The 144,179-nt window shown below is 44.1% G+C and overlaps 1 protein-coding gene and 1 long non-coding RNA gene across 6 annotated transcripts; one reads left to right on the top strand and one right to left on the bottom strand.

Annotated features, from left to right (window-relative positions):
* Positions 1–81,457: 81,457 nt before the first annotated feature.
* Positions 81,458–102,552, bottom strand: LOC138924103 (uncharacterized). 3 transcript variants are annotated; one of them, XR_011438736.1, is made up of 3 exons: positions 102,183–102,552; positions 86,970–87,110; positions 81,458–83,792 (listed from the first exon to the last, which is right to left on the bottom strand). It is a non-coding gene; the product is annotated as an uncharacterized lncRNA (long non-coding RNA). The 3 variants fall into 3 exon arrangements; XR_011438734.1 differs by lacking the exon at positions 102,183–102,552 and adding an exon at positions 90,298–90,920; XR_011438735.1 differs by lacking the exon at positions 102,183–102,552 and adding an exon at positions 87,563–90,270.
* An 11,061-nt stretch (positions 102,553–113,613) lies between these two features.
* ATP1A1 (ATPase Na+/K+ transporting subunit alpha 1) lies at positions 113,614–143,824 on the top strand. Of its 3 annotated transcripts, none has more exons than XM_023640223.2 (23): positions 113,614–114,135; positions 124,565–124,669; positions 125,348–125,407; positions 127,505–127,708; positions 127,999–128,112; positions 128,514–128,648; positions 128,763–128,880; positions 129,278–129,546; positions 130,023–130,221; positions 130,459–130,568; positions 132,690–132,824; positions 133,375–133,567; positions 134,928–135,103; positions 136,099–136,235; positions 137,072–137,222; positions 137,826–137,994; positions 138,139–138,293; positions 138,671–138,794; positions 140,101–140,246; positions 140,362–140,492; positions 140,756–140,857; positions 142,835–142,926; positions 143,470–143,824. In XM_023640223.2, exons 1-23 carry the CDS (start codon positions 114,124–114,126, stop codon positions 143,496–143,498), a joined length of 3,066 nt encoding a protein of 1,021 aa, XP_023495991.1. In that variant the 5' UTR covers positions 113,614–114,123; the 3' UTR covers positions 143,499–143,824. The 3 variants fall into 3 exon arrangements, with proteins under 3 accessions (XP_023495991.1, XP_023495992.1, NP_001108004.2); XM_023640224.2 differs by lacking the exon at positions 113,614–114,135 and adding an exon at positions 114,476–114,874; NM_001114532.2 differs by lacking the exon at positions 113,614–114,135 and adding an exon at positions 121,506–121,517 and having other exon boundaries at positions 143,470–143,664.
* Positions 143,825–144,179: the final 355 nt, after the last annotated feature.

Below are 144,179 nucleotides of genomic sequence, written 5' to 3'. Positions count from 1 at the left end.
AGGCGGCAGGAAGTGGGGGTTGAAGAGGCTGGAAGAGGCTTGGCTTTGCAGCAGGAAGGACCCTGCAGTCTTGGAGGCTGGAGGAAATGGGATGCAGGTGTGGATAAACATGCGGGTGGGATGGGAAGTTGGTGGCCTCCAGTGTCTTAGAGAAGGGGACGTGACGAGGATGGGGATTTGGGGGGCCTTAGGGGCAGTGGAAGACTTGGCCCTGGTATTGAAAGAGAGCAGATCCAGGACAGCAATTCACATGTGGAAATTTCCTCAGCATCCCCCTAACCCATCGCCTCATCCCCTCACTGCTTCCTCCCTGCCAGAACCTGCCATCAACAACAGCTTAACCAGGAGGTTAAACCAGAGACAAAGGCAATGGCTGTGAGAGCCACTGTGGAGACAAAAGGTCAAACCCCCTCTCCAGGGACCAGCCCACTCTTCCCTTTGCCCTGGCTCATTGTAAACCCTCATCCCATTCCGTATCCCTGGGCCTCCTCCTGAGTTCCTCTCACCAGATGTGTGCTTGTACATCATCTCCATGCCTTTCCCTCAACTCGGATTAATTCTGTTGTAGGCTGAGTGCAGTTTTCAAACACAAATTTCATGGAGTTCTGTCTGCTCAGAGCTATTGAGCTGGGACACACACACACACATACTGGGTATCTTTGGGCATGGTTCCAAACAGCTCTCCACATGCTCAAAAATTTTTTGAAGTTTCAGGGCTGCCCCCGTGGCCGAGTGGTTGAGTTCGTGCATTCTGTTGCGGCAGCCCAGGGTTTCGCAGGTTCCGATCCTGGGCGCAGACATGGCACGGCTCGTCGGGCCATGTTGGGGTGGCATTCCGCATGCCACAACTGGAAGGACCTGCAACTAAGATATACAACTATGTACCAGGGGGATTTGGGGAGATAAAGCAGAAAAGAGAAGAAAAAAAAAAAGATTGGCAACAGTTGTTAGCTCAGGTGCCAATCTTTAAAACAAAATTATTTTTGAAATTTCATATTATGTTTTTAAAATATTGCAATATAATATTCTTCTTCATAATATATTTATTTTTGCTATCACATAAATTTATTTTAAACCACTTACTAGCAAATATAATTGACATTCCAAGAAGACATTCCGTGTTTGTCCTGTGGCTCCTTCTATGCCTCAGGGCACTGCTGAGCTCTCCCAGGGGTACCTGTACCTTGTTTGACAAACATAGATCTATTCTTACTGCTTTCTTCTTTCTTCTTTGCAAGCCGACCAATTCACTCTCAACAATACAGGTGATGTGTTTGCATTTGATTTAGGTATTATTTAATTGCACTAGATGGATATAATGTTGGTTGTAAAGAAGAGCTGGTCCCTCTGAGCCCAGAGAGGGTAAGTGACTAGTCTAAAGTTCCAGAACAAGTTAATGGTAGAGTTGGGACTTGTCCCCAGGAGTTCTGTCAGTCAGGACTCTTCCATTCTTCCACATCTTCATCCTTTGATGTTTTTGCATATCACGTCTAGTTCTAAAATTATGTAATTCTAATAAGGGTACAGAAGTTAACCCCTGCACATCTTCAAGCTACCTTCTCTTCTTGAATCCATTACCCTTTATCATTAACCTTTGTCTATAAACTCTAAGCAACTTTATATACTCTCTTCAAGACTGCATTTAGGTCTTAGACAAATTGAATTAATTAATAACCCAAATAAGTCTAATTACTTTTTATAAATGATTCTTTGTTGGTGGTGGGATTTACACTATTAGCTCAAATGCCATTTTCAGTAAGATCACTCTTCCTCGAAAACCTACAGTGGCTCCCCATTGTCTATGGCATCAAAGCCTTCCCCACCTCTTTCACTTGCTGCCCTGGGATTCAGAGGTCCAGGCTCAGAATGTTGTGTGTTACTGCAGAGGATAGGTCAGGCCCTATTTGGCCCTTGTCACATGATTTGAAGACTAGACAAATAGGGTGTTGCCAACAAGTGAAGAAGAGCTTGCTAGGAAAGCAGAAAAGGGAACAGCAAAGGGGTGTAGCCTGGGGGTGGCCCCGGGAGACCGTTCTTAACAATCCTGTTCAGTTTCCCCATAACTGAAGTCCACTCCCATCCACTTTCCTTTCATTGTTGGCTCCTTTTCTGCTCACACTATGCACAGACAGCCACCCAAACTCTTCCTGTATATTCCCAAACTCCTCGTATCCGTACTGTCACAACCTCCTCCTGAGAGGGCCTCCTACTCCTGGACTCTTCTCCAGTCTACTCACTACACAATTGCCAGAAGCAACTTCTTGAAACTGCTTTTGCGTGTGTGTGTGAGGAAGACTGGCACGAGCTGACATCCGTTGCCAATCTTCCTCTTTTTGCTTGAGGAAGATTGTTGCTGAGTTAACTTCTGTGCCGATCTTCCTCTGTTTTTTGTAGGTGGGACACTGCCTCAGCATGGCTTGATGAGTGGTGTGTAGGTCCACACCCAGGATCCAAACCCACGAACTCTGGGAGTAGAGCGGAGTGGAGCGCGTGAACTTAACCACTGGGCCACGAGGTTGGCCCCGACACTGCATTTTTACATTCTCCATCCCCTGTGTATCCTCTTCCTCCTGCTTAATCCATCAAGTCCAAATGCCTCAGTTGGACCTCAAAATCTTCCAGTAACCATCCTCAGCTCTAACAACTTCATTTCTTGCTGCTCCTGTACATGAAATTCTCCATGAATAAAATAAATGCCTCTCACCTCAGGCCAGTGGGCCTAACACCCACGGTGGGTGTGGAAAATTAGAAGAGGTGATCCATTGGAGCCAATGAGGGCTCATGGAGCATAAATTATCCCACTCCCTAGACTCATTTTTTCTTTGATGGGGTTATCTGACTGTTAGATCAGGAGATGGTATAAACATACAATATCTGGATTTCAGCCAAGCTGATTTTTTTAACAACCTTCTGTACGAGGTTGAGGAAGTCATGTGAACTGGCTGTAATGTACTCCCACTTGTCTGATGTGTGACTGTATTAGCTAGGATGTATGCCGAGCTGTGGTAACAGAGACCTCAAAACTACAATGGGATAAGTAAGAAACACAGAGCAGTCTGGGTGGCTCTGGCTGTCAGGACGGCTCTGTCCCATGACGTCTCCCAAGGACCCAGGTGTCCTCCATTCTCTACAGCCTCCATCTGCAAGTCCAAGTCGAGTTGCTGCCAGATCCACATGCCGGCCAGCAGGAAATGGAAAAGAAGATATGAAGACTTAGCAAATTCAGTTTTTAGGAAGTGAATTGGAGTTTGCACATATGGCTCCCGCTCATATCCCACTGGTCAGAGTCCTGTCACATGGCCCTCCTAGATGCAAGGGAAGCTGGGAAATGTAGTTGCTCGATGGGCACCATGTACTCAAGAGGGAGCAGGGACTCCACTGAAAGGAAGGGGAGAGCGTATGTACTGGGGACAATAGGAGCCTCTGCCACAGTAACATTTGGTCAGTCATTTCTCCTCTTTAGCCCTCATATCCCTACCGATTATAGGAGGGTAGTAATATTTGCCCTTCCTATTTCACAGAGCTATTTGGAGGATAAGATAAAATCGGACACACGAGGACTTTGAAATATTTTTTAAAGAATTTTTTTAAAGTGCTGTGCTAGAATGCAAAAATGGTACAGCCACTTTAAAAACCAGTCTGTCCGTTTCTTATAAAGTTAGACAAACACCTACCATGTGATCCAGCAACCCCACTCCTAGGTATTTGCCCAAGAGAAACAAAAACTTATGTTCACACAAAAACCTGTAAACAGATGTTAATAGTGATTTAGTCATGGAAACAATGTCAATGGATAAAGAAACTGGTACATTCATAGAATGAAGTACTACTTACTCAGCAATGAAAAGGAATGAATTATTGAATATATGAGATAAGTTGGAATGAATCTCAGTGCATTATGCTAAGTGGAAGAAGCCAGACTCAAAAGGCTTCATGCTGTATGATTCAATCTATATGACATTCTGGAAAAAGTGAAACTGTAGGTATAGAAAACAAATCAGCGATTGCGGGGGGCGCAGGGTGGGACGAGCAGCTGACCACAAAGGAGCGTGAGGGAGTGAGGGGTGTGGAACTGTCTCGTACCTTCACTGTGCTGCTGCTGACATATCTATGTGTGTTTGTCAACACTCAGAACTCTACTAAAAAAGGCACATTTTATGCACTAATTTGTACCTTAATAAACTTGAGCAAAAAAAAGAAAAAGTGCTATGCTAATACAAGCTATTATTAATAATCATCTACCTAACAGCTCAATCAATGAATTACCTTTACATTTGAATGAAACGCTATGGTTTATAACTTCGTTTCCCATACATTTCCTCAAACGAATCCCCCAGCAGCCCCGGGAGGCAGCAGCCAAGCCTCCTTCTCCTCTTTACCAGACGAAGCTCAGAGTAGTTCAATTATTTGATAATATTACGCAACTAGTAAGCGACACAGATGCCATTTTAAGTTAGCTTTCTGATTTCTGCTCTTTTCTCTTCCAATGCCACTATGCTGTTTAGGAGTTTTGGATAATGTCAGATAAACCTCCTTCCCCCCACCAAAGAAAATCTGCTGGTTTGGAGCAGGAACAACATCAGACCAGTGGTTTTTTGAAACTGCAGAACTGCCTTGCCCTGGCGCCCCGGGCGGGATCCTCTGAAGACTGTCTGTCTCAGGCAAGGCTGCGCTCTCCTCCCCGGGGATTGCAGTGTGACTCAGGCAGCAGGATGGGGCCTCCCTGGCTGTGGGAAAACAATGCAAACAGACTCGATGACTTCCAGAAATCAGCCCCCTTGCAATTTACCAATAGCACCCTTCCCCCGGGCCATCGCAGTGGTAGATCCAACGGCTAGAGTCCCAGGGACAGAATAAATAGCAGAAAAAGCAGGATGATGAGACCCACCTAAACAAAGAGGACTGTGATGGGAAATGGGTGCGGGTGCTGAGTATTTAAATATTTCATCTTAATCTGTGCATTAGAAAGATTGCCCACACCTGGCCGATTCACATTTGTCTCTTTCCATAGCATACCAGTCATTAATATTTGTTTCACATATTAGAATGAATGGTTTTCACATGTGCTAGGTAGTTTGATTCTCCCGACAGAGAAAATAATATTCCTCTCATGCTTGTCTGCAGGTGAGAAAATAGGACCCAGAGAGCCAAGTTAAATCTAGCTCTTTAAATTGAGCTAAGCTAAGATCAAGCAAGACTTGAACCCATCTTCTCCATATAAAGTCCACATTCTTTTTTATAACCCGCATTCTTTTCCTTACATCACTCTATCTCTGATTCTTACAGCCAGCAGGTGCAGGACCTGCCCTCACTGACCGCACAGGCTGGGGGAGCATCGTGAACATGTTGCCCACCTTGGTGAATCGAATGGCTCAGGATGGGCTATCCGACAGCTCCTCACTGGCAGTTGTTGTTGTCGTTTGAGGAAGATTAGCCCTGAGCTAACGTCTGCCACCAATCCTCCTCTTTTTGCTGAGGAAGACTGGCCCTGAGCTAACATTCGTGTCCATCTTCCTCTATTTTATATCTGGGACGCCTGCCACAGCCTGGCTTAATAAGCGGTGCACAGGTCCCCACCCCGGGATCCGAACCAGCGAACCCTGGGCTGTCAAGGAGGGGCACGCGAACTCAAATGCTACGCCAATGGCCAGCCCCAGTTGTTTTTAATAATATACCTGTCATTAGTGAATCTTTTAAATCAATTTCTATTTATTTATTTAAACCCATTAAACCTTTTGGAGGAAGCAAGCTCTTCAAGTATTATCCCGCCCTCTGCAAAATATTACTTTTTTCATTTCTCTTGAACTGACCTCTTCCAAATTGCAATGATCGTTCCCTATTCCTCCTCTTTCAGGTTAGGTGAATGGATCTTTCCAGGCGGGCCTTTCACTGTTTTATTCACGTGCTCTGCTCTGTTTCAGTGTTCGGTTCTCTGTGGGTCCACCTTGTCTTTGTCCAAAGACGGTAATTGCCAGGAAGACCTCATTTCAAGATGGTCCCCAAGGCCCGGACTCCAACGAGGCTTTGAGAACTAGGCGCTTGTGCTTAGGGAAGACTTTCAGAGAAACGGTTTGCAGAGCAGAATAAAATGATGTTTTCATTTCATTAAGGATTTACTTTCTCAAAAGAGAAGTGGTATATACTGCGACAACTCTTTCATTCTTCAAACCCTGCCGCCCTCTCACATCGTATTTTTTCTGTATTCACTATTTTCCAACTCACCTCACCCCAAATAACCCTGTTCCGTTTACCCTCCTGCAGGCTGAGTTGGGCCCCCTCTGAGCGCCCATGAGCACTGCAGCTTCTGTGCTGCCTAATTACCTGCGCTATGAAGCCAGGAGGAGCCCAGCCCCAGCTGGAGCCCAGCTGTAGAGAGATGGAATATTAAGACATTTTCCTTTCTTCCGAGTCCTTGTTAATTCTTCCTGGTGGTGATTAGCCAGTTATTTTTAGCTCTGTCTCAGCTCCCTGGTTAGTATTCAGGGCTGGTTTAGACAGCACTGAGGCGCACTCAACATGTTAATGCTCTCATTCCCTTTGCTCCCATTGGAGTGAATCAAATGAACTCGCAGGGTGGGCCCAGCCCCCAGCCCCCAGCCCCCAGCCTCCCCAGGTGCACCCTTTCCAGTTGCTCCCTGACGTGTTGGCTTCTGTCCAAAGGGCCTGCAGCTCTGGGGCCAGGGACAAAGTCTTACGGGAGGGATCTGGAAAATGAGCAATTTGGAAGCCATATGAGGATGTAAAAATAACATTGCACCAGGAATGAGGGAACCAAGGTTTTAGTCTGGACTTTGTCACCAGCTCCCTGTGTAACATCGGGCGTGTTACCTGCGTTTTCTGAGCCATCAGTAAAACAGTGCTGCTGGACCACTCGGCCCCTAAGTCCTTTCCAGGACTAAGATACTACTGAGTCACTAAGTCCACAACAGGAGCTGAATATGAAGACACCCAAGACTGTGTGAGGACATCTTAAAAGGGAGATGCTGGTGCCATTTTCTCTCTTCCTTTGGTCCATCTGGCTTGCCTTTTCCAAAGCTGATCCTTACATGAAGTCATTGTTCTCGCTGCACATCCCTGCCTCAGCCTCCTTCCTCTCCACATTAATCCCTGGTGTAAGTAATCTCCCATGGAACTCCTAGGGGGCTGGACATGCTCGGGAGCCTCCGTAGGTGCAGCAAAAAAGCGTGTCTGGGGAGAGCTGGACACTGGTACAGTTCTGTTAACAAGATGGAGGAAGCCACTAGGCATAAGAAAACCATCCAACTCCGTTCCATTTATCCAGCCTGGGAATGATGAATTCTCAATTATGGATCTTGCTATACTTCCTCAAGTGGGGATAGAGCCCAAGCCAGTTCAAAGGGATGTGCGCATGGCCATTTTTCCTGCAGTTCACCTTGCTTTGTGCCGTGGCAGGGCCAGCCCTCCGCCTGGGATGCTGTTTCCTCCCTTCCTCCTTTGCAGCATGGGGCTGATAGCTGCCTGGCTAATAGTCATAAGTAAGGATTAAATGTTATGAATTCACCTATATAATTTGGCCCAGTGCCCAGCATGCAGTAGGCGCCACTTTGCTTTTTTGTTAGCCCTGGCTTGAAATTCATTACTAATTGCCAGCTTTTACTGAGTGTCACTCTGGGCCAAGTGGTGTGCAGTGTACAGGTGTGCCCAGTGCTTTACAGTGAGGACCACTGTACCCTGTTACAGAGTGAAAATTGAGAACTACAGGAAGTAAGCCACTTGCACACGCTCACACTGTTGGTATAAAGCTGGACTTGAACCCAAGCTCTCCGAGGCCAGAGTCTGAGCTTTCAACCGTATATGTATATATACATATACAGCCTCTGAATATGAAGATATGATTTTTTAAATGCATCTTTGAGGGTTGCACTCACTTTTAAAATTCCCACAAGCCCTGCACAAAGTAGATTTTAATAGATATTTTATAATAAATCAAAAGTACGAGCAGTCCCTTCCTCATACCTTTCATACTTTCATAGCCAACCACACGTTCTGCCCTGTCATTTCTCTCCTACGGAAGCTCACAACAAACTCCTCTGCATCCGCACCATGGTTCCGCATTCCCCTCATCTCATTTTCAAGGTCACGGTTTGTAATATCTGCACAATTTTTGAGCCAAGCCATATCAGCAGTGGACCCTACCAGTTTCCTTTGGCACCAAGATGTCTCCTGGGCTTCCTCCAGTCAAAGCCCCAGGCCTTTCCTTCACCGTCACCTGCTCCTGGTTGCTATTGAGAGCTGGGCTTGCAAGTACCCCTTGGCCCCTCTCCCAATCTTCTTTGAGGGCACAGCTCTTACTGGGCTGACCTCTGCCCCTCCCACCCCTGTGACCAGGTTACAGTTTGATGGTCACTTCTGGAATAAGTCGAGAGTATAACAGGTGTGGGGACAGTCAAGCATCGCTAACCTGTGGCTGTGAGGCAAGCCCTGGAATACATGTGTGGTCCCCTTTAAAAGGTTCCCACTGCTTCTACCAGGGCTGTGCCTTGATTGACCAGTAATCCCTCAGGGTGCAGTTCAGATAACCATGTCTAGGAAAAAGACTTTTAAGTGGAACAGACTGGCTGACTCTGCAAGCCTGGGTCAGGCGGGACCAGTCCTCTCCTGCTGGACTCGGACAGCCTCACTCCGTCTTCCCTCCCACTTCGTCCTTCTGAGCGACCCCGCCTGTCCAGCCACTGAGGGAGAGAGCTCTTGAACTTGCTGCTGTTTGCGCAAAGGTCAGGCAAAGCCCAGCCCAATGCATCAGTTTTTAAAAGCCCCTTCTGCCACAGGTCCTACTCGAAGGGATGCCAGCTGGCTGACACTTGTCCCTCCATCACGCTGAGTTTTGGAATTGAAGGAAACTCTTGTAAACCCTCTAATGTTGGGACTACGTTTTATTGCAATCATAAACGGCACCCAATGGCACAACAGGTGCACTGGGCACTTGGTTAAACAATAAATGCAGTCTGCTTTTCTTCCTATTCATCCAGCCCAGCAGGCCCTGAACAGCTGGGGAGGGGCAGCTGAGCAGAAACCCAGGCGTGTATTGCTGTGAGAGAATCAGAGACAGAGTGTTCTCATCTTGGACTCAGGGAGTACATCGTGGATGTTGACACACAGGGCGATTCTTACACACCTACATGGTGTGGGGCCCAGGTCAAATACCAGTTTTCCAGCTGTGTGCCCTTGGGCAGGCTGCTTAACTGTTTTCAATCTGTTTTCTCACCTGTGAAATGAAAGTACTAATATTAAGGATAATTCTGAGGAGCAAATGAATTAAGGGCCTGAGTGTGGGGCCTGTGCTCCTTGTCAAGACAGCCTATCCCCTGGGGCAGTGTTTGAAAACCTGCCTCTGAAGCTTGTCCTCAGCCAGAAAATCCCTAAGGCCAGAGTTAAAAGAGAGTTATGGGGGCCAGTCTGGTGGCATGGTGGTTAAGTTTGCATGCTCCACTTTGGTGGCCCAGGGTTCACGGGTTTGGATCCCAGGCATGGACCAAGCATGGCTCATCAAGCCATGCTGTGGTGGTATCCCACATAAAATAGAGAAAGATTGCCATAGATGTTAGCTCAGCAACAATCTGTCTCAAGCAAAAAGAGGAAGATTAGCAACAGATCTTAGCTCAGGACCAATCTTCCTCACAAATAAATAAATAAATAGAATTATGGATCTCCTCACAACCATTAGGAGGGATACTATCAAAAAACAGAGAATAGCAAGTATTGACAAGAATGTGGGGAAATTGGAACACTTACACCTTGTTGGAAAAATGTAAAATGGTGCAGCTGCCATGGGAAACAGTATGGCGCTTCCTCAAAAACTTTCAAATAGTATTACTGTATGATCCAGCAGTTCCACTTTTGGGTATATATCCAAAAAAATGGAATCAGGGTCTCAAAGAGATATTCGTACACCTGTATTCATAGCAGCAATAGTCACAACGGTCAAAAAGCAGCAGCAACCCAAGTGTGTTCATTGACAGATGAATGGATAAACAAAATGTGGTATGTACATTCAATGGAATATCATTCAACCTTAAGAAGGAAGGAAATTCTGACACATGCTACAACATGGATGAAAGTCAAGGCCATTATGCTAAGTGGATAAGCTAGACACAAAAAGACAAATATTGTGTGATTCCCTTTGTATGAGGTACCTGGAGTAGTCAAATTCATAGAGACAAAGTACAATGGTGTTGACCAGGGGCTGGGAGAGGGGAGAATGGAGAGCTGTTGTTTAATTGGTACAAAGTTTTAGTTTTGTAAAATAAAAACAGTTCTGGAGATTGGTTGCACAACAATGTGAATGTAATTAACGCAATTGAATATACACTTAAAAATGGTTGAGATGGTAATTTTTTTTTTAAAGATTGGCACCTGAGCTAACAACTGTTGCCAATATTTTTTTTTTTTTTTCTGCTTTTCCTCTCCAAATCCCCCCAGTACATAGTGTATGTCTTAGTTGTGGGCCCTTCTAGTTGTGGTGTGTGGGACACCACCTCAACGTGGCCTGACGAGCGGTGCCATCTCTGCGCTCAGGATCAGAACCAGCGAAACCCCGGGGCTGCTGAAGCAGAGCGTGCGAACTTAACCCTTGGGCCACGGGGCCGGCCCCTAAGATGGTAATTTTAATGTGTATTTTACCAGAGAGAGAGAGTGAGTTAAACTTATGGAGCAAATGGTAGTGATGATAGTGACTGGTAAGAGGGTTCTTCCAACCAGGGCAGGCACTAGAGTGAGGCCCTCGTCATGCCAAACCGGGGCTGGTGGTCAGGGGTCAGCTTCCTTGGCCAAGTTTTGGCCTCATCTTCCAGAGTCTGCAAATGAAGCAGAGTGCATTTGTCTGTGTGAAAATGTAGACTTTTCATTTGCTTTATTTTCTCTGCAGTTGCAGATAATAACAATAACGCCAGTAGTAAATGTTATCAAGCATTCACCTGGGCTTTGCAGACATCGTCACCTTCAATTTTTACAGCAATCCAATTAAGTTGGTGTTATTATCCTCAGTTTACAAGTGAGGGAACCAAAGTTCAAGGGATTGAGTAAGAATAAATGAGTTCCGTAATTAGGCTAGCCAGTCCTTGGCACATAGCTTCAGGGGTCATGATGGTGTGTGCTGGGCACAGGAGCGTGCATGTAGCTGGAGCTTCTCTGCGGCCTCCGGGTAGTCCCAGGACCATTGAGGAGACATACAGAGTGAAGGAGGCTCAAAGTGGAACCTTGAGGTTATGGGAAAGGGCAGCACAGAGACTCAGAAGTTCAGGAAAAGGAGGAGGCACTGCATTGGCCGGAAAGGGGGAAGTTAAGGGGGCCTAAATTCTAGGGGACAGGAGGTAAATAGTAGATTTAGATGGAAAAGCAGTATTAATTAGCAGAGGAAAGAGAAGTACAGTTACGAACAGATTTCCCAATATGGGTAAAAAGTCATTAGGTTGGGGAAATCCTACATAGGGCTTGCTATTGTAAGCATATTTAAATGCATGTAATAGCTAATATTTATTGAGCCCTGGCTGCGTGCCAGGAATTGTTCCAAGCTCTTCACATACAATAGTGCGTTTAATCCTCACAGCAACCCTCTGAAGGTCTTATCCGTTATACTAACTTTATAGATGAAGAAACTAAGGCTCAGAGAAGTAAAGTGACTTAGTCTACCATCACAGAGCCAGCAGAAGGGACTACAGAGCCAGGATTCAAATCCAGATAGTCTGACTCCAGAACCCGAACACCCAACCCCCACTCTATGTGGTTTGCTGATATGGAGTAATCATCCAACCAAAATTATTTGCATTTAGTTATAAGCATGAGTGAAAGTCTTGTTTGGCCAGAGATTACTATTTTGAGATTGATTGCTGATGTTCATGCTTTGCGCATCGCACATATCACAGATGCTCACAAAAGCCTGCAGATGAATGTGGGGAGCTGCAGAGAGGGGAGGCTCAGAATGGGTGATGAGGCTGGATGTTGTTTCCGACAATAAATCCTGAGTTCACCCCTGCGGATCCTGTATTCACTACGCAGCCGGCTGAGATCACGAGAGGAGCTTGCAGGGATCAGAAGGGACCTAAATTAGTCAGGAGTTGGTGTTTTTAAGTGACAGAAGCCCAACTCAAGCTAGCTTAAGCCAAGAGGAAAATCTCCCCAAACAAGCTGCAGGAACAGCCTGGGGTGGAATCTGCTTAGAAACACACACACTGTCATCAGAGACCTCATTAAGCATCAGTCTGCAATGAAGGATCCTCACTAACCTTAGGTCACTCTTTCTGAAAATTTGGCCACAGGCCATTTGCATGAGAATCACGTAGAGGAGTGAGGTGGAGGAGAATGTTAAAAACGTAAATTTCTGGAAGGGATTCTAGACCTACTAAAGCAGACTCTCTAGGGATGTGGTCCAGCAATCTGCATGCTACACCAGCTTCCCAGGTGACTCTTGCAATTCAAAATTTGAGACCCACTACCTAGTCATGTGATTGTTCCTCTGCCACACTGTCTCAGGGAACAATGTTCCTTTCCCAACATCTCAGTGAGTAGTTATCCAACAGTGTAATTACCTGATTCAAGCCGTTTTCCCCACTGGACTGGAGGCTTCATGAGAGCAGGGACTCAATTTTCTAGTGCAATGCCCTCCTTTGTATCTCCATTGACTAAAGTCAGTGTCTGGTGCATCGTGAGTACTCAATACATATTTACTGAACGAATGAATATACAGTCGGCCCTCGGTATCCACAGGGGATGGGTTCCAGGACCCCTGTGGATACCAAAATCCACGGATGTTCCAGTCCCTTAGTCGCCCCCCTTATCTGAGGGTTCCACATTGGCAGCTAGGGAAGGCTGACTGTAATGACAACAGAATGTCAACAGAATACTCTCACTTACTTTTCTCATTTAATCCACACAACAACCCCGCATGAGTTAGGTAGGCGAGACATTATTATTTCACTTTTTCAGGTCAGAAAACTGAAACCTAGAGAGAGATTGGTTTGTTCAAGTCAAGTAACTAGTAAGTGGTCTCTCAGCTCTCATTCTGTGGTCTTCCAATATGCTCATTCAAACAGGGTGGTGCAAGGGTTCAGCGGAGTTTCCAGGTCGCCATACAGGTGTTCCTAGAAAGGCAGAGGTGGCACATACAATCGCATTCCCACCCAATCCGCAGCCGCTGTCCTGGGCACTCCTTCCTATTTTATTACTCTCTCTCTTGTTCAGCTCAACCTCTTTAAGTGTTTCATATTGAACTGACTCCTCTCCTCTCTCCAGGGGTCAGGAGAGGAAACCAAAGGAAGAGTGGGAAAAACGAGAGTCCAGTTCCTCAGAGACCCACAAATCAAGTCTGATCTGCAGACAAGGGGACAAAGATCTTCACGTCACACTCCAGTACGTCCAGACCCAGTCTGCTGTCTGTGCACCCCGAGATCAGAACCACACACATCGAGCAGTGGAGGGACAACCACTGTCACCATCATGACGACGGCAAATAGCAGCAATCCCCTGCAAAGATGAGATGGAACATCTAGGGGTTTTGTCATCGAGGTATCAATAAGTCTTTACTGAGCACCTCTCATGTCCCTAACAGTCTGCTAGGTACAAGGGAGGGAAGACAAAACGAAGGTGATGCAGACCCTTGCCTGGAGGAGCACACAGCATCCTTCACGCTGGAAAGAATGCCGTGTTAGGACACAAATTAGAGAGAAATCAAAGAATGTGTTACATGCCAATTTTAATGCTGTGGGAGGTCAGGAGTGAACTGTTTGGGCCAGAGGGCAGAGAAAGTGTCAGGGCAAATGTGACTGGGTCTGGAGAGGCAGTTCCAATTTTAAAAGGCTGTGGAGAGGGGGAACATTCCTGAGAAGGGAAGAATGCCCCTGGCAGGAGCACGGATGAGGGAAGGGGTTCCGGCCAGCAGGAGGAGAACAGCCCGGTGGTTGTCTGTTTTGCTCATCCCGCTCTGGGCTCTGCCCCTCGCTAGCTTGTGCTTTCATTTCCTCTCCCATAAAACCGGATGGTGATGACGATTATAATAATAAATACCTTACAAATAATAAACATCACAATAGTCTACTCCATTGGGTTGTTGTTGGAAGGATTAAATGAGTTTATACATGTAAAGAGCTTTGTGAAAGTGCTTGGTTTGAGTAAATAGTAGCTGTTTTCATTCAGCAACATTTCTCGAGCTTCTGCTCTGTGGCGGGTGGGCAGCATGGTAGGGGTGAAAGACAAGATCCTTCCTCTCAAAGATCTCCCAGGAAGCTGAGGGAGAAAGCCAGGTAACCCAAACAGAGCATAACTGCATGTGCTAAGTGCACCACAGAGGAAAGCACAGGGCACTATGAGACTCCAGGATGGGTCACCTCTAAGCCTGCCTAGAGGCATCCCGGGAAGACTTCTCAGAGGAGGTGATGACTGTGGCATCCAAAGTGAGAAGTTTCTCAAATGAAGAGGAGAAGGAGAGAAAGGGGTCTGGAGGTGGAGGAACCACCAAGTACTGGAAGTACCCAATGTGGTGGACAGGAGTAGAAGGCGTGCAGCATGGGGAGAATTGAGATTGGAGAGTTAGGTGAGAGAGGGTCTGGAGGGCCTTGGGTGCCATGGGGAGTAATTAAAGGGGCTGAAGAAGAGGAGCGGGTAGGCATGTGGAGGCTAGATCTAAGCGTGAAGACCCTCACTTCCCTGGGCCTCATTTCCTCGTCCATAAGGAAGGAAGGCTGGGAGAGCCAACCCCTATGCTCACTCTGAGAACTGAGGGGCATCAAACCTGTCTGGGGAGTCCCTCCCCACACTGCCCCCTCATCCTCCACCTTGCCTGCTAGGTTTATACAATCGCCAGAGCAGCTACAGGGCTGCAGAGAGGCACAGGTTAATAGACATACCTGAAATGTTGTTAAATCATTTATTCCGCAACTATTTATTGAGCACCTGCTATGTGCAGGCACTGGTGAACAAGGGGAGATGAGGTCCCAAGTGCAGAGCCCAGACTCCTGAAAATGGGACAAGAAAAGGCCCTGCAGAATCCAGTCTGGTGGCCCCTCTCTTGCGGCTCATGCAAAGACAGCACCTTTCTCTTCTTGGCAGAAGGAAGCTGCTCGTGTGCAAGGCCGTACGCGTTAGGATGGGTGGGATAAGGCACGGTCTTTGGCCCTTCCTCCCTCCCGTGGAAATCTGTCTTGCCTTCCCATTAAGACTTGAAATGGACATTTCATGACTTGAAATGGGAGCAGGCACAGTCTGCAAGCAGAGACCTGGCAGGAGGGTCTGGGAACCCTAGAGCAGCCCCAGTCTCTGCAAAGACAGGCAGACTAGCAGCTTGAGCAGCTTGTAGCAGTTTAGGTAAATATAAACTCTCTTGTTCCCAGGCTATCCAAATCCCACCCCACAAATGCTTCCACGCCAGCCTCTGGGCATTGTCCCACGTAAAGGAATGCTTTCTTTGTTAAATCTTTTAATCCTGCTGTCTCTTATCTTGCCCACTCCCCCACATTCCCACAGATTCCTAGGGAGTCCTCTCTGTTCTGTTGCAGATTTATCCAACTGGAACCAGCTCAAGTCCAGGAACAACTGGAAAGTAATGGGTTGGAGTGATTGCCGTCCTTTGCCCAAAGACAAAGGTTTAAGATGGGTGGAGCCTAGTGTCAGAACTAGGTCCAAGGTTGGGGACAGAAACTGCCCACAGGCTATTCCTGGGGACTGCTGACGGAGACACCCAGTCCTAACTCTCAGTTATTCTAGGAACTGGCCTGTCTTGTTCCAAAACCTTTTTGTCCACCACGTGACTGCCTCTGGGATGTCCCCAAGAGCAATCCTTGATTGTCCCAGGCCAACGCCGTCAGGTGCCCGTGGTCTCCTCACCCCACTGCCAGGGCTCTGCGTATGAACCCTAGTTTCACCATTCACCTGCTGTAGATTTGGGACCTTATGAAAAGTAGGAACGAGATTTACTTCACATAATTATCGTGAACTGTAAATTAGATAATATGCATAAACCACATAGTAGATGCTCAGTAACTGTTGGACTCATTCTTTCTTTCTTCTAGGTAGTCTGACACTCAGTCAACAAAAATTTCATTGAGCATCTACTATATGCCTAGTTCTGTGTTAAGCACCATGAGAGATAGAGTAGAGGTATCTTCCACATGGTTCTACCCCCAAATCAGTCAACTAACTAACCAGGAAATAGACATTATGGGCTTGCTCTGCACCCAGGATCATGCTAGGAACATTAATGAATTATACTATCCATGAAGCATGACACCCCCCCTTCCCATGAGACTCTTACTATATGGAGATAACATATCCACAGAAAGAGTTAAATAACAACTTAAGACCTAGTAATACTGAAAGAACAAATACAAGAACCGCGTGATGTGCACAATTCACTGCTGAAGGGGCCGGAGAGTCTAGCAGAGCAGAGGAGTCCTCAGTCTAGACATTTGGGGATCAGGAGGCCATGTGAAGAGGACGGGAAGGAATCTGGGCATCCCCAGTTACATTACTGGGGTTTTGGTGGTTGTGGTTGTCATAGTTTTGGTCAAGAGAAGGGGTTAAAACACGTAGCATGGGCCACACTGTAGACCAGGTGGACCAGCCGGGTGATCAAGAGCTGTGGGGTCTGTTCACTGGGTGAGTCCACCTACTCTGTCCCTTCCTTCCTGAGCAGCCTGGAGCAAGCGACAACTTCTCTAAGTCTCGTTCTCTGCAGACAGGAATAATAGTAGTTTCTACCTCATGGAGTTAGAAAGATTATATAAGATATTTTCATATATATCAATTAACATAGCAGCAGGCACTTATGTATCAATGTGCCAGCATTTATTATTATTAATAACATAAGGAGAAGTTACAGTATTGTTTGTTGGGAATGGAAGCCATCCTACGCCTTGAAAGTCTTCTGGTTTGCTAGGAAAAAGGTGACAACCACTACAGTATGTGAATTGGATTTTTTAAAATTAGTTTTCATGTTTTATTTGCTAATTTACTTGATTTAGAAATATAAACTCCAACTACTCAACAAAGGAAAACTCTTAGAGTTTCATTTATCTCAAAATCCATTTTCTCCCATCCAATACAGGAGACAGTCCTTGGAAGATTCTGGGTAAATACACACATGCACTCTAGGCCTGCAAGAGAGGGCAGCGTGGGGCACACCTGCCTTCTCAACCCAGCTGGTCTCAGCCTGGGACCTGGCTCTGGGTGTGTGGATTTCAGTCCTATTTCTTCTCCTGGCAAGCCTTAGTAGAGGGGCTCAAAGAACTCAAGGCAGTTGTCTATTGTCCACAATAAGTGGGAATGAGATTAGCAAGAATACTGGAAATCCACATTCCGCCCAAACTGCTTCTTAAACAAATCCTTTACTGCGATCGCTAACAGGCCCTAACATCGACTGATCTTAAGTCCTCTGCCTGTTCCTGCTCTGGGGGTTGTGTTAATGAGGAGAGCCAAAAGGCACTGGCAAAGAGCAGAGAGAGAGGGAGGGGGAAGGAGATATACAGATTGACCATTAGTCTTGAATAATTGAGAGTTGACGCTATTTGAAAGTTGACTTTGATACTGGTTTGGCCAGAGCTGGGGCCCAGGAGTCTTCATTCTAGCTTTGTCCTAGTAACCAGGGAACCAAAAGCCAGGCCTGTGTGGTGCTTTTCTAAATGGCAACAGCTGCTGCTATCATTACCCAAAGGAAGGTGTTTCAGGGGGACGATGGCCCCTGTGCAGTCCTTCAGCTGTATTATTATGAGTAGGGAAAGGCTCTAGGACCAGGCTTTGGGACCACATAGCCCCAAAGACAGTGGTCTTCCACCAGTCAGGTCTGCCAACACAGGTAGGGACAAGTGAACTGGGCCTTTGTCTTAAAGTTCCTGAATTTTGGAGCCTCAGGAAGGGGCTTTGCAGCTTCAGTTTTCCTTTCAATCCTATTTGCTAGTCTTCCATGGGAATTAAGATCAGGGCAGGGATGGTATTTGCCGCAGGTAGAGACTTGCCATCTCTTTGCTGTCTTGGCAGAGAGCCCCCATTGTGAGTGAACCAGAGACTGGGTCACACTCCTTCTGCGTCTGCGGGGGTGGCAAGCTGGGTCTATCTGAACATTCAATCTGTGAATTCAATACCTGAGGAGTTTACTTCTGTGTTCTGTCGGGTTGCCTCATCCACCCAGAAAGAGGCACTCGGGGGTTTGCAGGGCACAGACTGGGGCTCTATTTGAGCTATGGGACCCTAGCAAAGCACCCAATGCCCCTGAGCTTCAGTTGCCTCTTCTATGAAAAAAGGGGCAAAATGGGGGGCTGGCCCTGTGGCCGAGTGGTTAAGTTCGCCCGCTCTGCTGCGGGCGGCCCAGTGTTTCATTGGTTCAAATCCTGGGCGCGGACATGGTATTGCTCATCAAACCATGCTGAGGCGGCGTCCCCCATGCCACAACTAGAAGGACCCACAACAAATAATATACAACTATGTACTGGGGGGCTTTGGGGAGAAAAAGGAAAAAAAATAAAATCTTTAAAAACAAAAAAAGGGGACAAAAATGTTTCCACTCAGAATTGCTGGGAGGAAGATATAAGATCAAAATTCTCAGTGTCTAGCAGAGTGCCTGACAGACATCAGCCAACAAAATTGCCTTCCCCCTCACGTATCCGACGGTCCCAGCATTTGAGGTCTCTTGACAGGGGCCACTCATCCCTTCTGAAGCGGGGATCCCCAGGCAGGAGCTGCTGTTGGCAAAAACCATCTGTTGAATTAACACTGCTCTTTATTGTTCTTCACACCGAGGGACTCCAGATACTCGAAATCTTCGAGGCTTCCACCTTGAAGGACGATAAGACACTTCTCTGCCTCTGAAAAACTGCAGCTCAAATTCAAGGCAAGTGAAACCAAGGAAATAACAAAATGTCATGGGAACCCTCTGGCTACTCTGAGAGGAATCCATGGAAATTGGGATAAAACAGCATTTTCCTCAATCAGCAGGACCACCAAGCCAAACAGAGCTTATGGGACACCCAGGATAAAGTGTGCATTCCAGTCGGTTCTTCGGTTGATTCATGAAGAGCATGGAACACAGAGTCAATTTGTTAGAAGAGGTGATAGGGGAGTGACTAGGTGTGCAAGGTTTGAGAGGTGAGGTCCTCCAGCCTGACTGACCATTTGGAAAAGATGCTGGAAAGAGACAGTGATTCAGAGCTGGCAGAGACGAAGGCTCTCACTTCCCTGATTTACCTGAATTTATTGTTTAATTCTTCCAATCATTTAGCTTTTGAGAGTTGTGGACCCTAGCCAAGAAGAGCCACAGAGAATGGAACAGAGGGTGTTGCTGAGAAATATGCAGGAAGAAGGCCTTGTCCACCAGGTTGCAGAAGGGCTGTATCAGGGGCTGCCCTCGTCTGGAAGATGGTGTCAGATGGGATGGTGGCGGCTCCTCAGACTTTACCCAGTGCCCGCCAGCTCCCCAAGTGCTGGTGAAGAGGCGGCCCCTCCTCCAGGCTAGTTCCCCTTGGTCTGGCGTCTGTCTCCCCAGGGCAGCCAAAGGAGATGAGCTCATTTCCGGAACCTGAGAGGTGGCTCTGACCCCCTCTTGCCAGTTACTGCTGGAGTTGGGCAGTTGAAGCTAGGCAGGGCATCATGCTGGCGCCAGACCAGCCTCTCATCAGGCAAATCTGCTGACTCACCTCCCTCTTCTTCTAAACAAACCCTGGGAGCTGGCATGCAGAAAGCAGCACTGAGGAGTCTGATGGCTGATGGCACGGGCCACCTGGCAGAGACTCACCAAGGAGGGAGGACGTGGGGAGCAGCGGCTCTCTGCAGGAGCTATCATCCACCTGCCACCTGAGTCCCGCATTCCACTAACTGCACAGGGGACAAAAATAGGTGCTTACCCAAGGATTTCAGGGCTTCTTTCACAGGTAGAAACACGCATATCACAGAGGGAATGTTGCAACTCGAGAAATGTATGCTTTGTATGTGAAAAATGAATAGCTTGATTTGAATAATCTTCAAAAATTATGCTTGGTGTATGGTAAAGTTTAGCTGCTTCTTCTTCAAAAGCTGCACATTAGGGTTTGAAAAATAAGCACAGAGCAGTATAAAGAATAAAACAATAATCTCTCTACCCCCATGCCCAGGTAATACCTGTAGACAGTTAACAAATAAAAGTACTTGGTTAGATAATATGTATGTATGAAAAAGAACAAAATGAAAAGTGGAAGTTCCTACCCCCTTGCTTATCCCTCTCCCGAAGACACCACTTTAAAAGTTTCCTTTGCGTCTTTCCCAGGGGAAAAAAAGTTTATGTAATACCTACATATCCGTCCATGCTTAAATATTTTTAACACACCAAAATAGCCTCAGGATTGCACAACTCTGAGACCAACCCCACTGCCCTTTATGGCGCCCCAAGCTGAGGCAGCATTCCTGCAGCACACGATGTAAACCGTGCCCAGGGTTTTGCAATGTGGTGGGAGCGTTGTTTCCACTTTGTAATACATCCTGAGCTCTTTCCACATCAGCACGTAGATCTATCACATTTTTAAAAATCTGATTCCATAGATGTTTGGATGTACCATAATTTCCTCAACCAGTCCCTATGGATGGACAATTTGTTTCCTTTTTTCCCCCAATGACAAAAATGTTCCAATTAATATCCTCGTGCAGATATCTCAGCAAACTTTGTGAGTGTCCACAGAGTAAATGCTTATCAGTGGGATTCCTAAATCCTTGGGTGCATACATTGCCATTTTATAGATACTGTCTAATCAGTAACTTCATTATAAAGAGCAGCTTCTCCAAGGAACAAAAGAGTCTCTCTGGTTTAACTCCTCCCTGAAGAAGGTGAAAAGGATTGACCTGACATTGGAACAGGATCCCCTTATAATGACAAGCAGAACTGAATGTGTGTGCATACAGATTGGGTGAAGAGGCGGGAGGTGAACTGGATGAGGGAGAAGAAGAAAGGAAATTCTTTGGAATTTAAGAAGGGCTGTCATCCTAACCACTAATGGACAAAGGTGGACAAAGGGATGTAAAGCCTGCATCTACAGAGGCACGGTACCTCAGCTAGGGCCTCTGAGGACCTCAGAAACGAAGTGGGAGTTCACCCTGGGTTGGAGGGTTTTACGGTATTTGCTAGGATCTTCTCAGAGGCTCCATCGTTGGATGCGTGTTTCAGTTACTGACCGCAGCGGTCTGTAACAACTTCTTGCTGTCTCTCATGGTGCCATGGGTCAACTGGGCTCAGCTGGGTGGTTGTTGCTGCTTGGGGTCTCCCGTGTCGATACAGTCATATGTGGGCTATTGTTTTGACTGGAATTGCCCAAAGGAATTCATAATTTTTTCCAGCTTCCTGTAGATTACTATTCTCCTAAAGAAAGGAGGATGGAGGCTTGGCCATTAGTCTTTGGGTCACAAGACAGATCCCCAACTCGAACGGATTTGGAGGGAATGAGGAAATTATTGATTCAGGTAACTTAAATGTCCATGGGTATTGCAAGAATAGCTAGGTCTAGTTGTTAAAAGAATGTTATAAGGACTTTGTTTCTCTCCATCGCTCAAATTCGCTTTTCTCTCTCTCGACTTCTTTCTCAAATAATGCCACCAAGAGCTCTAGGTTAAGATTAGCAACCTCAAGGGAAGGCAACCATCTCTCTCACAGTAGCTTCAGCATTATCTTGAAGCTGTTTTTGGACTGATTTGGGTCACATCCATGTTCCTGAACAAATCACCATGACCAGGGAGGCGAACACACTGGCCAACCCTGGGCCTTGTGCCAGCCTCTAGGTCTTGGATCAGACCCACTCAAACCATATGAACTGAGATGGAGCATAAGGTGAGGTGGTTCCTTAAAATGAAAGTGGAAGAAGGGAGACTGCAGGCAAAGACAAAAAGTGTCTACCTACAAATCTCTTAAATTGAATTGGTGTGACAGTACTCCAGGAGAAGTCACACTTTGAATGAGACTGTGGTCCCACTGGCTTTTGAATCCCTGAATTAGAGAACACCGAGACTTTTCACTGTTGACAACGGTAAGTGGATATGTAGAATGACGGAATCATTCGATGGTGGAGACCTTGGAGACCATCAGCTCCGATCCCCAACCCAGCGATGGAATCCCTTCCACACCACCTCTGTAGACACTTAGAAATTACCTATAGGAGGAAGCACGCTGTCTCCCTTGGAAAGCAATCTATTTCACTCTTAGGCAGCCCAAGCGTAAGCCATTATAAAGTAAAAGAAATATACTAACACTTTAAGTGGTTTCCATGTGTCAGGCACAGGGCTATGCACTTTGCATGCATATTTCAACTTTTCATGATATTCCTGTGAAAGAGTTACTATCATTAGTCTCACTTTTCAGAGGAGGAAATCAGGACTAAAAGACATTAAGTAACTCAGATATTTCAAGGATCAAATCTTCACGATAAACCTCTAGACTACGAAGGCTTGTTACCCTACGATTTTTACCTGTTGATCTTACTTTGGCCTTTTGGAGTTATTTGAATAAGTTCTTCAAGTAACCGTAGACGGCTATTCCATATCTCCTATGGCTTCAGTCGTCTCGGGTGAGCGCCCCAGCACCTTGTTACATTCTCTAATGGAAGATGTGGAATGGTTGGAGAGATTTCACTAAACGCTCTTCTCTGGGCATGCTCAGTGTCCCTCTTAAAAATGTGTTTAAACCCCAACCTGCTCCAAATGGGTCTAAGCAGTGTGAGATGCGGCAGGAGCTCCGTGCTCTGGCTACTGTACATCTGTCAGCACAGCCTCAGACTGTTGCAGGTCTTGAGGAGCCACATTCCGCTGACAACGCGGATTGAGCTTGGGGTCCGCTTCCACCCTAAGTCTTCTTCATCTGAGCTTCTACCGAGTCCACCCCCACTTACAACAGGGCGGCTAACTTTCCAGCTTCAGGGGCGGGGCTTTGCTTTTATCCTTGTTAAATTTCACCTTGTTCGTTTAGTTTATTGTCCCAGCCCTTACTGGAATTCTCACTCTGTCATTCTACACCTCACTTATCTCTCCCAGCTTGGGTCACCTTCAAAGTCCACAAGCATACATCTGTCCAAGTCAGAAATAAAAGAAACATTTGACAGAATAGAGGCAAGAACAGAAATTGCCCCGGGAGGCCTTCTTACCGACTTAGGATCTGTTAACAAACCCCATCAACAATGCCATCGCTCTGCCCTCAGAGCTCCACCTCTGCTACAAGGGTTTACCAGAGACTTTGTCAAATTCTGTGAGGACTACTGATAAACTGTGTCCAAGGATAGAGCACTCTATTAAAATATTTTAAGAGGGAAAGAGTTTAGTTTCTTATTCATCTATCCAAGAGGGAAAGAGTTTAGTTTCTTATTCATCTATCCATTCAGTCACCTAATATTCACTGAGCACTAACTAGCTCACTATTTATTAGCCACGAGGCCCTGGGCAAGTTGCTTAACTCACCTGTGCCTTGACTGTCTAATCTGTAAGATGGGGAGAATAACCGCACAGAGCTGATGTAGAAATTAAATGCGGTAACAAACAATTTACCTAGAATGGTTGCTGGCACATGACACATGCTTGATAAATGTAAAATACGGAGGAAGTCGTCCGCACTGGCTTCCTTCCCTCTGGGTTCCTGGCTCAAACCCCCTTCCACGGCTGCAGCTCATCCTGCCTTGGCTGCTCTTGCCTACGGCCTACTTGCAAGTACCCTCACCTCCAGCTCTTCGTGGCTCCCTTGGGATCCTCGCCAGTTCAGATGAGGATCTGGTGCCTTTTCTTTTTCTCCCTTGCTGTGGTCATTTGTGGTTTTATCATTTTGGTGGCATTCTTTTTTTCTTTTTCTTTTTTTTGAGGAAGACTGGCCCTGAGCTAACATCTGTGCCCATCTTCCCCTACTTTATATGTGGGACTCCTGCCACAGCATGGCTCGATAAGCAGTGCGTAGGGCCATGCCTGGAATCTAAAATGGTGAACCCCAGGACACCAAAGTGGAGCATGCGAACTAAACTGCTACGCCACAGGGCCAACACCTTGGTAGCATTCTCTAGACCTTCCTATCATCCCACGTGCCAGAAGCTTGCAGTGGCCCCCTCTGAAGGCTTTGTGACAGCTGCCTGCAGCCAGGGAGCGTTTGCAATCATCTTTTATTCACCTACCTGTTGTCAGCAGCACCCCGAGGCGAGTGCCTCATGTGGAGACTCCTTGAGTGGGAAACCGTGTCTCCTCCTCTCTCTCCTTTTCTGTAAGCCTTGATAGTAGGACTGAGTAGGTTCTTTCCCACCTCTTCTCCTGCAAAGTTTTTTCTTATAGATGCATTTAAGGTTTGAACATTCCCCCATCCCAAACTCCCTACTTCCCAATACACACACACAGACACACACACACATCTTTTTCTAGCCATAAAAATTTGGATAATTATATTATTAAAAGAAGAAGTTTCCTCCTCTCCTCTATCTTCTCACTCCTCCACATTTTCAAGGCCACCCCAGGGCCACCAAGATACCCAATTCCAGGGGAAACCATTTATATAGAATGTGTTATAAATGGTAGCCCCCTTGTATTGTGCAACACAGCAGCATGGCCCAACTCTCCATGTAGCTGGGTCCTCCTGTCCTCCATCCCACCTCCTCTTGTGGGCTCTTAATTCTTACTAGCTGGATATGTTGCTAGCTTAGAACAGCGCATGAAGGTACTGATATGGGATGGGGAGGGGGAAGAAAGCCATCTTGCTGACCCAGAGGACAGTACCTGAAGAAGATAGCACTTGGAGAATCTGGGCTCAGTGTGATGATCCACCAGCTAGGGGAGGGACTATGGAACAAGCCCAAAGAGTTCGTGCCCCTTCCCAGCCCAGGAGCCATTCTCTCTTCACCTGCCAAGCAGCAGAGAGTGAGCAGAAGCCCCTAGCTGCATAGGGGGAGGCCAAGTAGACCACTCCACTCACCGCAAAGAAGAGTCTACAAGGGGAAGGCATTCTGGACATACGTCTGTGCTGTGGCTGTGGTCTGAATCTGAATTAACAGGGCCACCCAAGGCTCTTTCAGAAGGAGGAGCCCCGGCTCCCTGACAGATTGGGTGGGAGGAGAGCTGGCAGTCATGCAGCCTTCCTATAACTCCCAAGGGGTTTGATGGGACAGAGGACTGGCCCCCAGCCTTAACTTTCTCTCCACAGAGCACTCAGTTCCTTTCTCAGCCCAGGAATTACCTCTCCAGTCATCCACTTTTATTTTTCTCCAGGTACTTCCACCTTCTGACATTACATGATTTGCTTATCGTCTATCTCTCTAGAATGTAAGCTTCTAGAAGACAGAGCCTTGGCCCCAGAGCCTAGAATAGTGCCTACTCGACCCGAAGTAGCACCTAGGAAACAGTCATTGAATGAATCAGTGCATGACTGGGAGGGAAATAACCCAGTCCCGTTGGATGAGCTGGAAGGGACTTCAGAGATGGCCCAATCTTTTCCTCTAACTTTTCATGCAAGGAAATTGGGAGCAGTCCAGAGATTCTAAGTGACTTCTTAGACTTGACACTAGAACTGGACCTTGCATTTTTCAAGGAGCTTTCAAGGCACACTATCCCCATTTGACTTTCCACACACTCTCTGAGGAACGTTATGATGGTGAAAATGGAGGCTTAGAGAGGCTGAGTAAATGGCTCAGGATCACACAGCCAGAATTTAAACTCAGGTTTGTGTGATTCCAGAACTGCTGCTTTAAACCATTAGGTTGAGGATGACAAACACGTTTCATTTCAAGAGCTAAGTGCAGTTAACTGGGAATGCTACCTGGGGCTACCATTTTGAGAAGGAATCTGAAGCTACATCTAGGTTCAGTAGGCAAGAGTACGTGATTCATTAGTAATGTCTGCCATAGACACAGCAGCAGGGAGTGGTATGGTTCTGCCATCCCTGGGACCAGATGATATTGCAATATTAGGCTCCTTATCCAGGCCTTGTTCTCCCTCAAAATACTGCATCTGAAGCCAGAATTCCTACAGTTCCTGTCCCAACAATGAGAACCCTTATGGGAAGGTTACCAAGTGCTGCCAAGTTGGAGGTGAACAGAGTGCTATTAGAAAGGAATTAAATTCTGGTTATTGTAGAATCTTTCGTCCACCACACAGGGCTTAGTATCACCTCCACCTAGGAAGAGCACAAATATGTTAATGACAGGAGGACAGATAATCCAAAAGTCATTTATATCTATTTTTAGAAGGATTACATGACCTTTTGGCACAGACTTACTTGGGGTTCTGTTATCCTCCAAGGCCATCGAGAGCAGAAAAACATTCCTGAAGTGTGCTACGTACGGGCTATGGGGCTGGAGAAGCATCTGCTGCCACTGACCACAAAGTGGAGAGCCCATCCTCACAAAACAGAGCATGAACCGTGTAGAGAGGGCCCGGTCACCACGGCTGGGACTCCCAGGAGTTAAATCGGTGAACCGCAAAGGCTTACTGAGTCATGAGCTAAGGCCTGTAAAATGCCTTGCAACATGCAGGACTTGCATGAGCACAATGATAGGTTATTTCCATTTCTGCCATCTGCCTGGACATGTTCTGCATAGGGCTAAATAACAGGCGGTCTAGAGAGGGACCCTGAGTTCGAGGGAAGTACACCCCAGTTAGAGAGATAAGACTAACACACCCTTTAGCAAGGCGTGCACAGTCTGCCCCCATGCCCCTCCAGCTTCATGTCCCTTCTCTCGCTCAGAAGCAGCCTAGCTTTACGGCAAACGTGTCTTATTGGAATTCCCCTGATATTTTGTGTTGTTTCACCCCTCCGTGCCTTTGCTAACTCTCCTAGGCTACCTGGCAAACAGCTCTTCATGGTTTTGAATCCTGTTGGTGACCCTCAGCAGCCATGAGGCAGTGGACACGTTATTTAACTACTCTCTGCCTCAGTTGCCTCATCTTAAAGGGGGGATAATAACAGCATTACCTCCTAGGATTGTCATAAAAATGAAACGAGTTAATATACATTAAGCACGCTGAAGCGATTTCAGCACTTAAGAGGCACTAGACGGGAGTTAATGATTACTATTACTCACCCTTCAAGACTCAACTTGAACACTATCTCCACCAGTAAGCACTGCAAAAGTACCAGAAAAACAAAAGACAAAAGATTGCCGGGAAAAGATATTTGCAACACACACAACAAGAGGCTAATTTCCTTGATTTACAAGGAACAAGTACAAATCTGTAGGGGGACAACAGTTCAGTAGAAAAACGCCCAACGGACAAAAACATGCATCTCACAGAAGAAGAAATACAAGTGGTCAATAAGCAAGAAAAGAGGCTCAATTTCACTCCTAATTATGCAAGTCAAAGCAGCAATGAGGGGAATTTTTTGCCTATCAGATTGGGAAAAGTTTTTAAGTTTGATAATATTCACTCTTGGCAAGGATGGGGAAACTAATCATTTGCATATCCTCTTGGAGCGAGTAGAGATTTCTGCAGCCATTTCAGCAGGCATTCTGGGAATATTTCTCAAAACTAAAAATGCACATTTCCTTTAGTGTGGCAGTTCTCCTGTTTACTCTCGATATCCTCACAAAGAGACAATACATGTCACAACTATATTCTAGGTTTCTAGAACCAAGCCCGGCATACAGACATGTTCAATAAATATTTGATGAATGAACACATAAACCAAAATATTCATTATAGCAGTGTTTGTAATAGACAAAAACTGAAAACAACCTAAGTGTCCAGCAACAGGGGAGAATTTAAATAAATGATTAGAGAATTTTGTGGTTGTTAAAACCAATGTCTTACATCTGCGTATTCTGTTTCAAGAAGATTTCTAATATGTAAGGTGAAAGAAAAACACCTATGGGGCCAGGCCCGTGGCCAAGTGGTTAAAGTTGTGCACACTCCACTTGGGTGGCCTGGGTTTTCAGGTTTGATCCTGGGCACAGACCTACTCCACTCATCACCCATGCTGTGGAGGCATCCCACATACAAAATGGAGGAATATGCATATATAAATATTCAAATATTTTAGTATATGTATTTTTTTTTGTCTTGGAAAGATGCATTGGAAGTCGTTTATAATTCCTTTATGGAGAAGGATGAGGGACAGGTAGGTAGGCAAGGAGAGAGAATTCTAGGATCATTTTATGTTTGAAATTTTGAAATATTTTTCTCTCTTTTGCTATATGCATATATTGATTTTATTTTAAAATAAAATTTAAAAATAAGTATTTTAAATTGTTCAAATAAATATTTTTAAATATAAGTATTTTAAATGATAATATTTTAGAATATGAATAAACAAGTGTGCACTTCGTCTTGAGGTAGCTGCCCAGGCTCTCCAGGATTTGCCCTGTCTGCCTCTCAGCCTCCTCCCCAGCCGCCTCCTGCTCTTGCTTTCTGCTCCGCCAATGCCCCCGGCAGGCAGTTCCCTACATACCTGCCACGGACTCTCTGCAGGCCTTTGCTCCTGCTGTCTGGCCCCTATGCTTCCCATGTTCTCCTCCCTCCACTCTCCCTGTTCTTTAAGGCCTTACACCATACCTCACCCCCAGACTTGGTTGGTGCCCACTGTAGGGTCCCCATGGTACCTGTACATGCTTCGGTCCCTGTGCTGCTCCACTGCCTGGGATTACTGTACTTGTCTGGGAGGGGGCAGTTGTAAGAGATCCCTAGGGCAGGACTGCATTTCACTCATCTCTGTGGCCTCAGCTCTCAGCACAGTGCTTCTTCCATGAAGGGCTCTCAATAAATGTTGCATAGCTGGATATTGGGGGAAAAAATGTCTTGTCTGGAAAATTATGAAGACACTCTTAAACCCTTTGACAAGTGACACTAGAATTCTTACATAAAAAGAAATAGTACTACTTGCAAAGCTGGATACTTGACTAAAGAGAGCCGCTTCTCCACTAGCGACTTGTCAGTAATAATTGATTCCAGCACGAAACAACTCAGCCCCACATGAGCAGCCTCTTCCTGAGTCTCCCTTGCTCCTCTCAGGCTGTGCTGGGTCAGTCCACAGCCCCATCCAGGGCAGCCTAGCGAGGCGGCGAAGCCTTAGGAGAGAGAGAGTTCATCCTTTACTCACTGAGGTACTGCCCCTGCTGTGTGCCAGGCACTGAGCCAACAGGGGTCCCAAAAGGGACCAAGGCTATGTCCTTGCCCTTAAGGACCTAGTCTCATTTGGAAAGAGGGAGTTGAGGAAAGAAACTAAATTGAGGTGGAAATAGAGAGAAAAAAATTACTGCCCATTATAGAGCCAAAAGCTTCCAGGTCTCCAAGTCAAGACCTTGCTCAACCTGGTGATAAAACCCCACCCAGTGGGAATGCCCGGGGGTAGCTGGTGCCAAGTTAGAGGGTTAGAAGGTGCCAGGAGAACTAAATGCTGCTGCAGAGAATCCGTAGGTACAAATGAATTTCCAGGGAAGATGGCCACCTGAAAGGATAGAGTGAAATGTTTTAAGGCCAAAGGTGCAAAAATAATAGTCAATGGAAGTTGCATGGCTGCCCTGAAGGTGATTTCGTGCCATCTCAGGGTCTTCATTCTCCCATGAAGGGAAAGGCAATGGCACGTGGATTAGACAAGTCAGGATTCTGAGGTCCTCAGCCATCTGTGCTTAGAAGCAGCACTGTAGGAGAGAGTGGGGGGAGGGGATGGGGAGTGTGAGTTGGCAAAGGCCTGCAGACTTGCCTCTCCCCTTTCTTGAGTGGCTTTCCATCCTACCCCAGCTCCCTGCTATCTGTTTCAGGTCCTGACCTCTAAAGTACCAAGGTTACTGTGGCTTTGGCACCGACAGCCTGAGTGGTTTCGATAGTGTGGCCCGGGAACTCAAGTGAGGTGAGGTGTAAACCAACAGTGAAAACATGTGCGTGAGAGGGATTCAAGTAGGATGGGACCTGATGCCTGCTCCACTGCCAGCCCCCTGCGGGACCATGAGCCGCAGCTGCTCTCTCCGCAGGCTAAGTACGTACACTGGATCTGAGATTCCTTCTGTGTGAACATCCTCCATGCATTTCCAAACTTCACGGGTTTTCTCAGACTCTGAACTTCTAGAAGCACTAGAGGTTATCCAGAGAGAATAAAGACTTGCTGAGTGGAGGAAATTCAGCAAATATTTCTTTCATGTCTCACCAAAGATTTTGTAAGCAATAACTGGAACATCTCACCTATCCTAGTTTCTAACTCAATCACATGACATTTATTGAAGATTTATTATATGTTAAGCAATTGGGTTAATATTTTGGAACAATCACTGCAAATAATATTAATAGCAATATGTTGAATGCTGTTATGTATGTTACATCGCTTAACCCTCAGTTCTGGGGAGATAGGTGTTCTCATCCCCATTCATATAGAAGAAAACAGAGGCTCTGAGAGATTAAGGGAAGTGGCCCAGGGCACACAGCAAATAAACAGCAGGATCAAGATAAAAACCCACGGTGGTCTGACTCCAGAACCCGAATACTTTACTAAGATTTACTGACTCATCTGGAAATAATTATAGGTGGCTTAGAAGGAATGAATAATTATTATACAAACTGACATAACAAATCTACTGGTGGTCTCAGCAGTGCTTTCTCTTCCTTCACCAGGTTTATTTTCCATCCAGACTGGAACTTGGCACCAGCAGCCCCTAACTCAGCTGCTCACCTGATTCTTGCTACATGACCTCCTGGCGATGGATGGGTGGCTGACTCACCCAGCCGGCCTGTTTACCCAAACTCCTTACCCAGATCCATTCTCCTCATGGAAATTGTCGTGAGCAGCTTTTCACAGGAAGGGAAATGGACCCACTTTATAATATTGCCCAAACTTTGGATACTGCATCCTACTGAACAAAAGAAACCTTGCAAAGAGCCCTTGGTGATGTTTGTTTTGTGGTTGGAATTTAAACTTAAGAGTGGCTGAGCTGCGTCACAGACAAAGGGATAGATGGCAATTTAACTTTCCAGAGGTCCAAAGGCCGGGAACCAGGGAGCTCCTGCTCTGTGGCCGAGGCCTGGACCCCAGGGTGGAAGGAGAGTCTTAAGCCACCTTGGGTGGCCCTGGGGCCTCACTGATCCCTGCAGAAGTCCTAGAAGCCAATAGAGCTACCTTCCAGGGCCAAGTGGCAGGAACAGAGGGAACCAGGTTTGGCTTAGCATTGAGGGTTTACAAACTGCTGATCTGAGGCCCCGAAACAACATTCTGCTCACAGATGTGGAGCAGAGGAAAGGAGCTTAACTGGTGTAAGCCAGTGGCAGTCACAGATAACACATCAGATTTTAACACAAACTCAGTGAACGCAAAGCAACTCTTGAGAGAAAATGATAGAATTGAATGTAGAGCAGACATAAGGGGCAGGTCTTGCAGACTGCTGGAAGAGAAGAGCAATCTGGGTAAGTGGCCCCTAGGATACCCCCAGGAGTGAGGTGGTGGGGATGTCTATTGAGATTTCCCCACGTGTTAAAGAATTCTAGAATTGCCACTGCTCCGAGGACCGCAGCCAGCTTCCACATTGCAGATGAGAAAGCTGAGACCCAGAGAGTGGAAATACCTTGCCCCAGGCCACACAGCAGAAGAGGGGCTAGAATCCAGCCTTCCTGACTGCCGTCCCAGTGCTGTTGTCCTCCGCCTCCCACAGTCTCAGCGTTAGACTGGTTCTCTCTCTTTGACCTTGAGAAACGGTTTCACTCTCTCTCATTGTTTGTGTATAACTGCAGTAACTCTCTTGGTGGCTACCAGCACTGTATCCTAGTGATTCAGCCTGAGTGGTGGTGACAGAGCTGGTCATCTGTAAGTGATTTCTCATATGTGGAGCAGTTAAAGCGCCTAGGACAGTTTTCCTTGAAGAAGATTTCAGGGTGGCTTGATACTGATGATCAGATACCTCAAAAGTTGTAGAAGAGGAGTTGTTAGTCTCCCTCGTTACTTTCAGAGAACATTGGTTCTCAAAGTGTGGTCCAGGGACCAGCAGCATCAGCATCACCTGGGAATTTGTTAGAAATGGAAAACCTTGGGCCTCACCCCAGACCTACTGAGTCAGGATCTGTGGAGAGGGACCCAGCAAACTGTTTCATCAAGCCCCACAAGGGATCCGCTCCTCTAAAGTCTGAGGCTCTCCGGCCTAGAGGGCAGCGTTAGGATGAATGGGTCTCACTGTCAGGAGGTAGATAAGGAGGGCCTCTGTAACAAGGATGGGACTCTGGGGGACGCGGGTTGGGGGTGAGTTCCCCTGACACTGGATGCTCTCACACAGAATGAAGGTTCACCAGCCAGGAGAGGTGTAAGGGGGGCTCCCAGGGAGAAGAGTACTAAACTACATCACCCCTGAGGTCTCAGTTACTCCAAGATTCTATGACAGTTTTTACATGATAAACAGGCCAGGAAACACAATTATTTCCCCTTTCTATAATGGAAGCTCCACAAAGGCAGGCATTTTTGTGCAGTTTTTTTCACTACTGTAGCCCCAGTGCCTAGAGAATGGGCACAGCTCATGGGCCATATCTGGCCCACAGGCTGCTTTTGTGAATGAAGTTTTATTGGAACACAGCCATGCTTGTTCATTTACGTGGTTCTGCACTACAACGGCAGAGTTGGATCATTACGACTGACCATATAGCCCAGGAAGCCTAAACTATTTACTCTCTGGACTTTTGTAGAGAAAGTTGACAACCCCTCGTCTAGAATATTGCCTATATTACAGCAGATGCTCAGCAAACTTTTGATGAATGAAGGAACCATTTTCTCTGTTAGTTTTGCAGAGGTGCCATAACCTTACTTTAAAATATAGAGGCATGGACTTCAGAGCCAGACAGATCTGGTCTTGAATCCTGGTCCCACCGTCTACAAGTAGTGCGACCTTAGACAAATTATTTAGCTTCCCTGCATTTCATATGCCTCATTTGTAAAACAGCAATAATACTAACCATTTTTGATGAAAGACCAAATCCCATACTGCACAGAAAGCAGAGAGTCTGGCTCACGTAACTACTGAACACACATTACCTAGTTGTTAATAACTTTGAGGGGTCTCTGGTGAGAGAGCTCAGAGGTGACCAGCGTGGACATCACAAAGCAGAGCGTCAGCGTCAGCAGGCCTGAGCTCCGGTTCCTCCACCACAATTAGTTCTCCACAGGAAGAGGAGAAAGGGCAAGTTCAGAGATGATTGTTAGACAGCTCAACGTCTAAACTAGTAGAAAGCTACTAGTCGGTCAACTTTCACATGATGATATTTAAGATAGCGAATGACTAGGCAAGATTTAATTGACTATAGACTGGTCAGGTGTTTTTCCAATAGTGAAAAATAATGATCCATTCATATTCTCTCACTCATTCCCCTGATGAACAACTGCATACAACTGGTTTGAGTCTGGGGTGACCAGCTTGAGGTCATGGCAGCCCATGGGAGCTATGTGGTCATAAAAGGACTGAGATTGGCCCTGTTTACAAGCTGGCAGTCGAGTTCTCAAAGAGGGAGGTGTTTTCTCATGTAGTACAAGTGTGGCCCCTTTGTGTCGTGGGTGGTGTCATTTCACATACATTATTTTTTCCTGACAGAAACTCTTAAAGCATCCTAGGTGTTTTGGCAGAAGTCTCCAAGCCTCCAATTCCCCAGGTTAAGGAAGAAACAAAATAATCACAGATATGTGCAAATCCACACCAGCAGGAGGCTGAGTCAGAAATGTTGTAACTCAGGACTGAAAATGCCCATGTCGATAGCTTCCCTGATTCTGAGATTTTGCAAATTACCCCTCATGCCTGTTTCCAATATATCGGTACATCAGTTTTCTTCACTTATGTAGGGAGAAACATGGCAATTTCCAGAACTTTCTGGGACTATGCTGGCAAGCGCATTTTCCTATGTGAGAATGGCAACTGGAGACTCACCCCTCTCCCACATCCACACGCATTGTGCCCCAACACCTGGCCCTCAAATCATAGCTCGCACTGAGAACCACTCTCTCCCTATGTAGAATTCAATTATCGGTATCTCTAGGGTCTGGGAATCTGCTGTGTTTGTTCTGAGGAATAAAGATTTAATAAGAAGGAAACTGAAGAGAGACAATGCAGATTTTCATTTTTTCATGTTTTTGTCTTATATATCAGGTTCCAGGACATTATAATCCATTCTCCTGGGAATCAATTACCATCTCTCCGCAGAGAGAAACACTGAAAGTTTTCTATCTCTAAAGTTCTCTCCTGGGTCACTTCCTTCTGACCTTCAACCATAAATATCAACCACTAGCTAGTAAGTAGACTGCCACATGCCCCCAAGCACATTCCAAAATAGCCACAAATTTTGTGTGTCCCACTGGTAACTTGAACATCTTTCTATATCCTTCCAGAAAGCACAACACATGCCCCTAAATGATCCCATAAACATCCATAGACTGATTCCAAATCCTATGAGGAAGAGTTATTAAAGAGCAGGAGAGCTTGGCAGATGATGGGAGAGTGGGAGGAGCTTTGAATAAGAAAATCTGGAGTAGATCCAGGTTCCAGGCTCATGCAGGAACTCATAATCCACTTCATCTTCCTTCTGTGATTCTCTCCATCCTCACAAGGGCCACACCCCCTTCTCTCAGGCAATCAAACTTTGAGGTATCTTACACTCAATATTACAGTGACCTAGCCCAAAACATAGGTGATCCCCTATCCAGAAGTTCTGTTACTTGAAAAATAAATCCTCCATTTCCCTGCTATAGGTGATATTTGTCCAAGTGAAGGGAGACAAGAAAGAAGGCTGACAAGGACTCGCTCCTTCCCTCTGGCTTGACTCGCTCTTAGTCACCCATTGAGCTATCTCAATGTAGATAAGAACCAAAGGCATCAGAAACCCTCAACAAGAAGGTGGCTTTTTTTCAGGAAGTGGGAGGCCCCTAGATAAGCATAGGGGCCTTAGTTACTAGTAGTGTATGGAATTGCAACGTTTTACAAAGGCCTCCTACAATATTTTATACAAAAGCCTTGAGAAATTAGCAGAGCCTTCTGGATGTAACACTATGCCTGGGCCTTCAGGGTTGGCCTCTTCAGCTTCCAGGGCGCAGAGTCTTTCCAGCTTGCTGAGGAATGTTCATGCGCACGAATCTGAGGGCTTGCTCTGCTTGGCTTGACACAAACCTGACCGACCTCACCCTGTCATTGCCTCAGTCCGGGTGTTGGCCTCATTTTTCACAGAGCAGAGTTCTTCCTCTCTGGATAACCTATGCCCCTCCCTGCCCTCTCTTGGTGTCTTCATCTAAAGCCAAATTATGGGAACTGCACGTTGGCCTCTCCACTGGCACCCAGATTATATCCTGAAACTCTCCTTGGCTTCCAAGCTCTCATCCTTCCCCCATTGGCTTGGTCCTTTCTGGCCCATGCTCACCTCCAACTCTTCTCCCAAGTCACCTGACCAATACTCTGCCCCCTGACCTCGGCCAAGTATCTATCTCCCATTCTTTAGTTGCTTCCAGAAACACTTCCTCTTTTCTTAGGCTTTCCTGGGCATGTGAGAGGAGAGGTGGTGTGTTTTCCCTGATCCACTCCAGTTAATCTTTTAGACTCCACAACCAAAAAGTACTTACTGAGGAAAAAAACAAACCAACATAAGAGAACAGGTGGTGGAGTGGGGAAGGAGACAACAAGATTGCAAGAAAGGGAGACAGGGGCATTTCTCCACCTCCATCTCCCACCCTAGCAAGGCTGCAGGGGGACTGGGCCTGAGAACTTAGTAAACCTTGGCAGGGCAGGAAACAGATGTTCAAGTATCTGGAATCCCCCCAGCTTGAAATCCACGCATTTATGTTCACGCACATTTCTTCATCTAGGAAGTGAGAGGTCATTACGCAATGCAGGTTTTCTTCTTGACTGATTCCTGTTCCACTTAACCCCAACCATCCATTTTCTTATTTCTTTCTTCCTGCTTTTAACTCATCCTACTTAATTTTTTTTATTACCCAAGTAAACCACCAGAGTCCTCTCTGGAACAAGGTGGATCTTAATTACGTCTACTCACATATTCTCCTTATCATGTTCCCATCCATGCAAATAAACACAAATGTTCCCCAAACAACTAAGAACACCCACAAACAAGCAGCTGAAGACCCATATGAGTGACATGCAGAGATAAGCACAAAACGAGGTGTGCCCACAAATAGCCTGAAGCGTTCATTCAGGGGAGCCCAAAGATAAGCATACTGACATCCACAGGTCCCTGCAGAACACTGGGTGAAAGTGTCCCCGGCTTGTGCTCTCCAGAAGCAAGAGTGACTGAGAGCAGAGGTGAGGGCTGAGCAGGAAAGAGGGGGAGGTAGGCGGATGACAGGGATCCAGTGGGTGTGACCAGAAGTGTGCTGCTTGATTGATATTACTATTCTGGTCTTGAGGTGTCTGTCCAGATTGGTTTGTCTATCTTAGGCTGTAAACCTCTGGAGGACAGGGCTGGGCCCACATCAAGCACTGTCCTGTGCTCCATCGGGCACAAAGAGCCTGTTGCTGACAACAACAAGGGGCGGGCAACTCTGTGCTCATGGATTTGTTGACTGGCTACATGACTTGACTCCCAGACTTGAGTGTCTTTAAATGCCTGATGAATTGCAACAGAATACCATGAAATACACTTTCTTCAGGCTTTACTGAAACAGAGCTCTTCACATGGCTGAAACAGTTTTGGTGCCATCCTATTGAAAGACAGAAATATCCTACATGAGCTGTCAGCAGCCTCTTCAGCCTTAGAATTGCTGTAATGAGATTCCCAGAACTTGAAGATGCCGTGATATGACACTGTGCTTTCAGTGATTGTTTCCACGTTTGTCTCCCTTAAGAGCAGAAAGGGTCTGAGCATTATTCATTTTTAGATGTCCAGAGCTTAGAACCATGCTAGAAAGTCATGGGTGGTCCAGAAATACTGACTGAGGGAATGAGTGAGCATGAGCCTGAAGAGTGGAGTCCAACCCCGCCTCCAGCCCCGGCAGCTCCCCCTCAGGGGCATCCCAGGCAGGTGCTAAGCCTCTCATTAACCAGCAATGCAGAACTCCCTTCCCCGGCCCCTGGGGCATTTGGTTTTGCAACCTCTGAGGTGAACACTATAATTCTAACTTTATGGGTAATAAAACAGAGGCCCAGAAATGTTGCAAATGTTATCTAGGTCACATTGCTAGCAAGAAGTAGAGCCCACACTGGTCTTCCAGATCCCAAAGCCCATGGTCTTAATCACCAGGTTAATCCTTACACCCTTACTACCCATGGGACCGCTGATCCATCACTTCAGGGCTCAGGTTGAAGTTTCCTCATCTATAAAATGGAGATAAGAAAACCTACTTAAAACAGCTGTGAGATTTAGCTGATGTATCTGAAGCAATAAGCAGAGAAATGGTACTACACTTTCCAAGGGACTTACCTTCAAGGTTTGAAGGAAAGAGGCATATGGAGAGTGTTCTTCTCTAAAGCAGCTTAGGTAAGAAGTTATATTCACAGAGAACCTTTTCCTTGAACTAACTAAAATAGTGATCAATTCTCCATCCACTTACATTTTTGCTCATTCAGCAAATATATCTCAAGGGCCTTCCATGGGCCAATTGGTAGCAAAGGACAGGAAAGCCTGGTAGGAAAGTGGGCTTTGAGTCAGAAGGCTTAGGCTGACAGCCTCACTCATCTCTACTAACTGAGTGAATTTGGGCGAGCCACTGAACCTGCTTGGCCCTCAATTTTCTCAACTGTAAAATGGGAAGGATAATACCTAACCCACACAGCTGTGAGGTTTAAAGAAAACTCATATACAAAGAAGGAAGTCTCTGATACAGTCTCTGATACAACGCACACACCTACAAAATTGTAGTTACTATTTCCGTCATTGGCCTACAAAGGGCAGTGCAGTGGGAGCAGTCCAGCTCAGCTCAGCAGTAGCCAAAGCAATTGTTTCAAACTTAGATTAGCATCTTATTGATTGGAGGAAGGAAGAGATATTTCATCACTGACATTGTTTAGAATTGCCGGTGGATGGTAATAATAAAAGAGCAAACTGACTCTTAATCTGTTTTATTATTGTTGAAATTCCCTACAGACAATGCACCCATTACTGCCTTACATGGGACAGCACACTCCCACCACCAACCTTTGGTAAGCAGATGAATTACACATTAATGCCAAAGCATTCAGGGGACAGTCAGAATTAATCGGCACTGGTGTACACCACGTCTATTGTAACCCCCTTCAGATTGTGTGCCTGAAATCAATAGGCTTTGCTAGACAACAGCAAATATCCTAGTTAATCCAAGGAAAAATGAATTTTTCCTATTTTTTACAATTTTTATTGAAGTGCAACATACATAATGAAGAGCACATATATCACATAGCTTGCTGAACACACTCATGTGACCAGAACTCAGATCAATAACTAGAACATTGCCAGCATTTCAGAAACGCTTACATGCCCACTTCCGGGAATTACCCCTTTTGCCCGCTTTTGTAAATAGGATTCATATAATAAGTACTCCTTTGTGTCTGACTTCTCTCATTCATTGAACATTAACGTTTGTGAGATTCATCCACACTGTTGTGTGTGAGTGTAGATGGCTCGTCTTCATTGTCATAGGGTGTTCCATTGTATGACTCTACCATAATCTATCATCCATTCAACTGTCAATGGATATTTGGGTTGTCTCCAATTTACAGTTACTGTCAATGAGAATTCTAGCACATGTCTTTTGGTGAATATATGAGCATGTTTCTGTTGGGCATATACCTAGGAGTGGAATTGCTAGGTCATAGAGAATGTACATGTTCAGCTTTAGTAGATACCAACAAACAGATTCCCAAAGGCATGTTAAGAATTGCATTGTCACTTCTAAACCTTAAAGTCCTTTACACTGAGTGAAGTGACAGGCTCTTGGAAAAAGGCAAGAAATGGATGTTTCTGGCTAAACGAACCATGAGGCAGAGACTCTTGTAGCATTTAAAGTAGTCACTTGATCTTAGCACTCCGGGAACCTGCCTGAAAGAACACAGGGCTTGGTTACCCAGACTCTGCTTCAGATCCAGTGCTCGAAGACTTTGCCCACAAGAGGTTCTAAGCCCTGATCAGTGATTGCTGAAAAAGCAAGGAGAGAGTGGAAGAAAGCAAGGAGAGGATTCAAAGGATGGAAAGAAATGAAGCCAAGTTCTAGAGAAAAGTGATGAAATTCAGAACCAACACTTGAAAAGAAATCTGTATATCCCCAAAATGGAATAGTCAGCTAAGCTCTTTCCTTTTCTTCTTTGTGACCATTCCTTCAACACCAAACTCCTCAAAGAACCATCCTTAGAAGGGCAATAGGGACATCCTCAGACAGGACCAGCCCTTCCTGTCTTCTCACTTTACTCAATCCTGCCTCCAAACCTGTCTTGTCTTACTTGGCAGGCATCTGTGTGTCTCACCAATCTGGCGGATCAGTCTGGGCAGTTTACCTTACCCAGACCGCACCTGAAACTCAACCCACCCCTTCTTGCTAAAACTCAGCCTTTGCTTCCCCTCACACCCCTCACCCCCCACAGCCAATAGACTCAAGTCCTATCAATTCTATTTCCACTATCCCCTCGCCCTTCCACTGTCATCTCTCACTTGGGTGCCCACAACAACCCCCAATTTGTCTCCTTGCCCCCAGGCTGGCTTTCTCTGGAGCTGTCTTCACCCATATCTTTAGAGATCTTTCTAAACTGTGAATCTGATCATGTCATCCCTCTATTAAAACGCTCCGCAAAACTTTCCAATGCCCTCAGATTCAAATCGATCAAAACTCCTTAACATGTTCAGCAAGGTCATTCGAGACTGGTCCCTGCCTAACTCTCCAGCTTCAAACACCTCTCCCTTGCACTGCGTGGTCCATGAGCCATGCCAAACTTCCTTCTGTTTGCTGAACAAACTATGTGCTCTCTCTCCCCTTTATTTGCATTTAAATATATATATATATATATATATATATATATATATATACTATCACTACTGGGATATAACTGATATACTATACAACTCATCCATTTAAAGTGTACAATTAATTCAACAGTTTGTAGTATACTCATAGAGTTGTGCAACCATCACCACCATCAATTTTAGAACCATCAAATTTAGAACCATAGCTATTTACTGAGGGCCTACCTTACGCCAAGCACTCTTCTAGGAAACAAAGATAAATAAGGCTCTTCCTTCCTTCAAGGTGTTTACAGTCTAGTGGGTGAGAAAGACACATAAACTAATATCAGTATTTGCAGGTCAGTGTACTAAGTACAGGTATTAACGGAAGCACAGGGAAGGGAAGTTAGTCTTGATCACCTTAGACTTTCCTATTATTCATTGTATCAGGGATCCTTAATTCAGAGGATTGTTAATTTGAATGAGAAAAAAAATTACATCTTCATTTTCAATACCTGAAATTGAAATTTAGCGTCCTCATCATTTATGAGTGTAAGGAATAAACCACAGTAGTATTTGTAGCAACTGTGACTCTGTCATACTAAAAATCACAGATATTTATATATTGTATTAAAGTTGTTGTGGATCGTGAGACATTATTTCTGCTCATCATGACTTCAAAATCATGGTAGTTATTAGACCCACCACCAGATCATGTTATTTAATGTGTTAATAAATAAGCAATATATTTTATAGCCAAATATGGTTTATTAAAATTTCATTACTTATTTTAATATAATTGGTTTCCTGTGTAATACTATATCTTTTCTTTCATGTATTTATAAACTGAGAAAGGATTTATAAGCTTAACCAACTGCCAAAGTGTAGATGGCACAAAAATGCTAAGAAGTCTTGCATTAAATAATTCTTAACTGAGGCTGGAGATTCTACTGAGCCTGGAAGACAGACAGACAAATAAGCAGATAATTTCAATGTAACAGAGGACTGGATAAGATACTGTGGAGGGTGAAGAAAAGAAGGACTAATTCTTTCTAGAGCAGTTAGAAAGGGCACAGGTGATATTTGACCTGATTCTTGAAAAATGAATAATTTTGGAGAGACCTTTGTTCATCTGGTCCAACCCTGCCTCCAGTCCTTGAGTCACCTCTATGGCATTCCATCACATGGAATCCAGCCTCTGCTGAAACACTTGGACCTGGAAGCATGCATCCAGAGGTTGGCTAGAGTTGGAGGTGGAGGGGAGAAGAAGAGAGGAACTTGACAGACGGAATCAGTCAGCAAAGGGCAGGCCTGTATATATGGAGCCAACAGAAGACAAGGTGGAAGGGAAGGAGAAGCAAGACCAAGAGGGGCTGTGGGCTGGGGCACACAGAATAAAAGAAAGACCCCGGACTTGGGAATCAATCAAACCTGGATTCTACACTCAAACAGACAACTACTAACCTGTGTGACCTTAGACAAGTTGACAAGTTACTTAACCTCTTTGAGCCTCTGTTTTGTCACCTGTAAATATGAATTAATACCTGCATTTCAGGGTTGTGGAGATGAGGTGATGGAGCGTATGGAAAAGTTCTTGGCACAGAGTAGGCAATCGATGACTATCAGAGCCTCTTCCTTTCAGCTGGCCCAAAGCCAGCCTTGTTACCCTCTTCCCTTAGGTGAGTTTGACCTTGATTACTCATTGTCTAGGTCCAGTAATAATGACTAGATTTATTAACTTCTTACTGCATGCTTGGCCTTGTGCTAAACATTCTCTTTTCATCCTCACAACAACCTATGAAGTTGGAAGTATCTGTTTTACAGATTAAGAAACTGAGGTGCAGAGATGTTAAGTAGTACAATTTCCCCAAGTTCTCATAGCTGGGAAGTAGCAGAACTGGAATTTAAACCCAGATATGGCTGACAGTCACATCTATGCTGTGTATTGTGCTACTTCTAGGAAGTTAGTTGGAGATCACTCTGTTGGGTAAACCTTTAATCCACACCTGTCAACATTTGACCAAAGCTCAAGAATGCCCTGCTTTAATAAAAAATGCCTATAAATGCTGAAGTAAACAACAGCACAAAAGCAAAGCAGTAGGTTGGACAAGTGAAAATCCTTAAAAGGAAGATAATCCGAATAAACACATAAAAATAACAGCAATCTCTTGGGCAGTGGAGAGTATAACCATTGTTCCCAGGCAGCCAAAGGAGACAACTATAACAAGACTCAAGATCCTGCGTTCTTCCTTAGGGTTGGTTTGTGGCTGAAGTCACCTGAGATGGGGGTAATATCTCCCCTCACAAGCTGTACACCTTGACATTAAGCTATGGAGATCCTAATCACAAAGACTAATATTTGTGTAGCAGTTACGGTTTTGTAGACATTCTCATTTACAGGGTATCTGGTGACACTTAAAACCCTGGGAGATGTTTAGGGCCAGGGTCATCTGTATTCTCAGAAGAGGAACATGAGGTTCAGAGAAGCAAGGTGACTTGCCCAAGGTCAATGAGCTAGTGAAAGACAGAATCACGATGTAAACTCCATCTTCCAACTCCTTTTCCAGTGCTATTTCCACTTCCACTTCCACTGGCATCTCCATCCCCAGTTCAAATTAGATAGGAGATTGAGGCTCTTCGGTAGCAAACTTCTAGACTCCTCAGAACCGTGTAGATTTTGGCAACAACGCTGGAGACTGGGTTGCAAGGAAACAGAAGATAGTACTCATGATAGAAGCAAAAACATCTAGTCTTCCTTGAAATAACAGCTTTATTGAGATAGAATTCACGTATCTTAGAATTTGCCCTTTTAAGATGTACAATTCAGTGGTTTTTAGTATTTCACACAGTTTTGTGACCATCTCCACTAATTCCAGAGCATTTTCATCACCCTAGAAAAAGCCCCATGAAGCCACTGTAGTCATTGCTCATTCCAGGTACCTTCATCCTCTGGAAACCACTCATCTACTCTATTTCTATGAATTTATCCTACTGGACATTTCATGTAAATACAATATTCAGTATGTGGCCTTTTGTGTCTGGCTTTTTTCACTTATGTGACAACATTCTCAAGATTCATTCACATTGTAGTATGTATCAGTCCTTCATTCTTTTAATGGCCAGATAATATTCCATTGTATCGATATACCACATTTTATTTATCCATATATCAGTTAATGGACATGTGAGCATTTCCATCTTTTGGCTGTTATGAATAATGCTGCCATGAACATTCAGGTTCCAGTTTTTGTATGCACATTTGTTTTCATTTCCCTTGGGTATATACCTAGGAGTAGAATTCCTGGGTTATATGGAAACTCTATGTTCAGCTTTTTGAGGAACTGCCAGAATAGATAAGTTCTGTATTCTATTTATTCTTTTATTCTTTCTCTACTATTCTATTTATACTATTTCCAAAGTGGCTGCACTATTTGACATTCCCTCTAGCAGTATATGAGGTTCCACTTTCTCCATGTTCTCCCAACACTTGTTATTATCTGGCTTTTAAAAAAATTATTATTATAACCATCCTAGTGGCTGTAAAATGGTGTGTCATTGTGATTTTAATTTGCATTTCCCTAGTAAGTAAAATGTTTTCCTGAGTTCCGCTCTAGCAAATTAATCGGACCTAAGGAGGAGGTCATGGGATCTCTAGCTGGTTGGTCAAAAGCATAGGTAACAACATCTTTTGCCTAGAACACCCTCACCCAAGTTAGTTTTTAATATATGCTACTGTAATATCATAATGCATCCTAGCAACAGTCATTTCTAAACAGGCATCAGCCAGCAAAGCCGTTGTTTCAAGTGGCTCTGGGAGACACAGTCCGTCCAATGGTGCCCAGTCTTATCACTCCAGCAGAAAGTGAGGCAGAATCTAGCTGGTTGGTCAAAAGCATAGGCAACAACCTGGACTTGCAATTGGTATCTGAAGTGGGAAAGGGGGAGAGGAAACAGCCTTGTAGGACAGAAGTCTTAATCTGTGAAGTCCGTCAGAAGTAGTGTGATGGTAGTGTGAGAGTAAAGGAGACATACAGAAGGAGTGTGTTTTTCCTTCATACTTAGTTTGATTTTTGGATTGTTCATTGCTATTGCATAGAAACACAATTGATTTTTGCATATTGATTTGTATCCTGTAAATTTGCTGAATTTGTTTATTAGTTCTAATAATTTTTATGAATTCCTTAGGATTTTTTTATTTACAAGATCACGTCATTTGCAAATAAAGATGGTTTTGTTTCTTTCTTTCTTATCTGGATGCCTTTTATTTCTTCTTAATCGCTCTATCTAAAACCTCTAGTACAATGTTGAATAGAAGTAGCAAGAGCACTTGTCTTGTTCATGATCTTAGGGGAAAACTGTCAGTATTTCACAGTTGAATATGATGTTTGCCATGGAGTTTTTGTAGACGGCGTTTATTAGGCTGGAGAACTTTCTTTCTATTCTAGTTTATCAAATATTCTTACCATGAAAGCTAGTTGGATTTTGTCAAAGGCTTTTCTGCATTTATTGAGGTAATAGTGTAGTTTTTATCTCCTGTCCTAATGATGTGATGTATTACATTAACTAATTTTCATATGCTAAACCATTTTTTGTATCTTTGGGCTAAGTCTCACTTGCTCATAGGGATGATATTTTTCATGTTGCTTGTTCAGTTTGCTAGTACTTTGTTGAGGATTTTTGCATCTATGTTGATAAGAGACACTGGTCTGTAGTTTTCTTTTCCTGTGATGTCTTTGTCTGGTTTTGGTAGCAGTATAATACTAGCCTCATAGAATGCATTGTGAAGTATTCCTCCTTTTCTGTTTTTTGGAGAAGAGTTTGTGAATGATTTCTTTAAAGATTTGTTAGAATTCACCAGTGAAGTCATCCACGTCTTGGTTTTTTTGTGTGTGAGCAATTTTTTTAATTAATGATTTAATCTCTTTACTCATTATAAATCTATTTAATCATCTATTTCTTCTTGAGTCAGCTTCAGTAGTTTATGACTTTTTAGGAAGTTGTTCATTTTGCCCATATTATCTAATTTGTTGGCATACAATTGTTCATAGTATTTTCTTATATTCCTTTCTATTTCTGTAAGACTGGTGGTGATGCCTGCTCTTTCATTCCTGATTTTAGTAATTTGAGTCTTTCTTTTTTCTTAGTCTAACTAAAGGTTTGTTAATTTTGGTGATCTTTTCGAAGAACCAACTTTTGGTTTCATTGATTTTTCTCTAATGCTTTTCTATTCTCTTTTTCATTAACGTCCATTCTAGTGTTTATAATTTCCTTCCTTCTGCTTGTTTTGGATTTAGTTTGTTCTTTTTCTAGTTAAGATGGAGGGTTAGTTTATTGATTTGATATCTTTCTTTTTTTTTTTTTTTTAAAGATTTTATTTTTTACTTTTTCTCCCCAAAGCCCCCCAGTACATAGTTGTATATTCTTTGTTGTGGGTCCTTCTAGTTGTGGCATGTGGGACGCTGCCTCAGCGTGGTTTAATGAGCAGTGCCATGTCCGCACCCAGGATTCGAACCAACGAAACACTGGGCCACCTGCAGCGGAGCGCGCGAACTTAACCACTCGGCCACGGGGCCAGCCCCGATATCTTTCTTTTTTTAATATAGATGTTTACAATTATGAATTTCCCTCTAAGCACTGCTTTAGTTGAATCCATTTGTTTTGATATGTTGTATTTTTATTTTCATTCATCTCAAAGTATTTTCTATTTTTATTTGTGATTTCTTCTTTGATCCATTGGATATTTAGGAGTTTGTTGTTTAATTTCTGTACACTTACGAATTTATCAAATTTCCTTTTGTTATTAACTTCTAATTTTATTAGAAGGAAAATATTTCATATTCATCAAGGAAAATATTTCATATGATTTCAATCCTTTTAAATATAATGTGGCTTGTTTTATGGCTTAACACATGGTCTATTTTGGAGAATGCTTTATGTGCACTTGAGAAGAATGTGTATTCTGCTCTTGGGGCGAATGTTTTATATGTCTATTAGGCCTAGTTAGTTTACAGTTTGTTCAAATCCTTTATTTTCTTGTTGATCTCATGTCTAGTTGTTCTATCCATTATTGAAAGCGAGGTGTTGAAGTTGCTAACCATTATTCTCAACTTGTCTATTTCTCTCTTCAATTCTGTCAGTTTTTACTTTAGGTATTTTGGGCCTCTGTTCTTAGGTCAATATGTATTTACAATTATTATGTCTTCCTAATGAATTGACCCTCTTATTATTATAAAATGTGCTTGTTTGTTTCTAGTAGCAATATTTGCCTTAAAGTCCATTTTGCCTGTTGTGAGTATAGCCACTCCAGCTCTCTTTTGGGTATTGTTTGCACATTAAATCTTTTTTCATCCTTTTACTTTCAATCTATTTGTATCTTTGAATGTAAAGCATGTCTCTTGTAGATAGCATATAGTTGGATGGAGGTTTTTTATCCATTTTTCCAATCTCTGCTTATTTATTCGCATTTTAGTCCATTTACATTTAAGTAATTGCTGATAAGGTAGGATTTAATTTGCCCTTTTGCTATTTTTTTGCATGCCTTATGGATTTTTTGTTCCTCTATGCCTTCATTACTGCCTTCTTTTGTGTTAAATAGATATTTTCTAGCATAAAACCTTCCCTTGCTGTTTCTTTATATATACACATACATATATATGTATATATATATACATATACTACATACATATGCATATATATATATTTTTTTTCCCTTAGTGGTTGGCCTGAGGATAACAAGATCTTAACTAAAAATAATCTAGTTTGCATTAACACCCTGCATTTTTACAGCACATTCTCATTTACATTTTTTATTTAATTCTCAGGAAGGAGAAAGTAGGAAATCTTTTCTCTATCTTGGCTTGAGGACCTGTATGGAGCAACGTTACCAATAATGTCCCTCCAGGGGCGAATTATAGCCACATGAGAGCGGCCCCCATTTTCCCCCCAGGGTATAGATTTGCGAGGTGATCATTACACCTTTGTATAGACTGTCTAACTTTCAGAGTGAATTCCCATACATCAGTGATACTCAGAATGTGGTACGGGGATGTTTGAGTGTCCCTGAGATGTTTTCAGGGGGTCCTCAAGGACAAAACTATTCTCATAATACTACCAAGACGTTATTTGCCCTTCTTAGTTCTCATTCTCTCATGAGAGTACAGTAGAATTTTCCAGAGGTTATGTGGTATATGATATCATAACAGATTGATTGCAAAAGCAGATATGAGAATTTACTGTTCCTATTAAGCCAGGCATTAAAGAGATTTGCAAAACTATAAAACAGTGCCACTGTTCTGTCTAAATCATTTTTGAGAATATAGTGATATTTTACTAAATAGGCTGTTTTTAAAATATATTTATTATATTAATATATTATATATTAATATATTTAATATATTTATTATTGTTAATTTTATGAGCTAAATATTTTTTAATTTCCCAGTTTTAATTTATAACATTGTAAATACTGATAGTTATAATACATTTAAACAAAAGCTTATTTGGGTTCTTAATAAATTTTAAGAGTGTAAGGGAGTCTTGAAACCAAAAGTTTTGAGAGCTGCTGACATATGTTTTCTTGTTTAACCCTCACAACAGCACTGTGTGGAAGCAGGATAGCTTCCGTCACTCACAGCTGTGGTTCCTTGGGTGAGGAAACTGAGGCTATGAATCTGGGACTATGCCCGGAATAGGGGTTGTTGGGAAGGTAGTCAATGATTCTGAGGCCAGAGCCAAACCAGTTAACTGGAGTGACTGGAGTGACACTTCATGGAATCTATAACCTCTTAACGGCCACTGACACTATTGATCTCTCTCAGTTCTGGATATTGTCTCTATCTTGTCTTCCATGACACCATTTTCCTAGTTTTGCGAATGGCTCACCTTCCTCCATCTACCCCTTAAATATTGCCAGTACCCAACATCTTATCCTCCACCCTATTCTGATCTCACTCTATGATCTTCCTGGATGAGCTCACCCACCATTACATATGATGATTCTCAAATGTACAACCCCAACTCAGATCTCTCTCTTCAACTTCAAAGCTAAGTACTGGATGTGTGTACCTGATATCAGATGTTTTAAACCCACATGCTCAAAACTCTCTAATCACTAGGCATTCAATATATTGTACTAGGTACACATAGTGTGACAGTGGGCAAGACATAGTCCCTTTTCTCAAGGAAACAGAAGTCTAGTAGAGATGATCAGTTTGTCCAAAACCAACTTCTATATTTTTGGGTCTGGTTATTCTTATCACCATCAGCCCAGTTACCCAAGACTCCTCCTTCTTCCCTGTCCCCTCCATCCAATGAGTCACCAAGTCCTATGCATTATATTTCTGTAATGTCTCTTCAGCCTTCACTTGTCTCCATCACTATTGCAACTCCCTCAGATCAAGCTTTCCTAATCTCTCCTGTGAACTATTGCAATAATCTCCTCAGCACTCTTTTGGCCTCCTGTCTCACTCCCGTCTAACTCATACTTCACACTGCTGCCTGAATGACCATTTCATAATCTCAAATCTGCTTTCCTCATTCCCATGCGAAAACTCTCAATGACTCCCTCTTCTCTGCAAAATAAAATCCACACTCATTAGTCTGTCTTGTAAGGTTCTCCAGGAACTGACCTTTGCTTCATTTCCTATCTCTCCTCTGAATGTATCCAAGACATTTCAAATGATGTTTCTGACAGCAGGAATGCCCTCCCTAATTACCTGGTCATCTTTTATGACCCTTCTCACGTGTCTTCTCCTCTGTTAAAATTTGTATGACCTTCCTAAGAACTCTTGATTATTCCCCTTTTGGGTCTATCACTATATCTTGCACAGATCTCTCTTCATTATGGTACTTATCATGAAGGATTATAACTTTTTATTTCCACAGCTATCTTCCCCTCTGGACAGAACACCTTAATGGCAAGAACTGTGTCTTACTCATCTTGGTATTACCAGTCTTAGCCCAGTACCTGGCATAGAGTGGATACTAAATAAATATTTATTGACTCAATGTTGAAGGTCTGTAACATATGGATCACATTCAACCTTCTTCCTATTTTCTAAATTTACGATTCCCTTCTCATTTTCCACCCAATCACCCAAGCCAAAAACATGGGTAATATTATTAACAGATTCCACACTGTTCCCTATCCCTGATAGCCAATGAGTCACCAAGTCCAACTTATTCTGTTTCCGTAATCTCTCTTCAAAATGTAACTGCCCTGGGGCTGGCCCAATGGCACAGCGGTTAAGTTTTCACATTCCACTTCTGCAGCCTGGGGTTCACCAGTTTAGATCCTGGGTACAGACATGGCATCGCTCAAAAAAAATAAAAAAATAAAAAGCAACTGCTGTCCATCACCACCTTTAGAGAAGTCCTCTATCCCTTATGGATACTGCAGCCATATTTTCAACCTCTAAAATTGGAACGTGGAATTTTCTGTCACCTCCAGGTATGAGGTACTATGAGAAACAGAGATAAATTTTAAAAGGTTGGAATTCTTTAAATGTTTCAATGATTTCCAGGGACAGCAGTAAAGAATATTTGAAATTATAATGCCACTAAGAATTCAGGTTGAGTGGTCATTTAACCTTGGTTACAAGGTTCTTGGACCTCTGTTTTAAGAGTCTCAGACCTTGAGCAATTTATCATCTGGGTGGCAAAGGACAAATGCACAGACAAGAATAACTAAAAATACAATATTGTAAGTTCCAAATAAATGAGGAAGTAATTTGAAAGAGAAATACAGAGGACATACAACCTGTGTGGGGCTTTAAGGTCATTGTAACAGAGATGGGATAGCTCACACCTAAAGCTGCCCACCCCAACTCCAGTCTCCACTGATGGAACTGGACCCTTGCCCACCAGACAAGGTTGACTGATTCATGGTTTCTATTTCCTCATGACTTTGCCTTCCACATGGCTTTGGCTTGCCCTGGACTCTCCAGCCCCACCTTTACCTCAAGGTAATGCCTGAGGCAAGTTTTTTAGCACCTGCCTATGCTGCCAGATCTCCCATTTTGGTTTCCCAATTTCAGATTCCAGAAGGAAATCTGATCGACGCAGCTCATCTTTTTATGCTAGGCTAAGTCATAGATCTCGGACTGCTCAAGGATGAACCACCCTTCGATCAGCTGTCTCTGGTGAACCAGCTGGTCAGTAGAGGAGCCAACACTCAACACAAGTGGTAGTGGCATAATGAAGAGAGACCATGCGACTGAAAGGAGAGGTGGAGCAGCCAGTCCCAGAATCTACCGTGGAACTTGATGTCTTGCCGGCTACAGTCTAAATCTATGTTTAGCCAGCCACTCCTTAATCCTTTTTTCCTGGTGACTGTTTTAATGCTATTCCTTGCAACCTGAGAGCTAAACTTAAACAGATTCAACCAGGTGGAGCAGAGGGAAAGAGAATTCCAGGAGCCCAGGTCAGCATGGATGGCAGCATAAAGACTGAATTTCTCATGGACTACTCAGGGAAGAGTAGAAAGGATTTTTTCTTTTTTTTTAAATAGGAGATAAAAGTGACTAGGACACCTTAAATTTTTTAATAAGCCAAATTAGCATTTGGCAAATGAATGTAAGTCAAGGCCAGAAGGGACACAACTTTGAATAACGGGATCAAGACGTTAGACATGATACCATGGGCAACAGGAAATCACGGCAGTTTGGAACAGGAAGGAGATACCATCAGACCGGTATTTGAAATATCACACTGGTCTTGGGAGGCATTCCATTTCCAACACTGAAGCATGCTTGTCCTAGCCCTATAATGATAGATTGAACATGCATGATAATGTGTGGCTGAGAGCAGAACATCAAAGTAGCCAGTGGTTGGGAAGCAGAACTACGAATCAGGATAGCCTGTGGGAGGCTTCCACTCACACAGCCTGGAAGCCAGGAAAGATGGCCAAAGACATGCAGCTGTGGGAAATGCTGCACCTCTTTCTCACTGACTGGTACTAGCTATAAATCAGTGAACGTCACCTCCGTGTGCAGACCCATGCCTGATGAGTTCTAAATGGGCCCATTATGACAAGGACTGTCAGGGCCATCTACGGACTTCCATGTAGAACCCAGGTGTCACATGCAGAACCCACTGTCAGCTGTCTCCTCACCCTCTCAAACAGCCATTTGCAGCAGCTGTCTGTTTCACACCATGTCCACAGGAAGACCTTCTCAGCAACTCTTTAAACGCCCCCTAAGAATTCACTCTGTCAAACTAATAAACAGAAACCTCATTAAATTGGAGTCGGGAGACCAAAAGGGGGAGCTCTCATGCCCTACGTTGATAGTAGAGCCCAACAGGGAGGAGAGAAACTTCTTCTTGAATGGAAAGAAGATCAGCCAATGAGAGACTGTCACAACTCAGCCAATGAAAGCCACCACACTTTGAACTCTTTGTTACAATAGCCCTCCCAAGTTTCTCTTCCCCTCTAGAAAAGAGGTTATCCTTCCTTTGCTACTGGGGACTTGTACGTGGCTCACCATGGTTGCAGACCCAGAATTGGAATTCTTCGATGATCCCAAATAAACCCATTTTTGCTGGAGAAATAACCAGCTGTCTATTTGTTTAAGGTCAACACCTCACATAACATTAATGAGCAGTGGAGAATCTCCTGATGGTTTCATGAGGGAGTTTACACTGCACAGTCCACAGCAAACAATTAAAAAAAAAAAAAAAAAACCACCAGGTGTGTATGCTCTGTAAAGTCCTCCTTTGCAGGACAGCCACCAGCAAAGGAAACGCAGCTGGTGCCATGTTAGCAGATTCTAATCTGTATGCTCATTGCTATACTTGTGCAGCAACAATAGCATTTTCTTTTTCAACCCATCGCCCTGGTTTAGTCTGCTGGGTCCTCTTTCTCCTTCCCAGATTCCTCCTGCTCAGTTCTGCAATGTCATTCTGCTCTGCCATAACTGCTATCCCCAAATTTCCATACCCAAATCCAAAACACAGCTTAGATAAAGACCCACCCCTTCCCCTTACAGCTTATAGGGCCCATCCTCCTTAAGATGACAATGGAGGTTCTAAATAAAATATTTTGTTGTTGCTGTACACACACAGCAATACGCATACAGATTAGGATCTTCCAACATGGCACCACCGTTTCCTTGGCTTCATCACTTTGCTCTCTGGGCTGCTGTTTCTTATACCCTAATGTAAGAGGGATAGGTGGGTCGATCTGGGTGAATCCCATCTGCAGCACAGCCCTCAGTCTGGACTCTGCGTAAGAGTAAATTGAAAAGACAGTGGAGGTGTTGGGGGTTGAAGAAGCCAACTATACAAGCCCAGGCCTTGGGGAAGAGGGGAGTGAGGATGGCGGAGGGGAGAAAAGATGAGGGAGGATGGAGTCAGGCAGACAGGGTCCCGGTGGCAGGGAGAGTGAGGTGTGGGGCTGCCGCTGCAGCAGGCATGATGCAGCTGGAATGCAGAGCACGGAGGAGAAACGGCTTTGTCCCCGCAGCCGCCCACGCTCTGACTACATTAAGGTTTACACTGGGCCCAGAATGACTTTTTGATGAAGTGGATGCTGCATCCTGCAGGGGCCAACAGTCATATGGAAGAGAAGAGCTCAGCAGAAAGCACATCCAGCTTTCCAATATGCTCTTCTTTCGTCTGCTTTCTCTTTAAAGTGTGTTTTCTGGATGCCATTTTCATTCTAAGCTATCTATAGCTTCTCAGTAAGCAAGAAGGGGGGGAAATCCAACAACAGTGACAGCCAAGTGGCCAGTTTCTGTGGGAACACCTATGGATGTCTACTGTACTGGGCAAGAACAGAACAAAGTTGCTTTTATCTCCAGCTTTCCAAAAGCCTTTGTGTGCTTTAAAAGCTGGTTATTATTGCATTATTAAAGCCCCAGTGAGCCAGGGCCAAGGCGTGGATGCACCAGAGCTGTCCCAGGCGGCTTTAGCTAGTTCAGCCTTCTCAGCCTGTGACCTAAGCTGGCTCCCGGCTAGCCATCCAACACATCCCAGCCTAGCGTGGAGCAGGAGGGAGAGGCCAGGCCCTTACAGAAGGTGCCCTGGGCTGCTCACCAAACTGGTCTGTCTAGTTCCCAGGAATCATTCTGAGCTTAATCCATTTTGCCAATATTGTGTTTCTTAAAGCACCAGCGGTGTAAAGTGGGGAATCTGTTGTGTAAGGACATATTGAAACCAGATTTTCCTGGGGTTTCAGCGAGCAGTTTGCTCAGCGGTGAGGATGTGGGGGTGGGGATGAGGGGGATGAGGGGAAGGACCAAGGGTTCAGGTTTATGTGTGTCACTGGGGTCTGGGGACTGAAGCTTGGGATGGGAACTGCGTCACGGGGTGGCGAGAGGCTGGGGCATAGTTTGCCGAGTGCAGGTTTGTTCCAGTTTGTCTCAGATTCCTAGTCACACATCTCTGAGCTTTGTCCTCTGTCCTAAGCCCTACTTTCACAGAGGAAGAGAGGAAGCCCAAAGAGGCAAGGTGACTTGTCCAAGGTCACATGGTGATTGGTGTCCAGCTGAGATAGCCAAAGCCTGGACACGCGCTGAGCATGCATGGTGTTCGTTCCCCAGGACTGCAGGCACAGGTGCCCTTTAAACGGCTGCGCCAGTTTAAGTTAGTGTTTGGGCAGATAAGCCCAGGGAAAGCATGGACTGTGTTTTCCACTGGGCCTTATGTGGCTCACAGCAAGGCTCAGGCACAGTTAAGAGTTTATGCTTGTGGCCAACCTCCCACTACCCCTGCAAAATGATCGGTTCCAGTGCACTTATTCTCACATAAATGTGGAGACACTGTCCAGCTGGAGAGGGTGAAGCATGACAGAACAGCAGAGGGCTGCTGTGGATGGCTGTGCAGGCTGTGCACTCCACAAAGGGCCTAGATGAGGGGCCAAACAATGGCCAAAATTCAGCCTGACTTCCATTAACTGGGTACCACCCTGGTAAAATGCTCCTCATCTTCCTGGTCTCATGACAACTTCATCCTTGAATAGGAAAGCTTCCCTCTCTGCCAGCCCTTCTACCTCATTCCTATTCACTAAAGGTTTCACTTTTTTTTTTTAAATTTATGTTTCTCAGTTTCACTTTTTAAGCTATAGCCACCAAACTAGCGAAGAACCCTGCCCAAACTGCACTGTTGGAAGCCACTGAGCCCATCTTCAGGCTACCTGTTCCACTTTTGGACATGATCTTCTCGTGATGCATCCAGCTACCTCTGTTCATATGCCACTTCCTCCAGGAAGCCTTCCCTGACCATTACTTTCTCCTCAACACATCCCACCCCAGGAGTGAGGTCCATTGCCCACAACATCCGAGGCACACTCTATGCGAAGTCGCAATATGTTGTGGAGTGATCTATTTATAATCCCATCTTCCCCTCAGATCTGCCCTGTCCAATATGGTAGCCACTGGCCATACGTGACTATTGAGCACTGGGACTGTGTCTATTCTGGATGGAGATGTGTTATAAATGTAACATATATACCAGATGTGAAACACTTGGTATGAAAAAAAAATGTAAAATATCTTATTGATAATTTTTATACTGATTACATATTAAAATTCTAATATTCTAGATACATTAGATTAACTTACATATCTGATTAGAATTAATTTCACCTGTTTCTTTTTACTTTGATGTGGCTACTAAAGCAATTTAAATGACATGCATGGCTTGCACTGTATTTCTATTGGACAGCACTGCTTAGGCTGGAAGACTCCAGGGGTCAGGGACCATGTCCTTTCCATCTTTGTACCCCCAGCACCCAACACAGACACGTATTTGGGTGCTGAGAAAGTATTTTTAGTAATATAGGTGTCATCTCATGTTGTCACTGTCCCTGCCTGCTTGTCTGTCCCTACCAGGCTGCTGTGTGTGCCCTGAGCACAGAGACTGTGCCTCACCAATTACAGTGCTCGGCAAGAAGCAGATGCAGAAGAAACGTTAAAGAATGAGCTAGAGGAAATATTTTGTCCAACATTTTATCTCCTGTAAGGAGAAGGATTTGTTTTAATTTAATCTCGTTTTAATTCTACTTGGGGACTATAGACATGACATGGAAACTCTATAGGTGGGGAAAAAAACAGATTACTTGCAACTCCTGGATGGATGTTTCTGAGTTCAGACAGAGGAAGCAGGCAGAGGAGGAGACAGTGCAGGGAGGGCTCAGGCTGTGTGCCACGGCCAGCCCCGTGGTCTGTTGGATGAGGGGTAAAGTCTTAAAAAGTCAGAGATGAGAAAAAACATCTGGGGCCGGCCCGGTGGTGTAGTGGTTAAGATGGCACATTCCGCTTCTCTGGCCCAGGGTTTGCTGGTTCAAGTCCCACGTGCGGACATACATACCACTTGTCAAGCCACGCTGCGGCAGGTGTCCCACATAAAGTAGAGGAAGATGGGCACAGATGCTAGCTCAGGGCCAGTCTTCCTCAGCAAAAAAAAGAGGAGGATTGGCGGCAGATGTTAGCTCAGGGCTAATCATCCTCAAAAAAAAGAAAAGAAAAGAAAAACCATTGTGAGCTACGCAAATAAGCACAGGACAGAAGACACGGACTACAGAGACTAATGTGCACAACGGGATCAGTTAATAGCTTAGCCTCTCCTCTTAGGTCTTGATCAATGTGATGTTAACTCAACTTTTAAAAATCTTTATATATTTTTTGAATATAGAAATAAAACTGGCTCATTGTAAAAAGTGTTTTCAAAGGCAGAAAACCTCACAATTATATAGAAAGATACAAAGCAGAAAAAGTCCTCTGTGACCCCACTCCAAATAAAAACCCAATATCCACTAACAATAGGTTGATGTTCTTCGTTCTAAGTTTTTCCATGATATAGATACTTTCTTTACTTTTGCACTTTTTTTTTTACATAAGTGAGATTATGTTCTAAATATCATTCTGCAGCTAACTTTTAAATGTATAGGTATATTGTTGACATTTTTTCATGTCATTACATATAAATCTGTCCCATTGTCTTAGCTGTGGCAGAGTGTTCCGCTTATTTAAATGACCCCCTTATTACTGGAGCCAGCCCTGGTGGTCTAGTGGTTAAGATTTGGCACTCTCGCCGCTGGGGCCTGGGTTTGTTTTCTGGTCAGGGAACCATACCACCCACCTGTCGGTTGTCATACTGTGGTTCCTGTGATGCTGAAAACTATACCACCGGTATTTCAAATACAACTGGGGTCACCCATGGTGGACAGGTTTCAGTGGAGCTTCCAGACTAAGACAGAGTAGGAAAAAGGACCTGGCCACCCACTTCTGAAAAAATTGGCCATGAAAACCCTATGAACAGCAGTGGAGCATTGTCTGATACAGTGCCAGCAGGTGAGAGGTTGGCACAAAGAGATCAGGCAGAGTTCCACTCTGCTGTCCACAGGGTGGCTAGGAGTCGGAATCCACTCCACAGCACCAACAACAACTTATTACTGGACATCAGCAACCAGGACAAACACTTGCTCTTGCATACAGGCTGCAGCAAACATCCTCAGAGATGCTTTTGCAACTATTGTGTTTCCATAGGAACAAAACTAGTTTCATTTACGTCCTAATGAAGACAGCTCTGCTAATCAGAATAGGACCACCCATACTTCAAAAAAAACCAGATTGGGGTGGGGGGTGCAGAGAGGGGATGGTGACGATAATGGTGGATGTGTGGGCTTGGTTTGAGGATTTTTGTAATACTGTAATGAAAGAAAAGTCTATTTCGCTTGACTCTCATCTTCTAGCTCTGTATTCTAAAATTGCTACTTTTTCGCTTAATCTAAAAGCTCAGTTTTGGACCAGCCTGTGTGAAGTTCAAGAACATTATCTTCCTACGTCCCAGTAAGAAGTGCAACTGGATACATCCTCCAGTGGCACTCACTGGGTCAGTTTCCACTTTTTCCTACTGAAGGACTTATGGGTTCTTTAGTTACACAGGTAACTGTGGTTTGAAATTCAAAACAAGAGCATGCCTTTCATAATTCTCCTGAGAAAGAAAAATCCCAACCATAAAACAATGCCACTAGGGTCTCTCCACCCTGCCCACCCCTGTTGCCTCTAGATGCCCACCTGTCTTTGCCTTATACTAACAGTGTCGACAAGTCACCAATCTCTCCTTGCCTGTGAAATGGTGCCTCCTACTTCGCATCATCACGGCCAGGGTTACAGATAGCGTGGGTAAGCACAAGAACGAGGTACACATTCAAATCATGGCAACGAGCATTATTTTCTATTGAAACTACTAGGATTAGATAGCAAGCAAAAGAGATGAAAGTAAAAGGCAATAAGGAAAAGAGAAAATCCCAGGAATGTTAGTAGTCTCTGGACATTTTTATAGCAGCAACTCCGATTCCTGTTTTCTATGGTGCCAGGAACTAACGTCAGTGAAGAGAGCGCTGCCTGCCAAGTTCTGTGTGAGGGGTTTTACATACATCAGCCTACTTACTTCTCACGACTAATTTGTGAGGTAAGTTGTCTTTGCCCATTTCATTGATGGAAAGACTGAGACCAGTGTTTGATGTTCAAATGGCTTTCTCAGATTTATCAGTCTAGTAAATGGATAAACTGGTGTTAAAACTCAGACCAGTTTGTCCCAAACCTATGCTTGTCTAGGTACCAGGATGCCGTTCACTGCACTAGGCTGCCACATGAAGCCTTAACTGTTTATCTTATGCACATCTTTCTTCACCTGACCCCACTCTGATCACTGTGGCACATCCAGCGTTTCCCTCCTTCCTTGTTTGGCTCTCTACTGTATCGGTCAGGACTCTCTCAGCTGCAAGTGACAGAAAGTCAAAGGAAACTGGCTCAAGTACATCAAGGACAAAATTGGCTCATGCGCATGAAAAGTCTGAAGGTGGACCTGGGCTGCAGGCATGGCTGCACTCAGGGGCTGGGACAGCGTCATCAGGCTCTGTCTATCTCCCCTGTCCCTCTGGATTCTGGGACAAGTTTTATTCTCAAAGGACTCTCTCCTCTGAGGAGAAACTTTACAGACCATCACCCCAGGGGCAAAAAAAAAAAACAACAAGAGAGCACTCTTCCTCTCTCCCAGGATCTGTGTTGTGCATATATCAAATCCTAGTGAAAATTCACATGCCTGTTCCTTAACCAATCACTGTAGCTTAAAGTATGCTGTATCCCGCTGGCCAGGCCTCTGTCTCAGGCTCACCCTGTGACCAGGGGATTCGGGGTCAGTCTGACCTGAGTCATAAGGAATGGTTCCCCATAGTACACAGGGTCCCGTAATGAGAGGAAGGGCAAAAGAAGTCCTCAATAGACCAAAGCCACAAATATCCTCTGAAGAATTCTTCTAGCTTCTCACTCAGCAACAACTCATAAATCTTGTCTTTTGTCTGAGAAAAACTTGTTCTTTAGATACATGGGATCCCACAGTGGTTTCTTTTTGCGTATTGCTCTTGCGTTATAACATACAGTCTCTACAAGACGTCTGAAAATTCCATTGGACACAGCGTATCCTGCCCCCTCTTCCCACCTGGTTAGTGTAACAACACCGTCATTTTCAACGCTTTTGGCTCTAATTTGCATAAAGCTCTAATCAAATGGCTTAAGCAAGGAGGAAAATGTCCTTGCCACACGTAAGAAAATCCTGGTTGAGCAGCCCCAAGTTGACCGAGTCCATGGCTCAGACTCTCTCTATTTTTCCTTGCTGCCATCCTCAGTGTGTCGGCTTTGTCCTCAGTGTGCTCCCCTCAAGGTTGCAGGATGGCCACACAGTGCTGGGTACCACACCCAGACATGACAGCACCCTGCAGAAGACTCTGGCTGTCCTGTATTTCATTTGCCAGAACCGAGTCACCTGAGTCACCCGAGTCACCTGGCCTGCACCGTCCAGTAGACGTAGCCACTGAAATTTACACTTAATTTATTAGAATTCAATAAAATCAAAAGTTCCTCAGTCACACCAGCCACATTTCCATTATCACAGACACCTCTACCAGACACGTCTCTAAACCAATCGCTGGCAAGGAGAACACAATTACTATAATCGTCAAGTAAAACATCAATATTGGAGCCCATCGTTGATACTTATTAAGCTCCAATTTTGTGCCTTGACTTTGCAGGGGGCTGGGAATGCAAAGATGGGACTTAGTCCTTCCCCTCAAGACACTTACTCTCTAGCAGGGGTGATAGACAGATACACAGACAACCACAATGAAGGTGACTTTCACAAAGCTTGGAAGACAAGAAGCAAGCAAACGGCCCTGAGTGTTCTGCGCAAGGACAGATGACTTCTGGATGAGGAGAACAGGGAGGGCTGCCTGCAGGTGGTGAGTTTTGAGCTGGTCTCGAATGCAGAAGGAGAAGTTTTCTGCAGGGGGAGTTTTGGGGCCCCAGACCAAAGGCAAAGCTTGATGAAAACAGAAGTCCTTGTTCTGGCAGAGCCAGTCAAGCTGTTCACAGGGTTGGTCATCCTAGTCAAGGCCAGCTTTTGAGCGTTTATGTGTCAACAGCGTAGAGGATGCATCAGACAGCTCAGTTAAAAGGTTGTTGCAATAGTCCACACAAGCAAAAACGAAAGTTAAGAAAGAATGGAAAACAGGAGACAAAGGTGGGGCAAGAGTATGCGTTCTATTGAAAGTTTAAAACCAGACCGACTGAAAAAAATCAGAATTTCAGAATATTTTAAAGATGCTTGGTTTTCTCCAAGTTCACATTGTAAAACAAATCATTAGGATAAACTGTAAAGGGACTCCAGGACAACAGCCCTTTGTGTGGGACCTGAGCCCTCTACGAGAATTTTACCTCTCAGGAGACTTTTTCCCTTTGGTCGCCAGCTTGCCCCTTGTATTAGCTGCTGTCTATAGAACATACAGATTTGCTGTGATGTAATTGTCTAAATTTAGATTCAAATGTTACATTTATACTGTAACAGAGTGATTGGTTAATAGTGATGTCATTTCAAGGGATTACGGGGTTGCTTTTCGTGAGTGGCTTGGCCCATGAATGATGGGCTGCAGTGGACAGAAGTCATGATTACACCCAGTGAGCACCAACAGATCCTCTCTCCAGAGCAGCCCAGGTAAAGGACACCTAGTCTAGGGCACACTGCTGCACCTCCCTCTGCTGGAAGCTGCTGATGAGACTGTTGGCCCTCCCTTGACCAGGCATGGTGTACCCTTGCTTCTCAGTTTGCCCGACAACACCCTCCTCCATCCTTGGAAGCATGTGCCACGCCCTGTCCAGATTGTTGAGCGCTGTGGCTCTTTCCCTTGCATGAACTGGAGACCTCCCCTTCACCAGGAAGTCAATGAGCTTAACCTTTAGAGCCTCTCACTTGCATTGGCCCCTTCCAACGCCCTGGGAGGTGTCTTGCCAATGGGTTCACACGGTCATGTGTTTTTGTAAACTATGCAAACATAATACATTTTAATTGCAATTGACTAAGAATGTTACTTCTTTCCCTCAGATTCCTACTCCATCACGTATTTCTTCAGGTGGGGTGACATTGGAGGGGCCCCAGGCATTTTTGAAATCCTGTTAAGGGGAAGGTCAATGAAGGATAAGTATAGTTTGGGTTTATGAAGATATATTTGTGTGGGTCACAGTCACTTCCGTGTATAGTTATGTTACTGCCAGTCATCCCAGAGCAGGAACGGCTTTCTGGAAAAATTCTATCACCCACGGTTCCAATTCACCCAGCAGCTTGGTACTCAGACACAGAGCCTAGAGTGATACGAAAATATGAACATGTCCTTCAGCCCAAGCACCAGAGATATTTGAAGAGTGGAGAAGAGATGAAGTTTGAAATGTATTGAGCCAAAATAAGGAAAACTCTTCCAAACATCAGATGTGGAAGGTCGTTCAGTGGATGATTCTATTCTCACAATACCTGACGGACTGGAAGTCCTCTCTTATTAGGAAGATGAATGGTACTGTACTGTATACAACTACAAAAAGTTAATCCTCTTCTGTTGTTATTTTTAATGGGAATTATGAGAAATAGGATTTATGAGAATTCCTACGTTCATAAGGCCTGTACTCCAAGCAGAACAACAGAAGCGAGTATGTTTGTAACGGTTCATACATGATAGAAGCAACAGAAGTTTTCTCAAACTTGAATACGATCTTAAAAATTTACATGATATTACCAATAACAAGTTTGGAAGCTGAAAGAAAAATTTTAAAATATCAATAATTAGGAAAAAAAATGATCCACCATTCTAGAGGCTTGAGGAAGGAAGAAAAGACTAAATTACCTTTCTCTTCTCTCTACATTACATCACAAAACTATAATCAAGTGAGGAGGTAATGAAAGAGTTTGCAGCCGAAGGAAGTTTTTAAAAGAAAAAGATTTTCAAGATGTGCAGTTAATAAATGGCAAGAACAAGTCAGTTAATAAAAATATTTTATTTTTTCTGGATTTGTGATATCTGCCAACTTTAAAATTTTTAATTGATTGTGATTCTTCTCTCAATTCATATAAATATTTATATTTGTAATAATCTTTGGATTCTTTCTCTGACAGAGGATCTCCCACATCTGCAAAGCTCCAGGCCCCCCACGAAACCTGCATCCAGGGCTGGACGCAGGAGAAAGTGGGGCGCTACCAAAGCTGAGATTTGTTTTTCTCATCGTTGATGAGTCTGTGTTTCTCTGTAAGGTTCCACTCGAAGAAAACAGGATGTGTTCCTTTGGAAGTGGAAAATTAGTCCTCAACCAGGGCAACAAAGGAGGCAGCATGGAATAACAACAGACACTAGATTTGGGTTCAATTTTTGGCTTTCCAGTGGAATGAGAGAGCCCAGACATTTTACTTCTCCCTGGTAGCCAGTCTCGTCATCGTAAAAATAAGAACTCTGGGTTGGAGGAGCTGAAAGTTCCTTTCCAGGGCTGTGTTTCTGATTTTAACAGCTAAGTGTTGCTAAGTCAAGGTATTCTGTGACTTGCTGTGGAGAGCACAGAAGAATGACTCATGAATTTTTAATTTGTAAATGACTGCTACTGAGTTTGTGAAACCTGAACATTCTCATAAGTAGGTTAAACATATCCCTCATATATTATTTGCGCTGTTCAATTATTTACAACAGCCTTTTTACATAACAGGCTAAAGGTAAACTTTTGCATGGCCCCTTCTATATAATCACAAATTCTGCATAAGTGGAACCCTAAGCAATTAAGCTTTACTGTTAAAATTGTACCACTGCCTCCTAAGAGGGAAATTCATTGCAATACAGGCTCACCTCAATAAGCAAGAAAAATCTTACATAAACAGCCTCAAACGACACCTAACGGAATTAGAAAAAGAAGAACAAACAAAGCCCACAGTCAGTAGAAGGAGGGAAATAATAAGAATTAGAGCAGAAATAAATGATATTGAAACAAAAGAGACAGTAGAAAGGATCAATGAAACAAAGAGTTAGTTCTTCGAAAAAATTAACAAAATCAACAAACCCTTAGCCAGACTCGCTAAAAAAAAAGAGAGAAGTCTCAAATAAATAAAATTAGAAACGAGAGAGGAGAAATCACAAGAGATACCGAAGAAATACAAAGGATCATAAGAGAATACTATGAAAAACTATATGCCAACAAATTGAACAACCTAGAAGAAATGGATAAATTCCTAGCCTCATACAACCTACCCAAACTGAATCAGGAAGAAATAGAGAATCTGAATAGACCAATCACAAGTAAAGAAATAGAAACAGTAATCAAAAACCTCCCCAAAAATAAGAGTCCAGGACCAGACGGCTCCTCTGGAGAATTCTACCAAACATTCAAAGAAGGTTTAATACCTATCCTTCTCAAACTGTTCCAGAAAATAGAGGAAGATGGAGCACTCCCTAATACATTCTATGAAGCCAACATCACCCTGATCCCCAAACCTGACAAGGACAACACAAAGAAGGAAAACTACAGGCCAATATCACTGATGAACATAGATGCAAAAATCCTCAACAAAATTTTGGCAAACCAAATACAGCAACATATCAAAAAGATTATACACCATGATCAAGTGGGATTTATACCAGGGACACAGGGATGGTTCAACATCCGCAAGTCAATCAACGTGATTCACTACATTAACAATATGAAAAACAAAAACCACATGATCATCTCAATAGATGCAGAGAAAGCATTCGACAAGATCCAACATCCATTTATGATAAGAACCCTCGATAAAATAGGTATAGAAGGAAAGTACCTCAACATAATAAAGGCCATATATGACAAACCCACAGCCAACATCATACTCAACGGACAAAAACTGAAACCCATCCCTCTCAGAACAGGAACAAGACAAGGGTGCCCACTTTCACCACTCTTATTCAACATAGTACTGGAGGTGTTGGCCAGAGCTATTCAGCAGGAAAAAGAAATAAAAGGAATCCAAATAGGCAACGAAGAAGTAAAACTCTCGCTGTTTGCAGACGACATGATCTTATATATAGAAAACCCCAAAGAATCCATAGAAAAACTATTAGAAACAATCAACAACTACAGCAAAATTGCAGGGTATAAAATCAACATACATAAATCAGTAGCAGTTCTATATGCTAACAATGAACTAACAGAAAAAGATCTCAAGAACTCAATCCCATTCACGATCGCAACAAAAAGAATAAAATACCTTGGGATAAATTTAACCAAGGAAGTGAAAGATCTATACAACGAAAACTACAAGACCTTCTTGAAAGAAATCAACGACGACATAAAGAGATGGAAAGACATTCCATGCACATGGATTGGAAGAATAAACATAGTTAAAATGTCCATAGTACCTAAAGCAATCTACAGATTCAGCGCTATTCCAATCAGAATTCCAATGTCATTCTTTACAGAAATTGAACAAAAAATCCAAAAATTCATATGGGGCAACAAAAGACCCCGAATTGCTAAAGCAATCCTGAGAAAGAAGAACAAAGCTGGAGGCATCACAATCCCTGACTTCAAAACATACTACAAAGCCACAGTAATCAAAACAGCATGGTACTGGTACAAAAACAGACGCACAGATCAATGGAACAGAATTGAAAGCCCAGAAATAAAACCACACATCTATGGACAGCTAATCTTTGACAAAGGAGCTGAGGGCCTACAATGGAGGAGAGAAAGTCTCTTCAACAAATGTTGCTGGGAAAACTGGACTGCCGCATGTAAAAGAATGAAAATCAACCATTCTTTTTCACCATTTACTAAAATAAACTCAAAATGGATCAAAGACCTAAAGATTAGGCCTGAAACAATAAGTCTTCTAGAAGAGAATATCGGCAGCACACTCTTTGACATCAGCTTCAAAAGAATCTTTTCGGACACCATAACCCCTCACCTGAGGGAAACAATAGAAAGAATAAACAAATGGGACTTCATCAGGCTAAAGAGCTTCTTCAAGGCAAGGGAAAACAGGATTGAAACAAAAGAACAGCCCACTAATTGGGAAAAAATATTCACAAGTTATTTATCCGACAAAGGGTTAATCTTCATAATATACAAAGAACTCACATGACTCAACAATAAAAAATCAAATAACCCAATTACAAAATGGGCAGGGGACATAAACAGACATTTCTCCAAAGAAGATATACAGATGGCCAATAGACACATGAAAAGATGCTCATCATCACTAATCATCAGGGAAATGCAAATCAAAACTACACTAAGATCTCACCTTACACCTGTTAGAATGGCAAAAATATCCAAAACCAAGAGTGACAAATGTTGGAGAGGCTGTGGAGAAAAGGGAACCCTCATACACTGTTGGTGGGAATGCAAACTGGTGCAGCCACTATGGAAAACAGTATGGAGATTCCTCAAAAAGTTAAGAATAGAAATACCTTATGACCCAGCCATCCCACTACTGGGTATCTATCCTAAGAAGCTGAAATCAGCAATTCCAGAAGTTCCATGCACCCCTATCTTCATTGCCGCATTATTCACAATAGCTAAGTCATGGAACCAACCTAAGTGCCCAGCAACTGATGATTGGATAAAGAAGTTGTGGTATATATATATACAATGGAATACTACTCAGCCATAAAAAAGGACAAAGTCGTCCCATTCACAACAACATGGATAGACCTTGAGAGTATTATGTTGAGTGAAATAAGCCAGACAGAGAAAGACGAACTCTGTATGACTCCACTCATAGGTGGTAGTTAACATATGGACAAAGAGAACTGATCGGTGGTTGCCAGGGGAAAGGGGGGTGGGGGGAGGGCACTAGGGGTGAAGTGGTGTACCTACAACATGACTAATAATAATGTACAACTGTAATTTCACCAGGATGTTAACTTTTATAACCTTAATAAAAAAAAAATTGTACCACTGCCTTCCCTTCTATTTACTTCCTAATTTTTAAAGCTATCCTTATATATGTGATGCTATTTTAACTCCACCAAATTGTTAGTGGGTACATGAGTCAGGATAGTTAACTCCATTTAACCAATAAGAAAAAGGCTAAATCACTTTTCTATTGGCTTTAGTTGACTAGAGACAGAAACAACTGGAATCTGTGTCCTCTGAGGCCCACTCTCCTTATGAGGGTCAATATATGGAAATAAATGTCTGGGCTGGAGATGTGGCTACTCTGGTTATTGTCAGTTACTGGCATATATTTGCCAAAAGCCCTAGGATTTCATGATAATGGGAACATGGTTGGCAGCATAATGCCTATGCAACATGAGGACAATATCCATTGTTGGGGACAGATCTGGAATTCATTTTAAATATTAGAGGAGAGGCAATTGAAAGTAGCCAGTCGCTGATGGTAAGTGGAACATTGTCCTGAAACCCCTCCAGCCCCAGTGCACAGCTAAATGTGTTGGCTGAGTTACTAGTAACCATCAGATAGCTCAGAGTCTGTGGAACAAGATAGCGCGTCTGGCATGGGTTGGCTGGCTGGCCTTGGCTCCTTCTTACTGACCTGTTCTCCACTGGGTGCTTGAGATTAGGCAGTTTATTCTGGGTGGAGTTAGACAGACCACATGAAGAGGACATGGGCACTTTCTGCAACGGTGCACCTGGTGGGGGGTTGTGTATGTGCGCACACGCAAGTGCGTGCGCATACCTGTTCAGGGACCTCTATTCAAATACTGATGACCAGCAGCTTTGTCACAATGGCCGCACAGCCAGTGCCTCTCTGCTCCATCCCCTCAGTGAAACGCAGGCCCGTGTAGGCCAGGGCAGTGCCGCTCTGAGAGCTCCTCCTAGAACATAAGACAGACGCTTTGAGATGAGTTTGGTGATTGATTGTCTTGCAATACATTCTGACTGTTTTATTTATTTGAAACCATGCTGAGACAAAAGTCCTGAACACGTTTTCAACAGGCAGGTGATAGGGGCTGGACTCTGGGCCTGAGCCTATCAGTCAGCTGAGGCCTGCAGTTGTCAGGACTCGCTCTTTGACGGGGTCTGTTCAGCTAATTGTCCAATCGCTGTCCTCCGTGACTACATCAGGCCACTGGAGACACTTGAAGTCACTAATGCAATCAAAATTTCAGCCCCCCTTAAACACAAATAAAATCCAAATGTAAAGTGAGAATTGCAGTATCCAACTGTTGATTCTGGCTTCTCAGAGTTTTTAATGGAGAAAAACACATCTTGCTTTTATTATCTGCCCAAACTCTGATTTGTAAGGTTTCTTCTTACCTAACATTTCATGTCTTTGGTCAAATTTTATTTTTTAGTGTTTCCTGTGCATCTATGCCATTTCCTAGCCTTTGTTAAAGATACTCTACAGCTGTCAGAAAGGAAGAAAGGGATAGAGTAGGAAAAGATAACTCATGCTTAAAGAATGCCATCTGAATGCCAAGGTCTGTACAATGTATAGTCATCCCTCGGTACCCACAGAGAATGGGTTCCAGGACCCCCACAAATACCAAAATCCACAGATGCTCAGTCCTTTATATAAAATGGCTTAGTATTTGCATATAACCTACACATATCCTCCCATATTCTTCAAATCATCTCTAGATAAAGTATAATACCTAATACAAGGCAAATGCTATATAAATAGATATTATACTGTATTGTTTAGGGAATAATGACAAGAAAAAAATTCTGTACCTATTCAGCACAGACGCAACCGTCGTAGACCTTTCGATCAACGATCTGCAATTGGTTGGATCCACAGATGTGGAACCCACAGATAAGAAAGGCACTGCGTGTGTCTTTTATATATCCCTACTACCTTAAGAGGTCAGTATCAGAACCCTCATTTTACAGAGGCTCCTAAAGGTTATGCAATTCACCCAAAATTACATAGGGAGTGGATTCTGGCCTACCCAACCCCTAAGACCCATCTCCAATGTCCCAATCTGTGAGTCAGGTTTATGACAGCTAACAATTTGTCAACTCTGGGGACTCCTGGGCCCTCAGCAAATGGAATCCGTCCACATTGGCAAGTTGCTTAAAAGTTCACAAGTTACATTTCACCACAGGAAGGCAGACTCATAGAACATTTTATCTGGTAAGACTGCTGATAAAGCTAATCTTCTAGTCAGGACCCAAAGAACAGACAGTTCATGATTTTTCTAACTGTTCCTTAATGTAACTGGACTTTGGTCAATGTTACAGGAACAGCATAAAGAATGCAGGAATTTCAATTAAAAACTTGCTCTTCTCCATGATTGTAAGGTGATCTCAGTTTTGTCATTCAACTTCACTATGTCCTACTTTCCTTATCTATAAAATGGGCACAATAAATCATGCTGAAAGTGTAATGAGACTATATACTGGAAAGCTGTCTTTGAAACTGTTATTGAGGTGTCTTGGCTTTTGTCTAAGAAACATAAGCAAGCTGTGACATGGAAGCACAGTGGGATAATAACAGCAGATGTTCACTGACCACTAACTGTGTGCAGACACTGCGCTCAGGGCCTCACAGTCACCATTTCCTTTCATCCTTCCAACACTACAAGACAAGTATTATCCCCATTTTACAGGCAGGATAAACAAGGCACAGAAGAGTAAGAAACCTTCTAAGTCCCGTAGATGGACAGTGGTGGGGTTGGGTGGGATTCCAAAGCAAACGGTTTCCTTCCAGAGCCTGTGCTACTAACCACTATGGAATACTGCCTCCCAGATGTAAGTATAAGAAAATGATGCTTGAGCTTTTGTATAAACCGTTAGGTTAATCATCAAAGGATGAACGTTTGACCTACATGCTCCTGCCAGAAGATTCTGGTTCAAACATGTACCTAACAACCTTGACACCCTGGAAAACAGCCTCAGTAGTCCCCAGCCTCAATGGGTACTGTCTCATTTCTGCGTGTTTCCCAACCAGGTTCTCCCCATTTCTTTCCCTCAACCACCATCACCCTCTGACCTTTCCCTCTGCTGATTCTCAGTGGCTTGCAGTGTCTACTCATGCTGTTCCTCCTGCCTGACTCTCCCAAGAAGCCTTTTCAAACCCCAAGATTAGCTACCTGTCTGCATTCCATTGGCCCTTAGCGCACCCTGAGGTTCCCTCTGTCCTGGCAGGACGTCGTCTAGTGAGATTCTTTACTTCTGTCTCTGCTCACCTGTCATGTGCACCTCAAGGGCCGCACTGCATTTCAGTTATCTTTGTGTCTTTAGCACTTCTTACTGCTCACATTCAAATTTGTCCACAGCGAGTCTTTAAAAATTGTTAGACAATGGTATCTTGAATTGGATCCTGGACCAGACGAAGAACGTCATAATTGAAAAGTAGGTGAAATCTGAATAAAGTCTGTAGTTAGGTTAATAGTGTTGTACCAACTTTAATTTCCCAGTTTTGATAAATGTACCATGATTGTCTAAGATATTAACCTTAGAGGAAGCTGGGTAAAGGTTATATGGGACTCTCTATGCTATCTTCACAACTCTTCTGTAAATCTAAAATTATTTCAAAACAAAAAGTTTAAAAATCAATCATTAGGTGGCTTTGCAGTATAGCATTCAAGGCCACCATTTCAGAGTCAGACAGATCCAAGTTAAAATTCCTAATTAAAGGATTTACTACACATACTGTGTGATCTTAGGCAAATTAAAGTCATATAGCATCTCTGAACTTCATTGTTAAATGGCCTGGCACAGTGGAAACACTCAATGAACAGTAGTTGGTTTTGTTGCAATGTGTTATATTCATAACAATAAGGTGTTGTTACTATAACAATATGTTAAGAATATGGCCTGAACTTTCCTTTTCAAACTTACTCCCACTGCACACCTCCCAGCATCCTGACAGCCTATACTTAGGCCACATCATATGGCCACATCCACTCGTCTACTCAACAAATACATCTGAGTGTTCTGGTGGCTGGTCCGGTGCTGGAGATACAGCAATGAAGGAAACAGAAGTCGCTGCTGTAAACTGCTTCCATTCCAGCGGAGACAGACAGACAATAAATAAGTAAGATTTATAGTGCACTGGTTCTCAGAGTGAGTCCCCAGACCAGCAGTATCAGCATCACCTGGGAGCTTGTGAGAAATGCAAATTCTCAGGCCCACCCCAGACCTGCTGAATCAGAGGCCTGGGGGGGTGGAACCCAGAAGACAGTTTTAACAAGCCTTCCAGGTGATTCTGGTAAGTACTCAGGTTTAAGAACCACTGCTATAGTATTTCAGGGATAGCGTTTTAGAGAAAACTAAAGCAGGAAATGGGGCGGTGTGCCAGGGTGGGGAGGGGGTTGCAATTTTAAATAGGGTGGTCAGAAAAGCCTTACTCTGCAGGCGACATCTGCTCAGAGACATAAAGAAGATGAGAGAGTGGGTCTCCAGGATACGCAGAGGAAGAGTGTTTTAGGCAGAAGGATCAGCAAACGCAAAGGCACCAGGGAAGGAGCAGGCCTGGGATGTGCAACAGCAGGAAGGAGGCCAGTGCAGCTGGACTGCGGTGAGCAAAGGGGAGAAAGCAGCAGGAGAGGTGGGAGAGGTCATGGGGTTCCAGACTCTACAGGGACTTACAAGCCATTGCAAAGAGTTTGACATTTATGTATTGAACCATAGTTCTTGAAAAACACTTGACCTTTTCTTATATAGGCTAGAGCCCACTCTCACCCCTAAAATCCACCTACCCTTCACGGTCCTAGCCAATCCCTCTCTTCCTTAGGCTTCCCCATCCCACATCAGAACGAGCCTCTCTCCCCCGACCGTAACTCAGCAGGCACCTTGGTTTATCCTAAGCTACAGTGTAGCCTTGTCTAAATGTAGGTTTTGCCTACATTTTGCCCTACTGGATTGTGTTCACCTGAAGCAGAAACTTAGGCTTTTTCCTCCTTCGTTCCCACTCCCTATCACAAGGTTATGCATTGCAATGCTACATAAATATTTACTGAATTTCCCTTAAGACATCAGGATAGAAACCAACACATTATTGACCCTTAATAAATATTACAGATGCTGCCAACGATTTTGCAATTCTTTCCATCAAAGGTAATAAGGAAAGGAGCTCAGGGGCCAGCCCGGGGTGGGGTGGTTAAGTTCGCACTCTCCGCTTGGCGGCCCAGGGTTTCCTGGTTCGGATCCTGGGCGCGGACCTACACACTGTTCATCAAGCCATGCTGTGGTGGCATCCACATACAAGAACTAGAAGGACTTACAACTAGGATATACAACTATGTATTGGGGCTCTGGGGAGAAAAAAAAAAAGAGGAAGGTTGGCAACAAATATTAGCTCAGGGCCAATCGCTCCTCACCAAAAAAAAAAAAAAAAAAGAAAAGGAGCTCATAGATTTAGCCTCAAACCACCAAAGCATTTTGGATACAGGTAGCGGACTCACTCAGAGTGTGACTAAAACCAGTATCATCACTCCTTATTCCTAGCCACTCTCCCTTTGTGCCTAATGTCCTAACTAGTTTTATGTTGCCTATGGCTCTGAGTGTTGTCATAGAGTATCATCAATTTACTCCTAGCCTTGGGCCAAAATGGACCAAAATAAGAGGTGGCATGAAAAGAAGATGGGCATTAGAATCAGTTGGAACTAGGTTTGAATTCCAGCTCCACCTCCCCCAGGGGGCTCATCTCTTCTTTTTGTGTGTGTGTGTGTGTCATGAATCTCTTTGGCATCTGGTGAAGCCTATGGCCTGTTTCCCAATATGAGGATTTTAAATGCATAAAATAAAACATATAAGCTTACAGAGGAAACAAATTTTACTGAAATGTAATTAAAATTATGTTAAAATTATCAGAATATTAAAAAATTGTTATAGTAATATTTTTGCCTCTTTATTATTACATTAAGTAACAAGATCTGGAGGCAAGTTTAATAAGTGCCAAAATTTTGACGTAATGATGAGCACAAAAAAATATTTCAAAATATTCACAACAATTGTAATATGACATGAAATTATCTGCAATTCCTGTTACTGACATAGATACAGGGACTGCCATTACCACAGTGCTTTGTGGGTTACAGTCATGACTGAAGGAAATGCCAAATTTTAGTTTGACTCTGACTCTAATTTTTGGAGGCTAGTGCAGAAAAAAAGATTTTTTCCATCCTATTTTACTCTGGTATGCTATGCAAAGACCCCTTAATAGCCCCAGAATATAAGTCGGGATAAATTAGCACTTTACCTCTCTAAATTTCAGTATCTTATCTGTAAAATGATGCTTAATACATGGCAGCTATTATGTATTTGTTTGTTTATTTATTTATTAGCAGCCATGGTAGTAAAGATTCCCGATAAATAGCCTGGAATATACCCTGGGTCACTTCTTAGTTATAACCAGAGTCAGCTCTATAAGTCGACCCATTTGGTTGTCATCTTTTTCTGTTGAGGATTCCTACTCCCAAATGTCCCTTATTGGCCTGAAATTTCACCTTTAGAGAAGCCTGTCTGCCATTGGGGATGAAAGACTTTCAACTTCAAGAGTACTCCTAACAAAGAGTAAGTACTCCTGATAAACTATCGCCCTAAACCCTAGCCATGCCCGCTACAGTCCTAAGTTAGGGAGGGCGACATTGGCTAGTCCAAGAGGAAATGTGGGTGGCAAAAACAAAGGTGACACATCCTTGAGACAATGTACCCTAATTCCCTCTTCTTCCAGAGGACCCTTTACAAAGACTAAATTGTTTGCCAAGCAAGATCACATTTAGTCTATAGTCATGATCTCAAAGAGGATTTTCCTAAAACTCAGCAATAAATTTAATTAGAACTTGCATGTGCCTATTAACCATGCATTCTAGTTCATTCTCCAGTTAATTTCCATCTTAAAAGAGTATCTTTACTATCTTTTGAAGGACATTAAGTTGGTTTTCAAGCATTTAAGAGAAAGTTGCTTTCCTCCGGACCAACCCTCCAGAATTGCTCTCTTCATGGACCATGCGATTTCTTCAAGCTGTGTAGTGCAGCGCTCCTCAAGCTTTGGTGGGCATAAGAATCCCCTGAAGAATCCACTAAAACAGAGTGCTGGGTCCCATCCCCAAAGATTCCCATTTACCTGGCCAGGGATGGAGCCTGAGAATGTGCATTTCTAACAGTTCCCAGGCTTCTTCACCTCTATGAGTCCAGTTTCCTTATTATTAAACCAGAGCAATAATACCATCTTCACAGGGCTGCCGAAAGGATTAGAAAAAGATAAGATATGTAAATATGCTCAGAGTACTAAGCCCCTAACAGAAATTTAATAACTATTAATTCCTAAGATGGGGCATTACAGAGAGAAGGCTTTCTGGAGATAAGGCCGGAGCAGTCTTGAAGAAGCAATAGAAATTAGCTGGGGGAAAAGGGCGTGAAAGGTATTCCCAGCACAAAAAACAGGTGTAGAAGCTGGGGTGCATGGAAAAACATAGCTTATTCAGAAAGCTGCCAGATGTAACACGTGGCTGAAGCAAGTTCATGGATCATACGTACATATGAAGGGACTTGATAACAAGGGCCTCTTGTGCTACACTCAAGAGTTTCAACTCTATGCTGAAGGAGATGGAAAACCATTGAGGATGTTTGAAGCAGACAGTGACATGAAGTAGGGAGAGCACAGTGGAAGTGGAAGAGGCAGAGGCTGACGACTACGTTTCTCTCTTGAGTTTACATGTGGGTGATGATGATGCAACCCACTAGGAGAAGTATCACAGAAGAAAAAGCTGGCTGGGAGAAGAAAATGAGTTAAATTTGGATACGTTACATTCAAGGCCCCTGTGAGATACCCACACGGAGATTGTAAGAGGTATTTAGATATGTGAAAGTAATCTAGAGGTCTTGAAGAAATTTTGCAACATAGATTTAGAAGACCTCAACACTTGGGTGGAAGTTAGATCCGCAGGAATAGATGAAATAGGTCAAGGAGTATATAGCACGAGGGAAGATCTAAAGACCGAACTCTGGAGAAAAACAATGTTTACGAGCAATCTCTAATGGAGCTTAAGTCAAGGTTAATGACAGTAGGTAGGGCCTTTGTTTCCTATTCTCGCGATATCTGTACACAAGCTAACTCTAGTTTAAATGGACATCAAGATCAGCCTTGGTCAGAGGTACCCACAACATCCAAAGCAGCACTTAGGTGGCAGAAGCAGGAAACATCACCAACAGGCCATAGGGACCGTATAGGGTGTTAGAAGGGAAGGCGTGAGCTGATATAACTGGGAGAGGAATGTGACCACCAGCACTGCCTCCTCCTCAGAACTCAGTTGCCATAGTCCCTAGAGAAGCGAGTCCAAGGGCAACTGCCCCAGTTGGTCGTCCTCTAGAGATGGGTCTCCTCCAAGAATTGTTGCATGAGTGGGATCCCTGAATTTGCCAAAGCTTAGAAATCATCTGCAGGAAGAAAGATGTTGTGAACCATGAGCTGCCACAAAAATAAATACTGTTCCCTTTCCTCTTCCTTAAGACAAACAAGACACCCACATGAATTCTGTTCCATACTGCCGAAGCTCTCCTGCTGGGCTCGGCCAAACCACCACCAACCAGCAGGATCCCAAGTCAGCCCAGCCCCGAGCGCTCGCCTTTCCTGCCCCAGGCTTCTGAACTGTGTGACCCCCAGGGGAACAGATGCGAGAGCCTGCCCTGTGAGCCCAGGGAAGGAGGTTGCTGAATGTGGGAAACTAGAAGGGAGTCTGGGCTCTTTTTAGGTAGGACCAAACAAAGAGGAGCATCTGGAAAAGTTCACGGGGAGAAGGAACCACTCTACCTCATGTAGGAGATCTACCATTAGACCACAGCCCAGGGTGCTGTGTGTAACCTTGTCTCTGCTGAAGGAAATTCAGTGCTCACAAAAATCCAAACCCATCAGATCAATGGGGTAATTTCAAATGGTTTTTGTCCTCTTAAAGAGTGAATTTGGTTGGGCATGACTTTATTCTCTCTCATTTTAGGGAATACATTATGCAAAAAATGAGGCACACCTGCCTCGGGGCCCAGATCTCCCCAAATAATTAATCCTGAGTTATCCTCAAAGATGTTTTCTTAGGAAGAAAAACTGTGGCCTAACTCTTGAAAGAACGGAACCCCCATCCTGACTTCACGGTGATCGGGCCGGCGATATGGAAGTTCAGGAAGGGGATTGAGGCTTTGATAGGATTGTCACAGGCAAGGAAAACACAAGAAATGTTTAGTCAGAAGGAATGAAAACACCGTGTACAGATGGAAATCTGATCTCTGGAGATCGATCTTTATTATAGCTGGAAGGGGCTGGAGTGAGGAGAAGCAAGTCTAAAACCACTGGACTGTTGAAACAGAACCGTAATGGGGCAGAAAGCCTGCCCTCCCTGAGACAGAAACGGCTTGTCCAGCACTCAGTAAACACCTGTGCTCCGTCAGGCTCTTAAGTACTTCAGGCTGGAACATACTATTCTCACAGGCTGCATCTGTGAACTTTCTGGAAGGATTTGTTCCAGTTTGTGTTGACTCCTTGGAATGTTAGGGCTTTAGCGCTGGATCTAAAGAGACCATCAACCAAGGTAGTGTCCCATAACAAAAGAGGAGGGAGAGAAAAGCCATAATTGGCCTGGCTCCGAAGAGGATGCAAGGGTAACAATGGGAACTTAGGCAGCCTTAGCCCCACGTGCATTTCTGAAGTTCCCCAAGTGGGCATGACCACCTGTCACCAATCAAAGGCTGAACTTCAAAGTCCAAGCCAAAGAAGGGTTCATTACCATGTATTTTACAAAGTCAGTACATTTTTACAGAGAAGAATTGCTCTTACAAGTCCCTCTACCGCCTGCTCTGGAGGTGGAAAAGCTGTTCTCCTCACCACTAGATGCGGATTCAATCCCTATTGGCGGAATTAGGTAAGAATTGGCCTCAGTAGGGTTAGAACAGTTGTTTTGTTTGTTTATTTGCTACAGGATATTTCCCCAAAGAAAACCTACACTGGCGCACTATCTGACTCCAGCGCTCGGGTTGCATCAGGAGTAGGCGGTTCTGGTTCTCTTCCCTGCTCGGCGCCTCCAGCCCCTTTTGAGGCCTCCTCTAGGACCCGCAGACTCCGAGCTCAGTTAGGAAACACTGAATTAATATCACAAAGTGTCAGCGCCCAGCGTGTATTCCTGTGCATGAGTAGGCTCAACAAGCAGATGGCTCACTTTCCAGCAGAGCCCAGCGCCCTTCAACTGGTTTGTCAGAGGGCGTCCACTGCTCCACCGGGCCTTAGGAGGCTTCAGAGGCAAGACCAAAAACGATCCCTCTAGTCAACCGGCAGGTCCCACTTCAGGGCAGGGGCCATTGAGGGGTCTCTTGGTATCTACATCGTCCAAGTCCCAAACCAGGAAGAGCCTCCTTGGGCTGTCTCCTTGGCCTCCCTCTGATACTCACTACATCCACCATGAATACAGCCAACATTACAGAATTACACCATTGGACGACATCAATCTTCTCAGAATGAATGTGTCCTTAATACTGACACCAAAACTAGTTAATGCATTCTGATTTGGGAAAAAGAGAGAAGGGTTAGCTTACTTTCAAACATCCAGTGTCAACAACCCACTTTAGGTTCTGTACTTGCCACTTCTGAATAATTAAACGTCAAGGTCACACATGTCACTGAAGGAACCTGTAATTAACATCTAAGCATAAGCATTAGACTCTCTAAATTGACTCAGATTGTTCTTAAAAGGATGATAGGAGAGAGAGAGCTTGGCCTAATTTATATTTAGAAAAAAACAGCCTTTTTTGTTTTCATAACTTTTATAAAGAAATAAATGCATGCTTAAGGTAAAGTCGCTGATTAAATGACATAGCTGTCTTACAGATGGATAGTAAAAGGTTTTGAGAAAGTAGCAAGGTCATGATCCACATGGTAGATAATGGGAGGAATTTCAGATGCTATCGAATCCTACACCCACATTCTTTCTACAAGTGAGGAAATTGAGGTCCACATGGGTAAAGGAACTTTCTTCGTATCACAAAGCTAGCTGGTAGACAGACAGGAACGAGAACCCCCATGTTTATGGCTCCAAATGCAGTGCTCTTTCTACTACCCTATGTAATAATAGCAAGTCAATTAGTGAGCATCATTCAGAATTGCTGTTTTGCTTGCAGTGCAATTCACATAGGATCATCGAACACACTTATATGCAGCTAAAAAGGAAGCCTGCATCAGGTGTGTCCTGCACACATTTGTTATAGAGGAATGATCCCTAGGCTTCCAAATGTCTCCTCCATTTGTTGGGCCCTTTGGACAAGCTGGCAGGATTTGGATATTTCTGAAAAGCCACAGAGAGTGGAAGGAAGGCCAGAACACAAGAGTCGGACTGTAACGAGAAGGAAGCAGTAGGGTGTAGCCCAGTGGTTCTCAGCCCTGGATGCATTTGAACCTCTCAGAGAGACTTTTTAAAGTGCTAACGTTGGGCTGCACCTCCAGACATTCTCATTTATTTGACCTGGGTGGGGAGGCCCAGGCACAGGTATTTTCCCAACATTCCTTTGGTCACGTGTGTGTGCCGACAGGGTTGAGAACTACTGGAGAACAAGGTTTTGGTGACCGACAGAGCTGGACTAAAAATCCCCAACCCTTCCACAAACACCGAATCTCTCTGAGTTTCCCTCATGTATTTTAAAAAAAGAAAAAAGTCCTATCCCACTCGGTGGCTGTAAATTAGATTAGTATACAAAGCATATAGTAATTTCTCAGTAAATTTGACTCTTCTTTCCTTTCTACATTTAGATGGCAATAGCAAAGGAGTCATCTGAAGTCAGCCAGTGAAAAGGGAACAGGAGTGAGGGTAATTAGAGGGGCCTGTCGTTGTGACAGGTGTTTGTAAGGATCAACAGATCTGAATTCTTTACTCCTTTCTGCTCTCTCCTTTTTCGCTAGAAAAAATATCCATGTAAATCAATGACCGGACACACTTAACCCCCCAGGATGTGGTTCTACCCACACAATGATTTGCCTTACTTTGTTCAGGTTGGGCAGCTGCCCTGCACCTTCCATTCGTAAGCTGTTCTCTGTGTGAGCGGTAAGCTATCAGGAGAATATGTTTAGAGGGTAGGGTGAAGGCAGTAGGAGATTGGCTAGAGGCAGAGACACATCTGTCCTCTCTGTCAGACACACTTTGTGCCACTTCTACCTGCCTGAGGTTACCCTCTGCCAAGCCAGCCCTTATAAGATGCCTCAATGCATGTGCAAATAATTCAACATGGCCCTTCCCAGGGGCAGCAGATACCATTTTCATTCTCAGCTCTGAACATACAGCACATGGAAAATTCTGGTGCCACAGGAGGCAGGGCATGGAGCTAGAATAAGTAAATGGCAACAATCGATGCCTTTGGTTCTTGGAGCCACCCTAACCACAAAAGCAAAAATTGTACTCCAGGCTTGGCTTTTCTGTATTCCTCTTGCACTTCACAAGCTGAATGAAGTGCCAAAAAAAAAAAAAATCAGACCTTTTGCCTTCTGGACACTTGATCTCTGCCGGCAGCCCTGCTCCTGACCACTGTTTGGCATCAGCCTATGTCCAGTGGTGGCACAGCATAGCCCCACTCCAGCCAAGGGCGCTGCCTCTGCTCCATTGTGGGATGTGTGTGCCCTTTTATTCTTGTTCTGCCTTTGTGTAGAGCTTCTGCCCAGGTCCTGGGCCAGCTCCCTGCTTTGGGATTCTTTTCCATTACCCACACCCTTTGGTACCCACAATTCTCCCACCCAAGGACTGGGTTTCCCACTGTTCCAGCTGCAGGAATCTATCCTGGGCAGGAAGCTTTGCCCCCAAGCATCACAGTCCAGCTTAGGCGGGAGAGAAGGGCAGAAGCGTGATGTCTGGAGGCAGTAGTGGGCTTTGCTGCAGCCCCTTGCTCAAGGAACTTCAAAGCCACCATCCAGCTGCTTCCTGCTGCCATTTTTGTTGGCAACTCTCTGCCATTGGTGTCTAGAATATTTAAATGGACAAAATGGCTCCAAATACCAGTCCCACTCCCCCACCCCCCCACGCACACAGGGACTCATGGCCCTTCTCCTTCTCTCACCCAGCATTCCCAGCCCTGTTCCCTGCAGTCATTAAGCACATGAACCATTCAAGTGTGCAGCTATTTTTACTAGAGTGTGAAGGATTCTCAGGGTACAAACTATATTTAGCAGAGTTTAAAGTTCACATTACACAGTCAGTGGGGCACAGAATTAAATCATTAAACAGCCTGTTCTAGGCTCTTCCTGTTGCATTCCTCTCCAAGTGGACTTTTCCAACCTAATCATCTCCTTTCACTTCAGCCTACAGAAACCTCAAGCCCTTTGTTTTTTGCAAGAAAGAGAATGCTTTTCTTTTTAGGCCTCAAGTTCCTCCCTCCACCTCAGATAGAGATTTTCTTATAGCCATCAGAACCTCTGATTTAGGGGCCAGCCCAGCAGCACAGTGGTTAGGTTCACACGTTCTACTTTGGTGGCCTGGGGTTTGCAGTTTCAGATCCCAGACACAGACCTATGCACCACTCCTCAAGCCATGCTGTGGCAGGTGTCCCACATACAAAATAGAGAAGGATTGCACAGATGTTAGCTCAGGGTGACTCTTCCTCACCAAAAAAAATAATAAAGAAAGAAAGAACCTCTGATTTAGCAGAAATCTATGATGAACTGTTAGATGGAACCCTTCCAGTGTTGAAAAATCTAGCCTAGAAGTTTTTAAAAATGCAAGTTATCCACCTAGGACTCGAACTGACACTCATTGACAACTGTAGTTGGCTTTTCAGGCCAATGTACTGAGAAGAGACTATGTTTGAGGTTGTTTAAATCATCGTAAAAATGAAGGGGAGGGCTCTAAACCAGCTCATCAGCACGAGAGGAACTGGACAGCAGGGTCCAGGCCTGGGCGTGCAATGTGATCTTCTGCCCAGAGGGTCCCTCAGCTGCTGGAAGTGCTGCCTGCAGACAGCCTCAGCTGTCAGCCCTGCATGGGAAGCGCCTCAGATGCAGAGTCCCCTTGCTCAAGGTGACACCCCCTTCCTGGGGCAGCCCGATTCCACTGACCGGTGAGGGTTGGATGTGAAGGCCTGGCCCCTTTACCTCAACTCAGGACAACACTAACACAGCATTCCTGCTTCAGAGCCCCCAGGCGGCTGAGGGAGCCTCTTGTGGAGACTGCCTCCAGTGCTTCCTCCTCCGCCTCTCGCACAGGTGGAACTCTCCAGAACACTTCCTAACACACTCCTGTGCGTGGTCTCCATCGCAGAGTCCGCTCCCCAGGGAAACCAACCTGAGACAACGACCAGAAAAACTGAGTAATGTTTCTTAAATTGTGACATTCCCATGTCTTCTTTTTTTCATACTGCTGCCTTTAGCAGTAAAGCTTTTCAACTGCAAATAAGAAATGCTCTTACGTAGCTTTCGTGTTGCTACGAAGGTGCTGTCAGACCCACCAGCATCAGTACCCCATGTGTGAGCAATGCTGGGTCTCCATCCCCATCCCAGACCCAGGGAACCAGAATCCATATTTTAGCAAGATCCTCAGATGATTCCTATGGTATTAATATTTGATAAGCACTGGCCTACATAAGAATCGGAGAAGTGACTGAGCAGAGTGTTTACTGGTAGCACAGAAGAAGTATGTTGGCCCAATGGGAGTCATCTGTTTTTAGTTCAGAAATGTTTCCTACTAAAAGGAGTTTCAAAACCCATTATTTTGCCACAGCCCAATCACAAACAAAAGGGCAGAAAACAGAGGCAGATGGTCAGACAATAAACTGCTCAGGTTAGAGAATAGAGCTGCAATATTAAGTAAGGGAAAAGCATGTATGCAAAGTAAGTATGTAAAGTGTCAGCGTTTCTTTACGGAGGAAAGATGAAACACTTCACTTGCAATGCAATAGATGAACTTGCAACACAAGCAGTGACTTAGAACTTCCCCAGAGGACCATGAGGGTCCTAGGATAGGAAAGCCTCCCCAGGGCACGCACACACACATGGGTGGGCAAGGGGACAAATTCACACCCGTTCTCTTAGCCACACTGTCTAAAGATTTTCACCAGTTCTTCAGTGAGAAGGAACTGGTTTATATTACAATGGCAATAGTTTGTTGTAGATAACATGTCAAAATGTTAAAGTATAATGAAATGCTTGCACGGTTCTCATTTCATAGGGAGGATTCAGTCATTCTCAATAGATCCTTTGGTGCCTAAAAATACTGCATTAGACGGTCTTTCTGGATTTCTTGATAGATAGACAGATATCTGGACTGAGTTTGACCTCTATATCTCTTCCAATAAAAGTCGTAGAACACAGAGTAGGCAAGAACAGGTACATGGTGCTCGTGAAGACTGTTGTTCCACCATGATTGATTTATGTCTGCCTGTAGCCTCTTCTCATTCAAGGGCAGCAAGGAAGAGGGGAGCTGTGATGTGATCAGGGTCCCTAAGAGAAAGTGTAAGTGTCAGCGGGTATCCAGGGGAGAGGCAGGGCGTCCAGTTCTGGATGAAACAGGGTGAACACATTCCATCCTCTCTCTCCCACTGAATGCAGCTGTGACACCTGAGCAGCACACCTGGAGCAGCTATTTCAGGACTCGGACAGTAAACAGGAGCAGGTGGATTAGGGAGGAAGACCGGAAATCCAAGTCCACTGAGCCGGAAGTGAATTTGCCACTCGTCCTCCGTATCCCCCAGTCTGGATTTGGGGCAGCCCCAAATTTGGATGTGAGCACCAGGTGTGGATAGAAAGAGCTCCCTCTCATTCTAGCTCAAGGTGCAGTTGATACTCAAAGAGAATGGGGGAATCGCTTGTTCTTTTTCTTTTCTCCATTCTCTCATGCCCCAACCCCTAGCAATCCTGTGGCACTCATAGCAGGTGGCAGTGGGGTCCCACAGGGAGCACTTCATCTCTATTTGGAGGAGCTGTTTTCCCAAGAGAATGGGGGAAACCATTTCTTTTTTATGTCTCTGTTCTCCTACCACACGGCCCCAATGTGGGAACATTCATAGGAAGTATGCAGCACAGTGGGGTAAATAGAGCACTAGCCTTCCATCCAGACGATAGACAAGGGGAGCCCCAGAGTGCTGGAAAGTCCTGGGGAGATCACAAAAAGGGAGGAACTCTGGCCAGCAGCTCTGTAAAGCTGTTTACAAACTCCTGGGCTCAATCCTTTGCTGTGCATGTGTGAATCTGCTCCTACACAGCACGCCAAAGACTTTGAGAACTGAGCTAAGGGGTAGACCACCACCCAGGTCCCAGATTGACCTCCTGGTGGCACACACATGGGGAAAATCCGAGTAGCTGCAAAGACTCTGAAAACAAACCTGACATTGAAACTACACCCCACAAGTTAGCAGGACATTTTTAGCCTGAATCCATCCGGGTTGATTGCCTGTTAAAATATAAATGTCAACATTTGCATAGGATGTAAACAGAACCCAGAGTCTCATAACATAACATTTAAAATATCCGGGATACAATCCAACATTAGTCAGTGTATTAATTTTTTATTTCTGTTGAAACAAAGGACCATAAACTTAATGCCTTGAAACAATACAATTTTTTAAAGTTCTGTAGGTCAGAAATCCAAAATCAGTCTCACTGGGCTACAGTCCAGGTGTGGGCAGGGCTGGTTCCTTTTGGAGGCTCTGTAGAATTGTTTCTCTGCCTTTTCCAGCTTTGAGAGGCTGCCCACATTCCTTGGCTTATGGACCCCTTCCTCCGTCTTCAAAGCAAGGAACATAGCATCTCTCTGACCCTTCTTCCATTGTCTACATCTCTTTCTGACCATAGCCAGGAAACATTCTCTGCTTTTAAGGATACTTGTGATTATATATGACCTACCAGCATAATCTTCCCATCTCAATGTCAGCTGATAGGCAACATTAACTGCATCCACAACCTTAATTCCTTTTGCCATATAATGTAACATATTCATAGGTTCTTGCAATTAGGACATGGACATCTTTGAGAGAAACTTTATTCTGTCTTCCACCCGCAGCATAGGAAGAACCATCAAATATCAACTCACGTGAGAACAGACAATCAACAGATGCCAGTGCTGAAATGATGCACATGTTGGGATTTTCTGACAAAGACTTTAAAGCAGCTATTATGAAATATTCCATGAAGTAAAGGAGAATACTCTTGAAATGAACAGAAAGAAAGTCTTGGCAGGGAAATGGAAAACTATAAAGAAGATCCAAATGTAAATTTTAGAATTAAAACATACAATAACTGAAATTTAAAAACCTGGATAGACCAATACAAGTTATTCAATCTGAACAGAGGAAAAAAAAATTGAAAAAAAAAATGAACAGAGCCTCAGGAACCAGTAAGACTATACGAAAATAGTCTTAACATTTGTATCATTCAAGTCCCAGAGTGGGAGAAAGGATGCAGGGCAGAAAAAAATACTGGAAAAAAAATAAGGACTAAAAACTTCCCAAATTTGGCAAAAGACATAAACTTACAGATTCAAGAAGCTCAGCAAACTCCAAATAGGATAAACACAGAAACTCCATGTCCAGATACCTCATAATCAAGCTGCTAAAAACCAAGATGAAGGAAACTCTTGAAAGCATCCAGAAAGATGACATATTACTTATAAGAGAACAGTTCAAATGCTTGTGGATTTCTCATCAAAATCCAGAAATATGCAAATATAAACATTTGCAAATTTTGCCCATCAAATTAGCAGAAATTTTAAAAATTATTACTATCTGGTGTTAAGATGCAAGAATATGTTAGTGGGAAAAGAAGCAAGAACATTTGTGGAAGGCAATTAAGCATCATCTATCAAAATTTTAAATCTACGTACCTTTTAACTCTCATTTCTACTTCTAGAAATTTATCCTGCAGAAATATTTGTACTTGTGCTCAAAGATGTTTATTGTGGCCTGTGCATAATGGCAAATCAATACATTAATAAAATATTATATACTATTACAGATGAAATAATATTTAAGTAAACTATAGGACACCACATTATGGTATATAATGTACCTTTTAGAACAATTACACTGGAGCCAAGTCTACTGGTATGGGAAGAAGCTATGACATATTGTTAAATGATAAAGACATTTGTCAAATAGTACACACATGCACACACACAAATCAAGTTTTATAATTGTGTGTATGTGTGTGAGAGTGAGAGAGATTATAATTGACTGGAAAAAGATCTGGAAGGATAAAAAGTAAACTGATATCAGTAGTTGTTTCTGAGGAATAAGGAAGGATAGGAAAGGTACTTGTGCTTTTTACTTTATATATCTCTGTGTGCGTATGCGTGTGTTTTAACAAAGAACAAGTATTATGCTTGACATTTTTTTTAAATGGTAAAAGGTCTGTCTATGCAATTTTGGTAATAATATCCTCCAGTGTTCTGATCTTAGAAATTCACTAACTAGTCTTTCACTGCTTCCTGGGAATTTAGCATTTTATTCAATTCCCTTGAAGAAATCCAATCACCTCATTCAGCATCTCCTAGTGTATAAGATTTCTATTGCTGCATAACAATTACCTCAAAATTTACCAGCTTAAAATAACCAAAATTTGTTGTCTCACATAGTTTCTGAGGATTGGTAACCCAGGAGTATGTTGACTGGGTGCTTCTGGTCAGAGTCTCTCATGAGGTTGCAGACAAGATGTTGGCCATGACTGTAGTCATCTGAAGGTCTGACCAGGACTGGAGGATCCACTTACCAGTCCCTTATAGAGTTGTTGGCAAGAAAACTTGGTTCTTCACTTGCTAGTGGTTAGAGGCCTCAGCTCCTCATCAGACAGGGCTCCTTGTAGGCTGCTTACAGGCTGGCAGCTGGCTTCCCCTAGAGTGATTAGTCAAAGAAAGAGATAGAACAGCCAAGATGGAAGCTGCAATGACTCTTACAACCTCATCTTACAAGTGACATACTATCACTTCCGCTATAGTCTGTTGATCACACAGACTGACCTTGGTACAATGTGGCAAGAGAACACACAAGAGTGTGACTACCAGAAGGCAGAGATCATTGAGAGCTATCTTGAAGACTGGCTACCACAAGTAAATTTTTCCCTGCTCTCTTTCTCTTCTCTCTGTCTAAGTTCATAGACCTCCTAAGAACTCATAAAGTACAAGTCTATCCCTATAGAATCACTGGTCCATTTAGGGGTTCTGGAGCATCCAATCCTTCATCAAAAGAAAGACCTATCGGTTAATAGGAAACTCTAGTTCATGGAGCCCCAACATTTTCCTGGGAACAAAGGAATTTTGATTTCCCTAAATGTGATATTAAGGAGAGTCAGGGAAACTTCAAATGTAAACAATTGATCAAGGAGAAAAATATGAGGAGTAACCAGGCACCTTAATGAGAATCCATTCAACAAAGATCATGTCAGGGCTGACCCCATTGCCTAGTGGTTAAGATTGGTGTGCTCCATTTGAGTTGCCTGGGTTTGCAGGTTCAGATCCTGGACATGGATCTACACCATTTGTCAGCCATGCTGTGGCAGCGACCCACATACAAAATAGAGGAAGACTGGCATGGATGTTAGCTCAGGGCCAATCTTCCTCAGCAAAAACACCAACCAAGGAAACAAACTAAGGGTCATGTCATTTGCTCCCACCCTGCAGCCCAACCTTTAATCCTCACAAGTCGGGACAGTCATCTCTTCTCCCAAGTGGAAATTCCCATAAGCCATGGAGACAAGGAAATGGAAATGCTTGCCAGCTTATAGATCAACAATAAGGGCTGCTACAATCACTTGTTACTAAGAAAATATTAGAAGGCAATAGATAAAATCTGGGTGTTAAAGGGTACCTATGCCTCTACACAAGAACAATATGAAGTACTCCAAGGCACAGCATATCTGAGAATTTGGAAGAGAATTTCCTGACATGTGGATGTACCTGATTGCAAAAGATGTGTATTGTATTCCTAGGAGTACAATTGAATGGCATTATTCTGTATAGCTTGGGTTCAGCCCAACATTTAAGTCTTTCATAATACGCTTATAGATAGAATGAAGAAATAAAAGTTAAGAGTTGATTCATCATAGGTTGAGCAATCCTTATGCAAAGAGTGTTGATTAAATCATTATTGTCAACTTGAAAGAAGTAACATGCCTCAGGGCTTTGAACTTGGCCTTCCCTCATTTAACACTTTTATAAACTATTTGACAAAGAAGATGTACTTATTATAATTTCAAGTATTATAGAGTTAGCCAGAAGAGCCAAGAAGTTGGATAATAAAATCAAAATCCCTAAGGTCTCCAACAGTCTGAAATGATAGGCCAGAACCCATGACACGGAAATGAGAAGGAAGCAAGAGGCATGAAATCCTGCCCCAGTACAAAACGGGAGAGCCCTGGTGCAACACCAGTTAATGCAGGAAGGTTTTAAGTGGACTATAAATTTAGTATGAGTCAGCAGTTTGCCAGCTCTGCCAAAAAGGCAATGCAAAAGTTTAGCCTGCATTGTAAAGAATACAGAACCACGGAGATCTTGATCTGATAAACCCCACACTTGACTCTGGATTCCTGGAATGATTGATAGATTCCTATACGACCATATGTACTTTCTAACTCCAAGATTATACATTGTTTATAACATTCCTCTGAGTGACCAATCTAGTAAGTCTATTTTTTTTAAAAAAGGAAAAGAGTTTGTTTTATTCTTTTCTTTATTCATTCAAACAATATTTATTGAGAGAAAACTATTTGCCAGGTACTCTGCTGAAAGCCGGGAACACAAAGATGCTTGGGACACATACACTTTCTCTCAGTCGTTCATTCAAACACTAATGTAGGTACTGTTGTGAAGGGATTTGGGCAACGTAATTAAAGTTGCAGATTAGGTGACCATAAGATAGGGAAATTATCTGGATGGGTCGGACCTAATCACATGAGCACTTTAAAAGCAGAGTTTTGGCTGGTGGCAGCAGAGTAAGTCAGAAGTTCAAAGCTGGGAAGGTCTGCTGCCTTGAAGATAGAGGGGGCCTCGTGGTAAGGAACTCAGGTGAGCTCTAGGAGCTAAGAGTTGTTCCCAACTGACAACCCAGCAAGGAAACAGAGCCCTCAGTCCTACAACCACAAGGAAATGAATTCAGCAACAAGAATGAGCTTGGAAGAGGACTTGAGGCCCCAGAGGAGAAAGGCAGTCCCAGACAACACCTTGACTTCAGCCTAATGAGACCCTGAACACAGTATCCAGCCACACCACACCCAGACTTCTGACCTACAGAAACTGTGAGTTATCAAATCTATGTGGTTTTACAACATGAAGTTTGTGGCAGTGTGTTAAACACTGCTAGAAAACTAACACAGGGGATAAATAAACAGCCACACAATGAGATAAGTGCTCTGATGGAACAAAGTCACAGTGTCCATGGTTGGTTGTCGATTTGGAATCCATTTCCCCTTCTCTTTCCTAAATGAATCTCAGTCTTGTTCAGGCAGCCACTCTTCACCCATACCTACATTCATCGCCACTAACTGCACGCCAAGCTCCAAGGGCCGGGCTGATGAGTCTAAACCAAGGTTTCTCAGCTTTGGCACTATTGACATTTGGGCCTGGATAATTCTTTGTTGTGGGGGGCTGTCCTGTGCATTGTAGGGTGTTTAGCAGCATCCCTGGCTCTTCCCACTACATGCCAGTGACACACACTTCCCCTGCACCCCAACCATGACGATCAAATATGTCTCCACATATTGCTAAATGTCCCAGGACAGGGAGGGACGGGGAGCAAAATTATCCTCAGTTGAGAACCATTGATCTAAAGGCAAGCTCACTTACTTTGCTTAATGATTGGTTCAAGGACAGGTATGTGACCACTTTGGGTAAATGAGCTGTAAAGAGAGGTTTTGGGGATGGTTCTGAGAAAATCTTCCTCACTCTTCAGGGAACATTACTGGAAGTAACCCCGTTTCTCTTCCTCTGCACGGTGTTATACACAGATGTGGGTCCTGGGACTTCAGCCATCTCAAACCCAGCTTGGGGATGAAGCCAATCCTGAAAGGCACCCTACCTTTAGCGTTCTGCTTGTGTGAGCCAATTAATTTTCTTGTTGTTCAAGACTGAGCTCAAGGGATATCTGATTTTGCAGCCAACAGTTTCCTTATTGGTATATGGTGCTATCAAAGCCCAGAGGAAGATGGACGTCATGAAGCTGAAATGAAAAGAAAGTAAGCCTAGAAGAGTTCAGTTTATAGAATGCTTTCACATCACACATTTTTTTTTTTTAGGATTTACTTTTAGCCACTTTCAAATATGCAGTACAGTATTATTAGCTATCGTCACCATGCTGTACGTTAAATCCCCAGGACTTATGTATTTTATAATTGGAAGTTTGTACTTTTTGACCTCCTTTACCCATTACTCTCACCCCCCAAACCCCCATCTCTGGCAACCCCCAATCTACTTTCTGTATCATAAGCTTGGGTTGGTTTTTATTTTTTTTCTTTTTAGATTCACGTATAAGTGAGATCATACAGTATTTGTCTTTGTCTGACTTATTTCACTTAACATAATGTCCTCAAGGTCCATCTATGTTGTCACAAATGGCAAGATTTCATTCTTTCTATGGCTGAATAATATTCCATTCCATATATATATACACACCACATTTTCTTTATCCGTTCATTTATCGATGGACATTTAGGTTGTTTCCACATCTTGGCTGTTATAAATAATGCTGCAATGACACGGGGATGCATCTATCTTTTTGACTTAGTATTTTTGTTTTCTTTGGATAAATCCCCAGAAGTGGAATTGCAGGATCATATAGTAGTTCTATTTTTAATTTTTTGAGGAACCTCCATACTGCTTTCCATAGTGGCTGCACCAACAGTTCTCACCAACAGTGCACAAGGGATCCCTTTTCTCCACATCCTCACCAACACTTGTTATTTCTTATCTTTTTGATAGTAGCCATTCTAACAGGTGTGAAGTGATATCTCATTGTGGTTTTGGTTTGCATTTCCCTGATGATTAGTGATGTTGAGCATCTTTTCATGTGCCCGTTGACCATCTGTGTGTCTTCTTTGGAAAACTGTCTATTAAGATCCTCTGCCCATTTTTTAATGGGATTGTTTGTTTTTTTGCTATTTAGTTGTGTGAGTTCCTTATATATTTTGGATATTAACGCCATGTTAGATGTGTGATTTGCAAATATTTTTTCCGACTTCATAGGTTGCCTTTTCCTTCCATTGATGGTTTCCTTTGCTGTGCAGAAGCTTTTTAGTTTGATGTAGTCTTGCTTGTTTATTTTTGCTTTGGTTGTCTTTGCTCTGGTGTCAGATCACACATTTGAGCCTAACACTACCCTGGAAGAATGTACTATTATCCTCATGATATGTTTCAGGAAGGTTAATGGCTTGTCCATCATTATAAGGCATGGATGAGTCAAGATTCAAACCCAGGTCTTCTGATGCCAGATATACTTTCCCCTATAGTCTTTAAACCATGACTTCTTTCCTGTCATCCTTCTGCTCAAAAATATTCAACAAATTCCACTGCCTCTAGGAAAAAGTTCAAACTTTTGAGCTAAGGATTCAAAGTTTTCCATAAACTTGCCTCTACTCATCACTCCAAAATATGTAAGCCCATCACTGCAGTTGGGCCTTTTCTTGGGCTTCCTCCCTCTATAGACATAGAGATAATTGCTGGTTTTCTCCACTTGTTTTACTTCATTATTTTACAAAGTCCAAGTTTATTCCTGAAATTATGCAAAATAGCCCTAGTTTTTGGTGAAGTTTCTTCCTCTTTACTAAGTTCACGTCACCTGGACGTCCTTAGGCTTCACCAGATGGGGCCCTTAAAACAGTCATTATGAAAACGTCACCACTCTGGTCCCCACCTGCTTCTACAGACCCCATCACCGCACAACTTCTCCTTCTCAGTCCTCCTCACTGAGGTCTTTCTCTTGGGGAGTTCACCCTCATTCCTGCACCCCCCTCACTGTGAGAAGTCCAATGTCTGTACCAAAAGTACTGTCTCCTAATGCCCTGAGTCTCAACCCTCACAGTCCGAAAGTGACCAGTTGTGGTGGTCTACACTGAAAAAGGAGGGGTACTCTTGGTCACCTGAAGCCTCAAGGAGCTTTGCTGGTGCCTCAGTCCACCTATCCCACAACCCCAAAGACAAAGCCTTGCAAATATGAACTTCCTCAGCCTCCGTCTGCAGCCCTTTTCCTAGCATGGCTCCATTAGAATGGACACAGACCCCATGCTGCTCCCTCTCTTCTTTGTCTCTGTTTCCAGAAATGATATCAGCCACGAGGTTTTGACGGCTTACTCTCTTTAATCCTCACTACCACCAGATAGAGTAAGTATCCATATCATACCCATAAAATGTTCTCTTCTAGCTAGAAGAGCTTAAGTAACTCACCCAAGGTCACGCAATCCATCCAAGAGTCTGGACTCTACTAAAGTCCTTGCTTAATCAACACATATACCGCTTTCTAGGTACCAAAGTAACAACCTCCTCCTCTGTCTTCACCAGCCAAAATCAAAAGCCCTTTAAAAATGAGCTCATGCAAGTCCAAGTCTGCTCCTCTAGCACCTGGTCTGCAGATGCGCTTAGGCACACTGCACGTGGTATGACAAACCATCGCCGACACAAGTGCTTACTATGTGCCAGGCACTAGTCTTAATACTTTCATTATTGATGCACTTAATCCTCAAGACAACCTTGTCAGGTAAGGACTATGGTTGTTCCCTATTTCACAGACGAAAAACAAAACAAAACAGAACTTTCTGCCTCCCCAACAAAGACACTGAAAGGTTAAGAAACGCCTGAGGTCACACAGCTAGTGACTGGCAGAGCCGGGATGAAGACACAGGAGGTCTGATGCCCGAGTCCACACTCTCAGCACTCTGCTAATGATTGTTACTCTGCTCCACGTCCTGGACTGGATCCTCTCAGACGTTTGCTCCAATCTTTACCACATTCCTGCAGGAGAGTTATGTCCCCAGTTTTACAGCCAAGGAAGCTAGTTGTCAGCAAGATGAAATAAACTTGCCTGAGATCTTGGTTAGTAAGCGGAAACGTCCAGATTCTACCAGGCCTATGCTGTCCTGTAAAGTCATTGACCTTTTCACACACCTGTTTTTCTATAACCCCAACCAGGTTCTCTACTCCTTCCTTCTAGGACCTCTCTGACAGCAATAGCTCAGGGCTGTGTTCTGGGAGAAGATAAAGAAGGAGGAAGATAAAAGAAGGTTGTGGCTGCCAGCTGCTGCTGCAAACAAAATAGATCCACATTTACAAAGGCACCAGGACTGGTTGCCTAGCAACAACTTTCTCCCTCCCCAACCTGTTTCACTGCATCCTTACCCACCACACACTGCACACACCTCTTGGCCTGCAATGCCCTCTGAGACATCCCCCTTCAAGGCTGCCTTCGTTCATTTTAACCTGATTTGCTGGGCAAATGCTTGCAGCTTGCAACTTGCAGGGAGTCCAGGAAACACACAATTTGTAGCGCAGATGGCCCTTGGGCAGGCAGAACAGAGCTGTCCTTCCTGCATAGCTCATACCTTGGCGCTCTCAGGGTATCTAATGCTGTGGGAAGGAGAAGGTCTCATTTCGGGCTCTTTGTCACATCCCTGAAGATTTATAAAAAGAGTTTTGTGTTTCACATATGTCAGGTCCTTTAAATAGTTCTTTGAAATAAAAGTTTGATTGGGATAGAACTAAAGGAGACCGTCTGGATTTCTTTTTTCATTTTATCTCCCATGTTTGAAGTTAAGAGCCTCTTAAATTTAAACTTATCTTCAGTTCAACCAGTCCCAAAGGCCTTGCGGCTATTTTTGTACTAGAGTCTTACAGGGAGGTAGGACAAGGCAGAACACAAAGTTCTCTGAGCTCTTCTTTCAAGCATAAAAGAAAAGGGACAACACTAGTGCAGCCCCTGACAAGTCCAGACGCTTCTGACTTCATGGTGAGAAGGTGATGCTGACCTGGGAGCCAGGGCTGCATTATTGCTCTCATGGCCCCACACACTGTTGCTATCATGGGTCACTTCATCCAGAAAAAGAAGGAATATATTAACAAATATATTTTACAACTATGCTGGTATAGAGAAAAATATAATCCAGGCTGGATTCATTAATGTATATTCATTATTTTTATATGTTATGTTTATTTTTTCTGATTTAAAAAAATTAAAACATTTTTGTGAGCCCCTGAAAGTGTTATGGGTCCAAGCCACTGCACCTGCTATGCCTAATGGACCAGACGGCCCTGCTGAGAGCAGACCAGCACACAGCCAGTGTGACTGAGATGTTGGTGCCCAGCCCTGTGCTCAGAGCCATGAGGTTCGGAAAAATGTAAGGTGTGGTATCTGTACTCAAGACGCTTCCAGCTTCAGTGGGGAGAGAAACAAAGACAACAACTACAATCACTGAACCACAGATACTCAGCTTGGCAGCCATCAAGAAAATCATCTGAGGCTCCTTTCTTGCTTGATTGCATTCTTATTTAAACAAACAATACCTTTTTAAAACACAGCAGGTTGAGAAAAGTCCAGAGAGGTGGGAGGTGGCTCTGGCAAGCGTGGTGATAGCTTGGATGTTGGGGTTAAAGAAAAGTCAAGGAAGATTTCTGGGTTGGAGGCTTAAGTGATCATCAACATAGACAGGAAATACAGAAAGAAGAACAAACTGGAGGAGAAGGCAATGAGTCCAGTGTTGGGTAGGTTGAATTTGAGATGCCTTTGGAGAGTAAAAGGCAGAGACCAGGGCTGTTTTACTCCCACTAGAGTCCCATCTCCCTGTGAGTGGATTTAAGTAGAGAAACCTGGTAACTAGTTGCCTTTATGGATCTGATGCCCAGAATAGACAGCTTGACTATAGGTAGAGACTGAGGTGTTGTAGCAGATGCTGGCCCCTGACATTCACTCTCTACCTGAAGGCAGCTTATCCAAATACATGCACCTCCCCACCTTGTTCTGACCTCAGGAATAGGCTTGGCTCATACACTGGATAAGCTGGAACTGCGAGGGAGTTAATGGCCCAGAAGCAGCCCTCAACCAGAGATGGAAGGAGGTTGGTAGATCAATAACGCAGCTTCTTCATCCTTCAATTGGGATAACTCTGAGACACAGACTATACAATCTCATAGAATTCTCCAGTGAGATTGAGTTTCTAGACCCCTAGAGGAGGCTGGAGACATTCTGGCCACACCTTTTTTGGCTAAGAGGCTTCTTTGGGTGAAGGGCTCTGTAGCCAGCTCCAGGACCGTGTGCATCTGGAAAGGAAGGGTTGACATTCTTAACAGATGATCAGTTTCCACTAGACTGTCTGCTTGCATACAGAGAGCTTGCCAACTCAAAGATAGCCCATTCCGTTTTCAGATAGATCTACATATTGGAAAGTTCTTTCTTAAAGTGAAATAACATAAGTTTATGATTCCTCTTTCGGTTCTACTTTTTTTTTTTTTAAATTAAAAGATTTATTTTAGTTTAAAAGAAAGTGTACAATTCAATGGTTTTTAGTATATTCACAGAGCTGTGCAATCATGACCACCGTCAATTTTAGAGCACTTTCATCACTCCAAAAGTAAACACCATACCCACTAACAATCACTTATCGGCGCCCCGCAATCCTCCTAGCCCAACCCTAGTCCTAGGCAACCACTAATCGATTTTCAGTCCCTATAGATTTCCTATTCTCGACTTTTCACAGAAATGAACTTGCACATATTTGGTCTTTTTTGAATGACTTCTTTCACTTAGCATAATGTTTTCAAGGTTTATCCATGTTGTAGCGTGTATTAGTACTTCACTTCTTTTTATTGCCAAATAATATTCTATTATGGATAAATCATATTTTATTTATTCATTTATCAATTAATGAACATTTGGGTTGTTTCTACTTTTCGCTATTATGCATTATGAATAAGGTTGCTATGAACATTTGCGTAGAAGTTTTTGTGTGGATATGTTTTCATTTTTCTTGGGTATGCGTCCAGGAGTAAAATGGCTGAGGCATATAGTAACTCGACGTTTATCTTTTTTTTTTTTTTTTTTTTTTTTTTAAGATTTTATTTTTTTCCTTTTTCTCCCCAAAGCCCCCCGGTACATAGTTGTGTATTCTTCGTTGTGGGTTCTTCTAGTTGTGGCACGTGGGACGCTGCCCCAGCGTGGTCTGATGAGCAGTGCCATGTCCGCGCCCAGGATTCGAACTAACGAAACACTGGGCCGCCTGCAGCGGAGCGCGCGAACCTAACCACTCGGCCACGGGGCCAGCCCCCTCGACGTTTATCTTTTTGAGGAACTGCGAGACTGTTTTCCAAAGTGGCTGCACCATTTTACATTCCGACCAGCAGTGTGTGAGGGTTTTACTTTCTCCGCATCCTCACTGACGATTCTTATTTTATGTCATTTTTATTAATCATAGTGGATGTAAAGTGGTATCTCATGGTTTTGATTTGCATTTCCCTAATGATGTTGAGAATATTTTCATGTACTTATTGGCTATTCGTGTATCTCCTTTAGAGCATTGTCTATTCAAATCCTTTGCCCATTTTTAATTGAGATATTTGTCTTTATATTATTGAATTGTAAGACTTCTTTATAAACTCTAGACACAGATCCTTTATCAGATAAATGATTTGCAAGTATTTTCTACCATTCTATGGGTTGCCTTTTCATTTTATTGATTGTTCTCTTTGAAGTACCAAAGTTTTTAAATTTTGATGAAGTCCAATTTATCTATTTTTTTCATTTGTTGTTTATTCTTTTGGAGTCATATCCAAGAGATCATTGCCTAATTCAAGGCTATAAAGGTTTACATCTTTATTTTCTCCTAAGAGTTTTATGATTTTAGTTCTTACATTTAGGTCTATAACCCACTTTGAGTCAATTTTTGTAAACGGTGTGAGGTAGGTGTCCAACTTTATTCTTTTGCCTGTGGATATCCAACTTTCCTAGTACCATCACTTGAAAAGACTATCATTTCCCCCATTGAATTGTCTTGGTACCCATGATGAAAATCAACTGGCCATAAACGTGAAAGTTTATTTCTGGACTTTCAATTCTGTTCCATTGATTTATACATCTATCCTTATGCTAGTACTACATTATGTTGATTTACTATAGCTCTGTAGTAAGTTTTGAAATGGAGAAATGTGAGTGCTACAACTTCCTCTTTTTCAAGATCACTTTGACTGTTCCTGCTCCCTTGCCCTTGCATTTCCATAAGAAGTTTAGAATCAGTTTGTCCATATCCGCAGAAACAGAAAACAAAACCAAACAAAAAACTGCAATGGCACCTAGAATCTTGAGTGGGATTGTGCTCCATCTGTAGATCAATTTTGGGAGTATTGCCATCTTAACAATATTAAGTCTTCCAATCTTTGAAGCTAGGATGCCTGTCAATTTATTTATATCTTGCGCGCCTTTTGTTAAATTTATTCCTAGGTATTTTATTCTTTTTGATGCTGTTGTAAACAGAATTGTTTTCTTAATTGCATTTTTTTGGATAGTTCATTGTTATTGTACAGAAATACAATTCATTTCTTTTTTTTTAAAGATTTTATTTTTCCTTTTTCTCCCCAAAGCCCCCCAGTACATAGTTGTATATATTTTAGTTGTGGGTCCTTCTGGTTGTGGTACGTGGGATGCCACCTCAGCATACCCTGACGAGCAGTACCATGTCTGCGGATCTGAGCCGGTGAAACCCTGGGTCACCACAGCAGAGCACACGAACTTAACCACTTGGCCACAGGGCCGGCCCCATACAATTCATTTCTGTATATTGATGTTGTATCTGCAACATCATTTAGTTCTAATAGCATTTTTGTGGATTCTTTGGGTTTTCTATATACAAGATAACATCTACAAATAGAGATAGTTTTAATTCTTCTTTCCAATCTGGATACCATTCATTTCCTTTTCTTGCCTAATTGTCCTTGCTTAAATCTCCATTTCAATGTTGAATAGAAGTGGTGAAAATAGACATCCTTGTCTTGTTACTCATCTTGGAGGAAAGCACTCAATCTTTTGCCATTAAGTATAATGTTAGCTATGAGTGTTTGATAGATACCTTTTATCAGGTTGAGGAATTTTCCTTCTATTTCTAGTATATTGAGTGGTTTTGTCATGAAGTGTTGGATTTTGTCAAATGCTTTTTCAGCATCTATTGAGATGATCCTGTAGCTTTTGTCCTTTATTCTATTAAGATAGTGTATAAGATTAATTGATTTTCATGTGTCAAATCAGGCTCGCATTCCTGGGGTATATCCCACTTGGTAATGATGGAGAATCCTTTTTAGGTTGCTCGATTTGCTTTGCTAATGTTTTATTGATGATTTTTGCTTCTATATTTGGAAGACATATTAACCTGCAGTTTTCATTTTTTATATATTATTTTTGTCTGGTTTCAGTATCAACGCAATACTGACCTCATAGAATGAGTTGGGAAGTATTCCCTCCACTTCCATTTTTTTGGGAAGAGTCTATGAATGATTTATGTCAATTCTTAAACCTTTGGCATAACTCAATGAAGCCAGTTAGGCTGGGGTTTTTCTTTGTAAGAAGTCGTTAGGGTTTTTCTGTTGTTTTTTGTTTTGTTTTTTAACTGATTCAATCTCTTTATTTGTTATAGGTCTATTCAGATTTTCCATTTCTTCATGAGTGACTTTTGGTAGTTTGCATCTTTCTAAGAATTTGTTCATTTCATCTAGATTATCTAATTTGGGGACGTACAATCTTTTGTTCTATTCCCTTACAATCTTTTGTATTTCTATAAGGTTGGGAGTAATGTTCCTTCTTTCATTCTTCATTTTAGTAACTTGATTGTCTCTTTTTCTTTCCCACTTTGGTTAATCTAGCTAACGGTTTGTTAATTTTGTTGATCTTTTCAAAGAACCAATTTTTGGTTTTTGTTTATTTTCTCTAATACTTTTCTATTCTCTATTATTTTCTACTCTAGTCTTTATTATTTCTTTCCTTCTACTTCCTTTGGGTTTAGTTTTCTCTTTTTTTCCTAGTTTCTAAGGTGAAAAGATAGGTTATTGATTTGAGATCTTCTTTTTTACATTTATAAATTTCCCTCTAAACACTGCTTAGTTTCATCCATAAGTTTTGATATGTTGTGTTTTCATTTTCATTAATCTCAAAGTTTTTTCTAAATTCCCTTATAACTTCTTCTTTGACCCATTAGTAATTTAGGAGTTTGTTGTTTAATTCCCACATATTGTGGATTTCCCAAATTTCTTTCCGTTAATTGATTTCTAATTTTATTCCATTATGGTTGGAGAACATACTTTGTATAATTTCAGTCCTTTTAAGTTTTTCATGGCTTGTTTTATGGCTTAGAACATGGTCTACCCTGGAGAATATTCCATGTATACCTGAGAAGAATATGTATTCTTGGCTTGTTGGAGAAATAAAGTGTTCTAGAGACATCTATTAGGTCCATTTGTTTTATAATATGAAGTCTTCTATTTCCTTTTGATTGTCTGCCTGGTTATTCTATCCATTATTAAAAGTGGGATATTGAAGCTTCCAACTATTATTGTTCAATTGTCTATTTCTCCTTTCAATTCTGTCAGTTTTTGCTTCATGGATTTTGGGGTTCTGTTGTTAGGTACATATATATTTATAATTGTTATATCTTCCTAATGGATTGAACTTTTTTCATTATAAAATGTCCCTCTTTATCCCCAGTAACATTTTTTGTTTTAAAGTCTATTTTCTCTGATATTAGTATAACATTATCTTAGTTTCCTATTGCCTCTATAAACAAATTACCCTGAATTAGTGGCTTAAATGACCAAAATTTATTATCTTATATTTGTGGGGGTCAGAAGTTTTAAAACCAAAAGGTCAGCAGGGCTGCATTCCTATTGGAGGTTCTAGTGGAGAATCCATTTCCTAGCTTTTTCCAACTTTTAGAGGCTGCCTGTATTCTTTGGCTTGTGGTCCCTTCCTCCATCTTCATGGTCAGCAGTGCAACATTTTCAAATCTCTGTCTCTCTCCCTCCCCCTGAGCATCCCCACCCCTGTCTCCTCTGCTTGGCATCATGTCTCCTCTGTCCCTGACTCTCCTGCTTCCCTCTTATAAAGACCTTTATGATTAAATTTAGCCAACCTGGATTGTCCAGGATAATCTCTCCATCTCAAAATCTTGCATTTAATCACATTTGCAAAATTTATTTTGTCATGTAAGGTAACACTTGACACTTTCCAGTGATTAGTATGTGGACATCTTTGGGTGGGGGGTATTATTCATCCTACCACACCACTCCAGCTTTGTTATCATTGCTGTTTACATGATGTATCTTTTGGGTTTATTTTTTACCCTCAAATATAGAGTCATGATATTTCCCCTTATCCCTCTTTTCAGGTGAAACATTCCAGTGACCATTAACCATTCTTTGAATGACATGGTTTTCGATTTTTCATCATCCTGGGCTTCCCACTCTGCTTCACTCAAAGATGTTAGGCTAATAATCACTGTAAATCAGTAATAAATACTTATTGAATGCCTGCTGTGCCAATCATTATTCTAACCTCTTTACACAAATCGTTTCACTAGTCCTTATAACAAATCTTTGAAATAGGTCTTATCTACATTAAGGGTAAATGAGGAGACTGGGGCATAAAGAGGTTAAAGAACTTGCCAGGGTCTCATAGCTAGCAAGTGGCAGAGCCAGAATATAAACACAAATAGTCTGATTTAGGACCTTCCTTTCTTATTCGTGTCTTCAAAATATCACGCCTATTTCTAAATTCACACCTAAATTCAAGGAAAATTTGATTTAATAATTAAACAAAAAAATAGCACACATGATATGATATCATCGTACAAAATTATTTCTCTTCCATTACCTATCTATCTTTTCTTCTGGCTGTCAATGTGCATAAAGAGATATCTAGAATGATAGTCCCCAAGTGTTGACCAGGATTATTTCTGGGTGATAGAATTTGGGGGATTTTGTTTGTTTATGTTTCCTTTGTTATTGTTTTTTGTTTTCTTCTCAACTTTTTATGTTCCTTGAATTTTTATGATGAACATGTATTTTTCAATGGTTTTATTGAGATATAATTTATATACCATAAAGTTTATTCATTTCAAGTGTGTACTTCATTACATTTTAGTATATTGGCAGAACCGTACAACCATTTCAACAATCTAATTTTAGAACATTTCCATCACCCTAAAAAGAAACCTTGAATCCATTTATAGTCATTCCCAATTTCCACCTCCAGCCCTAGGCAAACATTTATCTACTTCTGTCTACATATTTTCCTATGTTAGACTTTTTGTATAAATTAAATCATACAATATATGTTATATTGTGTCTGGCTTCTTTCACTTAGCAACGTTTTTGAGGTTCATCTATGTTGTAGCATGTACCGGTACTTTGGTCCTGTTCTATCGTATGGATAATGCCACAATATTTATTCATTCATTATTTTTTTAATTAATTTTTAAGCCTTATTGAGGTATAATTGACAAATAAAATAGTATATATGTAACGTGTACAACATGATGATTTGAGAAATGTATAGTTGGTGAAATGATTACCACAATCAAGTTAATTAACACACCCATCACCTCACATAGTTACCTTTTTTAAAAAAAATCCATTCATCAGCTGATGGACAAAGGGTTGTTTCCATTTTCTGAGTATTGTAAATAACGTTGCTATGTGTATTTGTAAACAAGTTTTTGTGTAGACATGTATTTTTATTTCTCTTGGATAGATATATAGGAGCGAAATTGCTGGGTCATATGGTAAGTCTATGTTTAACTTTTTAAGAAGCTGCCAAAATGTTTTTACAAAGTAGCTGCACCATTTTACATTCCCACCAGCAAATTATGAATATTTCAATTTCTCTACCTTCTTGTCAACACTTGTTGTGGTCCATGTTTTTATTATTGCTATTCTAGTGGGTGCAAAGTGGTATTTCACTGTGGTTTTGATTCGCATTTCCTGATGACTAATGATACTGAGCATCTTCTCATATGCTTATTGGCCTTTTGTATGTCTTTTTCTTAACACGTATCATTTTTACAACAAACAAAACTATTTTTAAAAAAGATGTTGATATCTAACCTTGGGCATCATCATCCAGATGACATCCAACCAGCGTAGAGTCCCATAAGTGCGGTTGACTGTGACTTGTACCCTGTACTTCTACTAATGTAGGCAAAATGCTGAGCTAACTTTTTTAGCAGACACATTACACCGTAGCCTCAAATTAAGCCTATGGTCAACCAAGTACCCCAGATCCTGTTCTCATGGATTATTGTGGAGCTAGGTTTCTTCCACTCTCTATTTGGGCAATTGATTTTACTGAGCTTGGACTTTTTGGGGGACTTTTCATTCTTTCCATTTGTCTATTGCTCATTCTGCACCTAACCTTTATAACTTTAGTTACTATTTCTCTGATGACTCATTTTTAAGTAGAATGTGTCTGTCCCTTTGTTCTTCTTTTTAAAAGTTGCTTTGTGACTCAAGAGCCTTTATTCTTTCATATAAAATTTAAAATCTATTTATCATAATCCCAGAAATCCCTGCCGTGATTTTGATTGGACTTACAAAGACCTATAAAGCAGCCCGAGGACAACTGACATCATATTAAATTGTTCCAGTCATTTATTTAAGTCTTTTCTTTTTTCCTTTAATAGAACAGGAGAGCTCATTTTTTCTCAATAAAGGTCCTGTACATTCTTTACTAGGCTAATAGTAGACACTTTTGTTGCTTTAGTAAATTACACCATATATATAATTTTATAAATTAATGTTGTATTTTCTACGTGTACTTCTGTGACCTCTTCAGGGTTGTATTTGAGGAGAGGGAGACAACACCTCAGGGACTTATCCTCTTGTCTGTAACCATATATAATATCTATATATTCAAACACACATTCAATGTCTTTAACCTAATATTTCATTTGTGACTAGTGGCCCCAGTGAGATGGTCATCTTCCTTAAGATGGCCGCCTGCCCATTACAGTTCACATACTTTCCTCAAGACCTAGCTCAGTGCCACATGCACGTAGACAGAAGGAAATGGTTACAGCTTAAAGGGCACACAATGGACTTGGCATCAGAAGACTTGAGTGTAGTCCTTCATCTCTCTCTCTGATTTTGAACCAGTCCCTAATCTCTCTGAGTCTCACCTTCCCCATTCCTAACAGAGGACTAATGCAGTTGTCACAAAAATCCAGAGGAAATAGATGTGTTTTTCACAAAATTTGGCATGTGGACACACCACCTGCTATTTGCATCCAAAGGCAAGAAATACTTAAATGAGCTATAGCCAAAGGAAGAGCAATGGCAGGAAATGATTACGAACCCCCAAACTGTTCCCAAGGATTAAAAATTTTACCAAACTTACTCCAGCCAAGGCCCTCCAGGCAATTTATAGTCATGTTTCCAGATGCCAAGTGCTTTCATCAGAGATTTTTCTTAAGTCATGGCTGAAAAGAGAGGCTCCCACCCCATAAAGACCACCACTGGCTGGACTTCCTAAAGCAGCACAGGCACCATGTGCTCTGGAAATCTGGTCCTTTGGGTGGAGGAGGAAGCTGCTATGGGTAGTAAGGGACTCTTCTGCAAAGAGGCAATTTGAGCAGAATCCCAAATAGTACCCAGAGTTATCTGTATTCCAATGCAAATGTTTCACAGGTTTAAAAGCATAATCGAAACAAATCGGAATCCTTCTTTTTGCTTCGTTTTGTTCATCTTTTCCACGAGGCTAGAAACTCCATAGGAACGGGGACCTGGGCTTCTTGTTCACGTGCCTAGATTGGTGCCGCACACAGAGTGGACACTCAATAAATGCTTTTGGAATGAATGAAGGGAGCCCAGATCTATCAGAAATGGAGCAGTAGCTCCTTCCTGTTTCCTCACATCGCACGGGGGCATCAGCTGGCCTTTGCCGCAGGAAGGCAAGTTATTGGATGGAACTTCCTATAAGGTGCTTCAATGGTGCAAACACCTGCTCAAGTCAGTGCCACCTCAAGGAGCACGTTGAATTGATCTGCATGGAATTCTAGCAATAAAAAGAATAAACACACAGTGGCCCCGACCTGACTTAACCCCTTAGTTTTAGTGAATCCACACATTTCTGAATCTATCTTTCCGATAAACTGAGCAATCTGAGATATAGAGCCTATGGCAATGGTCTTGAATGAATGAGTAATACAAGTTATAAAGTTCTCAAAACAAAGTTTGAGGCCATCTCCTTATTCTCCTGGGCTTCTCCAGCCTTTATTCAGTGTTTTAGGTGGCCGATGTTGGGGGAGAGGATTAATATAAAGCAATAATAGGTTCTGTTTTTCCTGTGCTCCTACCCCTTTCCCTTGACTTTTTGAGGGAAAGAATAAAGAGAAGAGGACTGGCAAGGTGGCCGATTTCTAATGAAATCACAATTCTTTTTTTTTTGAAAGAAAATGGTAACACTAAAACCATAATGCAAACCAGTAGGGGGTGTTAAAGATAAAATTACCACTCAGAAATCAATGGAAATGTAGTTATAGGCAATTATTGCATGTTCTCTGTGTCCCTTGTAAGCGACTTGACCTTTAAAAATGAAGTTGCTCTTGATTGTTTTTAAATCTCATTTTCTGTGCTTCTGAGATTGTTTCCAACTGTTACCTCTGTTTTCAAAACCTCCAAATGTAGCATTATCAATGAGTAACCAAAATTTCTTGGATTATTTACTTTCCCTTATATTTTTAAAATATTCACATTATATATCTCACCATGCATAAACAAATCATGATATTGCCATAAAATGGAATATTATACAGCTATTAAATAGTATTTTTAAAGGATATTTTAAGATATATGGAAATGTTCATTGTATAATCTTATATAAAAAACAAGATACAAAACCACATATAGAGAATACTCTTCATTTCTGTTTTGTTATGTTGTAAATAATGATTGTGGAATTATGAGTGTGATTATGAGGGGTTTTATTTTCTCCTTTATATTATGTAACTATTTATCTGTAATTTCCAAACTCTCTTCAATAAACGTCACTCTTATAATCAGAAAAAAATTTATAAAAATGCTCGAATATCTTTTCGATAGAATTTAATTTGTCTTTAAGGTATCTTTTGAGGTAGATAGGGAATAGATATAATTATTCTATTTTAAAATGGACATACTGAGATGTCATGAAATGCTCTGTCTCAAATCACATAATTCATGACAAAGAACTGGAATCTGAAAGAGAAACCAACCTCTGGGATTTGTCCCCGGCCTCACTTACGTAAACCTTGCGAAGAGTGCACAGGGCTGGTGTCCTCTCGGAGCCGCTTGCTGGCTGAATCTCAGGACTGCCTTCCTTTCTGCACTCACTGCCTAGGGGAGACCGAGCCTGAGCTGAGGCACCTCTTTGCCCGGTCAGCTCTCTCCAGCCTTTTGCCAAGGGCAGGGAAGAATCCCGAAATGTATCTCTGGATTGTCACAATTTCCAAATAATTGTATCTATCTGGTGGAGATCATTTCAGATTCAAACGCTGTTGTCAGCAAAGGGCAACATTGCCATGTTTCTAAATTACTGGAATCCTAACTTTAGAATCATCATGCTCTTCTCTCTTTGAACACTTCTTAAGAACAGGGACTGTTCCAAAGACTCCTAGCCAAGTTCCCAATACAGAGACACTACACTTGTGGAATCTTTCAAAATACTTATTAACTCACTAACCATCAGCCTTAGAACATTAAACCTTGAGGGCAGTAGTTCAAATTCAGACTTGGTGGACCGTGTATGCAATATGCAACATCTTATTACCATGTGGGATGACTCATCCATCAATGGGGGATCTCTAAATTTCCATTTGGAGAATCAATAAATCTTGTGATTTACTTTCAAGTGGCTCTTTTAACTTTTCTTCTTTTGAGGAAGATTAGCCCTGAGCTAACATCTGCTGCCAATCCTCCTCTTTTTTGCTGAGGAAGATTGGCCCTGAGCTGACATCTGTGCCCATCTTCCTCTACTTCACATGTGGGATGCCTGCCACAGCATGGCTTGATAAGCAGTGCCTAGGTCTGCGCCTGGGATCTGGGCTGGCAAACTCCAGGCCACCAAAGCGGAGTGTGTGAACTTAGCCGCTGCACCACTGGGCTGGCCCTGGCTCTTTTAACTTTTTGAAGTGCTAAATGACGATTGTTTCTTTCTTTTAGTCACGGCTACTGATAAATTAAAATATGATTACCTAGGCTTAGCTTCAACTGGTACCCAGCAGGCCCAGGCATTGGTAATTTTTTTTAATCTTTGATAATTCTGATGCACAGCCAGGATTGAGAACTATTAACTTAACTCTGAATCTTTGCCTCTATGACGTATTCAGTATCTATGATTTATTTGATGCCAAGTCTTTGGTCAAGAATGCAACATCCAGTTATAACACAGATCCCATGGGTAAGATCCAATTTAGAATTTTCCGTGTGGTTTCCAGAAACACACTGCAGTGACAATCAAGTATTGTTGGATATTTTATATTAGTCCAATATCTCAATACTCTCAAAAGAAGTCCCGAGGAGAGACCTATTTTCTTAAATCTGTAGCTGAATTCAGGGAGAATGACTTCTCTGCAATACTGAGCGTTCCAACCCATGAACATTACTTATTCCCGCATTTATTTAGGTCTAGTATAAGTCAGGGTCCAATGAGGAGTGGAAATTAGGTCAGTAATTTGAACAAGGAATATTTAATATAAAAAGTTAACTATTAAACTAGTAGAAAGGTGGGTAACTATTTAAAAGGTTGGAACATGACTCTAAAGGGCGCATAAAGACGAACCAGCAAGAGCAGCTACCCCCTCTTGGGCAGAGGGGTAGTGAATGAGTGAATATGCTTGGGAACTGCAAAGGGCCCCCGCCCCACTGCCAGGGCTGAGATTCAGACCTCTTTGGAGGTGTGGCTGCCATAGAAACATGCAGTCCACCAGTGATGGAGAAACAGGAGGGTGTGGACCACAGTTGACTCACAGCAGTGGCCTACTCCCGGGTGGAGGAAGAAGTTACCAGAGGCCATGAGCTGAACAGCTGGTCTCAGGACTTCCGTTATGGTGGGCAGAAGTGGCGATAATGGGTGTCAGTCACTCACTCCCAAGCTCAAAGAGAAAATTTTCACTATTTCACCAGACCTGTTCTCTTAATGTTTTTAGAGGCTGTGGGTGAGATGCAGGGAAAATAACAATATAGTTCTCCGACAAAAACCCAACCTTTTATTATCGGTGGAATATGATTTATGGCAAGAAGAGCAGCCTTAAAAAGGAAAATGAGGTTACCAAAGAAATCTCTGATACCTGTGTTGAAGAGGAAGAGTTTGGCTGCTAAGCCAGTAGCCCACAGGGCACTGGGGCTCGTGGGTCCCTCTCGCCCCCTTCAACTGTGTCTAGAAACAGTGCTTCTCCACCACCACCACTCTGTTCCAAAGTGGAAGGGTCTGACTTCCTGCACATTAAACATGGATCCAGATGCGGGAAGTGGAGTCTTTTCTGATTAGAGTTTTCAGAGGAGGCCGGAGGAGAGGCTGTTCCGTGTAATGGCAGAGACATGGCTAGATGGATGCTGCAGCAGCAGGGAGAGAAACAAGAGTGGGTGAAGGAGCAAGGAGATTTGAGACACTGTCCATTTGGCAAGAAAGAGGAGAGTAGAGACAATAATGCCTCCAAAGCTGTGAAATTAGTGATTCTAGATCAATATCGAAAGAGCCCTATCAGACAGAAACTAGTTTTGAAAAGGAAATTGGTGAACTTAACTGCTTCAGGACAGGATATTGTGGGAGAAATAATCTTATGGCATCTTTTCAGATTTAGGCAAGTGCCCCTTTATTGGATTAAGAAAAAGAGATCTGAGGCTGAGGGCGCATTAGTGAGCCTGCTGGGACCTGGAACGACTACCCGAGGCTGCTTCGGCTACCTGAAACTCTCCAGTCTACCCCCATCCTCTGTTCTAGCTTACCCCACCTCCATACCCAGGCCCTGGCCCCCAAGCTCCGCTCTCCATATTCTCTTCAGATTTCTCCTTCTCCACCAGCTGCTAGAGGGAGGAGAAAAGTCTGAGGGTGTTGGAGCCAAGATGACCATGGAGCAGAGCTGAGCACTGTCACCCAGTGGCCTGAGGAGACCCCATGCAGGTGTGATGCAAGGCCCAGGGGTCTGTCACTTGAGAAAGAAGGAAAGAGAGAAGGCTCTTTCTAGCCTGCAAGAGATTTGAATTTAATTTTAGATTTTGAAAAAAGGAAGAGGCTTCCTTGAATTCTCTCCCTTGAGCTCCCTTGAGAAAAGAGTGAAAAGAGATAGAGTGGGATTTTTAAGAGGAGCCTATATAAGTACCCAGAGCATCATGGAAAATTCTATTTAAAAAGAGCTGGTCCTTTAAATTACATGTTTTGAGTAACCCTCATTTTATTTTTCGTTTTTTAGTGAGGGGGCAAGCAAAACATTTCTGTTCTTAGAGTTGATCTTTTGCTGGTGGCCTCAAGCTAAGGAAGCAGCACGGTGTGGTGGAAAGTGAAGGTGCTAGGGTTTTGCCTCAACATTAAGCAGGTGCTCTGATGCTGGGAAAGCATACGCACCCTCTGAACCTCAATTTCACTCTGTAAAAGAGGAGGTCAGATCAGGTTATTTCTGGTGTAGAATTCTCATTCCATAAGCTCCATGTCCTTTGTAAAGCCCCAGCTGCCTGTGAGCAAGATTTCTAGCCAATGCATAGCTCCCCTCCCAACTCAAGAATCAAATGTTGCCAGAGCTAGGCTCCTAATTGCACTCAGTTCTGTTGTAGACATTTCAGATATGTGGGAAATAGAGTCAAAGGAAAGTACAAGGACTTGCTCAAGACCACCCAAGTTCCCTGCAGACCTGTTCCTTCCTATATCTTGTCCTTGCCAACCCTTCCACTTGATACTAGCTCTATCCATGCATGTAAATGGAAGATGCACTCAGCCCAGACAACCCCAGCTGGGAGTTGCACGCAAAGTTCCAGGTTCCTTTTCTCTTGCCATGCAAGGCGTCTGAGGTTGGGGAACATGGCTTCCACTTGATGCTGCCTCCCTTTGGGGAACAGGAGTGGCTGGCAACAGAGAAAGCTGCAGAGAAAGGGAGGGCATGGCATCCAGCCCATAGATAGACGCTGGACATTCCTCCCAGGCTGCCCACCCCCTCTCTCCACTGTTTGAAGAGCTGGAAACACTCAGTCCTCTAGGAGGGCAAGGTGATTTCAGTCACACATATTTCTATGACATGGATGTCCAAACAGGAAGCCAAAGGGAACCGGCTTTTCAGTTTTTGTCTTTTTAAGGCAGCCTGTAGCTAGGAATGAACAAGACCAACGTTACTGCTCTCATTCTAAATGTCTGCATCCTGAGACATCTACCAGGTGTGGAGGTAACCTGATATAAAACGGCTTTCACTGTTTAGAAATTCAAGTTTCTGCACTGCGCATGGACTGTGAGCCTGTGTTTAGAAGTCAATGCAGGACCTTAGCTGACACTTCTGTACCTGCCAGGAGCCGCTGATGTGAACCAGGTGGCCTGCTTCAAGCAGAATTCGATTACCCAGATGGCAACTCTTTCTTAATTCAAAACTTTAGCATCGCCTTTTTTTTTCCATTATGAGAAACGAGAGGGAGAAGAGAGTACATTGAGCTTGAGCACTTCTGGTTTATGAGATTAAAGGCATGAGAGGGAAGCGGATCCCTGGCCTCCCCAGCTCGCTGCAGCTCCAGCCTGCAGCACGGTGCTGGGCTGACTCAGCTCCCTCTTCCAGGAGCAGGAGTGATGGTCCTGAAACCCAGCCTCCTCTTGGGTCTGTTCTTAGGAAGCTGTAAAAACTCTCCCTCGCTCTTAACGATTGCCTTAGCAGATGGTATCTTTGTTTTTGTTTTTGTGTTGGGTTTTTTTTAAGTAAAAAGGAAAAATAAGAAAAGGTTTTAAATTGCATTTGGAGTCAATGCTTTCTTTTTCCTAAGAGCTTGTTCTCCACCAGCCCCTGCAGTCCAGAACATGGATATTCAGGCTTCTTATTCTGAAGGTGAGAATCTCTCAGCTGGGCTGACCCTCCAATGTCTTAGTGGTTTGTTTCCCTGGTTCTCCCCTGTGGTTTGGTGATAACCAGGCCAGTTCACACAGGTGGGGTGTTGACCAACTTCTACCCCTCCCACTCCTGCCTTCTGCACACTGGCTGTGTATCAGTAGACAGGGCTGTTCTTGGATCAAGGAGGTTGGTGGCGGAAGAGGAAAGCCAGCATAAAGTAGCTTCTCATCTCACTCCCTTCTCCTCTAGACAAATTTTCGTGGATGCCTTAATCCTTCGCTGGGCCGTGTTTCTCCCAGGCCAAGTAGGAATTTGAAATCAAGACAAGATAATTCCTTACACTTTGGAACCATTACTATGTGGCAGGCAACGTTTTAGTTCTTCAAGTGTATCATGTCAATTGATCCTCATAGTAGTCTGACGATACATTACTGATAAAATAGATTCAGAAGTTTCATGAGAGCAAGGAAAATGCTGTTTCTTGAAGGAGGTATTTGATGGGAGTCCTGTTATTTGATCAACCATTTTGGGTCCACTGACTACCATCATTGCCACCTCCTTCCACCACGTCCCCCTGCCACCATCTCCACCACTACCTCTACTGCCGTGTCCACTACCAGATGCTAAATGTCAAATTGATAGGGACTTGTCAAAAATATAAAGAGCTGAGATTTATTCACACAGGGACATCTTTTACTTGAACCATCTGGACAACTGAAATCAAATTATTCTTTAATTTGGCCTTTTACTCTGTTCTCTTTATCCTCTATAGTCCCAGTCTTCATTCGTGGAATTGGGAGCCAAATAGCTTAGCTTTTCTTTAGTTGGTGGAACTGCATCAAGAACTGGTGTCTCTGAGAGAAGTGAAAGCCAACAAAGTCATTTGTCCACTTGGAATTTGGTTTAGCAAAAATATTACAAAAACCAGGTAAACCATCCATACCTTCCCAGCAAATCAAACCATCTTCCGGGGTCAGGTCATTGCATGTTCACATATTGTTAAAATTATGTCCAATCCCAGTTTTTCATCCTATCCAGCAATTTGAAAACCTCTGTTTGGGGAAAGTAGTGGATAATTGAGATTATAATGGGGATTCAGACATGCATGTGAAAGCACAAAAAAGAAAGAAAATAAAATTAGTATGCCATCTCAAAGAGATATGGGGAGACATAGATGGTTGAGAATCTGAATTCAATAATACAATCAGAGGAGCTGTGATAAACGCACTGATCGTGAAGGCTTTTCCCAGCGTTCTGGAACCGCTGGAGAAATCTTTCCAAAGCACAAATCTGATCAGGCCAGCTCCCTACTTCAAACCCTGCAGTGTCACCCTATGGCCTACAGGATAAAGTCCAAGCCCTTAACCTGGCATCCAAGTCCTCCACAATCTGGACCCTGCTCACCTTTCCAGGCTTAGCTCCTGCTGTTGTCTCTTCAGCCTACGCTCTAGCCATTTTAAACTACCGGCCAGTCCTCCTACAGGCTAAATCTGTTCACGTCCTGAAGGGTTTGCCCATGCTGCTGCTTTTGTTTGCAACCCCCGCCCCCTCACACACACGCACATTTCTCTGCTTCACAAACTCCTATTCATCTTTCAAGAGCCAGCCAGAGAAGCTTTTCCAGCTCTGTAGGCAGAGCTGACCACTTCTTCCTTCACGCCCCCGTGATATGCTGTATAGATACAGCACTTCTCACTGTGTTACTAATATCTCTTTGCGTGTCTTTCTTCTATGCCAGATGGTGAAGTATTTGAGGGGAGAGAATGTGTCTTGGTCATCTTTATACTCCAGGATCAAGCATGGCGCTAGGCTCAGAGTAGATGCCTACTAATGGCTATTCTGGGTTTTTTGCATGAACTAGCTCTTACTTCTGTCGAACAGTGTAGAGTGCCAGAGGTAGGGGTTGGAAAGGATTCTTTATGAGAGGAGAAGAAAGAAAGAGAGCCTTTCTTATGGGCTCATATGTAAGAGTCCACATGTGGAGGTCACCCGTCAACCAAAATGGCAGCCTCCAGAGTAAAACCTAAGCTGTTAAAAAGGAATTGAGCTGGTTACTATTTTTGTACCTGACCTACTTTTGGGTTACTTTCTACCGCTGTTACAAAACCCCCAGACTTTTGTAAATGAACCAAACCACTTTTGGATGGTTTTGTATGATCTCTGCTTAAGGTGGCTTTTCACGCTACTGAAAGGAAAATCTGCAAAGTCCCTGAAACTCAGTTTTAGTGCAAAGGCATCTGAGGAAGTGAATTATTCTCAGTAGGACCATCTACCACAGAACTTTCTCAATTATTTTTCCATGGAAGACTTAAAGACCAAGAATAGCAATTTTAGCCCCACGATGGTAGCACTCATTTCCTTAGTGCTCATGGGTGGATTCCCCTGAGAACAAGAAGGGTTAAATGACAGCCACCTCCTTCAGGCTTGCCCATGCTGGGTTGTAAGCCTGCCTGAAGCCATGTCTCGACTGTCTGGGTGCAGACGGGACTCCAGAATATTTTTCTGTCCAGACCTTGTCTTAGTTGCCATTTGATTTTGTTAGCAATGTCCCAGTGGTTATTGATTTGTAGAAAACAAATGGTGAGTTTTTACCTGCCAGGATATGGTAACATTGTATGGTGTTTGGCATTGGAGTGAGGGGAGCAAAAGAAGTGTGTAAGGGGAGAGTGCTAGAAGAGAGGACCCAACCCTGGCTCTTAATTTCAGGATCCAGTGTAAAACACATGGGAAACAACTAAAGAATCCTTTAGAATTGTTTTATTTACAAAGGCTGCTATTAATAAGAGCAAATTATTTAAATAGCAGTTGTGTTAAAGGGATGCTAAGGAAAAGACTGAGGACTTGACTCTGTGTGGTTGATAACAGCCCCCAGGACAAGCACCAGGCAAATGAGACTTTTCTAAATTTCTGGAGGCAAAACTCAAGGGCTTCAAAAATCATTAAAAGAAGAAAGTATGTTTAGAAGAGTACTAAAGAGCCTTAAAAGTGAATTAAGAGATAAGTAGAAAACTGGAGTCTGGGAGGAAAAGTTACGAAGGGGTCAGAATTATTTAGCTGACAGATTTTTGATGGTCAGTGGTGTGCCTAGAACTGGGCTTTTAAAGCAGGAGGTAATATGTCTGTGGCTGGACAGGAAAAGATAGATTTGCAATGGTGGGATAGGCATTGGCTAGGAGGAACTTTGGGATGGTGAGAAGAGTTCGCTTTAAAGCGGTGAGAATGGCAGCTAAGTGGCTTTCTGGGTTACCTAGGAAATAGTAAAGATAAAGATGCATGCTTAAGATTGTTTCCATAGTAGCTCTAGGGCAAGCTGGACCAAAGACTTCTGTCCTTCTACATCTCTAGCTCATTGATCTCCCAAATTTTTTGCTTCCTGTGGAAAATGCTAACTTGGTGTAGGCACCAATTCATATTCTAAAGCCCTTAATTGCAATGGCATGTTTATTCAATTCAGCAAGTACTTACTCAAAGTGCTAGGATTCTTGGCTCAAAATACTGACTTGCATCATATTTTTCATACATCTGCTGACTCTATTCACAATGACTGGGCCAACCCTCCATGGCTGTGTCAAATCCGCCTCGAAGCCATCCACACTTGGCAGCCTTGGGGTCTGTAAATGCTGAGTCTCTGGGTCAATCAGTTTAATTGTGCCCCAAGCTAGGAGCTTAAAAAGAGCTTATGGGATAAGAGGCAGATAGAATAGAGAGGCAGAACTTGCCCCACCCTGTCTTCTGGAAGTACTGTTTATCCCCTGCACTGCTCTGGGCATGCGAAAAGGTGCACAAAAGTTCTGCCACTCTGCTAGAACTATCGGGTGCCAATCACTCCCCGGACCTCAAGTTTCTTCGTTGTAAGACGAGTGGAGTGTTCGATCTCTAAAGTTCCATCCAGAACCCTCTCCCAAGAGGAGGAAAGAAGTCTCCCAAAAAAAGGGCTTTTTCGCCCTTTGGTCACCTGTGTTCCTAGGTAACTCTCTTGCATCTGAGGCTTCCGCACCTCAGGCCTGGCCATGCCATCCCTTTGTCTTCATTCTATAGGTCTGTCCAGGGCTCCCTATTACAACTAGGCAGAGATTCTTTCCATTGCTCTTTCCCGTAAAAGTTTGCAACTCCTGCTTCTTTACCATATTTTTACTCTTCACCTCTTACAATTAGCCCTCAAGACCTGGCAATAACCCTTACCCCTAAAAGCACCCCTGAAGATGGCCCAGAAGTGCCTCGACCATAGCACTGGGGTGGGGTGCTAAGAGGAAAGCATCAGCGTTAGAGGATCAATAACAAGGCCCTTTCTGAAACTCTGAAATGTTTTTGTTGAATTATGTTTCTTTCAACAGGACTGAAATGGAAAACAGCATTATCAAGTACCTTGGAAATGGAATGGGATTTGCCTCTGGAGATGGGATCAGCGGGTCAGAACAGGGCTGGGGGAAGTGTTTGTAGATCTGCATAGGGCATTTCTATAAAATAATGGTTCTCTGCCTTATGATGATGCACACAGTAGACTAAGAGTGGAAATAGAGAGAAAAGGCTCTAGCCGAGGTTGTTTTCGTAATAAAGGAGAAGAGGGGTGTGGAAACCCTCTGTGTTTGTGAGGACAGCAACGTCCATAGCAACTGTTATTCTCCCACCAAAGCTTTCTTGGTGCCATGCCCAGAGACCAAACTTTAGAGGTAGAAAGATGGTTCCTGTTTTGCAGTTTTGAGGCCAGGGTCCCCAATCACTGGTTGAGTGGCTTTGTGAGAAGAAAGTCCCTGAGCCTCCAGTTTCCCACTCTGTAAAATCCAGCTAAAGCCCTTTACCTTTAAGACTTGTGAGAATCCAAGAGAATTTTATACGTAAAAGTGCTATGTGGAGGCAAAGGCAAATACAGATTGTAGTTAACATTTCTTATATTTCTGTGCGTTTTCCCCACTCTGGAACAGAGCTAGAACTTTGAGGTCCTCCTGGAGGGACCTTCCGCAATCTTCAGCTGCCAAATAAATAGCTTTAAAGACAAAGGGAAATGCCTTGATCTATCAGGTTATACTTTGAATGAAAAACGATAATTTTACGTGTGAAGAGAGAAAAAGGGAATCACCTGGCAGGAGAAATCTACAGTGTTCAGATTTTTGCTTTCTACATTTTGTCGTTGTTGCTGCACTTCTCCTGTTCAGACCAGGGCCCAACGGATGATTTATCCAAGGCAAGCTATGGGATCTTTAGCAAGCAAAGCCTCCTACAGGTTAGCAGTATGGTGGCTATACCGGCATATAATTAAAGCATTTTCTAGACCCTTGGAGACAGAGCCCTGATAACACTCTATAAATGTCCTCTGTTGAATTAGCAGTGTTGGGAACTCTGCTCTGGATTTGGGGGCTCTTTCTCCAGCAGCCAAGAATTTGAACCCAGTTTACAATTCCTCTGTTCTTCACAGCCTGGATTGATTTAACGAAGCCTGAAGATAGCTGGAGGAGGCACCAGCCTTTAACACCACATTCTGGGACAAGAGGAAGAGACTGGCATAAGAAACAGTTTCTTCTTAGAAGGAATAAGAATTACCCTAAAGTGATAACTGACAACATAGTTGCTAGTTTTTCCTCCTTTTTTTTCCCTTCCTTTCTTCTTTCCCCATTTCTTTCAACCTTCGCATCTTTCTTTGTTCATGAAAAATTAATGTAGTTGATCGGGCCAGCTTTAACTTGTTTAGGAAGTTAATATGTTCCTTGATTCCTGTAGGAATTTCCAGAAACATGGAGTGATTTTCTCTGGCACATCTTGTGATTTTCCAGAGTATACCTGACTTTCTGAAAGCATTGTTAATAATAATACTTCGCTTTCTAAATGTTGGAGGCCTTCAGCCTCTTGCGGCCTCTGCTAAGAAGCAGAAGCTATAATGCGAGCGAAGTCCCATAGTCCAGCCGGGCCAGGGCTCTTTTGGGGGGTTCCCGGGCTGACGTCACGCTCCAGGCCCAGGGTCCCTCACAACACCCCAACCGGCGCTGAAAGAGGCTCTGCTGTGCCAGGTGGGAGGCATGGAGGGGCACCAGACAGGTCTTCAAACTCTTCCCCCTCAAGTCAGCCCCTTTTGCTAAACATACGCATTCCTTTAGATTTCCGGGATTCCTCTCCTAAAAAGCGAATCCCCAAACTGGACAAGCAGGTTTCATTTGCACTGTACCGTGAACGAACTCATTGGACACTCTGGATTGTCATTTGGGGTCTTGAAGGAAAGGGAGGGGAGGGCGCTTGGGACCTCTGGCAAGGCCAGCTCAGACCCATTCCTCCTGGGCCTAGCGGGAAGCGGATAACGCGGATCCCAGACCACAGGAGGCGTTTGGGAGGGCACCAGAGGCCGGGGAGGCCAACCGCAGGTGGGCGCCGGCTGCATCCGCACCCAATCTCCCACCCCCACCCAGGCGCGTCTCTTCGTCTCAGAGGAGCTCCCTGATGCCCTGGAAAGGCCCCTCTGAGCGAGGTTTCTGTTTTGGGTCCGCGGAGATTCGGGGAGCCCAGTTCCGAAAACATATCCGCACCCACTGCGGACCTTCGGTGCCCCACAAAGCAGCCCGGCCACGCAGGGCGCCCGGAGGAGGGGCGCGGGAGCTGCACGGCGCCCGAGGCCCCGCGGCCCAGCCAGCCGGTGCGCCCCGCAGTGGCGCGGCCGCGGCCTCCCGGGCCGTGGGCACGCGCGCCCCGGGCCCCGGCGCCCTCCTGCCGGGAGCCCAAGCAGGCGGGGGCCGGCGGGGCGGCTGCTGGGGCCGGAGTTTCGTTTGGGGTGGGGGCGGAGCCAAGCCAGCGCCGGTGTTGGAGCCAAGGCACAGCCGGTGTCAGGTTGCTCCGGCAACGGTGACGTGCCGCGGCGTGGGCGGGGCCAGCACGCAGGTTGCATATTTTAGGAAGCGAGGCGGAGGCGGGGGTTCGAGCTGCGGCGGGGTCTGGGGCGCGGAGCAACGGCGGGAGGAGGCGGACACGTGGCAGTGGCACTGGTAGCAACCCGGCGGCGGCGGCAGTAGCAGCGGCGGCTTCGGTCCGAGCCGCCGGCCGTCCTCCCTCGCTCCCGCCCCGCGGCAGCCCTCGCTCCCGCCTCTCGGCTCCCCCGGCCGCGCTAGCTCGGCCGGGAGCTCTCTCTTCTTCTCTGTCTCATTCCCAAGCGACAGGACCCGGCGCCGGGCACAGACCACCGCCACCATGGGGAAGGGGGTGAGTGTCCGGCGAGCTGGGGAGGGGGCGCGAGGAGGCCCGGGGGTGGGGAGGAGGAGGAGGAAGTCAGGAGGGCGATCGAGCCCGCGGGAGGCGGAGAAGGAGGAAGCGGCGCGGCGCGCGCTGGCAGAGCGGCGAGGCTTAAAAGACGACGCACTTGGGAAATGGAGGGAGTGCAGGAATGGGGGCCGGCCGGCCGGCCGGGCGGGGGCAGGGAGCGCCGCGGGCATGGAGAGCGGCAGCGCGGGCGGGGCGCAGACCAGAGAGGGGCTGCGGGCCCCCGCGTCCCAGCGCGCCGCGCCCGGGGCCCCTGGAGGCGGCGCTCGGGAGCCGCAGGGCCGGAGGAGGAGGGCGGACGGCCGCCGGGAGGCCCCGGGAGGGAGCCGGCGGCATCCCCGAGCCCGGCTCCCCTCCCTCCTCCGCCCGCCCTCACCTCCCGGCTCTCGCCTTCCTTTTTCCCTCCGCCCTCCGTGCCCAGAGGGAAGGCGTGCTCCTCCCCTTCCCCTGGGGCGCTCTGCCCGGCCGCCGGTCCCTCAGCGGCCCTGGCGGGGGCTTCCGACGCGGGGGCGGCTTGGGGTCGGAGGCTCCTTCTCCTGGAGGCGCTGGGGCTTAGCTAGTTCCCGGCAGAGGCAGGCGGCCTCCCTCCAAGAAAAAAACTGGCTTCCCCTTACTGCGGAGCCGGTCGAGCGGGCTGGTGCCAGAAAGGGTGTGTCTTCGCCGCCCTAAGATGGCCTTTAAGGTATACTTTTGAGAGCTTTAATGGAACACTGGCCATAAACAAAGGATGCGCCCGGGCAACTGGAGTGGTCTTTTTGACTGTGTAGATTTTCTGGAAGGATGAGCCTGGAAGGGAGGACAGGCTGGCCCCCAGGGTCTCTGGGTACAATAAACCCGAAAAAGGACGGGAGGCGGCGGGCACTACGCAGTGGCACGAATGCCAACTCGCAGCAGAGCGGTTCCCGAAGGAACGAGGGGTCTCCGGGGCAGGAGAGTCACGGAGTGCTGTGGGAATACCAGAACAACATCTCCTTCCTACATTTCTGTAACTCGGAGCTGTGATAACCCGTAGCCAAAGCAGAAGACTGAGTCCCAGACCCCGGCGGGGCCAAAGTCTAGTGGAGAGAAGTGTATACAGAGTAACCCCCGAAAATATCAATTCATGGGATAAAATGACCAGGTCATGGGAATACTGGTAAGAGAGAATCCACTCCACTATTATCTTCAGGTCTTGCACAGGGCCCGGCGGGTAGTAGGTCTTGGAAGGTTCCTAGGGCTCCCCAGTGTGCAGTGAGTGATGGGGAAGAGGGAGGGTGCATTCTTTGTGCACTCTACATGGATTTTGAAGGAGGTAGTTGAAAGACTTGGACCTGGGAGGGAGAGTAGGGAGAAGTGGGAATGCACTGCTTGGATCTTTTAAAAGCACAAAATGTGGAGGGCTGGCCCAGGTCAAGTAGCTGAAGGCAAACAGCCGATCGCCTTCCCACGATGTTCTCGGTTCCACGATTGTACTCCCGATGGAAACTGGGCTAGTGGCCTGTGCTTGTACCACAGTGTCAAACCCCAGGTCCTTCTCTTAAACAAGCTCTTTAAAGCTCATTCCTTTCTCTCTCCCCCTTCAAAAAAACAAGTTTATTTCCTGAGCTGGACATTACTGATTTGGGGGGATGTAGAGATCATAGATATGTACCTGAGGCCTAGGAAGGTGAAGTGACGCACTCAAGGTCAAATGGTTAGTTAATGACACACCAGATGTCCCTGACCAGCCTGTGATCTCCCCAGCCTGAGCACTCACTCACTCCTTGACATTGTCTTATATGCAGAACTCTAAAGTTATTCTTCAGATGAAACCGGGGTATTTGTGATACTGAATTAATGGATGAGAGAGGTGTTTAACTTATGCCCATATGTTTGTGTGTCTTTTTCATAACCACACACATGCACAGTAGGGGGTAAAGATAGCAACACACCTGGATTGTGGAGGTTCAACCAAGATGTTAAAGGATCCTAATGAAATGTTTGTGGCTCAAACACAAAATTGGATTACAGCTGGTTAACACAGGATGCTCTGCTGCTTGTCTGCTGGGTCACAGTTCGTATTTTGGGCACTCTGACAAATTGAACATTAAGGGGTGTGGGTGTGCAGGTGGTGGTGATTCTCTTGAGATAAAGTTACTCCTTTTATCCCCCGTGACTTACTGTGATATTCTAAATGTTCAGAAAGATATTTTGTGCTGAAATGTTCGGATTTTTCCACATGGGGATTAAAATGTGGGTGGCGTGGTGACTAAAGCTCCGCTGATAATTGGTTAACCAGGAAGCCTGTGCTGGCAGCTCCTTTTTAAGGTCATTGTTAATTTCTTCCCCTCCTCTTCCCACTACCATTGCGGGCCTAGGTTTTCATGATATTTCAGGTGATTTTATTTCTCCTTAAAAATCTAGTTCCTAAGCTTTTGGGAAGAAAAGGAAAGAACAGCTCCTGCTGAATCATTCCTGGATGAAATAGGATTTTGTCCTTTTTTTCATATTGGGTGTTTTTGCCAGTGACTTGGCTTAAATCCGTGGCCAGGCCTGCCACCCACAACTGTTCAGCTCACCAAAGGTACACACGAAAACTTTATCTTCTTAAGTTTACAAAAGACCGAGGTGGTGGGGGGTGGGGGGGTCACCAGGTCCTTCACTTTTTACTTGTCCGTTGTTTGAATATTAACTTAGTTACCTAGAAAATAAATCATCGCTTGCGGGCAGTGATTTAAAGAGGAGCGGGGAAAAGGTTCAGGTGAAGGTTGCACGAGGGACACACGTCAGCAGAAATCCTGGTCGTATGGTAACATCACCAGCTGCCCTTTTGGAGCTCAGCTTGAATGTGTGACTGAGTCTCCTCTGGCTGCTATAAAGCTAGTACTTTAGACTGAAAACATTGTCAGGCAGAGTCCTCAGTGGAAAGTTGCCCAGGCCTGGCCGGGAGCAAATGCAGCCGTTGCAGGAGGAACCGATGACTAGGCCAGGGCACGGAGGAGAGGGTTGGGGTTGTGTCGTCACACCCTTGGCCTGTTAAGCGTTCAGCATGTGAGTGTGACAGCTCCCGGCCGAGTTCTTTCTGTACCCTGTTCTGAGGGTGTATCCTCTTTTGGTAACTTACTGTTTGTTAATTTGTAGTGTTCTCTGCCAGTAAGTTTGTAACACTCTAGTGACTCACCTTTGGGTGGGAGGGTAGGAGAGGGGGAGGTCTGCATCATAAATCTGAAAATGCAAGTAGGCTAAACCCAACAACCAAAAAAGAAGGGGTTTTTAAAAATCCAGTAAAATGTTTCTCCACGTGAGGGCTAAAACTTAAGATATACAGACCTCTGGAAGTGTTATTCCTAAATTGCATTTGAAAATAAAGAGTGAATTCAGGGGCAGGCCCCATGGCATAGTGATTAAGTTTGGCCTGCACGACTTAAGTAGCCCAGGTTTGTGCGTTTAGATCCCGGGCATGGACTTACACCACTCGTCAGCCATGCTGTGGAGGTGACACACGTATAAAGTGGAGGGAGATTGGCACAGATGTTAGCCTAGGGCTAATCTTCCTCAGCAAAAAAAAAAAGTGAACTCAACATTATGAAGAACAGTACACTTGGTACTCATCCAGGCTCCGTCCCAGAACCCTTCTCAATCATTGTTTTCTGACTATTTTAGCAACAAATTAACAGAGAAGTGACTTTCCATTCAAATCAGGCTGTGTGCTTTTAAATATATCCAAATTTAGGAATGAGAAAGGGGCTTTAACAAAAATAGTTTTTGAAGGATTTTGTATGGAAAAGTAAGTAGGTTTCTTCATTTAATAACAAAAAGGTTAAAAAAAAAAAAAAAAAAGTCCCTGCAGCTTCATTTTCTCATCAGGCCCTTAGGTGAAGACTCACCCTTAGGACAGAGTGAAGTCCTCTCTGTTCTGTTTAGAGTGAGCGCATCACATGAGTTGTGGCTATTGTTGTTGGTCTCGCAAAGCATTTGGCACTGGGAGATCAAATCTTTATAATCTATGAGTTTGCTGTTCACCAGTTAGTCTTAAGCCCTTTCAGAACTAGAGAACAGTTTTTCTTTGACCTGAAAAGCATGTTAAAGATTGAAAATAATGGGAAATAGTATTAATTACTCTCCAAAGAGAAGCCACATGGAAGTGTCAGTTGATGTTGCTGACCTCCTGTTTAGTAGCATTGGAGCGTTTTCGTCTACTTTCACTTTTCAAGTAAAGGACTTTACATTTTTAAAGTCTTTGTAAAAGTGTTGCAAAATATAGTGGACTTTTCAGCCCTCGGTGAAAGGAGGGAGGGTGAATATTTGTGCTGTGGTGCCTCCTTCGAGCTGCCCAGGGCGCTCTGCCAGCCAACAGGCCAGAAGAAGAAACACAAGTGTCAGATCAGATGGGCTCACAGTAATCAGAGTGAATGCTTCTGGACAGCAAAACCCCGGGCAGGATGTCTGCTCATCCCTGCCAGAGCTGTCCAGTTCTGGATTATGCTGAAAACACATGTCCACTGAGGGATAATGTGAAGTAAAGAGAATTTTGAAATCCGCGAACTATTTTTTTAAACTCTCCTTCATTTATGTATTTTGGGAGCAGGAGACATAACCGAGTCAGATTTGTACTTTCTCACGTTGCTACGAATTGAGCGTATGAGAGGAAGTGTGTTCTTCGGCTGGAGTCATAGAGAGACTGTTCTTTGCATACGACTCACCTCGTCAGTTGTGCTGAAGTCTGTTGTCAGGAATCCACAAGAAGTTCTTCACGTTTGTCTGACTGATGTTCGGGAGAGCAGATTCCATCAGAGGGAACAGAGGCACCCGCCAACCCACCCTCCAGTTTTTCTCTCTGGTTTCGTTTGGGTCCTGAGCCAGAGGAATTTTGGCCAGTAGACCCCATTCCTTAGTTCCTTTGTGACTTTACGATGAATTACATCTGAATGTTAATTTCTCTGGATCTGGTTGTATTCAAACCTTGTTTAGTCACCACTACAGTCACCGCTATTAAATATCTTCTGTTGGTGATCTGGGAAGCTGGTTCTTGGCGACCTCTGCTGTGTCTTTGGGACTTGGATTGTTGGGGACCTGAGAATCAGTGTGTAAGCTTTCATGGATGGATGGGTCTTGGTGTTCACTGGATCTTTCCAGTCTCGCATCATAGTGAGGGCAGGGCCCTTGTGCACTTTGGGGTGTTATCCTCTTGTGTTTTTCTTTTATCCTGCACCTGAGGCTTCCATCGTGCCAAATCTGTTGTATTGTTTCAACTCACGTGACATTTCTCTAGGGCCTTGTGCTGCCTTTGTCCTCTTCAGCCTGGCAGCTGTTTGACTTCCTACCCTCGGCGGCGGGGTACCAACAAGGAGTGATGAGGCCTTACTGCGAATTGATCCGGTCCTCTTTTAACGCTTGTGCCGGTTGTTAATCCGTTCTCTCTCAAACCGACACCTTCCTTTGAGTAGCACTAGCCAAAGAGTTGCCTGGCACAGTGACGAAAGGGGTGAGGAGGGCGGCGGGTGGAGGGAACGCGCAGAAAGTTGTAACTCTTCTAACCCAGGTGCTTAACGGGGAGGTCGAGTATCCCACTGAAAAGAGTTGTGTTGTTTAAATAACTGGAAAAACAAGGCACGTTCTTAAAGAGGTAGAAGGGCCAAAGTATATTGGTCCTTTAGATATTATAGAAGGGTTATGATGATTATGGATGTATGCTAACTCTTGCAGGTAGGGTGGGCTGGCAGGCAGCAGACTGGGGAAGAAGATTAAGCCTCGTTCATCTGGGGCTAAGGGAACCTGCTGGCTAAAGCTGGGGCTGTTTTCTTTGCCCCCTTCTGGCTCCTGGCACTGAGCTGCGCTGGCACAGGGACCCACTGCTTTGCCTCGCTACGTGCTCATTCTCCAGCACGTTGCGTGCTTAGGTGAGTGAGAGAGGACTATGGTGGTCCCCTGGGTCGCCTCCTCTGCAGGGAAAAGCTGTTCCTTCACTGCCCTGAATGCCGCTCAGAGCTGCAGAGCAGCTGCAGCATTGTGGCCGTGCGCGCCCTCCTGCAGCCCAGTCCTCTCCTAGACCTCAGATCCCCGGCCAGAAAATTCCACGTATGCAAACTCAACTATGTCATCGTTAAGGAGCGATGAAGGTGTAATGAACTGGGCTTGATCATTTCTTCCATTTTCTTTAAGTTTTAATGGATGAGATGAAATAAAAACCCAAAACGAGGGTGGTTTTTTTTTAAGGTTTAAAAAGAGTTTTCATGTTAAGTGAGGAACGGTAGTAACTTATATGCTAACTAAAATGGTCCCGGGAAGATTGGAAAGCCCCCTCCACCCTTTTCACATAAAGATTTGGCCCAGACTAGGGGGTGCCTCTAGGCAACTGCAGGATCGGACCCCCTCCACCCCCCAACTTCCCTGCTAAGGTGGAATTTGCCACATTGGGTTCAGAGGTGCCATTTCGGCAGCCCTCTGGGCCAGCTCTGAAATGGGCTGCATTTGGACAGTGCCTCCCCCTCCACTGGCCCCTCTTGCTAGTCCAAAGCTTTTGTTTGTTTGTGGCTTGTGGAAACAGTGCAGTTTTTCTGTGTTTTGGTTTCAGGTTTGAAGGCTGCCCCTGGATTGATCAGACTATCAGAATGCCTTCTCTAGGTTCTTGGTCCTTACACTGAGTGTTGCTCCATTTTAGGGATGAGGAGACTGAGGCAGGCTGTTGAAGGTCCTGTTGCTGGCACATGGCAGAGCTAGATGACTTGGGCTGACTTAAAGCATCATCAGCAGTCCTGTCTGCAGGGCATGGGCACCTCAGCTTCCAAGTTACCCACTGGCCTTGTTCGGCAGCAATTTCAGAAGTTGGAGGAACTCAGCTCCTACTGACCACAGGGCCTTGTGCGGATACAGTAGGAGCCATGGCCAGCATCTCCCTCCAAGCCTGCCCTGGTGGGTGCTGGTGGGTGGGTGGGTATGAAGGCCTCCAGGCAGCTTCAGCTTATTTAGACCTCTGTGGCTTATTTCTGAGAGCGAAGCTTCCCTCCTAAACGTCAGCGCACTTTTTTTGTGTGCCTTTTTAAATTGGGGGACAATTTTCTGTACCTGTCATGTCTGTCCCCTACCTGGCCCCCTTTAAATTATTAATCACTAAGGAAGAGGAAGGCGTCTTGAGCACTAGCAGATCTTGGGGATGGCCTCCCCCCGCCCCATTGTAAGGATTCCGTATATGTCAAGAATTTTCTCTTCCCAGGCCCAGCCTGGTGGCACAGTGGTTAAGTTCGCATGTTCAGCTTCCACGGCCCAGGGTTCGCTGGTTCAGATCCCGGGTGTGGACATGGCACCACTTGACAAGCCATGCTGTGGTAGGCGTCCCACATATAAAATAGAGGAAGATGGGCACAGATGTTAGCTCAGGGCCAGTCTTCCTCAGCAAAAAGAGGAGGAGTGGCAGTAGTTAGCTCAGGGCTAATCTTCCTCAAAAAAAAAAGAAAGAAAAATTAGAATTTTCTCTTCCCATCTCTGGGACACCCTTTTCCTCTTCCCAGATCAAATGGTAGCAAAACTCCTAGTGAATCTTTGAGAGAATGGAATCCCTGGGAAGCACAGGATGAAGTGATGACACACTTGAAGCTGTGTCACACTGGGCAAGCCCCTGCCCTTGCTGTGACCTCCTACTTCCTAAATTAGAATGGGAAAAAAAAAAACCCAGAACCCAGCTTACTTCATTTTCGCAAGTGGCCCTTTTGAGAAGGGTGTACTGGTAACCTTGAGCTTCCATTGTACTTTCCTCAAAGATATCAAAGGCGTGCCTCCAAGGGAATGCTGCCAATGGGAATTGGTCACTCCCGGGGCCTCCGTGGGAGTGGGAGAAGTGATCTGAATTTTCTAATGGAAAAAGTAGGAATTGTGTGCCTGCTGCGCAGAATCATTGTAAGGTCACTGTAGTTGACTGGGACAACCATGTTTACTGTTCCCCCTGCCTTGACATTGGGTTTTCCCAAATGCTTTTAGAAGAAATAATAAAGAAAATGTTGTCTTACCCATTTTAGCATTGTTACTCTGTCCCACCCTGTACTCTCCCCTCAACATACACAGATTTTTCCTGCTTTGAAAGTGTAGTAATTAAGACTGATGGGGACTTAAGTAATATTTGGTTCCCATCAAGATAAGCTAGTATTAAATTGTCGTCTTACTCATAGGGAAGAACTGAGCTGTATAAGCTGCTTGGTCTTCTGGACAAACACTACCTAGTGAAAAAGTTAAAATCTTGAAGGAAAAGAAATTTCACATGTTAATACTTCCCAAATCTCTTTCACAAATGTCATCGTTTAAAGCTATGCCTTGTGTAGCATGAATTGATGAAGAAGGGGAGGTTCCTTAGGAAATCTAGATTCCCAGCTCCTTAACCGTTGATGACTGTGAAGCTGCAGGCAAGATTATTTTGTAAATGGGGATAAAACTTTGGAACGAGTCCAAGACCTAGCTGCTACCAGTAATTCTGTCCCCCCTCTTTGCGAGTGGAAAATACTGAAAGTCTGAGAGTAATCAAAGCATACAGATGGCCAGGCAGAGGGTTTTCAACTCTGAGTTTCATGTATTTAAATTAAATATATTTTAATGCTACTCAACTTGCTTAAAGAGAATTTGTGAACTGGATTTTAAAAATCAATACAAACTGGCCATAGAAGTCTTTCCAAGATCCCTGGTCAATGTCTTTAGAATGATTTTCAGCGTTGTGCCTTCCTGTGAAATATATGAAGGAAATACCTCCTTAGACTGTGGTTCCTCTCCAGTGGCAGCCGTGATGATTCTTTTTGTTATGTTTGTCTGTCTGCTTCCAGTCTGTGTGGTTCTTTCCATTTTGACTCTGGCACCAGGGACTGTACTCAGAGGCACTTACAAATGTGCAGAGAATGTCAAGAATGTCGACTATCTTTAGACCTGCTTCATTCTTAACAGATAAGATAGAAACTAAAGGACTCCACTTGGTTGGAAGAAGTTGTTAGTCAAGGAAAACTGTAAACGTGACCACAGAAGTTGAACAATGGAAATAATGTAAATGTCTCTGTGTGTGACAACGTGTGTGCGACACCAGCTAACTTGGGGCAGGATTTCTCTTTAGAGTTATAAGAGAGTATTTTCAAATTCAAGTGAGTGTTTATTTACAGCCATAGCAGCTGTGATGGAAAAACACCTATACTCTTCGATTCTTTTTAAATTTTATTGTCAGCACAGTAGAATTTTAATCTAGACACACACGTTCCTACTTATTCCTTTAGGAGCTGAAGAGGTACTTCTGCAAGTTAGAAGTGAACAAAGGAGAGCCCCTGAATAATAGTAACAGCACCACATACCATCCACCGTAAGGAAAAGGCTGATCTGCCCTTGCTTTGCCCTCTTTGCAGCTCTGGGGGGTCTGCAGTGAGGGGCTCTGCTCCTAGGCTGAGCTTTGGAGTGGGTTCAGGCTTAGGGCAGAGAGGCTCAAGCATTTTAAACAGAGGGTGGGAGTGTGGAACGATCTATATTTAAACTATAGAATCAACATTTTCTCTAAAAATTGTTCCAGTTTCTAAGAGGCGTAGGTGGATCCTGTGAATTGTGTGATAATGCACACGCTTTTCCTACATCCTGCTTATGTCAAAACATTTCCAGTGACTTTCATCTGGGGGCTTTATTTTCAGGCTGCAGATTGTGGTGGGGACTTCTTTTTTCCTTTAAAGAATTTTCAGGACCCTTAGACTGACTGACTTATTTTAATAAGAGAAGATGAAAAGGTCATTGTTCTTATATGAGCCATAAAGATATTTAAAATTGATTTTTAATGACTTTGCAAGCTAGAATTCAAACATAACAATAAAAGTGGCTAGCATTTCGTGTATTATATCATTTAGTCCTCTCTAGAATGTGAAATGGGGTGGGTGCTGTTATCTCCATGCTATAGAAGAAAAAATGGAAACTGAAGGGTTAGTGACTTGCCCAAGGGGACACTGCTGGTAAGTGGTGAACCCAGAGTTTTAATTCAGACCTGTCTTATTCAGAATGCAAACACATAAGTATAATACTGTACTCTAAGTTGATATGTAAAGGTGGCTTCGTTCTTTCAGTGGGGAACATGGAAGGCTGCAGTATAGAGATTTTGACAGTGCAACCCTCTCTCTTTGCATTCGCCTCAAATGGAACTGACAAGGCCATTGTGAGGCCTGCCGTGACTTTCCCACTGGTCTTAATGCCGTTGGGTGCAGGTGACCTGCCTTGAGCTAATGATGACAGTATAAATAATAGATTGCTCTGTTTAGTATGCCGCATAAGCACATAAATTTCTGTGAATGTCCCAGTGACTATCCAAAATCATGGCTATCCTAAAAACTGCTGAAATCCCCTCCTCCAGAATCTTCGCTTTTGAGATGCTGTTTCTAATTCACATCCACACCTTTCCCACATTCTCCTGTAGGGTGGACGTGATAAATATGAACCCGCAGCGATTTCAGAGCATGGCAACAAGAAAAAGGCCAAGAAAGAGAGGGATATGGATGAACTGAAGAAAGAAGTCTCTATGGTAAGTGCTAGGAGGAAGGTGGCTTTTTGTTCTCCTTTGTAAAAATTAATTGTCTTATATCTTTCTCCTTGTCCCAAACCCCTCCCATTCTTCTGTCAGAGACTTGCTTTATTTTAAAAGCAAAGTGATCCTAGCAGTTGTACGGACCTTACTGAATTGTAGAGGTCAATATGGAAAATTTTCATTTTAAAAGCTGTTGGAGAGTTGGGAAAGTTATTCAACACTCTGGCATAACCAAAGATCCACAGAAGGAACTATGGTTGATATTTGGGCCTTTGCTTTTCTCTGTTTCTGGATCATACTGGACATTGGGAACTTCCAGCCTCGCCAGGCTGTAGAGGCTTCTGCAGATGTAACTTATCTAGAATCTGCCTGGTCATCAGAGAAGGCAAACAAGGTTTTACTAGATCTCCAAGATGGATGAGTTCCTCTGAAGTTATGTGGCAGGCAGGAAGGGCCCCCATCACCCAGCTTTAGCCATCCTGCAGTGAAGAGCTGTCAACAGATAGCTGTGGGGTTGCGAAGCCGTTAGGCAGTGGGCAGACTGTACCAACCTCTGCACAGAAGAAAAACTTGTTTTCTGAGCCTCATGATAGTGATGAGTGACACTGATGCTTTTTTCCCTCTTTTTGTATAGTCTAGCATTTAATTCTTTTCTTTGTTTCTGTTTTCCCTTAGGATGACCATAAACTTAGCCTTGATGAACTTCAGCGCAAATATGGAACAGACTTGAGCCGAGTATGTTCAAATTTGAAACTTGTTGTACAGAATTCTGATTGTCCCCATCCCATTTTCCACCGTATCACAGGCCTAACCATGGGGACGGCTAGGAGGAGAATAATGACAGCCACCGTGTCAGTATCTGCTATGTGACATGCACAGAGCTTTATGTGCTTTTTAAACATTTTGCTTCCCCCTGAAACTTTGAAAGTACACATTATTTTCCCCGTTTTATAGTGGGTGAGAGCCAGTAAGTTGGAGCATCAGGATTTGAAATTGAATAGCTCCAAGACTGTGCTCATTCTGACCTTTTGATTACAAATCTTCCCTTTATTCATCTACATTTGTTAAATTGAGTGGAATAATTCAACCAGTTGAATCTTCAACAGTTCCCATTTTTGCGTGTTAACCAGCTAGCTCATTGCAGCATGTCAGAACTTCCGTTATTCAAACTTGTTTTTTACACAATTTGAAGACTACTTTCAATAGAATATGTGTTGTGTATCCTTGTTACCTGGGGAATTTTGCTATTAAATTTGCCACAGCGGCCGGCCGGGTGGCGCAGCGGTTAAGTTCACATGTTCTGCTTTGGCGGCCCAGGGTTCACTGGTTCAGATCCTGAGTGTGGACCTAACACTGCTTGTCAAACCATGCCGTGGCAGGCGTCCCACATATAAAGTAGAGGAAGATGGGCACGGATGTTAGCTCAGGGCCAGTCTTCCTCAGCAAAAACAGGAGGATTGGCAACAGATGTTAGCTCAGGGCTAATCTTCATCAAAAAAAAGAAAAAGAAATTGCCACAAATGATAGAAAAGTAAACATCTGAGTTTGGGGTGGGGGGGGTGTTATTATTTCCAAACACCATTAAGAAGTCTGGGGAACAAGTTGAGTCCTGGCTAATGTGTAGTCATTGTTTCAATAAATTAACAAGAGGTTCTGAGAAAGCGGCTAGCACCGATGCGCTGAGCCCCGAGCGGACGGAGGCCTTGACTGGAAGATGGAGCTGACAGTAGCCGTGTGCCCACGGTATGGCAGGCAGTCTGTGAGCATATCACGTGTGTTAGCTCACTTAAGTTCTATGAAGTGTCTTCTCTGTGACCCTAAGTCAGTCACTCAAATGCTGTGGGTCTGTTTTCTTACTTGTAAAATGGGGTTGTGATGAGAGTTAAGCCATTAATTTGGAGCACTGAATTCAGTGCTTGGCGTGTAGAGCTGCTCAGGCGTCTTGGTGCTGGTGGTTTTTGTTCTGTCCAGGGATCACATCATGAACTCGAGGCACAGGAGGGCCCTGAATAAGTCCTCGTGTCCCTTACTGCTTAATCGCTCTTGCCCCACACTCTAACTGCAATGTAGAAATAACATGAACGCAAGCTACGTATGTACAGACACTGCGCAAAAATGTGTTTTATGTCTTTTTTCTGACTTGGTATTTGATAGCATGAAAGTAATCCATTTTTCCCTCTTCACAGTTGCTTTATATCTGTCTGCTGTTGGTGAATCTTGTTTTTAAGGCCCATTAGCAAGTAGCAGGGCCTCAGTACAGTGGACCCAAGTGACAGGCTTACTGGGGGGTGGCTAAAATAGACACACACGTGAACTTCCCTGCCAGACAGTGTTTTAATTGCCATCCAAAGGATGAAGTTCTATACTTAAAACTGGCTGTTAACCCAATAACAAGTTGGATTCCTACAGAGATTTTTTTTTTCCGCCCCTGATATTTATAGAGGGTTTTTTTTCCTTCCCTGACGGATTCAATACACAGAAAACTCAAAGCTCCTAATTTGCAAAACTGAATCGATTAGTTAAAATAGATGTCTTCTTGGTAAAAATGTAATTTGGCATGAATCCCTCATTTAAAACTTAGAAGAGGACAGACTGGGTTCAGATTTGTCCATGGATCAACTTAAAAAGAATTTTAATCTGGGTATTGTGGGTTCCTTAGGACACTTGGGCTATTGTTTGCCTGAACCATGTGGGGGATCCTCATCAGAACTTGGCTCCGGAAAGTATGTTTCCTCCTTGAATCCTGTATTGCAGCTTTCCAGCCATCAGGTGGGTGCATTTGCTTGTAAGTCCTGGAGACGTTTGTCTTATTCATCTTCCTCTACTTCTCAGGGCTTAACAACTGCTCGAGCTGCTGAGATCCTGGCCCGAGACGGTCCCAATGCCCTTACACCCCCTCCCACCACTCCTGAATGGGTCAAATTCTGTCGGCAGCTCTTTGGGGGTTTCTCAATGTTACTGTGGATTGGAGCAATTCTTTGTTTCTTGGCTTATGGCATCCAAGCTGCTACAGAAGAGGAGCCTCAAAATGATAATGTGAGTGCTATACTTCCTCATTTGGCTTGTTGGGTATGCATGAGGTATCCTCAGGGTCTGATTCATCTAGAACATTTCCAAAAGTCTGTCAAGTTAGTGACGAAGCATCTCTGTGATTCCATTTCTGACCCTCCTGTGCATGGTCTCTAGAAGGATATATATGAAGAAGTGGGTTCTATATTTCTGAGGCCTTGATCTCTGTTAAAGTCTTTTTTTACTCAGTCCGAAATTGAATGTTCCCAATTCTTTACTGAAAGTCATGCAGTGCTGACTTGTTTGTTCCCTCCCAGCTGTATCTTGGCGTGGTGCTGTCAGCTGTCGTCATCATAACTGGCTGTTTCTCCTACTATCAAGAAGCTAAAAGTTCAAAGATCATGGAATCCTTCAAAAACATGGTTCCTCAGGTACCTCTCCTTTTGGCCTTCCCCATTGGGCGACTTGGCAGCCCCAAGAAGGAACTGGAGTGAAGTTAAGGTTTTCCAGGTGTTCAGTGACTCCATCAGAGAAAGGGATGCCTTCTCCCTACCACTCAAAACCAGACCTCCTTTTCTTAGACCCCAGAAAGTGATTGTCTTCCCTCTGAGCGAACACTGAAAGGGCGATCGTGATGGGCACAAGAGGCCTGCTTCTTAGATAACCACAACTTGTATAAATAAAAAGATTAATAATATCTTTGTTATGCCTTCAGATAATTAGGATTACAGATCATTTTGTAATTTGATTTTCTTGTTCTGACACTACCTTCACCTTGTTGGTATCCATTTTTCTGTGATTTAATCGTGTAAACTGTTTTCCCCTCCCAAAGCAAGCACTTGTGGTTCGAAACGGTGAGAAGATGAGCATCAATGCGGAGGAAGTAGTGGTAGGGGATCTGGTGGAAGTGAAAGGAGGAGACCGGATCCCTGCTGATCTCAGGATCATATCTGCAAACGGTTGCAAGGTGGGTGGGTTCGAACAGGACCGCTGCTGTTTGAGCAAAGCGGGGCGATCAGGCCAGCAACCCACCACGAGTCTGGTGTACTTACAAGGCACTTCTTACTTTGCTCCCGGACAGGTGGATAATTCCTCACTCACTGGCGAATCAGAACCCCAGACCAGGTCTCCAGATTTCACAAATGAAAACCCCCTGGAGACGAGGAACATTGCCTTTTTTTCAACCAACTGCGTTGAAGGTAGACCATATTAAGGCACTCTTCAGCAGGCCGTGGCATTTATCTTGGGCGTTAACACCACCACCACCACTGTAGACGTGATTTCTCTTCTGTTTTATTGGCTCTTTTTCTGACCACTTCGGTCAAGCATGGAGCAGAAGTGGCTCCCTTGCTGGCAGGAAAATGCAGAGAACTTGGTGGCTGTTTGTCCTCTTTCCTCCACCTCCAGCTTACCTCTTTGGTTGGCACCGCTGATCTAGCAAAGTCTCTGGTTTAAAAGAATCAGTAGACACTGCCAAGAGCTGGCCTTTAAAAATGTGCATTTTTGTCTCTTTTTTTAACCATGCCAGGTAACTGTGCAAATTGTGTGGCTTCTTTGATAAAATTTGGTAAAACTCCCCCTTCATGCTTTTTTAAGGCACTGCACGTGGCATTGTCGTGTACACGGGGGATCGCACCGTGATGGGAAGAATTGCCACACTTGCTTCTGGGCTGGAAGGGGGCCAGACTCCTATTGCTGCAGAAATTGAACATTTTATCCATATCATCACGGGTGTGGCCGTGTTCCTGGGTGTGACCTTCTTCATCCTTTCTCTGATCCTCGAGTACACTTGGCTTGAAGCTGTCATCTTCCTCATCGGTATCATTGTAGCCAATGTGCCAGAAGGTTTGCTGGCCACCGTCACGGTAAGAGCCTTGGGGAAGGCGATTTTCGCTCTTTCTCAGATCAGCTTGCATGAGTGTACGGGTCATCCACTACCCTCTCCTAAGGGGCTGCCATCTTAGGTTTTATCTCATGAATGTGTATCGATTTTGTTCAGAGCCACATAGGAGGGTTAGACAGTGAAAAGACCTTGGCATGTTTCTATTTGGAAGATAGTAACCCAAAAGCATAAATTTTTTCTTAAGTTATCACATGATCCAGGATAGTGTAACAGAGAAAGAAAAACTTGGGGGTGAGTGGGGGAAATAGAATGTGGTAAGATACGTTACTTTTGGCGGGTAGTGGGAAGCCTCATATACATATTACCATTATTATTTCTTCAGAGGAAGCTTGGAGAGATTTAATTTTAGACAGATTTTTTCCACAGTGGGGTGTAGCTGGAGTTTGTGTAGAATCCAAGCTGGCTGTGTGAAGAAATGTGGTTGCTGACCTTTTTCAGGTGTGCCTGACCCTCACTGCCAAGCGCATGGCGAGGAAGAACTGTTTAGTGAAGAACTTAGAAGCTGTGGAGACCTTGGGGTCCACATCCACCATCTGCTCGGATAAAACTGGAACGCTGACTCAGAACCGGATGACAGTGGCCCACATGTGGTTTGACAATCAAATCCACGAGGCCGACACGACTGAGAATCAGAGTGGTAAGACTAGGGCCCCCTCCATGTGGCTGCTCACCTTGCTTCCTTTCTTCCTTTTTTTTTTTTTTTGGCCTATCAATTAAAAAAAAATGAATTTGCCCCACAGACATGGGTGGAAAAATGCCTAAAACCTGATTAGTTTCATTAATTGGGAAACGAGATGTAGCCTTTCGCATTTTTATGGGACTTCTAATACAAAGCTAATGCATTATTTTCCCTGTCTTTTCTTGGTTTCATCAGGTGTCTCATTCGACAAGACTTCAGCCACCTGGCTCTCTCTGTCCAGAATTGCGGGTCTTTGCAACAGAGCAGTGTTTCAGGCTAACCAGGAAAACATCCCCATCCTTAAGGTGCGCTCAGGCGTCCCTGTGGGCATCAGGCTGCTGGGGGGCGGGGGGTGTAGAGACCACAGGAGAACGACCACCTGAGTGTTCTCTGTGAACAGCACGTGACATTTGTGTTGTATAAAGTAGCCGTTCATCACAGGACACTTGGAATGGTCTGTGAAGCTTGGCTGTGTGTGACTTGTGTTGCCTGTGGATCCCGAAGTACTTAGAGTTCCCTGTGGTCTTTATAAGTTGGAGAAAAGGGAATATACAGGAAAAACTGACCAGAGGAGTAGGGGGGTTAGGTAGGTGATCTCTGCTGGTGAAAAACCTAATTAATAAAATCCAGCGTTACCATTCTGCATTCACATGCTGTCGCCCAACCTCGCAGACAGTGGGGCTGCTTTTGTGACTCGATAATCGCATTTGCATATTCGGATACAGTAGATTCCAGTAAATCCCTTAAGCCATTTATTTTCTTAAAATAGCTCAGCTATTTCTCTTATCTTACTTATTCTTAGCTTGCTTACTAATGATGCAAAAATAAGCTCAGCCTCCTGGAATTTGCGTGAAATTTGAAATGACTGAGATTTGACTGTATTTCCCAGTGAAGACGCAATCCCAGAAAAGTCACGAGGTGCACAAGGTCCCATAGGAGGAGAAAGCAGTGTGAGGCCCTCTGAGCCCACTTGCTCTCAGCAAAGCTGCCTGTGGGCATTCTGCGTAGAAACCCAGTTGTCGAAGGCAATGTGGCTTAGATGGACTGAGATGGCTTCTCCAGGAAGACGGCATTCCTTTAGTCTTTAAAGGACATTCTCTTCGCATTGAATTGACGTTGCTCTGAGGAGGATGCTGTTTCTCATGGGATAAAACTTGAGATGCCTCCTTCATGTTTTTCCTTAGCTCAAATGGAAATTTTCTAGGCTTTGAGCTCAGGGACTCACAAGTATCAAATCTTTCCTAATTTAAAAGCCCCAGAAAGGTAGGATGAGATGGGGCCATGTCAGTGGCATTATTACCAAAAAAAAAAAAGTCTGGGACTCTATTCTACTTTAATAACTGGCCTTTGTTAAAAATGATCTCCCTGGGCCAACCTGGTGGTGTAGTGGTTAAGTTTGCGTGCTCTGCTTTGGCGGCCCAGGGTTCACAGGTTCAAATCCTGGGTGTCGACCTACCCACCATTCATCAAGCCATGCCGTGGTGGGATCCCACATAGAAAATAGAGGAAGATTGACACAGATCTTAGCTCAGCAACAATCTTCCTCACCAAAAAAAAAAAAAAAAAAAAAATTCCTTTTAAAATAAAAAAGCGATCTCCCTTATTTCATGTTTCTTACCAAACCTAGCCACCCTTCTTATGAAAGGGGACTATGTTTGTAAGTGAGCGTTACTTTGCTCATCTGCATGTATAGCTTTGCATGTCAAAGTTCTAAAATGTTCATCTGCATAAAAGTTGGCTGCAACTGAATGTTTTCAGGATGTGAAATATATGTGTCACAGTATATCACACAAAATACAAGTATATGTTGCCTGAAGGGTGGGCTTTGATTAAAATGATAGCTAATTCTGTGACTTCCAGTTCACATCATTCAGGCCCAGCTAATTTTGCACAATTGAATTATGATTAGAATATAAAGTCTTCTGTTCTCCCCTTGACACAGACGGTTGGCCCTCAGTCCTGAGAACCTAAGGTTGTTTTCTTTTAAATCGTAGGGCAGTGAAGGGTGCTGTAAATATTTGTGTCCTCGTGTGGTATTTTCGGATTCAACCAGAAATATGTTTGGGAATAACGTTGGCTTTGAGTCTTTTCCACGGGGAAGAGGAGAAACAGGCTAACGTGGGTTGGAAGGGTGTGTGTGCTGCTCCCAAGGGCAGCGACACCTTTGCGCACCCCTCTTTTACCAGAAGCCGGGTGTGGGGTGGGGAAGGGGGCTGACCAGGAGGAGGTTGGAGTTCGAGTCTGAAGGGGGCTGTGAGGCCCTCGGGTCGTGCTAAAGGTTGGGCTGCCCTTCCAAAACGCTGCTTCCTCCTCGCCCGCCCTCTGCTCTGCTTCTGACGAGATTGCAATACATTCTGATTATTTCTTTCAGCGATTCTTAGTGAAGCGTTTTCGTGGTGATTAACAGGCGATGTCTCTGTTCACAGCGGGCCGTCGCAGGCGATGCCTCCGAGTCAGCACTCTTGAAATGCATCGAGCTGTGCTGCGGCTCTGTGAAGGAGATGAGGGACAGATACCCCAAGATCGTGGAGATTCCCTTCAACTCCACCAACAAGTACCAGGTGGCCTGGGGCGCGAGGCGGCCGAGGGCACAGATGGGGAGGAGGAGCAGTCGATGGAAGAACTCTATTGGAATGTTAGAAGCTTAAATGCTTTCTAAAAACAAATCATTCAAACTTTTAATGAAAGCTTTAAGTTTTACCCTTGACAACATATAGAAAATCCTAATTTACTTGACTATCAGTAGGATAAACGAAGCCTCTCCTAAAATGTTGTTCGGGTCCTTTTGAATATTTATTTGTGGTTTGGAGTGGAAATGGGTGTGTGAGGAGGGGGTGGGGAGGAGTGTAGGTGCAGAAGTGTGTGTCAGTCCCTTTGTTCCCGAATTTTCTGTTTGTATATGAACACGTGTTCAGGGATTTATGAGTATCTTATCATGCTTGTTTTGTAGCAGTCAGAGTATGTTACAAGGTATGAGACCCTTCATAGTGCAGGAATAGGGGGTCTTGGTCTTTTTCATAACAAATACTGAATAGTAAGGGGGCTTTGTTTACCCTCTGTGGCCTGCCCCGCCCAGCCATCCAGCATTTACATCTCAACAATCCTTTACAGTTGTCCATTCATAAGAACCCCAACACGTCTGAGCCCCAGCACCTGCTGGTGATGAAAGGTGCTCCGGAAAGGATCCTGGACCGCTGCAGCTCTATCCTCCTCAACGGCAAGGAGCAGCCCCTGGACGAGGAGCTGAAAGATGCCTTTCAGAACGCCTACCTGGAGCTGGGCGGCCTCGGAGAGCGAGTGCTCGGTACGCAGATAACCTGGTAACACAGCGGGTCTAGGAGACCGCTGCAAATTAGCATATTAAGCTCTGTAACTTGTTGACCTCCCCGTAAGCCTGTCGGGAGCAATCCTCCTACTACTTTATTTGCCCCCTGTTGTTGGGAAAACAGTAAGTGCTGGAGACATGTTTGTTTTATTGGGCTGCAGGCAACACAATCCTGCTGGTTTGCTTCTGGCTCATACTTAGACCTTTGGTGTCATATTGGTCAGTTCCATTTGCCAAAAAAAAAATAGGAGAGGAAGAGTTTTATTTTCCAACCTTTGTTGCTATGTCTAGGATCTGTAAACTTAATGAAATTAAAGTTAATTAATTCCCAGGACATCTAGAATAAAGCCATTTCCTGACTGCCACCGAAGGGTCGAGAATGTGCGTGGGAACTGACGTGGGCAGCTCCTAAGTTAGACAGACAGTAAACTTTTGCCCTTTCTATTCTGTCAGCCCCTGCAGATTAGAAGTACATGTTACCCATTGTCTGATGTAATTGGGAAAGTGGCATTTATAATATTTTGTAGGGTGACAGATAAAAATTCATTATTCATCTAATTCTTCCTGTTCTCCTTAGCTTAGATAACTTAGAACTGATAGCCTGGCCCCATACTCAGGTTCATACTGCTCCCTCATCTACCTTGAGGTGTCTGTCTTACGTCTCTATCCAACTGAAAAACCACTATGTTATCTTAAGTGTTTGTTTCCCTACATGTACCACCCCAAAGGAGAAGCAGTCTCTCTTCCTTGAACCCACCTGGCACCTCTTACCACTTTAAAGAACCCTGTAACCTTCGTACAACGTTGAAAGGAATGTCTTGACCATTGTGGTTTTTGTATTAATAATACTGGGCGATAAGCCCTTGGGCAGAATGTGTCTGCATTTATCCTCGAAACAGCTAGCATGATGGCGGCACTCAGATATTTTGGTTAAATGAACAATGAGCAGAGATGTGGCCTCGACTTTTCCAGAGAAGGAAGCCAAGACACATAATTACATGATTTGCCAAATCCAAGTAACGGAGTGGGCAGGTCTCAAACCCTGAATTCCTGGGGTTCAGGACTGGTGTCATCTCATTCAGTCTTCTCCACATGAAGCTGTTCCTCTTCCTTGAGGCTTGCTGATGGGTGCTGTCTTCTGCATGTTTTTCCTTTCAGTGACTCTATGCCATTCATAAATGTTAAACAGAACCTTCATTCTGTTATAAAACTTGACTTTTAAGAAATAGTCCAAACTAAGCCTTCAGCAAAGGCAGATAGGATGGATAAGAAGCTGCTTGTTGTCCTGCTGCTGCCTCCATTTCTGAAAATCCTCACCAGCTCCCTGCCCTCCTTTCAGGTTTCTGCCACCTTTTCCTGCCCGACGAACAGTTTCCCGAAGGCTTCCAGTTTGACACTGACGATGTGAATTTCCCTCTTGAAAATCTCTGCTTCGTTGGGCTCATCTCCATGATCGACCCTCCCCGAGCTGCCGTGCCTGATGCCGTGGGCAAATGTCGGAGCGCTGGGATTAAGGTAGCGTCCAGTCTGCGTCCGTGGCATCCCCTCTGTGTGCTTTTGGGCACCCTGTTAGTGGCATTGTCTCCTGGGGGCCACATGGCCAGCTGGTTTTCTCACCTGGAGTATTCTCGTCTCCCAAGCTTTAGTTACCACCAGAAAAGACCGCATAGTATTAAAACGTTAGTGTAAACAGAAGAAAGATTTAGAAAAAAAGAAAACTTTTTTGAAAGAAATGTAAGTGAATTAAAAAGAGCTAAAGAGTTGTCAAGGTTTTAAATTTTGAAATACTTGCATTCTAGATTAATATGCTTCACGCAGGGCATGGCATGTCTTCCGTGTTTTCAGTTAGCTGGTTTTGTAATGAATGTTCCGTGGACTCTGTGTCTGTCTTTAAGTTGCCAGGTACGATTCAGGTGTCCTGATAGAGTGTGGTTTGTTTAGCCTTCCTTGTTGCTGGGTGTTTGTTTCTTTTTCATTCTCATGAGCAATACAGCCCTGAAAAGCTCTGAAAATTATTCCCCCATCACTTGGATTATATTTGATTATATTCCTCTAAACATATTCTTCTAAATGTAATCATTGGGTCAAAAAGAGTAGGAACAGTTTTGAATTCTTGTTACGTGTTGCGCTCTCCTCAAATTGGGCCAATTTGAGGATGCCAACCAGCAATATGTGGCATTTTTATCTTATAGTCCCACAGCATCCGATTTTTATCATTTTTTGCTGGTTTTAGTAAATCTGAATATTTTTGTATGACTATGTAGAAGGAAAAATCGATATTGCGTATCCTCTGTGATCATGCACCAAGGTGAAATCTGGATGTTGGCTTTGTGTTTTCCTTCTGTGAACACGTTTATATTTTTGGCTAATGTTTATTGTTTTATATTTGCATTCCTTTTGATATTTCAAGCTGAATCATCCTTAATATGTATTCTTGCCTACCAGTAAGCCTTTTTAAGGTCATTTGCTTGGCAGCTGCATTCACTAAATTGTCTTGTTTCTTGTTGCAGGTCATCATGGTCACTGGAGACCATCCTATCACAGCCAAAGCCATTGCCAAAGGTGTGGGCATCATCTCAGAAGGCAATGAGACCGTAGAGGACATTGCTGCCCGCCTCAACATCCCAGTGAGCCAGGTGAACCCCAGGTAAGGCAGGAAGCTCGAAGCACCGTCAGCCTTGAAGGTGCGGATGGTGGTAGCTGGAAATCTTCAGCTTGGCTCTGAAATGGTTTGCTTTATCTAGGCTTGCTTTGAATAGGGAGTGCCCCTCCTGTTCCAGAAAGAAACCTTGTTTGCTCTTCAGGAAGATCAAGTCATAATAACTAACGCTGAGATTGGTGCTTACTGTTCTAAACACTTGACATGATCCTAGTAAGGTGGGTATTGTTCCCACATTGCAGAGCACAGAAGCTGAAGCTGAGTCATGTCATACACACACAGTCCAGCTTCCAGCTTCATGCTGTTAACCACGGAGCTGTACTACCCAGCAGCTTGTCAATTTCCAGGTCCACGCTAAGAAAACAAAATGGGGAAGGCGCTTTTCAGGCCAGAAAAGGAAAATTTTGTTAACAAAGTAAAATAGATAACGGAGACAAATTAGTTTTGTTTTTAATGTTTTGTTAGGATTTAGGGCCCCTTCAACCTACTTTGGGGTAGTGGAGGGTTTGGTCTTTTATCAGGTCTGCCACTGTCTAAAACTTGGTCCTGTTATTTCAATGTGCCTTTTATAAAGACGAGGAAAGGAAGGTGACAGACAGGCTTGCCTCAGATTGTTGCTGGTCTTGACTGGGATAATAATATATGAAAATGCTTGGTAACCAGTAAAATACTGCACAGATAATAGCTTTACATGGTGGGGGGACTGCCCCCCGACTTTGTGTTGTTTATGAAGTGTTCTGCATAGTGTCACAACCTCCCTACTTGGTGATGAGCATCATGCTGGTGATGGTACAGGTGACCTTTCTTTTCTGTCCTCATCCTAGAGATGCCAAGGCCTGCGTGGTTCATGGGAGTGATCTGAAGGACATGACCCCTGAGCAGCTGGATGACATCTTGAGGCACCACACTGAGATTGTGTTTGCCAGGACCTCCCCTCAGCAGAAGCTTATCATCGTGGAAGGCTGCCAGAGGCAGGTCAGTGGCCCTCTCAGGCGCTGCTGACCTCAGTGATTGCAGTGCCAGTAAAAATGAAAAACAAAGCAACGGTGGTGGAAACACGACCCAGCTTTTCTCAGACTCAGGGTAACCGTGCCATTAAGAAGCTCCAGGCGTAGAGAGAACGGTGACTTGATAACGGTTTAGTAGAGACAGACACTTTTCAAGTCTTTGCTGTGGCCCAGAGCCTGAGCCTCAGCACCTGCCTGGATTAGCAGTGCAGACTCCTAATGCCTACATTGGAGATGGGAAGGGCCAGGAGACTCCCATCCCCTTCCTTGAAAAGACCTGGGGCTGTGCATTAAGGAATGAGGTTTTCCAGGGCTCCACTCATCAAAGTCATGACTTTGAGTAGCCCTTGTTAAGCAGAGGTGAAGCCTCCTCAGAATTGTATTCGTGCCGCCATGCTGTTGGGTGGCAGCTCTGTGGGTTCTTGGCTAAGATGATTCTGAGACTCCATAAAGTCTGTGGGAAGGGAGCAGTGTCTGTAAGGAGGAGAGGCGAGTGCAGGCATGCCCCTTGCTTACTTCCATCTCTAGACGACATGATTCTTACGAACCCTCTCCATTCATTTTGTGGTAGGGTGCCATTGTGGCTGTAACTGGCGATGGTGTCAATGACTCTCCAGCTTTGAAGAAGGCGGACATTGGGGTTGCTATGGGGATAGCTGGCTCAGACGTGTCTAAACAAGCTGCTGACATGATTCTTTTGGACGACAACTTTGCCTCAATTGTGACTGGAGTAGAGGAAGGTGAGAGCACTACATTTAAAGTGTTTCCCAAACACTCGTCCTGAGTCCGCCAATCAGTATCCATTTCTGGACACTTCCTGCATATCTGCAGTTTCTAGTCTGCTTATCTCTACGTTATACCATAAAAATATTTTGCCTTCCTAGGTCGTCTGATCTTCGATAACTTGAAGAAATCCATTGCCTACACCCTGACCAGTAACATTCCAGAGATCACCCCCTTCCTGATATTTATTATTGCAAACATTCCACTGCCCCTGGGGACTGTCACCATCCTCTGCATTGACTTGGGCACAGACATGGTAAGTGAATGTCGCAGCTTCCACACACTGTGGTGTTAAGGTGTGGCATTAGTGCTCGCTGCTGTGCTCCTGGGGTCCACATGCTTGTCAGTAGGGAAAGAAATTCGCAGTAGCTATATCCAGCGTGTCTTGCAGCCTCAGCATCAACGAATCAATGTTGTTATTCTTCAAGGCACCCGTCAACACCTGTTTATCAGATAGGAGTCTTGCCTTTGTGTAATTTTGTTGTGTTGTTTTTCCCATGGGACCTGTAATATTAGCTCATGGTATGAAAAACATTTTTAAAAGAGAGGCCAAGAACTTTATAACGGGAGGGTCACAGTGTCGGCTTTCTGGTATTTGGTGACTTTAAATCCCTTCTCGCCCCTACCCCCCAGGTCCCCGCCATCTCCCTGGCTTATGAGCAAGCTGAGAGCGACATCATGAAGAGACAGCCCAGAAACCCCCAGACGGACAAACTTGTGAATGAGCGGCTGATCAGCATGGCCTACGGACAAATTGGTGAGCTGCCACATGGCGTCGAGTAGGCAGCTGGCACGCTTACAGTATCTGGAGCGGTGGTGTCTGCCTTAGATAGGTTGATTTCTGAGACTTCAAATCTAGGGTGATGAGCCGCAACATAGGGTGAGACTACAGGAAGTTTCTAGATTCTCTTCTGTGTGAGAAGACATCTTTTGCTGTCAGCCCAGTTACTTCTTTGTGGAAACTGCAGTTCTTTACACCAAGCATCTTGTGACTGGGCTCAACTCTGCCTGAGAACTGAGGATCCTCCTCCTCGCTGGGCCTCCCAGAATGCCAGGCACAGTTCTAGGGAACAGCGCATGTTGACTCAAAGGCAGCTTTTCCTGGGGATACACAGTGTCTGTCACTAATTTGGATAGAGAGTTAGGCTTTGAAGAAATTACACGAGTTCAAAGGTTTGGCTGGTAGCGGTGGCCCTGCACCCCCACTCTCCCCACCACCAGTGCTTGGTTTCTGCTCCGCCGGTGGAGCATGACCAGCTAACAGATGGTCCAGGTGGGGGGCAAGGAAAATGCCCTTTGATCCTAAATCATCTGCGTAGTCTCCTTCGGGAGAACCTGGTGAAGCCGCCATGAACAACTTCTTCTTCTGGATTAATGGGTTGCATTGCTGGGAACTTTGGTAAAGGGGAACAGATGAGTACATTATGGAAACATGGCAAAGATGGATTGGACAGTTGCTGACAACAGAGGAACTGGCTGATAGCCAGGTAGACCTAATTTTGTGAAGGAAGACTAGGTTCAGAGCATAGGATGAAATCCTGCCCTGAGGAATTTAGGGTAATGTGGTTGGATTGGATGCCAGGGGGAAAGGGTCCCAATAGTGTGGGAGGAGGAGGGTTGTGTCAGAAAGTACCACATTCACAATTTCCACAGTGGCTGGCAAAGAGGCAATGTGTAAAAATTGAGAGATGGGGGAAAAGTCATAATTTTTCAGAGATTAAAAAATAGGAAGTGGATTTTTTCCCCCTAAAGGTCAAGCCCTGATAGAGGCAGATGATCAAGTAATAGAGGTGGGTGTTTAAGAGTAAGGTCTGTCTGTCTTCTTTAAGCTCTAAAAAGTGACTCAAAAAGTGGAGAGGGTGCTGGGCGAGGAGTGTACCCCTGGTTCCTCCATCCCGCCAGTCATGGCCTGTGAGTGACGGGCAACTCTCCGGTGCCTTCATCAACCAGTGAGAAAGACTTCCCTCAAGTACCTCCCAGGCCTGCTCCAGTGATCAGATGCAGTGTGTGGAGATGCCCTTGTACCAGGTTCTAGCATTAAAGTTACTTTTCTAACTTCTTAGGTATGATCCAGGCCCTAGGGGGCTTCTTCACCTACTTTGTGATTCTGGCTGAGAATGGCTTCCTCCCAATTCACCTGCTGGGACTCCGCGTGGACTGGGATGACCGCTGGGTCAACGACGTGGAGGACAGCTACGGGCAGCAGTGGGTGAGTGAGGGCCTGACAGTGCTGGAGCTCCTCAGGCCCCTGAGGACGGTGACCACACAGCCACTGGCCACGTGGGCAAAGAGCCAGGCCCATCATTTTGCCTTTTGCGTTTCAGACTTACGAACAGAGGAAAATCGTGGAGTTCACCTGCCACACAGCATTCTTCGTCAGTATCGTGGTGGTACAGTGGGCCGACTTGGTCATCTGCAAGACCAGGAGGAACTCAGTCTTCCAGCAGGGGATGAAGTGAGTAGAGAGGACAGTCAAGGTTCCTGGCTCAAAGAAGGGGTCTGGGATTTCTAAACCCTTCACAGAAAGCCCAGCAGCTGGCACATGTGCCAAAGTTTCTGGAATCTCTAGTTTTTGGAGCAGATTTAGGAAGCCAAATGCAGTTTTCAAGTTCCTAAGTACAACTAGTACATAGAAACATTGATCTGCCGTTTAACACACAGCATTAGAAGGTAAATTTCTATTTGTGTTTTTTAAGCTTTTTTCCTCCTTGACTTTAGGAACAAGATCCTAATATTTGGCCTCTTCGAAGAGACGGCCCTTGCTGCCTTCCTTTCCTACTGCCCTGGAATGGGTGTGGCCCTGAGGATGTATCCCCTCAAGTAAGTCCATCCTCTTCCAGCTCCAAAAAAATAGTTAGCGTGGCTTTTCCTCTTGTGAGTAGCCGTCCTTTTCAGAACTTTTGGGTGGCATGTACAAGACTTCCTATGGATTGGAAAATCAGGAAGGCCTGATTCATCAGTAAATCAGACTAGCAAGTCGGGAGACTTGTTGACCACGGCCACTGCTTAGGATTTGGCCCCAGACAGGCTCTGGTAATTGGGCTTCCCCGCTGGCTCACTGCTGAGCACTCAGGTCCCCCACAGCCACAGTCCAGTTGTCTTTAGAGGCCAACCAGGGGTCTCCTGGAGTTTGGGGGCCCAGGTTCAAATCTTGGTTTGCTTACCCTGTCACTGTGCATCCCATCGCAAGCCCCTTGTGGGTCTCTGAATCCTCTGCTCTCAGAGGAAGTTTGGAGAAGCAGATCTGAGGTCCCTTTTACCTTACAGTTGATCAGAGGAAGCTTACCCCTAGTCTGATCAGAACCAGACTGGACTTGAGCACAGTGAATGACCTTGCACTTCTCAGAAACCTGAATTTTCACATACAGGGTTTACCGCAAACGCCAGTAGCATTTTGAAACAGTGTGTTTGGTGCTGTCTGCTAACTGATTAAAGTATGCTAAGCCACAGAATGTGGGACCTGTACAATACAAGCTTCTGATTTAAAACGTCAGCCTCCCCATCCTTGCTCAGACCCATCTAGACTCAGCTAGCCTGTTGCCATCTCCTCTCCTTTTGCTGATCTCAGCCCTAAAGTAACCAAACCCCATTGACTTCATTGACTTCCTGCTGGGTGTGTGCAGACGTCATCTGTGGTGCAGGCTAGCCTAGTGTCTAGGCTCTCTCTCATTATTGCCCCACCCTGTTTTTCTGGCCTTATCTTGTACCTATCCAAGCTTATGTTAGGTGAATTCAATATTCTCTGCCTATGTATTTGCTTAAGGCTGTGTCCCCCCCCCCTTATTAACCCTGAAAATCCTTCAGGGCTGACTTCCTCGGAGCTTGTCCCCATGTGATCTCACCCTCCTGGACATGTGCAATTGCACCCTTCTTTGGCATTGCGTATTAGGTCATTTCTGCTCCCCACTAGAATATAAAGGCCTGGGCCACAGTATCGTTGCCTTTCTATCTCCAGCACCCTGCACAGAGCTGGCGTACAACAGCAGCCAGCCATGTCCAAGTTGAATTTTGTCATCTTGGGCCAGTGTTTATCAAGAGGAGGCCAGGAGGATCACAGAGCTTTCTTTTAGAAATGGACAGTCACGCTAAAATAGTGTAGTGCCTCAGAACAGCTCGCTGTGACTAGAGGACTTGTTTCTTCAATTTGGAAGGTGGTTTGCTCGGGTGCCTGAATCAAACAGGGTCTTCTCTTAGCTGCTGTGGAGGACATGCAGGTCAGGAAGAGGTGGAGGAGACCGCCAGAGCTCTGCCCTGGGACCACCTTCCTCACATGTTTACTGCACGAGCTGGTCGTCAGGAAAGCTTAGCCCTCCCACAGAGGCTGCCCAGGGCACCTGTCTCCAGGCTGGGGACTGTGCAGCAGCCCGTGAGCTCCCAAAGGCCTCTGATCTCTCTTAGGGCTCAGCTGTTTTCATTTCCCACATCTAGGACTCAGAGCAGACAGCTGACTGTCCCAATTCCATCATCAGAGACCAAATTTAGGGGATAGATAAATTGGTTTTGACCCACACTGGCAGTTCTTTATCTTCAAATGCCAGCATATCAGAGAAATACATTCGAGCTTGTTAAACACTTAAAATGCCCAGTCACTGAGATGGTGAACAGAAAATCTACTCAACTCACCCTACAAACCAAACTTAGAAACAAACCAAGCTGAAGATGGGCAGGGGCCTCCTTTATGAAGACTGCAGCCTGGTTTCTCCTGTCTCTCTGGGCCCTAGGCACACAGAGCAGCAGGCTGTGCTTAAGGCATTGGCATGTGTTCATGTGTAAATTGGTACCTGCTGCTTTTTCCAGGCCTACCTGGTGGTTCTGTGCCTTCCCGTACTCTCTTCTCATCTTCGTGTATGACGAAGTCAGAAAACTCATCATCAGGCGACGCCCTGGCGGTAATTACAGGCATTTTAGCTTGGGGGAGGGGGAGGGGCTGCAGTTGTGTGGGCTTTTCTGATCTTTCCTTTGAAGTGTCCCGGCTCCCTCACAGGCTCCTGATGGGCCAAGGCCCGCACACCAGCCCGCGGGACACTGACTACAGTTCCAGTCCCATCCTCAGAACCACGTTCTCAGTCCAGGCTTCAGAACCAGTCATCTTTTAGACTCTAAAATACAAACCAAATATGATACAGTGGAAACTTGGTTGGAAATCTAAACCATCTTTCCAGTTAACACCTTCTTCCTAAAAGCATTTAAATAAATACAATCGAGAGTCCCATATTGAATTTGGGATCCCCCCACCCCCCATTGGCTTTGTCTGTTATCCCCAGGTCAGTTCTTTCCCCTCTTGGCTGGCGTGTGGGCTCACTGCAGCCTCTCTGTTGGCTGGCGCGTGGGCTCACTGCAGCCTCTCTGTTGGCTGGCGCGTGGGCTCACTGCAGCCTCTCTGTTGGCTGGCGCGTGGGCTCACTGCAGCGTCTGTGTGTTTGCTGCCGCAGGCTGGGTGGAGAAGGAGACCTACTACTAGACGCCATCCTGCACGCCGCGGAGCATCGCTCCACCCTGCACCCCTCACCCACCCCCCTCTGTGTACTTCAGTCCCGGAACTCGGAACTCTACCCTGGTAGGAAGGCACCGAAGCATGTGGGGGAAGCCAGACGTCCCGGAATGAAGCATGTAGCTATATGGGGGGGGAGGGGGGAGGGCTGCCTGAAAAACATCCATCTGTGGGAATGACAGCGGGGAAGGTTTTTATGTGCCTTTTTGTTTTTGTAAAAAGGATAACTCGGAAAGACTGAAAGAATACATTTTATATCTGGATTTTTACAAATAAAGATGGCTATTATAATGGAATTTGCCTCATGTCTTCATCACTTCTGTGGTCCAGATGTCTGTGTGTTGTGTGAGGGATCTGGAGCTCTGGCTCCCCGTGTGCAAGTCCTTGGACTAGCAGCTTCATCAGCACCACCAGGGAACTTGTTAGCACGGCAAACCCAGGCCCACTGAACCAAAGCTAACAAACAGTCTGGTTTAATAAGCTCTCCAGGTGATTCTGATTCAAGTTTGAGACCCACTGATTAAGAGGAACCTTCTTGCCCATCCTCTTATTCTGAGTAGATAAGCTTACCTGACCCTTTTCCTGTGAGGCTCCTTCAGGTGGGATGGCTGTCACTCCATGTGCTGCCTTAATGTCTGCTTCCTGACAGAA

This window comes from Equus caballus, chromosome 5 (assembly GCF_041296265.1).
Source record: "Equus caballus isolate H_3958 breed thoroughbred chromosome 5, TB-T2T, whole genome shotgun sequence".
Lineage (NCBI taxonomy): Eukaryota > Metazoa > Chordata > Mammalia > Perissodactyla > Equidae > Equus > Equus caballus.
This window is presented reverse-complemented; position numbering and strand designations above follow the sequence as displayed.

Bases quoted from the DNA above. Each gene is read 5' to 3' on its own strand.
- ATP1A1 (XM_023640223.2), top strand. The intron at 129,547-130,022 runs GTAAGAGCCTTG...GACCTTTTTCAG, and splicing joins GTTTGCTGGCCACCGTCACG to GTGTGCCTGACCCTCACTGC. The intron at 138,294-138,670 runs GTAAGTGAATGT...CCTACCCCCCAG, and splicing joins TTGACTTGGGCACAGACATG to GTCCCCGCCATCTCCCTGGC.